The sequence below is a fragment of the Puntigrus tetrazona genome, chromosome 1, assembly GCF_018831695.1.
Source record: "Puntigrus tetrazona isolate hp1 chromosome 1, ASM1883169v1, whole genome shotgun sequence".
Lineage (NCBI taxonomy): Eukaryota > Metazoa > Chordata > Actinopteri > Cypriniformes > Cyprinidae > Puntigrus > Puntigrus tetrazona.
Window position 1 is genome coordinate 27345058 of NC_056699.1, and position 144179 is coordinate 27489236.

At 40.2% G+C, this 144179-nt stretch overlaps 11 protein-coding genes and 3 pseudogenes across 13 annotated transcripts; 7 read left to right on the forward strand and 7 right to left on the reverse strand.

The window, feature by feature from the left end:
- The first annotated feature begins 18823 nt into the window (after positions 1-18823).
- LOC122349181 lies at positions 18824-20822 on the forward strand (annotated as a pseudogene).
- A 1196-nt stretch (positions 20823-22018) lies between these two features.
- On the reverse strand, positions 22019-32248 carry LOC122349192 (annotated as a pseudogene).
- A 2692-nt stretch (positions 32249-34940) lies between these two features.
- LOC122344156 (B-cell receptor CD22-like) lies at positions 34941-48821 on the reverse strand. Its single transcript, XM_043238103.1, has 14 exons — positions 48784-48821; positions 47585-47654; positions 46457-46798; positions 46137-46385; positions 45264-45515; positions 44915-45166; positions 44574-44828; positions 44245-44487; positions 44089-44166; positions 37347-37368; positions 37161-37206; positions 35875-35952; positions 35607-35646; positions 34941-35529 (listed from the first exon to the last, which is right to left on the reverse strand). Exons 1-13 carry the CDS (start codon positions 48796-48798, stop codon positions 35614-35616), a joined length of 1935 nt encoding a protein of 644 aa, XP_043094038.1. The 5' UTR covers positions 48799-48821; the 3' UTR covers positions 34941-35529; positions 35607-35613.
- LOC122344630 (carcinoembryonic antigen-related cell adhesion molecule 5-like) lies at positions 37735-40022 on the reverse strand. The gene is given in 6 exon segments (XM_043238153.1): positions 37735-38111; positions 38684-38872; positions 38875-38898; positions 38901-38930; positions 39002-39340; positions 39933-40022. Coding segments are annotated over 6 exon segments (957 nt in total). The 5' UTR covers positions 40003-40022; the 3' UTR covers positions 37735-37806.
- Positions 48822-64197: 15376 nt separating the features above from the next.
- Positions 64198-70021, forward strand: LOC122349197 (B-cell receptor CD22-like). The gene is made up of 11 exons (XM_043245153.1): positions 64198-64290; positions 64885-64953; positions 65459-65806; positions 66357-66605; positions 67443-67697; positions 67818-68072; positions 68190-68444; positions 68654-68911; positions 69005-69089; positions 69161-69206; positions 69938-70021. The coding sequence occupies exons 2-11, from the start codon at positions 64893-64895 to the stop codon at positions 70019-70021; spliced, it is 1896 nt and encodes a 631-aa protein (XP_043101088.1). The 5' UTR covers positions 64198-64290; positions 64885-64892.
- A 2874-nt stretch (positions 70022-72895) lies between these two features.
- On the reverse strand, positions 72896-76665 carry LOC122344221 (sialic acid-binding Ig-like lectin 13). The gene is made up of 10 exons (XM_043238107.1): positions 76556-76665; positions 75591-75932; positions 75272-75520; positions 74374-74625; positions 74035-74289; positions 73706-73948; positions 73540-73627; positions 73372-73429; positions 73092-73287; positions 72896-73009 (listed from the first exon to the last, which is right to left on the reverse strand). The coding sequence occupies exons 1-10, from the start codon at positions 76623-76625 to the stop codon at positions 72960-72962; spliced, it is 1803 nt and encodes a 600-aa protein (XP_043094042.1). The 5' UTR covers positions 76626-76665; the 3' UTR covers positions 72896-72959.
- A 1231-nt stretch (positions 76666-77896) lies between these two features.
- LOC122349201 (GTPase IMAP family member 4-like) lies at positions 77897-81090 on the reverse strand. The gene is made up of 5 exons (XM_043245167.1): positions 80976-81090; positions 80605-80680; positions 80275-80349; positions 79227-80114; positions 77897-78671 (listed from the first exon to the last, which is right to left on the reverse strand). The coding sequence occupies exons 3-5, from the start codon at positions 80291-80293 to the stop codon at positions 78073-78075; spliced, it is 1506 nt and encodes a 501-aa protein (XP_043101102.1). The 5' UTR covers positions 80294-80349; positions 80605-80680; positions 80976-81090; the 3' UTR covers positions 77897-78072.
- Positions 81091-83098: 2008 nt separating this feature from the next.
- Positions 83099-86579, forward strand: LOC122344237 (GTPase IMAP family member 4-like). Its single transcript, XM_043238108.1, has 3 exons — positions 83099-83391; positions 84726-85595; positions 85674-86579. The coding sequence occupies exons 1-3, from the start codon at positions 83373-83375 to the stop codon at positions 86384-86386; spliced, it is 1602 nt and encodes a 533-aa protein (XP_043094043.1). The 5' UTR covers positions 83099-83372; the 3' UTR covers positions 86387-86579.
- Positions 86580-86672: 93 nt separating this feature from the next.
- Positions 86673-93222, reverse strand: LOC122344204 (GTPase IMAP family member 8-like). The gene is made up of 5 exons (XM_043238106.1): positions 91196-93222; positions 90976-91051; positions 89295-90269; positions 88924-89097; positions 86673-88461 (listed from the first exon to the last, which is right to left on the reverse strand). Exons 2-5 carry the CDS (start codon positions 90992-90994, stop codon positions 87809-87811), a joined length of 1821 nt encoding a protein of 606 aa, XP_043094041.1. The 5' UTR covers positions 90995-91051; positions 91196-93222; the 3' UTR covers positions 86673-87808.
- Positions 93223-93378: 156 nt separating this feature from the next.
- Positions 93379-96705, reverse strand: LOC122344130. Of its 2 annotated transcripts, none has more exons than XM_043238102.1 (3): positions 96586-96705; positions 94674-95633; positions 93379-94590 (listed from the first exon to the last, which is right to left on the reverse strand). In XM_043238102.1, the coding sequence occupies exons 1-3, from the start codon at positions 96602-96604 to the stop codon at positions 93590-93592; spliced, it is 1980 nt and encodes a 659-aa protein (XP_043094037.1). In that variant the 5' UTR covers positions 96605-96705; the 3' UTR covers positions 93379-93589. The 2 variants fall into 2 exon arrangements, with proteins under 2 accessions (XP_043094037.1, XP_043094036.1); XM_043238101.1 differs by lacking the exon at positions 96586-96705 and adding an exon at positions 95794-95943.
- Positions 96706-97328: 623 nt separating this feature from the next.
- Positions 97329-99409, forward strand: LOC122344405 (claudin-9). Of its 2 annotated transcripts, none has more exons than XM_043238121.1 (2): positions 97329-97476; positions 98301-99409. In XM_043238121.1, exon 2 carries the CDS (start codon positions 98316-98318, stop codon positions 98967-98969), a length of 654 nt encoding a protein of 217 aa, XP_043094056.1. In that variant the 5' UTR covers positions 97329-97476; positions 98301-98315; the 3' UTR covers positions 98970-99409. The 2 variants fall into 2 exon arrangements, with proteins under 2 accessions (XP_043094056.1, XP_043094057.1); XM_043238122.1 differs by having other exon boundaries at positions 97441-97529.
- A 1000-nt stretch (positions 99410-100409) lies between these two features.
- On the forward strand, positions 100410-106282 carry slc25a10b (solute carrier family 25 member 10b). Its single transcript, XM_043238118.1, has 11 exons — positions 100410-100751; positions 102906-103025; positions 103154-103268; positions 103830-103878; positions 103959-104000; positions 104097-104140; positions 104204-104274; positions 104362-104454; positions 104604-104681; positions 104760-104816; positions 104910-106282. The coding sequence occupies exons 1-11, from the start codon at positions 100662-100664 to the stop codon at positions 105009-105011; spliced, it is 861 nt and encodes a 286-aa protein (XP_043094053.1). The 5' UTR covers positions 100410-100661; the 3' UTR covers positions 105012-106282.
- Positions 106283-106424: 142 nt separating this feature from the next.
- LOC122344347 (GTPase IMAP family member 8-like) lies at positions 106425-109139 on the forward strand. The gene is made up of 3 exons (XM_043238116.1): positions 106425-106608; positions 107749-107818; positions 107895-109139. The coding sequence occupies exons 2-3, from the start codon at positions 107773-107775 to the stop codon at positions 108791-108793; spliced, it is 945 nt and encodes a 314-aa protein (XP_043094051.1). The 5' UTR covers positions 106425-106608; positions 107749-107772; the 3' UTR covers positions 108794-109139.
- A 28748-nt stretch (positions 109140-137887) lies between these two features.
- Positions 137888-144179, forward strand: part of LOC122349210 — a 10981-nt pseudogene continuing 4689 nt past the window's right edge.

Sequence of the window (144179 nt, forward strand, 5' to 3'; positions counted from 1 at the left end):
TCTTTCTCCAGCGTGCGTGGGGCGATACAGACATGCGTCTTCTTCCGACTTCTTCTTCATTATGAAATATATTGATTAAGAGAAATTTGCCTTTGTTTTCTCTTTATTTATATTTCAGAAGTGAAACAGAAGCCATATTGAATCGTTTATGTTTTATAATCACCCTGGAGTTCTCAAATTGAATGTGAATGGGAAAAATGCTTTAAGATTCTTAGTTAAATATCTCTAGGGTACTAATGTTTTGTCAGCATTTAAATTTTGGGTGTTAGACCTAAACCAAAAAATCTAAAAGTAACAATGCATATTGATTTCTATTTCTTTTTATCATATTTACCAAAGGTAAACATTCTTTAAGAATATCATCTTTTCATGTCCAACAGAAGAAAAAACTTTAACTATGATGAAGTAGAAAATGATATTTTTCAATTTTCGTCTCTTTAAATGCATCTAATATCAGTATATGTGATCCCCACTCATCATGCGATGAACTAATATCAGTTGACCATGATGCTTAAATAACCTACTATACACAATTTTATGTCGAGAAATTCCCATTTAACATTCTTGACCCAAAATGAGTTTGTTTTTAGAACTTGAATGACTGACGTCACTCAGACTGATCTACTTCCTGATGCTTCGGGGAAAGGCAGACCTGGATTCATCTGCTGTGGGCATGAAAGACAACATGCCTGCTACGGTGTGTGCGTCTGGGGCGAATCACTGATGATCTCACTTGGCGCGACACTCTTTCATCAGCGGATCCACAGACGTTTCATTCTGTCAATGGCCTTTTATGCTTTCCTTATTGAATTATTCCTCTCGGTGATCACAGATTAAAAATCTCACACGCTTATCAAACGCCACAGATGGGCATTCACTTAGGTTTCGGTAATGTAGTATGAAGTTCCCGTGGTCTCCTGTGGCGTTGCTAAGACATTTTGAGGATATCTGATGTTTAGCCACCAAGTGTTTTACATTCATATGGTGCTGACTGAAGATAAAACAATTCCCAACAAGTCACAAGCTCCATGAAGTTTCTGTGAAATTCATAATGAACATTTATTGGCCCCTAAAACAAAGTCCTTTAAAAATAGTTTGATGATGAACCAATTTTAAGTTCCATCACGTCAAAGCATCATTGATGTCTAAAAAATATCATTGAAACTTCTAAAAGTCCATGTGGCGTCCACTGGACCTTTTCTGAGCTCCTGGCAGCTCCACAACTTTGTAAGTAAGTGTAATATGGTTCTTTGCCCGTAGTTTTGAGCGTGTTAAAGCGTTGTCCAGAAGGCTATAATATAACGCGTTGCATTTCAAAGTAGTAACATTTTAAAGCACATGATGCCAACCACGAAAACAAGTTCCTGTGACTTTGAACCTTTCAGAGCTCCATAGCATTAACATTGTCGCTAACATCGTTTGAACGTTCTTGAGATTTGCATTTGCATTTAAGAAACGTTAAAGACATTTTTCCCAAAGTTGAATGCAATTCGTGCTTAATCAAGGTGGACAATCTGAGGCCATACGCATATTTATCAAAATGAGTGAGCGTTTAAACTCTCTACAGTGAGAACATTTTCAAATATAACCTTTGAATTCTGCATGATAACTTATTTAAAATAAAAAGTCAAGATATCAGGTTATGATCAGGAGAGTATTTACAATGAAGTAACAGCAGAGTCAATGTGTTAAAAAAACCTTCACAGTGTTTTTTTGCTATGATTTAGAAAATTAACTCTCATAGATATCATAGATATAGATATCTTGCTATGGCTGTCTGACTGATAATGTTACATTAATCTCCACAGAACAATCCCTTGCGAGCAGCTCACACAACAGCCTCAGACCCGTAGACGGTGTGTAAATGCTCCAGTGAGCCTTCAGCTCCAGTAGTATTACAGCTTAACAGGAACACTTTTGGCGCACACACACACAACACACACACACACACACACACACACACACACGCTGAAGATAACACGCCGACAGAAGCACGTGCATCCTCTGCCCAGGGTCAACGAGAACGACGGTGTCGCTTACCTGCGGCATCTCGGAGCCGCCGCGATCGCTACACCGACACCGACCCGCGGACGGACTTGGACGGACCGGAGAGCGGCGGAGGTTACGCAGCGCCCTGCCGTCGAAGGGCGATGCACGACGAAAACCGCGCGGATGCTGCGGTGCTTCCAGTGATGTGGGTGAGATGGGCCATCTACACACACTCACACACACACACACTTTGCGCAGTTATTGGGCTTTGAACAAACCGTCATCACGATTAGCAGAGAGAGGGCAGAGGGCAGAGAGAGAACAGAGAGAGACAGAGAGGAGGCATTGAGAGAGGGCAAGAGAGACAGAGAGAGAGAGACAGAGGGAAGCAGAGAGGCAAGAGAGAGACAGAGAGAGAGAGACAGAGAGGGGAGCAGAGAGGAGCAGAGAGAGACAGAGAGACAGAGAGAGGGGAATAAGAGAGAGACAGAGAGAGGGCAGAGAGAAGAGAGACAGAGAAACAGAGAGAGGCAGAAGAGGCAGAGAGAGAGGAAGCTAGAGACAAGAGAGAGAAGACAAGAGAGAGAGAGAGAGGCGAGACAGAGAGAGAGAGAGAGAGAGGGCAGAGACAGAGGAAGCAGAGAGAGAGAGGGAGCCAGAGAGGAGAGGATGCTCTGCACTCCAGATTTAACAGCATCGCTGCCGGAGTCTCTCAACAAAGTAAACATATTTTAGTTTATCATCGCTTATCAGTCTAACTACAATACATTATGGTGTCTTAGTACTTACACTGACGATGCAAAATATCAAATCACATGACTAAATACCGCTTGGTACCGGTACTGGCATCACTGAACGATGTTTACTTTTTAAAGGGACAGTAGGCGATCATGATAATGACGTGTTTGATTGCAGGACACTGGTTGATGTTTCTGTCTCTGTACAGCACTGTGCACAAACTCATTCACTACATACCCACTCTGTAAGCAGGAGACCAGAGCAGGTTAGGTGAAAGTCTGTAAGATCTTTCAGAAAAAGTCCTGTTCAGGTCCTTTCATGAACAAGGAGTCAATGGTGACCCAAAACAGCCCACAACAAAAAGCACATGAAGTTTTGAAGTCACTTACATCTTGGATGTTAAACAGATAAACAGCAGATACCAGAGTAAAAATAAAAGTATTTTACCTTTAAAATGCTCATAAATCTTACATGTAACATAAGACACTTTGCAATTTTAACTTTTATTTAGCTTTTTTCCTCAGCGTATAACGCTGCAGTCAACAATGGAATACACAACTGTATATGATGCTGCCAATTTTCTGAGTGTTAACAATTTTAATATTTATTTATAGAAGAAACACACACAGCCATTCACCGAACAGCCTTCAGACATGTTTGGACCTGGAGCTCACGGATCATCTCATAAATCATTAAAGTCAGTTCAGTCTCAGAAGGACAGGTTTAAAAAGCTCACCGTGACGGTTCAACATCACCGTTTACGCGACATGCGACACTTTAGGCGGCTGTGTTACTAATAGAGGAAATGAAGACAGGCAGCTACGAGGAGAGTGTTGGAGTGTCATCGACAAAATCACACAGGGAATACACCATCCAGCTCCATCATACGCATTACAAAACACACACACACACACACACACTATGACTAAACATGATAATATGAGATCATGTTTGAATGTGTGAATCACGTGAGTAAACATCATGAAAGTGTCTGAGGGTTGCGAAAGATTCTGTGTCATATGTGTGTGTGTGTGTGTGTATAATGTTTTTGAGCAGCATATCAGAATGCTGAAAATACATTGCATTTGAACGATTACTACTATTTTGGTCATAAATAATATTGGGTGTATTCACTGTATTATTGAGCAGCGTGGCCCGTGTACCTGTGTGTGCAGCAGCGCTCTGTATGTGTGCTGTGGTTGTGTGTGTGTGATCCCATGTAGTAAAGCTGGAGTCTGTCTTCCTCTCCTCAGCGGGCACATGTTTCCTCATGCTCCATAGCCTTCCTACACACACACACACACACACACACACACAGTGTAAAAGCACATATTTGTAAGTGTCAGAGCGTAGAAGTCAGTCTGGTGTTTATACTGCCACTGTGTGTGTGTGTGTGTGTGTGCTGTGAAGAGACAGATCAGAGAGTGAGGCAGCGGGTGTATGGCGTGCAGCTGTCCCGCGCTCAGAAATGTAGCATGCCCGCCCACAGAGTGTGAGTCAGCGAGAGACGCGCACGTGGTGGTGAGCATCACAGGTGTCGTGCGAACCACAAGCCGGCTCTCTGTACAGCACTGACAGCTTAAGGAGCTTACTCTCGACGGTTTGCTGGGGTCTTCTGGGTGGCTGTCAAGAGAGAAGCAGTTAGTAGGGTTTTTGCGGAGATGTCCTTGGTGGTTGCTAGGAGTGTCATAGTGGTTGCTGGAGCATTCACCTGTGTTGTGACATAGTAGCTACATAACATGGAGCTGCTAGATGTTCTGTTCTGAGTGACCACTACCTGGTCTTCACCAGAGTGGTTGCTATGAAGTTTCTAAAGTGTTCTAGGTATTATACAACGGATAGGGTTTTGGTGGTATTCTGTGCTGTTGCTACACAGTTGCTTGGGAGTTCTTATTGATCTGGTTGCTAAGGTGTTTCTCTTCTACTTGATATTATTTCCCAGGGTGTTTTAGCATTGGTTGCTGAGAGGCGTTCTTGATGGATGCTAGGGTGACCTGCCTGGTTACAGGGTGTTCTGTGTGGTTGCTATGCATTTGCTAGGATGTTATGGGTGGTTTATGCTGTAGCAAACAAGGCTATTCTCTGCGGTTGCTATGGTGTTATGGATGGTTTATGTATAAACTGGAGTATTCCTAGGTTGTTGCTATTCTGGTTGCTAAATGTTCTTGGTAAAGCTAGGGTAACCTGATGGGGTTGCTAGGAGAATTGTTCTGGCAGTGGTTGCTATGCAGTTTGCCGGGTGTTTGGAGTTCTGGTTGCTAAGATGTTCTTGTTGAATGCTAGGATAACTTGACAGGTTGCTAGGGTGTTCTGGGTGGTTGCTATGTAGTTGCTGGGGTGTTCTGGATTCTAGTTGCTAAGATGTTTTTGTTGAATGCTAGGGTAACCTGACAGGTTGCTAGGGTAAGGGAGTTATATAGTTCTGGTTGCAAAGATGCTCTTGGTAAATGCTGGGATGTTCCTGGCAGGTTGCTGGGGTGTTCTGGGTGGTTGCTATCTGTAGTTGCTGGGGTGTTCTGGGTTCTGGCGTTGCTAAGATGTTCTTGGTGAATGCTAGGGTAACCCCTGACAGTTGCTAGAGTGTTCTGGCTGGTTGCTAAGATTTTGTTGATAGTTGTTTAAAGTGGTTGCTATGCAGTAACTATGGTGTTCTCTGGATGGTTGCTAGAGTGTTTCTTCTGGCCTGTGTGATTTTGTCGGCAGTTTCAGCAGGTGCTGTGTGTGTGTGATGAGCTCTGCTGTCCTCTGCTGGTGAGCAGCATCACCTGCACTGCTCTCCTGTCTCCTCCAGATCTCTGACACTCCTTTCGTCTCCTCGTCCTTCAGCAGCAGCGGCGCTCCTCCTCTAAGCTCGTCCTCCTTCTGCTCGGCTGCAGATGTCAGCACAGTTAGCGTCAGACCTCAGTCTTTCACCAGTGTGTGTGTGTGTGTGTGTGTGTTTTGTCCCTCACAGAATGTCGGTCCGGCCCGTTGTTCTCCTGAAGAGCCCAAGCGAAGTGTCTCGGTCTCACAGACTCACGCACTAAACCGTCCACGGCTCCCTCCATAACTGCACACTGCACACATCATCATCCTCATCATCTGCTCTTCATCACGGCGTGTGTGTGTGTGTGTGTCGCGTCTCACCTGGCGTCGAGCCGTCACAGGTGTGCACCACTATTATCTGCGGCGCTGCGGCTCCAGGATCAAGCGTGTTAAGCGGTTCAGACACCGTCTCTCTGCTCTACGCTGTCTCTCTCAGTTGGAGACAACAGCACCTAGTGGATAAAACACACACCCGAGTTCACCTAAACAACATTTACTCCCACTCATGACACACTGGACCCTAAGCGACTGTCTTTCTTCAGTCTAGCGTTTAGCAGTGACAGCCAGTGGAAACTGGTTTTTGTCTTTCACTGTCTTTAAGATTCTAGGTCTGGCCGTCCTAAAAGCTAACGTATAAGCTTAAGGAGTCTCTAGTGAAAAGCAAGTCTTCACTTTGTTCATTTGTCTATGTGTTGTTTTTAATATGCTTTTAAACAAACCCTGTGCTTGATCCATTAGATCCAAAGCCTCGAATCACAAACTTGGCTGCATTTTGCAAACTTAAAGGCATTTTGAGCACACACAGCATTGTCAAGTAAAGTAACTTTAAATGAGTTTCACAGTATCACTGTAGATGTCTGCTACTAAACACTTAATGAATGAGGAGCCTGGCTGAGTGGAAGACAGGGCCCCACAATCTGCATATTCATTGATGTGAACAGGGTTACCTGTCCGAGTGTGGTCAGAGACGAATCCCAGGGCGGCGTCTCGCTGACCCCTTGACCTGCTCCCATAAAGCCCCGCCAGCGCCTCCTGAGGCTCGCGCCGGTGCTGCAACCTGCCTGAACACAACCACAACCGTAAGCTGCCAGAACAACATGTTTCTGCCGCATTCATTTAGCGAGGATGGTCTGTCAGTTCCAGATTCAATAAGGGTGTTCTCCGGTGCAGGAGCACGAGGGCCGACACATGCTATGGGCTGCAGGAAAGCCATATTCTGGCCTAAATTACCGCGACTCAAGCAATTATCCAGCAATGGAGCTGATTATGCAGCTATTTGTGTGCGTTTACCCAGAGAGAGGCTAGAAGCTAAAGGATTACCGCTGCGATAAGTGAATCTGCAGAACATACCTCCTTCATAACTGTCTGAATATCAAAAATAATAAAAGCTTGGAAAACAAACATAACCGACCTTAAATGCATGGCATGGCTCCTTTATCCCATAACCTGGCCGGATGACTTTGTTATTACTTCCCTATGCAAATTCAAGATGATTGTTATTGTGGTTTGCTGATCTTAATGCTTTAAGGTGCAAATATTACTTAAGAAGAAGCAGGAAACAGCATTATGTTCATTATAGTGATTAAATGTAATCATCTTCTGAGGTAAAATGCTCCACGAGGCTGTATTTGTAATTATATATATGTGCGCGGGGGACTCTCTTTCATGGGCTGCTATTCGGGGCTGATAGGGATCTCAAGGTTTCACAGGTAAATCGCTGGGGTCTGGCTACGGCCTGGTTGAAAGCGCTTCCAGTTTCAACTCGTACAGTATTTAATGACCACTTGATATCGATTGCATTATGTTGTCTTATGAAAACACTCATTTATTTGCTTGTACAGCGTGTACATGTAACCTTAGGTGTAAAAGCACTGAAAAGGGACCAAGCCGCCCAGAAGCATTAAAATGATTTTCAGTACGTGTTTTTATATAATTTTGCAGGGTTTTAGCAATGCATTTTACTCATTATCATGTAATACACTTATCGTGCTTTTATAAAATAAAAAACTGTATGAAGCACAGACATGAATATTACAATATTACAGTCCAAATATTGCATTTTATATTTTTAAATGTATGAACTATTAATGTAATGTGTGTGTATATAAACACACATATATACGAAAATTATATAGGTTATAAATATTAATAATGTGTTTTATTCCTTTATATAATATATATACAATTTATTTAAAAATATCATATATTTATATATATATATATATATATATATATATATATATATATATATATATATATATATATATATATATATATATAAATATATGATATTTTTAAATAAGTTGTTACAACTATTATAGTATTTTTTAAATAATTATTTTATGGGCCTATGTCGTGGCGTGTGTGTGTGTGTGATCACGTCTGCATTGAGGGTTGAGTGTGTTGAACAGCTCCTCGTCTGTGATGTAGAGGTCTCGGCAGGAGAACTGGGCCGCTCTGGAGTATGAACTCCTCTCCTTGAATCCCTGACCATCTGACTGCACAGACACACACACGCCTTCTGCTCCAGCTCCTTCTGCTCACACACACACACACACACACAGCATCCTTCAGTGTTTTCTGGATGAAATGACACACACACACACACACACACGCACACACCTCCAGGTGCAGCTCTCTGCTGGCGCCGTTGTCCCGCTCTAAAGCCCACGCCCCTCAGAGTGACCGCGGCGAGGCTCAGCCCATCAGCACGGGTGTGTGTTCAAGGCGCCAGGACTCAGCTCACGATGCCATGAGCAGCGCTCTTGAAGGCAGAAGCTGATGTGTTTTAGTGCTGCGGGCAGAATCTTACGCTGTGTGCAGAACATCGTGAGCATCCAGAAAACGGATAATAGTCAGAAGTGAGCAGCAAGGTCAGAGTGAAGGATCATGGGACAGCAGCTAGTAAAGAGGAGTCAGTCAATCAATCCTGCGCTCATGTTTAACATTATTTATCTATTTTGCATTTTGTCTGTACCTTCTTGGATTTGTGTGTAAAGTTTTGAAAAGAGAAGCAAACTTTTAAAAATGTGTAAAGCAAATTTTTACTGTATTAATAAAAAGCTTTCTTTAAAAAAATCATAATGATTACAGGTTTCTGTGTAAGAGTGTGTGTGTGTGTGTGTACCTGTAGTGATATTAAAGAGGAAGTGTTGGGTTAGTGTGTGTGTGTGTGTGTTTGTGAGTGTGTGTGGCAAGTACCTATAGTGATGTTGAAGGACAAGTGTTGGGTGAGTGTGTATGTGTGTGTGTGTACCTGAGGTGTTGTTGAGTAGAAGTGCTGAGTGTGTGTGTGTGTTGGTGTCAGTCTCTCCAGCTGTAGTAAATCACAGTACTTCCTTCATTCTTTAACTCCCAGATCAAGCGCTCTTTGCTCCGTCCACTGTGAGCAATCTCAAACATCAGCCTGACAGAAGCAGCCTCCTGCTCCTGCACACACACACACACACACACACACACACACACACACACACACACACACACACACACACACACACACACACACACACACACACACAGTGTTTTACCACAGTTAAGGAGTATTTTACTCTGTGTGTTACTCTACCAACTAGCTGGAGTTGAGTGGCATAATGTTGTAAAAAATGTCAGGTGTGATAAAAAAAATCTGTTCTGTTCAAGGCTGAGTTGCATTATTTACAGTTGCTAGGCAACATTTCAAATCCATATATATATACAGTTCTGAAGGTTTGATTATTTATCAACATGGCAACATCACTGAAGATTCAAGATGAAGACTCTTCTCTCTGAACTGGACTCATGTTAGATGAGATGTTTCTCTCCTCACACCTGGTGTGAGAGGAAGTGCTGCCCGGTCCAGAGCGCCAGATCTCCACAAACCCTGAGAGCGGGCACGCAGCTCCACGTCCCTCAGCAGGTCCTCGTACAGCGCCAGAGGAGCCCTGCAGGAGCACACAGACAGGTCAAACACAGAGCAGTCCCGCCAGGGAACGAGGCTCACAGGAGACATACGGTCCTCCTTCCGCTCTCCGTCCTCGTCTTCTCCCTCGTCCGGCAGAGGAAGCCTGAAGAGAGCGGGAAGACCAGACCCGAGCACCTCCAGAGCCTCGGCCTCCTGAAGCTGACACACACAACACCTGGCGCCGATCTTACTGACCCTTTTTTAACTCCTCCCGGGAGAAACATCAGAGACGGACTACATTAGAGACGCCAGATAAGAGAGACCAGTACATCCAAGAGTAATAAACTCTCGAGCTGAAAGTAAGCGTCTGTGAGCGACGTAAGCCCAGCTGTTTAGAAACCAGATCCGCTGATGAGCGGCGGAAAGGGACAGAGAGTCCGACGAGAACAAACAGAGTGAACCCCACACACACACACACACACACACACACACACACTAACTAATGCAGCTCAAGAAAGTAGAAAAGGCAGCATGTACATTTATTATATTAAGATAATTGCATATATGCATGTTGCATAAAAACAATAATACAACAAATTATTCAAAATGTATATATATATATATATAAAACGAAGCATATATGATGACTACAATCTGAAATGTTCTTCTAAAAGCAAACATTTTAAAAATGCAGACTTTAATAGCAATGAAAAGAACCTATTCATTAGCATTACTAGGTGAAAAACACTTAACCTGCATTAAGAAAGCGAAAATGCTCATTTTAGAAGAAAATTTCACTTAAAGGCTTTTGCATCAAAACTCATATACATCTATCTATACATACAGACTTAGAGATGTAGCTCATGTTAGAAGTTTAGCTTCTGCTGCTGGGTTGATTTCTCCTTGAGAGTTATGGGCCAAAAAGGTTTATGCGAGCAACAGTTCTCATGTTTTATCTCAATGTGAGGCTGTGCTTTTACAGCGTGGCGTCAGGATACACCGATCCTCATTCAGGCGTCTCATCACGTGAGCCTGATCTCTGAGGCCCCGAGCCCGGCACCATCTACACAGTCAGCTGTGGTCTTGCGGTGATTCTCTTCTCCATCGTGAAGAGCCCGATTGAAGAAGTGCTATCACGTGCGGCTCTCTCCGTCCCAGAGCTGCCGTGTCTGTGATAATGGCTAGTAATCAGAGCAGGAGATGCATGGATCTGCTGCTCTCCGAGGGGCTGATGGGTACATGTGTGCGTCTGAATACTAATACAGACCACACAGTACTTTCGCTAACAGACTTCGCGCTCCGGTCCGTCCAGAGCAGTAATGAGCGGGAGAACATCACATTATATCCGGGAGGGAGGAGCGCTCGTCCAGTATTTAGGTGAAATCACATGCGCCTGGCGTCGTGTATGCTGCTGAAAGTCTTTTAACAAGCTACGCGTGAGGCGGGGGCTTTCAGCGGCGGCACGTTCCTGTGCAGGTATAGATCGGAAGCGGGCGCGTGAGGAGACACCGCATGCGATCACCTTCAAGCGTCTTCCTGTCCTTCTTCACAAAAGATCCGTGACTGGTCTGAGGCCCTTAGCGAACAAGCACCTTCACACTTTCACACATCAGCCCGGTCTTCTCATTACGGGATGATTTATAAAGTCCCTTCTGCGCATTAAGGCTGCATTTATTCGGTCAAAAATACAGCAAAAAGCGAGATGCTTAAAAACGTGATTTATTTCTGTAATCAGAGGTGAGTTTTTAGAATCATTGTCACGTAGTCCTTCAGAAATCATAATAATTTACTGCTCAAGAATCATTTTTAAGCCAATATCAATACTCTGAACAGTTGGGCGTTTCATATGTTTTTCATAAAATTTCATAAGAATTTCTTTTGCATTATAAACATCTTTACTGTCCCTTTTAATCTATTTAATTCATTACTGATGCTGTATTTTTGCTCTGCATGTTTCATATTTCATATTTTTTCGTTTCCACCAGTTTTGAGCATCCGGTGAACACTCTGAATACACTCAGAAACAGGCTGCATTCACATTTGAGGAGTTTCTGCCTGCGTACCCAGAACCCTAACATCTAAAGGCAGACAGAAAAGCGTGAAACGGTGACAGCGCCCGCCACAAACATACCGAATGAAGTCATAATGGATGTGCAGAAGCGCAGAAAGCGTTCAGAAAGTGACAGATCGCAGAGGTCAAAGCAGAGTGTCTTACAGGAGGCCGAAGTCTCTCAGCACGTCCTTGAGCTCGTGGAGACGCTGCTGCAGATACAAACTCTGATCCCAGCGCCGCTGTGTGCGCCCCCGCCACGCCGTGCCTGCAAACACACACAAACATCAGACAGGCCGTGTGCGTGTGCGGCGTGAAGATCGAGGCGGACTGCTACTGAAAGCCTGCAGTTTCCCATCATTTGACTCTCGTGTCTGCAAATTAGATTCCGTGTATTATAAAGACACAAATCCACAACCATCTGACATAATTCTGCGTCGCGGCGACCCGATGGGTTTTCGTTTGTCACGATGAACAGCTTTAAAATAAGCGTCGCCATTAATCCAGAGCAACTGTTGCTATAGAGACAGAACATGTGGGCGGATTAAAACCATGAAAAACATTTATTTTTGTTTGCAATCGAATTTCAAAGTCGAGATTTGACCAAGAAAAAGCGTGTGAAGCAGCATGCACCTGACTCCAGGCGAGTGCTGAGCGGCTGGGAGACACGCGTGTAGCCGCCGGGCGCTTTCCTCTCTACGGTCTGGGTGGCGTGGCTGAGATCCGCTCATCTCGCGTACGTAATGCTGCGGGACGCTCCAGAACTCACTGCCCACGCGCGATGACCCTGAAACACTGCCAGGGACCAGTCAAACACAACCCAGGTTCAGCACAGCCTCCTCTTTCGTTCACCACGCAAACCATGCAATCAAACTTGTGATCTGCACATTACAGCACCATCTACTAGTCGAGCTATTGAAACCAAACGTTAGCTGTTGTGTTGTTTGTCATCATTTTAGGAATATTGTGTGTGCTGACATACACAAAACTAAATGTCCAAAGGTTTGGGGTCAGGACTAGATTGCACCAAAGTGAAAGTGAAGACCTTTAAGCTGTAAAACATGCTATTGATTCAAATGAATGCTGCTCTTTTGAGACTTTATATTTACAAAGAATCTTGAAAAATGTAATGTATCACCGTTTCCACAATAATATACTGTTTTCTTCATTGATAATAATCCAAAATGTTACTTGAGATATCGGGTGATTTCTGAAGGATCACGAGACACTAAAGACTAGAGTAATGATGCTGAAAAATTCAGCTGTGATCACAGAGAAGATAAATGGTTATTTATCAGATATTTCACTTTTTTACAGTTTTACTGTATTTTTGATCAACTAAATGCAGGCTTGGTGAGCAAATGAGACTTCAAAACATCCTGACCTCAACCATTTTAACACTAAAAACCAGACCCACAGTACAATCAAAGCATTTTGCCCACATTTTTGTCAGAGGCTTCAGTTAAATGTGCAGAGAAATGAATACAGCTGAACAGAATTTTAAGAGGAACAGATGCCTCCACTGAATGCGAATCCACTATAAAAGCGCTAAATATAACAATGACTCGAATAACTCCTTCCTGGAAACACCGGAGGTTTACTCAAATGTAGTGAAGATACCACGCAGCTGGCGAGAAGGAGGAGAAGGATCTCGGCCCGCGTGCTGTGATATAACACTAAATGATGCATAAAGAAGGCGAGGTGAACTCCCGTGAAGGTCTTGGACACAGAGCAGATGTGAGCCTCACATGTCCTTGTGCGCCGAGAGCCGCAGCGCTGTGCTGATCAGATCCCTCTGCTCCTGAACCCGTCTGAATGTGCTGGGCGGTTCATCAGTAAAGACCCGCCGGCTTCTGCAGGATCCTGAAACAGATGCCAAGGGGGCAGCAGACGGACAGACATCATCATAACACACTATTACTTCAAATAACCCTGTTATGAAAGCCCGTCTGGTAGTGTGTTTTATGTAATAACACACACGCATGTGGGTTCACTATAGGGTAGTGGCCTTTGATTCGGACCGGGTGGCTGATGTCTTTACTGACTCATCACTTAGCAAATCTTCTCCATATATGGAGGCCAGAGGAGACCTGGCTAGTTATATAAACATACGGCAGAATTAGAAACCCAAAACACAGTGGACTCAGAACAGTTTTCCTACATAAGTATATACTAGCTTTGTGAGTGCGTGTGTGCAAAAACATTAATGTCTTAAATATCAATTAATGTTATATCACTACCATTTCACGAGAAACATAATTAAAATGTGATACTTTGAGATTTGTGAATTCTAAGGTAAAAAGATGGGTGCATCTCAAAAAATGGGGAACATTGTGAAAAGCTGAAAAAAGATGACGAATAGGAGCTCATGAAAGTCCAAATCCAAAACATTGAATATTTCATTAAATGACCATCCCCTAATTATGGGCATCATGTTCTTTGAAGCCAAAATAATCGGAAAACTGCTGACTTGGCAGTGGTCCAGAAGATGATCGTTGACCCCTCCACAAAAAAAAAGTCACAGAAGGTCATTACTGAAAGGACTGGCTGTTCACAGAGTGCTGTATCAAAGCATATTAAATACAAAGTTGACTGGAAGGAAGATATTGGGTGGGAAAAAGGTGTTCAAAGCAACAGAGATGACCAAAATCTTGAGAATACTGTTAAGAAAAGCTGATATAAAACACTTCGGAGAGCTTCATATAGAGTGGGATGAAGCTGAGTCAGTGCTCAAAGAGTTTCCACGATCAGGCGATCTTCAGGAAAAAGAGCCACCAAGACACTTCTGAAACAGAAACAACACCAGAAGCATCTTAACTGGGCTGAGGAGAAAAATATCTGGACTGTTACCAAAAAAAGTACATTTTGCATTTCATTTGGAAATCAAGGTCTGGAGTTTGAGGAAGACCGGGAGACACAGAACCCAAGCTGCCTGGAGTCCAGTGTGAGGTTTCTGAAGCCGGTCATGGTTTAAGGTGCTGTGAAATCTGCTGGTGTTTGTCCATTACATGTTTCATCAAATCAGAAGAGCACTTTTTGCTTCTATCTGCTGACAAACTTTATAGAGATGCTAATTTCTTTTCCAGCAGGACTTTAGCACCTGCCCACAGTGACAAGACCACTTCTGAGTGCTTCGCTGACCACGATATTGCTGTGCTTGATTGGTCAGCAATCTGTAGGATATTTTCAAGAGAAAGAGGAGAATCCAACAACACAGGCACGCAGCTGAAGACCAAGAGCAGATCCACAGACTGATCTCTCCTCACTGGAGTGTGTGCTGAAAGAACCCGACCAAGTATTGAGTGCAGAAATGAACATACTTTTAAAGAACTTCTTAAAGAACTTTTGCTTGATCTTAGGAAGTATTCTAATATTTTTTTGAGACGCTGGATTTTGACTTTCATGAGCTCTAATCATCAAAATAAAAAAAAAACTGCACGGAGCCGACTCACATGAGATGAAGTCCTGCTGTCTCGTCTCTCCGTCATGTGATGGGCCCAGTGCTGAAGGGCGTGGCTCTGATGGCTCCGCCCCATTTCTGAACAAACTCCAGCTTTATCGTCATCATTCTCGTCCTCTCCACCCACAGAAGGGGCACTTCCTGTCGGTCAGGAATACGCTGGAACCAGCTGCAAACGAAACAAATGATTACCACCCTATAATTTTTCTCATTAGGTAAAAATATCACACGCACGTGTCATTTCAGCTGTTTGTGACCCTTACCTCCATCTCTCCTCGCAGCTGCATCTCTGTCCTGAAATCCTCCAGGCTTCCCACAATGCTGTGAAAGCAGCAGCTGTCCCCCCGCGATCAAACCGTGGTCCACCAGGACCTTTGACACACAGAGAGGAGTCTAAAACATCAAGCGCTGAACGCCGTGTTTTGACCTGAAAGCCACGCCCACCCACCTGCATATTCAAACGGCTGGGGCGGGGCAACGCGTCTTGTGGAGGGGCCTCGCTTACAGTGACTTGTAACCGCTCTGCTGACCTCTCATCTGGGGCGTGTCTTCACGGACGTAAACGCCTTGGTCATAGATGCAGGCCCGGGAATCAGAAGGAGGTTTAGGACTCGCAGCTGCAAAGACAGAAGCAACGAGACATGATGCAGAAGATAGACCTCCAGCTGTAACATCAGTGTGAACACACACACACACACCCCTCACCCTCTCCAGGTCCTGCGCTGTGATGGCCCAGACTCTGGATGTCGTGTCTGTTCAGAGCGGGGCCGTGATCTTCCTCACCCACACATGAGGATGATGATGAGATCTCTCACGGCCTCTCAGCAGCTTCTTATCTGATTCACCAGAGGAGAGGAGGACCAGACAAACCACAGACCCGTGAAAAGCGGACCGCTCCAACCATTACAGTTATACATTTTTGGTTAATATCAAGCTTTTGTGACATTTTAATGTTATTCGCTTTTCAAAGAAAGCATACTTGCATGTATTTTCCAACATATCACTTGCACTATAAAAGTCTTGTATTATTCTACTCAACCAAACTTACATTTATTTGATCCTAAAATAGATTAAATATAGCGAAATATTATTACGGCTGAATTTTCAGCATCATTACTCTAGTCTTCAATGTCACATGATCCTTATTATTATCTTCAATGTTGAATATTTATGTGGAAAGTGATGCGTTTTATTTTTCAGGAAAGTACAAAAGGGCAGCATTATTTTAAATAGAAATCTTTTTTAAACATAATAATTGTCTTTTACATTTTATTCTGTCATTATACTTTACTGTTCAGTGATTTGACTTGTATTGTTAAAAGAGCTATATTAATAAAAGTGATTATTGATTGAGTGATTAATGGATTTAATGCATCTGCTGAATCAAAAAAACCTAAACGTATGAACTTATATTGTGCTACAGTATGTCATTTCTACAAACATTATGATCGAGAGAGAACAAAACATATCTCAACAAAGAAGGAAAACACAAGCACTGCTAGAGTAAATGTCAGTAAGTGACTATCAAAGCAACAAGACAAAAACCCTGACGTAAAGAGGAGGGCAAATAATCATATCTGACATATGATCACACACATGACAGCTTTTATCTACGGAAACACCTGAAGGCGCATGGAAACAGACAAAGGCTGTAAATGAGCCTTTCACGCCTGCCCTTTTATACTGTGCTTCGGGAAAGAATATTCTCGCCAAAATATTGCCCAAAGCGGCAGAAAACCAATTAAAAATAGATAGGTATTTCCAATTAATGGTAAACATTCAACAAGCATTATGCAAATTAGCAAGACATTATTATATTATTGGAATTTATTTATTATAACTATTTGTAACTATTTGCAATATAAAGAAAAAAATTATATATATATTTATATATATATATATATTTTTTTTTTTTTGGTATTAAAATTAGAATGATAATGTCAAATTCAACACATTACATTAGTGCAATATAAAAAATAATATAATATAATATAATATAATAATATACCAATTTGTGTGAGGGTTCGGGTTTAGGGGTAGGGCATGGAAAATATCATTATTTGATTATAAAACAATAGAAGTCGATGGAAATTCCACTATAGAGCAAATGTGTGTTTAGACAGAGAGAGAAAACATAGTGCCCACACAGAAGAGAGAGAATACTAATGAGTCACTATAAGCTCCACACTGACTCCAGATGACCCAGTGTACTCTCTCACACACTCATACACACTCACACACACACACACACACACACACACACACACTCCACACACACACACACACACACACACACTCCACACACACACACACACACACACACACACACACACACACACACACACACACACACACACACACACACACACTCTCACACACACTCACACACACACTCACACACACACACACACACACACTCTACACACACACTCACACACACTCTCACACACACACACACACACTCACAGGCTGTTATATAAGCCTGTGCATCCTCAACGTTCTGGAGACAGATGAGCGTTGCCATGGTGTAAAACACAATAACTTTTTCCCCATTCAGTCACACGCATCCCAATGTCCTCTGCTGCCAGTCTTACCATCCGAGAGTCAGAACATCCTGTATTGTTTTTCTTAGGCGGGGTGTCGGAGGAAAAAGTAGAGGTGAGATCGATTTTAAAAGTATGGAGGATTCGGGAGAGGGACAACAAATGAGAAAAAGACTCTCTGACAGGAGCATCATGAACCCTCTGGAAGTGAGAAAAGTGAAGGTGACCCATGGACACACACACACACACACACACACATACACACACACACACACACACACACACACACAGCGACTGCAAACAAGCACTTAGCCACACTTAAATATGTATAATAATGTCATTTCATCAGACAATAAACAGGCGCCATGTATTGCAGAGGTACAGCGCAAGTCTGTGTATAATCTGATCTGGCCTCGCTTTTATTCATTCGAGACGGACTAAACATGTTTAGAAGTTGATATTAATAAGACGATACCTGAAGGAGATCTCGTTTCTCGTTTATTGAGCCTGCTGGTTGATTTCCCGACATTCGCCATGAAGCCAGGCCTCAGTCACGTCGATTTACACGGGTTTATAAAGTTTACACGGATAGAGACCATCTCTGTTTACGGCGATCTACTTCCGCGTACAGACGCGCTGCCATAGCAACCGGTCCGCGGCGAGACGCTGGAAACAAAGCGATGAGCAGCGCGATGAAATAATAATAATAATAATAAAAAAGTGTAATAAAAGTACGTTTTAAAGATGAGGTTCAAATAAAAAAAAAAATAATAAAACAGCACACAGTTTTATTTAATTTGCTTATTCCATCAGTATCGTAACACTGTTTCGTTTTTGTACAACAGCATATTAAAAACAAACTCCTACAAAATATTTGCAATTACGTAGTTGCTTTCATATTTCCTAGTAGGCTTACCTATTAAAAAATACAAATATATTAATTATTAATCACCATCGCGGCATTATGTTTGGATCAAAGCATCACGCATGCCATTCATGCAACAACAAACAAACAAAGAAACAAAACAACAACAACAACAACAACATATTTTTACTTTATATCTTCACGACTGCAGACGAACATTAATTCACTGAGAGACTGTTAACTTAAAGATGCTTCTCTAATGCATAAAAGTAAAAAGCCACTTGTATTGTTTTGTAAATTATTTGCACAAGCATAACATTTCCAACGATGAAGGATTTTTCCTTCTTTGATATACATATCGCATGCATTAATACTAAATGAATATAGGCTATTGTTTTTTCTTCTTGCCGCTTTCCATTGACATGCGTTGAATTAAAACCTCCTCTGACCCAATTAAAGGCCAGGCAGCTGCGGGCTGTAATCATTACGAGAGATGGCCCATATCACCGCGCACCGCTCCGGGAAACGTCTTGTTCCTCTCGGTACATGGGCGGCGCTCCTGTCAATCACAGCCACGACGCGCGCGCGGGTACATAAGCAGCGCGCCGCGAGCGCACCGCAGCATTCTCCCGAGCGCATCCGATCGATACAAAGCAGATCCGCCTGCCTTCGATGCGCCCCGTCATGGAGCAGAGCGTCAAAGCGGCCGCAGCCCTGCAGCCCGGCGTCCTGCTCGCCTACAGAAGCGCGACCGGGTTCGGCGTCAGCGCGCTCTCCAAAGCCGGACTGGGGATCCTCAAACTGGCCACGACGCAGCTGAAGCAGCAGGAGCAGAAGGCGCGGGTGGCGCGCGCGTCCAGCCTGGACAAAAGGTCCCCTCTGGACCAGCTCGCCGCGCTGGTCTTGCACGGCAACGCGCGCCTCCAGCCGCTGGCGGGCGAGCCGCACGCCACCAAGCCGCAGAACTGCAGGCGCATCGTGGTGCTCGGCGCGCCGCGCGTCGGGAAGACCTCCATCCTGCGCCGCTTCCTGCGCGACGGCTTCGAGGAGCGATACGAGCCCACGAGCGAGGACTTCCATCGAAAACTCTACCGAATCCGCGGAGAGACGTACCAGATAGACATACTGGACGCGTCCGGGGAGAGGAGCTTCCCCGCCAAGAGGAGGCTGTCCATCCTCACCGGTGCGTAAAAGTCTCTGCGCGATCGGTTTTGAGTGCGCTCTTCTTCCTTCAGATCGGCGTCAGAAGAAGAGCTAGGCTTTATTAAGCGTTCTGCTTTCTTGGAATCTTGTTTCTGGAAATATTTTATTTGCATTTATTTGCGCGCTTAAAACGCTTGGGACGCACTGCTTTACGCGGCTCTGTGAAGTTTTCAAAGCTAGATAGCTCATAAAAAGTTATTTGTGGGCGAAAAAAGTGAATGAATGCACTTAAAATCAGAATGAATGCGTGTCGAAATCATTATCCAGGATTCAGTTCAGGTTTTATATAGATATTAACCTTCTAATTGAACAAAGAACAAAAAGTAGACGCTTTATGGCTATTTTTTATTCAGTTAAAACATGAGCCAATCATCATCATGAATCTCTATAAAGCTCCAGACACTGACCCGGTCTCTTCTGTGTTTCAGGAGACATATTCCTGCTGGTCTTCAGCGTCGACGACCGAGGCTCGTTCGAGGAAGCGCGCGCTCTTCACGCCGAGATCCTCGCGGCCAAGACGGCGCTGCACCGATCCAAGCAGAAGGCGCGCGCGCCCACGGTGGTGTGCGCGAACAAGGTGGACCTGCCCTCGGAGCGGCGCGCGGTGTCGCGGACAGAGGTGCTGCGCGCGCTGGGCCCCGGCTGCGCCCTGTTCGAGACCTCCGCCAAAGACTGCGTCAATCTGGAGCAGGTGTTCGAGGCGCTGGCGCGGCGCGGCGGGCTCCCCCTCGAGACCGGGCCCTCGCAGCACCGCAAAGTGTCCATCCGCTCGTACCAGGCGCTGCGGGCGGCGGCGTGCGACGCTCCGTGCGGCGCGCTCTTCCCGCTGGCCCGCAGACCGAGCTTCGGCACGGACCTGCGGCTCGTCCTCGGGCCCAAGGCCGGGAGAAACAGAGCAAAGCGCCGGACAGGTGTCGATCCAGTGAAGCCAAGCAGACTCTCAGCAAAAAGAGCATTTGGTGCTTTCCATCTTCTGGAGATGTTCAGAATCATCTGGAGAGGAAGAGCAGTCATAAGCAGCATGCAGCCAACAAAACGCGTTATTCCTTGAAGATATTATAAGGAAAACTTTTCATTTTGGCCATATTTCGCTTATTTTTAATTTTGTTATTTATTTCGTGTTTTTCCACCCAGGTTTTCAAACAGCAGTAATCTAACCAACCCTACCGAAAGCTTATTTATCAATTCATCATTTCACGAATGTACTCTTATGACTGCTTTTCCGGTGCATTTTAAGAAACAGGCCATAAAACTTCATTCTCACCGATTCGTTTCGATTCTACTCGGTGCTCGAGAACAGAGAAGCGTCTGGGTAAGCTTCAGGCCGGTGGAGACCGAATGAAACTACACCGTGATGAAGCCCGAGACGTGAAGAACCGACTCGTTTCCGTCTCTCCTTTCAGATGAAGACCCGCTGAGCTCGTGAGATGCTGTGTATGACACGTGTGAAGCTTTGAAATAAAACGCTTTGGTAGGAAGCTGGCGTGGAGTCTGGTGCTTGGGTGGTGTGTGATGAAGCAGAGGAGTGTGTCACGATGTGGAGATGAAGAGCCTTGAGAAACCGATCAAAACCACCGTATTATACGTCATTTATTAATTAGCTGTTATGCTATTAAAAAGAGAAACATGGTAAAATGCATCAAACGTTACATTGGTGACTTGCTTGCGAATGTAAAAAAAATGACTTGAACGCTAATGCAATATATTTTGTGCTTGAACGCTAATATAAACTATATTTCTATATCATGTACATTACTAATAAACGTACTGTGACCGTTAGCAGACATCTGTGAGCATGCAGAGTGTTTATTATTACTGTCATTTAAAATATGCAATCGTTTAAATATTTTATTTGGGCTATATATTAGCTTTTGGCTGGCAAAAACCGTTTGGGATTCCCTGTGTTTATTATATATTGTATTATATATTTACACTGCACACATAAAACAGGCTTCTGTCCAGCTGAAGGTCAGTGGATATCAGCGTAGAGAAAACCTACAGCGTCTGCATTAAAGGAAGCTGATTATGACACGGTTGCATCACTACATGTGTTTCATATCTGTTTTGCATTCGTTGGGTTTCGAGGTCTGAAGGTTTCTGTAGGGTTCTGAAGGGTTCTGAAGGTTTCTGAAGGTTTCTGAAGGTTTCTGAAGGGTTCTGAAGGTTTCTGTAGGGTTCTGAAGGTTTCTGAAGGGTTCTGAAGGGTTCTGAAGGGTTCTGAAGCGAGGTGGTAAGTACTCACCTGTATCGATGTAATCAAATGCGCCAGGGGTCACGTATTGAACCTGCTCTGGTGCCACGTCTTTGAAGGTAAGAAAGCGTGGTGTTTTTGAGAGCGGGAAGAGCTCTTCTGTGTGTGTTTGTGGACGGATCTGCTCGGTGTGTGCAGGGTTAGAGAGAGAGAGAGAGAGAGAGAGAGAGAGTCTGGTGTGTGTTTGTACACCGGCTGACATTTACCAGAGAGGATACTCAGAATTACAGCTGTTCAGATCTGAGGACACAGGTCTAATACTGAAACACTGACCGACTGACGGGACGAGGATTCTTGCTTCACTTTATAGACATCATCCTTACTGATGCTTTCATTGACCCTGAACATGAAGTATGATAAGGCATACAAATGAAGCATGCAAGTATGCATGAATATGTTCGTATGGAATACATTAATTTCCCTAAATGCTTAGTAAACACCTAAAAAAGCTACTGTTAAAATATATATATATATATATATATATATATATATATATATATATATATATATATATATATAGAAATAAAAAAACAACTTTACATTAAAACTTATGAAAAAAAGTATATATGTAAGAATAATAAAAAAAAAAATATATATATATATATATATATATATATATATATGCACACACCTTTCATCAAAATTGTTTTAAAGCCAAAATGCAGCCAAACTTTTCTTCAAATGTTTACAATATATATTTTTATATATATATATATGTGGGACACAGAGGTGTTCTGTGATGATTTCAGGAGACATTCAGAGCACAGATCTCACAGAAGCTCGGTCAGAGCTTGTTAAAACATTCAGACCCGAAAACAAAGCGTCTCCATCACCCGCACACCTACACACACATCTGTATCTGAGCGCGTGCGTGTGTGTGTGTGTGTGTGTGAAGGTCGCTCACGTATAAAGCAGGAGCACAGAGAGAGAGAGAGATAGCTCTTTCATCAGGAGACTTTATTGAGTTTTCATTTGAAATCGTTTAAAACGCTTTCTCGATCCTTTGCAATGCAGCACGCATGCGCACAACAACTAATAATTAAACAACTACACCAAATGTGTATTTTATAATATATGTAAATATATTTTGATAACAAATAGCATTTTTTTCTAAATATATACATGCACGTGTTTGTATTTATACAGAATACATATGTACAGTATACGCACATTATGTAAAAATGATTTACTTTTATTTTTAATTGCAGATAACCACTTGATAGCACTTAATGTAGGCAAAAACTATTTATGAGCTATATAAGATATCTCAGGACAATAAAGGCTCATAAACCGCATATTTGAGTTCTCTGATGTTCGGATCTTATTTTGTCGGCATCTCTGTTTTGAATCCCTAAATGACATTTTCTTTCAAATTTCGACACAAGATATCATCACGTGATAATAGTAGCGTTTCTGTGGAGATGAGCTGTCGGCATGGCAACAGAACCTCTTCTTTGCGGCACGCGTCCTCGTGCAGGGTCCTTGGTCGGCCGCGCAGGTGCCTGCTTTTCTTCTCGAAAAACCCTTTGTGGAGAAAAACGGTTTTCTGTTGTGGGGATCGAAAACACGGCGTTCGTGGTGCAGACAGAACGAAAAGAAGCAGACACGCTTTTCTAGCACCTAGACTAGAACTTTTACTGGACAAAGAACGTTTGACCCGGCAACAAACACAAAGTCCTCACAACCTTTACTTGGTTTTTTATGAACAAGACAGAACGTTCTCAAAGCACAGAACGTTAGTATAACTTTATTAATATCTGGTATGGGCTTATGTTGTGAGAACAGTGAGAAAATACTCAGAGACTAACATCCTGGGAGCGTCTTTATGTCTCAGTGTTATCATCGCTAGAGAAGAAAACAGCATTAGAAGATTCAAAATAAACCTTCAAATGTTTGAGAAAAAATAATGTGGTGTGTTTTATGATTTTATGACTTAAATTTGTTTCCCGGGCACATTACAGAACATTGAAATCATAGGAATTGAGAACACATTTCTGAATTTAGCTCTAAAATTTAGACTCATATTTGTTTTATTAAACATTTTTTTAACAATATTCATTTATTTTTGATGGAAGGTGAGCTGCAAGTGAAGTTTTGTTCACGTCAGCTGAAAGTGGTGTAGACCACGGCCAAAGCTGGCTGTACTTTGGTTTTTATTTATACTAATGGTTGCCAGTTTCTTTACTAAAATATCTATCTATGATCTAAAAATCACTAAGCTTTCATCCGAAAGATGTTAATCTGTGATCCAAGGATGAACAAGGCTTTACAAGTTTGGAGTTTGCACTACATTTTCATTTTTGGGGTGAAGCAACCCTTTAAAAACGAACATTACATGCATTGCAAGCCTTAAAAAAATCGTGCAGGAGTTCATGACACCATGTTAAATGTCAGTAACATTCACGCCTGTCTGCTAAAAGAAACGTTGAGCCATCTGTCTGCGCTTGTCCTCGCGCCGCCTGATGAGAAGGTTATTAACTAGGCCACTGAACCAAACAGACGAGCTAAAAACCAAGTTTGGAGGCTGTAAACGGTTCTGGTGTTTCGCTGGAGTGGTGGAGGTGTATAGAGACGAGACGGACAGGTGTTTGCTGGAGGAGAGGACTGGCACGCAAGGCCAGGGAGAGAGATCTTATCACACACGGCCCGTGGGAAGACAGCAAAGAGGCGATGAAAGCGAAAAAGAGAGAGGCAGACGGACGTATGAGAGACGAGAGCTTCTCACGAACCCTGCTGAGAACATGGCTCTGGGTCTTCATGCAAACAAAACAAAAACAGACGCTATTAAAATCTCTATGTATTATTTTACACTGTATGTTTTCAAAAATGCTAACTAGTGACGGAGGGCGTTGAGTATATATATATATATATATATATATATATATATATATATACGCATCTTTATTTATTACATGGGTCTAAATAAAATGCAGACTGGATTGGATGCCTGCACTTATCCTTATGTTTTGTCGAGACAGATAATGAGCTTTTTCATGCTGATAATTTCCACTATTTTCTGTTGTAGTTACCGAGCACACAGTGGTTTTGCTTTGCTCTCTGTGTTTAACGGCACGGCTCACATTCAGTCACGATCTGTGTCATTATCCACAGCGTCACCGTAACGAGCAGCTTCCTAAAACATCCCCGATTTAAACCCCGAGCGCCGCGCTCTGCCAACGAAGTTTGTTTGTGTAAAACAGACCGAAATAAAGCCTCCGCTGGATTTAATGTGAGATATTATGCTATAATCACCTGATGAAAACACCATTGTGCTCGACGGCTCTCGGCGGAGACACGCGCTTGAGAGTCGCGTGGAGATCCGCGCCTTCGCATGAAAGAAGCGATTGAACGCATCAGATATTCAGTCTGTTTGAAAGCAGCTCATTCAGCCGCAGGGTCATGAGGAACATAAAGAGGAAACATATTAAGACAAGGCCGCCTCGCCAACTCACATCCTGCCTGACATCGGTTTGTTCGTAACGAGGCTCCGTGGGAGATCTGGGTCGGCCAAGGCCGCCACCGAGATGAAGTCAAACCAGATAAAGTTAAGCAGAACTTCTGTTTGCATTCACCGAGCATCACAAGCGTGTCGAGGACCCCAAGATGACAGATAACGAGCCTGGATTGGTTGTGTTTCTAGGATTTAGCGAATCGCTTTTCTTCTTACAAAATGTCCGTCCTGCTTTGATGCTGGTCTTGACTCTCAGGTTAGATCTCTGCAACGTCTCGCTTCTCATGTTAGGTGGCACTGTTGTATACAAAAAGTGCAATGTGTTGCTCTTTCTTTATCCTTCAGGCTGTTAAACTCACAGCAACCCTATAATATCGAAGCCATCCAACGTTTAAAAGTCTCCTCACGGTTGCTTCAATGAGGACATGAACTGATTTTTAACATTAGGCGTTTGTTCTTTAGTTTCTGTATGAACACCAGCTACTGGAGATTTTCTCAAGGCACCTTTTCTCAAGGTAAAGGGGTTGCTAGTAATTAAACTGCGTAAACCTTAAAAGTCAGGGTAAGCTTTTAAGGCAAGGCTCGCTTCATACACGGCGCTTTACGTAAAGCATAAAAACGAGGAATAAAAACAATAATAGAATGATCTAAAAATGATTTCAAATAGAATAAAAAAACGATTATGCATGAAAAGCTAGCATGCTACCTTGAAACGCTGTCATGTGACTCGTTCTGCGGCATAAGATGGACTTGAAAACAGAAAGTTTGGCCACACATGACCAGAGACGCAGGCAGAAGGTGTTAGACCTTTTTCTTTTCGTCGAATCAAAAGATAGCTGAGCTATGTAAAAATAGGCTGTGTCTGGATAACAGCGTCCATCGATCCCTTTGAGAAAGACCTTTCTTTGTGTGTCGAGCTTTTTGGTTCAGACAGGACGGGACGGGCGTTTCTTCTCATACGTGCTGCGCCAGCGCCGCTGACATCCTATAAAAGACCACCCATCGATCAGTGTGTGAACAAGGGCAGAGCGTGGCTGACGGGGTCACCAGGGCTTCAGGAGACTAGGGAGGATTAAACATTAAAAGCGTCGTTCTAATGCACCAACTCTGATCTGAGAATCGTCAGGAAAACTCACGTTGTGTGTGTGAACACGACAGATGTGTTTGACTTTCTTTCTTTTATATTCATTCATTCATTTCATTTATTCTTCATTCAATTGGAATCGTTTATTATTGAATATTTTTTTAATATTCTATTGCATCCTAATCACTTATCATGCAATCATGCCATTTACATGCTCATTGATTATTCATGTATATTAGTCATTCACGTTATATTATATTATGCTTATTATACAAGGGCTGTTAGTCTGCATACAGCCCCGCCCTCTTGAAGACTAGGCCTAGTGTTTCACAATTCATCCACTAGAGAAAACCCTACAGCATTAAACGGCTTGAAGGTCAATCAGGTTTACTGTAGCAATTGCCTTTAATAGAAAAACCAAAACAAAAAAAAAAACACACTGTTAATAAAATACAAAAATACTTTTGCATGCAAACACTGATACAGTACAGTACTGTACTTTTGATAAAAAAAAATAATTAAATGCTGATATGGCAATAAGTTAATATATACCATTACTTCTCAACATTAGTTTTTTTGCAGTAGAACACATACAGATATATAATAGTTTATTCTGAAAATATACTGAAAATAGCCAACTGGATTAAACAGAGGCAAATTTCTCAATTCAAATCTCTCACACACACACACATGTTTGGGTTTCCATGTTTTATGGGGACTTTCCATAGGTGTAATGTGTAATTTATACTGTACAGACTGTATGTGTTATTATACACCTAAACCTTACAGGAAACTATTGGCAATTTCAAATTGTCAAAAAATGTAATCCTGTATGGTTTATAAGCTTGTTTCCTCACGGAGACCTAAAAATGTACCGGTATTCCTTTCCTTGTGGAGATATTTGGTCCTCATAACATGATAGATACCAGGTGTGCACACACACACACACACACACAACAGAGCGTTAAAAAAAGAAAGCTAAGACATCAGTCCAGGATAATAATAGTAATAGTAATTATCTCACAAGGGGGTCAAAGAGAACAAATGAACATTAATGTGGGTTAAAAAAATGTAGAGTAGCTGTGAACAGATGAGTTAATTATTAGCTATCAAACAGTCGCTCATTAAAGGCTTGAACGCAGGTGTTTTTGCTGGTCTCTAGCGCTCATTTGACGCTGCTGTAGATCACCGATACGTCTTCTACAGTCTGAACATTAGATTGCCTAAAACATAATAATAAAATAAAGAAATAATTAAAACCAGGAGCACAACAGTGTTAAAGCTCAGATCTGTGCTGGTTAAGTAGTTTTTCCTCACCTCCCGGCAGCATCAGGCTGATGAACTCTTATATTATCATACTGACATTCATCATGTTCCGCTCTGTTCGTCTCTTTCTTTCGGTGATGTTGGACCGTTGCGTACTGGATGTCCTCGGAGTCTCTGGATTCAGGAGTCTTTCCTCTCAGTTTTCTGGGTTTCACACTGGCATACAGAGAGTCCCTGACTTTATCAGGTTCAGAAAGAGGCCTCTGTGACACGTCAGAATAGAGTTCATCCTGGAATACAAGACCATATATAATAAAGACAAACTAATCAAGGAGCAGCTTGTCCACAGAACTGATGCTGATGGTTAAATGCTGGGGTTATCGTTTGTTTATTAGTAAAGCATAAGTTTTGTTTTCATTGAGTATTTATGTTTTTAGAAATAATGGAGGATTAATCGATACTAGACCTAGCTGTGTAGCTGTGGGCGTTCGGTTGACCTCTAAATGTAATGTAAAGCACAAGTATATTTCATTGATTCACAGAGTAGCGATTTAAAAGAGAATTTGATTTTAATTACAATTATTTATTCCTTACACTCCTTGCTATTGATTATACAGATAGACAAACTGTCACGTAAGAGGGGTCTGAGGCGTATCCATATGCAGTCTTTTTATTGAACAAAGGCATGGTCAAAACAGGCAGGCGTCAAACAGGAATATCGAAACAAGGCAAACACAAAATCCAGAAACGGGCGAAGGTCAGGTCAGGCAGCAAACAATCAGAACAACGGAAGACAGGCAGGGTCAAAACTAGGGAAACCAGAAACAATAATCCAATAGCGATCTAACAACAACAGGCGAACAATGCAACCTGCAACTTGCTACAGTAGGAAGTAGCAGCAGAGGTAGTGATCGTAAGATCACCAAGAGGTCAGGGCTCCTCTGATGGCTTGGTGACATAGCCCCCTCCTAATGAGCAACTCCTGGCGCTCCATAAAACAAACAAAACAAAACAACACTGGGAGCTTGGGAAGGGGTTCGGGAGGAGTCAGCAAACGGAGTCCAGGAGAAAGAGACGGAGGGAGGAGCCAGGGAGAAGACAGGAGGAGTCTGGAGCGAGGCGATCCAGAGCCCAGCCATGAAGGTTATTGGTGGAGTCAACGGAGGGAGGAGCCATGGAGAGGTAGCGGTCATCAACCCCATGGGGCCGACCGACCAGGCCGCGGAGCAGGTGGTCGAGGAGACTGAGGTGGAGAGCTGAAGAGCCAGGGTGACACAGAGGCGCTGGAGGTCCTAGGCGTGCACCGCAGGCTTCTGCGACTGACGCCTGGGGGACAGAAGGACGCGCGGAGCCAGAGCGACAGAGGACTGAGGTGGAGCCGGGGGAGGGAGGAACCTGACAGAGCCGGAGGGATGGAGGGCGAGGCGGCTCTGGAGGAGAGGAATCCTGAGGCGACGGATGGTCGACGACTGACCAAGGCGGGCCGAGAGACGATGGAGCCTGGTGAAGCTGGTGGACTGACGGAGCACGGCTGGAGAGGAGGGAGCTAGGAGCCTGAGGAAGCCGACGGGTCTACAAGCCGAGGTGGAGTCTGGGACTCGGAGGCGGGACGGTGAAGCGAGGGATCAGGGAGTAGCAGCAGAGGGAGTGATCGCGAGATCACCCAGAGGTAAGCGCTCCTCTGCTGGCTTGGTGACACAAACAAATATATACACATTCAAACTGTAAACATATGAATATTCACAATAAACTGAAAGAATAAGTTACAATGTTTGAGTTCTTCTATTTTCTTAGTTTTGTTTCTTAGTTTTACTGTAAGATTAGTTTTCACCCGTTGTCTGAACGATTTACCTGCTTCGCTATGGATCTTCCAGGTTTTAACTCTTCTTTGTTTCTTTCTGTTAAAATCAAATGTAAAGAGAGAAAATATGAATTCTGCAGGTGAGGATTATTAATAATCAAATATTAGCTATTTCTACTACTCTCGGAAAAAATTGAACTGTTTGTCGTGGATCAGTTGTTTTTACTGAACTCACATTATAAACAGGATGATGATGATGATGATGATGATGAATAATCCTCCTCCAGATGCTGCTGTGATCACAATCACATTCTTACCGTCACCAGGATGAACTGAAAGATGAAGATGATGGTGATTAACAAACTGATGAATGATGTGAAGATACAGGAGGTGTTAATAAAAGCTTCACCTGTGACAGAAACAGCGTCCTGATCTCTGAGATCCGTGTTGATTGTGAGCCTCACAGTAGAAGCGTCCACTCTGTAGTGCACTGAAACTCTGTCCAGATCCAACAGATGAGCTTTGATTCTCCTTAAACCAGAAGAAGTTCAGAGCAGGTGGGTTTGAATCACTGCTGCAGATCAGAGTCACTGAATCTCCCTCACTATTCTCACCAGATCTATTCATGAACACTGAGACGTTCCTGGGTGGGTCTGAAACAGACAAAAATCATATCAATAACAATCATTAAAAAAAAATGTAAAATGAATGTAATGTTACTGAACTCACTAACTCACACATGACATTTGAAATTGACAGCTTCAGAGTATTTCACTCCATGTTCATTGATGGACTTGCACTTGTATTCTTCACTGTGATCAGATCTGATCTTTGAGATGTTGTAAATTCTTCCAGATCCTACAGTTGTTCCTCCTTTAATCCAGCTGATTTCTGCAGGTGGGTTTGAATCACTGCTGCAGATCAGAGTCACTGAATCTCCCTCCACTATTTCAGATGGACTGATGGACACTGAGACGCTCTTTGGTGGGTCTAAAGCATAAAACACAGACATAAATAAGGTTAAATAAGTAAATTAAATGAAGTTAACAAAAAGACAAGAAATCATGAGGCTATAAATATTTGAAATAAAGTGAATTGTTTTACTAGGTTCTGATTCAATTTATAAACATACACTGCAGCATGTTAGATTTCACTGAGTTTCACTGAGAATGTGGTTTAAATGAAAACTCAACAGAGTTCTTGAAGGGAGATGAACATCTTAAAGATAGAAGTGCAGCAGTTTCTCAGCAGTGATGCTAGTTTTTATGAATCTGTCTGAGATGTAGTGAAGGACGATCAATCACACACATTAGGAGAATAAATAAATAACTAGAGATGACTTTTGATGATTTGGGTCTCTACAGAAGAGACAGAAGGCCTTCAAAAAGAAGAAAAAACAGAACAGAAAGAGGACGAGAAGAAAACTGAGGAACTGCTGGAGACCGTGAGAGATCTGTTGTTACTACACCAATATGAACGTGTTAAATGATTCTTGAGAAAAGTTAAGAGGTTTATTGAGATGAATGAATTCAAGTCAAAGATAAAGAACAGTCTTTACTTACTCACACGTGACATTGAGATAAACCTCAGGAGAGATGTAGATAGTGTGTTTCTGTAGATCACAGCTATATCTGCCTGCATCCTCTCTTCTGACTGACTGCAGCAGGAGTATATTGTTTCTGTCTCTTCTCTCAGTTAATGGCTGTGAGTTTCTGTACCAGATGAATGTTGCTCTGTCAGTCAGAGCGCAGCTGCTTTTATGTCAGACGGACTGAATCTCCCTCTGTCACTCTCTCAGGAGACTCCACCTGAAGATCTGAACACAACACACACATTATATCATACACTGATTATTATTCAAGAAGAGAGAAACCTCATCAGAGTCACCTGTCACAGTAAGAGTCACTCCTGGTTCACCAAGCCATTTATTTTTATCAGTAGTGAATCTGAAACAGTACTCGTGTTCATCTTTCTGTGTCACATGACTCAGTCTCATGGTGCAGCTCTTCTGTTTATCTCCCAGATACTGAAGCCTCTGACTGTATTCAGGGTCCTCAGACAGATCTGGAGGCTCTACATCCTTTACAGGGTTTTTGGTCCAGAACACTTCCTCTATCTGATGTTCAGGAGGGTATGTATAAGTGCAGCTCATTATCACTGATGAGTGTTTTAGAGCACAGATGTGTGAAGGACTGTATCTCACAGACCAATCATCACTAGATACACCTGAAACACAGGATTCATCAGTTAAAAGATAAAAATGTTGTTTCATCAGTTACAACAGACATGAATATAGTTACAACGTATTTAATTATTGTATAATTTTTTTTAAAGGTACAGGAGGATATCTTGGAGAATGCTAAGTTTAGCCTGATAGCGCTGAACATGAATGTCCCGCCCTCCTGTCCAAAGCCACGCCCCCTGAACGTTCTCTCTATCAGAGACAACTACAGATAAATACAGATAAACACATTCAGACCACTTCACTTCATCACTTCACTCTATCACACACCCTGAGTAATGCGGTCAGTGTCAGTCTTCTTTGCTAGTTTCAACCTGACGCAGTTAGCATTTTCTCGTATTGAGCCACATTGTTTAAATAGAATTTGTGCGCTGATCTGAAATCGAGTTTTATTCAGGTGCAATTTTGTTGCATTGCTATTTTGAGGAAAATAGACTGCGTCATTAAAACCTGGTCTAAAGTCACTGGGCAGTAGATTTTAAGTGTGTTAGTATAGACAAGTCCACAATGTGTGTAGACCCTGCTCTGGATTTCTTGTGTGTTGAGTGTTTGTGATGTGAATGTTAAAGAGACTCACCGGGAATCATGAGCAGAAAGATCAGAGGAAGACGAGGAGCCATTCTGACCGACATCAGCAGAAAATACATCTATAATACAGCATTGATCAACACTTACAGTCATAACTTGTACTTTATGTACTTATTCTGTGAGAATAATACAGCATATGTGTTCATCTATGTTTTGAAGCTCATATCATCTGCAGCCATAAACTGAATGTTATAAACTGGTTCTGATCTGGAGACTAGTTGTTTAAACTTCTCAACATGACTAGATGCATGTTTAAACTATCACCCCATCCCACCATATGAGCTTTCTACAACAGTATCTAAAATTTCTCACATTAAAAAAATCAAATCAGTTTCTAAAAGTTATAATATTGTTTACATCTCACGTGCACAAGCAAAGATCAACTGCAGCCAAATGAACCAATGTTTTACTGTAGTAGAATAGATCTAGACTGATTATAAGCACACTGTTTAAAAGTCCATGCAGTGTGCTATCACCCCATCCCATCAAGAGGTTTACACAGTAGTAAAACTACACTATTTATTCAAATAGTGAATTGTAGTAAAATAGTGATTTACAGCTTTGTGCGGTTCAAAGGCCTTTTGAAAATGAACCATGGTTTTACTGTAGTAGTTTGATGGATGTATATAAAACAGTTTTAATACAAAGTCCATGTTTTAGCTTCATTTGTGACTTACCAAGTTTAACTGTAGTAACTGTGTTATTTAGATGATTGTTTATTTGTAGTAAATGGCCGTGGTGCTGTAGTTTTGTGTGTGTGTTGATGTCACGAGCGCTCTGATGGTTTGTGTGTGTGTGTTTAAAGGTGTTCAAAACATCTGTGTGTGTGTGTGTGTGTGTGTGTGCTGTGTGTGTCACTGATCTCTGTGTGTGTGTGTGTGTGTGTGTGTGTGCTCTCACTGTGTGTGTGTGTGTGTGTGTGTGTGTGTGTTCACTGCTCTGTGTGTGTGTGTGTGTGTGTGTGTGTTCACTGCTCTGTGTGTGTGTGTGTGTGTGTGTGTGTGTTTTAGTCACTATGTCATCAGTGTGAATGATCAGAGAATGTTGCAGAAATAAACACAGAGAGCAGAAGCGTGAGAACGGAGCAAAGAAATCAGTCATAAACAGCATGCTGGGACATCAAAGAATTAAACACACGACAGATAAGATCCTCAAGATAATCAGTGTTGAGTTAAAGACTAATAATGTGAGTTTATCAGCTCTATTCAAATCTACTATTAGTATGTTCTTTTAAACTAAAAATAAGAAACTACACTTTTAGACAAATTCTTATGTGCTTTTCAGAAATGGTCTCAGAAATGTCCTTAAAATGACATTATTATACTTGACTTATACTTAAAAGGTCTATTAGAGCTATGTTTGTGCTCCTAGAGTCAGTGTTTTCATTGTTATATGGTAGGGGGCGCTAGCGCTAGTCTTCTGGACTGAACTTACAAAAACAAACACACACTCAGTTTACTTCACTGTTTCTAAATATGAAATGAAGTGCTTACAATGTGCCTTTAAAAGGAGTGAAATAGCATGAAAACATTAAGCACATAAGAATAAAACACACCCTATGCTAGTAGTGGCTAGTAGATACAACCCTCTAAAATGTCATATTCATACACCAGACGCAAACGTTTCACAAATCTAATAATAATCTTCGTTTGACTGCTGTGAGGAAGTTAGACAAGATGATCAGGTGATGATTGTGGTTTTTCGTGATCATCTTCATTTGAACTGAATCACTGAACAGAGATTAATCCCTGAGTTATGTTTCTAAAACACATAACTAAAAAAACTATAAGAGGAGGGTGTTGTTTTAGACACACAGATATCAAGAGTCCTTTTGAGAGAGATTACCCAATCAGTATTTGTTAGCATTTTAAATGGGTTTCTATAAATCTGGATATTTCTAGCTTCATTTGAAGAAGTATTTTGGTTTTTTTTGTGACTTTTATGATTTTTACAGTGTTTTCAGGAGTTTTTCCTCTCAATCGGCTCACGCTGGCGTACGGAGCATCACTGGCTTCATCAGGTTCAGAAAGAGGCTCTGAATCTCTACGTGACTCGTCAGAATAGATATCATTCTGAAATACAAGACAGACAAACGCTCTATATTTCAATCTTCAGCGTAATACTGTGCTTCTCACGTGTTGCCGGTGTTCTGGTGTTGTACTCAAGAAACCAGCATCAGTCTCTGGGTCATTAGAAGTGAATTAAATGAATTAAAATCAAACTGACCAGGACGGGGCAGCCTGAATTAGCTCTAATCTGGACAAATCACGTGAATACAAGCTGAGTCGGTCTGAGCTGTGAGTGCGTGTCAGGTGGGAAGATTATATTTGATTATCACTGATTTAAAACTCTTCATAATGAAAGCAACGCCTTTAAATGAAAAGAAGCCGAATTTTATAATCAGACTTATATATTTTAAATGTTTCTCTTTCAAGACTTGGTTCCTCTTCTGGTGAAATCAGCTGCTGAGAATAAACATATGACAGGACTTTCCACCTCTGAATAAGATAACGATTGATTGATTGATTGATTGATTGATTGATTGTGTTGTGTCTAAATGATTTACCTTTTAGTATGAGATCTTCAGTTTTAACAGCCTTTTGTTTCCTCCTGTGATAATCACCATTGTGATAAATCATATTATCTTTATTTTGATGTTAAATAATTTGCTGCAGAATCAGAAGATACTCCAGAACTCAATTTTATTTTTATTCTGATTGTTTTGGCCATGAGGATAAAAAGAGAAAGAATATAAAAAGAAACAGAAACAGAAACTCCTAACAGTTTTTAAAGAGGAATAAATACCACACTCCAGTTATAGTTTTGGTCTTGAGTCTTCATTTCCTGTGAAAATGGGCTAAAAGTATTGATGATGTTTTGATACGCTGACGTTCAGCCAATCAGAAGCCCTCCTCTAAATCAGCTGACACTGACTAACGAGTAACTAATGATCATGATCTGTGAAGAAAACTGGATATTAAAATACACACAAGCCCATTCACATCTCATCTTCCTGTTTCTTTAAGAGATCGGCCCAAAATCACTCATTATGGTTCCTTGATAATATGTTAATGAATCATGTGTTACACAAAGCCGGCCTGAATTAAATATTAGAGTCACTTCCTCAGCAAAAGAACATTACTGAAATAAAACTAAAGAAAAATATATTTTTTGGATGTAATATTCTAATATATTATATTCGAACATATATAAAATAGTTATTTTTCTGCTCCTTTAAGACTCCAGCATCAGTGAATGGAAGAGATCGGTCTGATTCCACGTGCTCTGCTCGCTGCAGCATCTTCCTGTTGATCTGAACAAACACTCAGATGAAGAGCTGGAGAGAGTTTTAGTGATTATACTGAGAAGAGCTCAGTTTCAGACACTTACCGAGGGATCAAGAGTCTTTAGGAGGTCTGGGGTGAACGGTCTGCGTGAAGAGAGAGAGAGATCGGTCATGTGATCGTCTGATGATGATCAGTCTATTCTGACACATGATGGGATACACTAAGCCTGGGATAGCGCTCTGGAGCAGTGTTTAAGACGGGTTTAGTTAAGAGTACTCCTGCCATTTTTAAGACCTTTCCTGTCACACGCTCTCAAGTGGCCAAGACTGCAAATGGGAGCATTTGGACGAGAAAATAGAGATCTCACTTACTGTGAGTGTGTCGTACAGGTCAGAGGTCATGGACTTGAGCTCAAGAGCCGTATACGTGTCTTCACTGGGATCAGAGATCTACAGAGAGAAGGACACATTATGAGTTCAGGAATCAGAAAAAAATGAACAGCATCCAGAACTCGGTCACAGCTGATCGTCTGTTCATCTCTTTTAGAGAAAATCCAGGGGTCAGAAAGTAAAAGTCCTGTCATATGTTTATTCCAGCCATGAACTCAGCAGCTGATTTCACCAAAAGAGGAACCAAGTCTCAAACGAGTCTCAAAAAGTTTTTTCTCTTCTGTGATGCTCTTACAACCCAACCAACGATTAGTTCTGTGAAACAAAGCCAAACCGATGTTAGACACAACAAATCCCTGACAGAAAACTGACCCTACTTTTTATCTAATCTTTCTGCAGATGTTTTCCTCTTTAAACACTGTAGACACTGAAGATAATCGTAACCAATGTCCTTCATGAATGGACTGAGATGTAAAAGTTTTTATTTATTCTTTTGATGTAACATTTCTGTGAAAGCCCACCATTACATCTGAATTTAGAAATTAACCAAGAAATGCAGAAACCCTACCAGAGACCTTTCCAGGCAGATATCTTGTGAGAAAATCTGTCTATCTAAAAATATCTTGAGTCTTATATATTTCATATAAACACCCAGAAGATTATTAATATTATTTCTGAGATACAAAGAGAGATCTAACACAGGGGTCAAGGGTCAAGAGCCCAACTAAAGCAAACGCTGATCTTCATGATGGTGACAATTTAAACCAATAAATCAAACAAAAATAAATAAATAAAAATCAGCTGCTGAGTTCATGGCTGGAATAAACGTATGGCAGGGCTTTTAATTTCTGACCCCTGGACTTCTCTGTCTGTAATATTTCTGCTTGTTTTATTGAGAGCAACATGGTATTAGAGCAAATGAAGCCTCTAGAAACGATCCCTTTGAATGAATCTCTCGGCTGAAAAGCTTCATGAGTCTTCTTCTGGTCATCACTAGTAACTAGATGTGCAGCTGAAGATGAAGAACACTGTTTTTATCGGAGCATCACATTAGTGCCACAATTAATTAGAGAAGGTAAAGCATTTCAGCATAATTTTAAGAAATGGCTTGTTCATAACCAACTATGTGAACATTGATGATGTTTATATAGCTTAATCAGCTGCTTTCTATTTTAACTGCTAATAATACATATTTCTATTTCTTTTTTATTGTCAGTTTGAATATATTGTTTGTATACATTTTCTGTAAAGTGGTCTGAACGATTTACCTGCTTCGTTGCGGGATCTTCGGTTTTAACTCTTCTTCGTTTTTTTCTGTTAAAATCAAATGTAAAGAGAGAAAATATGAATTCTGTTTTTGAGGATTATTAATAATCAAATATTAGCTATTTCTACTACTCTCAGGAGAAAATTGAACTGTTTGTCGTGCATCAGTTGTTTTTTACTGAACTCACATTATAAACAGGATGATGATGAGGATGATGATGATGATGATGATGAATAATCCTCCTCCAGATGCTGCTGTGATCACAATCACATTCTTACCGGCACCAGGATGAACTGAAAGATGAAGATGATGGTGATTAACAAACTGATGAATGATGTGAAGATACAGGAGTGTGTTAATAAAAGCTTCACCTGTGACAGAAACAGCGTCTGATCTCTGAGATCCGTGTTGATTGTGAGCCTCACAGTAGAAGCGTCCACTCTGTAGTGCACTGAAACTCTGTCCAGATCCAACAGATGAGCTTTGATTCTCCTTAAACCAGAAGAAGTTCAGAGCAGGTGGGTTTGAATCACTGCTGCAGATCAGAGTCACTGAATCTCCCTCCACTACTTCACCAGATCCAGTCATGAACACCGAGACGTTCCTGGGTGGGTCTACAAACGATGAAAATGTAAACTCTGTTAATATTAAAAAATACTGAATTTGAATGTGAATAATGTGCAGACAATCATTAACTCACACATGATGTTGAAAGCCACAGCTTCAGAGTATTTCACTCCATGTTCATTGATGGACTTGCACTTGTATTCTTCACTGTGATCAGATCTGATCTTTGAGATGTTGTAGATTCTTCCAGATCCTACAGTTGTTCCTCCTTTAATCCAGCTGATTTCTGCAGGTGGGTTTGAATCACTGCTGCAGATCAGAGTCACTGAATCTTCTTCCACTATTTCAGATGGACTGATGGACACTAAGACGCTCTTTGGTGGGTCTAAAACATTAAAACAGGTTAAATAAGTTTAAATAAGTAAATTAAATGAAGTTAACAAAAAGACAAGAAACCAGGAAGCTATAAATATTTGAAATAAAGTGTATTGTTTTACTAGGTTCTGGATTCAATTTATAAACATACACTGCAGCATGTTAGATTTCACTGAGTTTCACTGAGAATGTGGTTTAAATGAAAACTCAACAGAGTTCTTGAAGGGAGATGAACATCTTAAAGATAGAAGTGCAGCAGTTTCTCAGCAGTGATGCTAGTTTTTATGAATCTGTCTGAGATGTAGTGAAGGACGATCAATCGACACACATTAGGAGAATAAATAAATAACTAGAGATGACTTTTGATGATTTGGGTCTCTACAGAAGAGACAGAAGGCCTTCAAAAAGAAGAAAAAACAGAACAGAAAGAGGATGAGAAGAAGACTGAGGAACTGCTGGAGACCGTGAGAGATCTGTTATTACTACACCAATATGAACGTGTTAAATGATTCTTGAGAAAAGTTAAGAGGTTTATTGAGATGAATAAATTCAAGTCAAAGATAAAGAACAGTCTTTACTTACACGTGACATTGAGATGAACCTCAGGAGAGATGTAAGTGTGTTCCTGTAGAGCACAGCTATATCTGCCTGCATCCTCTCTTCTGACTGACTGCAGCAGGAGTATATTGTTTCTGTCTCTTCTCTCAGTTAATGGCTGTGAGTTTCTGTACCAGATGAATGTTGCTCTGTCAGTCAGAGCGCAGCTGCTTTACATGTCAGACGGACTGAATCTCCTCTGTCACTCTCTCAGGAGACTCCACCTGAAGATCTGAACACAACACACACATTATATCATACACTGATTATTATTCAAGAAGAGAGAAACCTCATCAGAGTCACCTGTCACAGTAAGAGTCACTGCTGGTTCACCAGTCCATTTATTTTTATCAGTAGTGAATCTGAAATAGTACTCATGTGAATCTTTCTGTGTCACATGACTCAGTCTCATGGTGCAGCTCTTCTGTTTATCTCCCAGATACTGAAGCCTCTGACTGTATTCAGGGTCCTCAGACAGATCTGGAGGCTCTACATCCTTTACAGGGTTTTTGGTCCAGAACACTTCCTCTATCTGATGTTCAGGAGGGTATGTATAAGTGCAGCTCATTATCACTGATGAGTGTTTTAGAGCACAGATGTGTGAAGAACTGTATCTCACAGACCAATCATCACTAGATACACCTGAAACACAGGATTCATCAGTTAAAAGATAAAAATGTTGTTTCATCAGTTACAACAGACATGAATATAGTTACAACGTATTTAAATATTGTATAATTTTTTTTAAAGGTACAGGAGGATATCTTGGAGAATGCTAAGTTTAGCCTGATAGCGCTGAACATGAATGTCCCGCCCTCCTGTTCAAAGCCACGCCCCCTGAACGCTCTCTCTTTCAGAGACAACTACAGATAAATACAGATAAACACATTCAGACCACTTCACTTCATCACTTCACTTTATCACACACCCTGAGTAATGTGGTCAGTATCAGTCTTCTTTGCTAGTTTCAACCTGACGCAGTTAGCATTTTCTCGTATTGAGCCACGTTGTTTAAATAGAATTTGTGCGCTGATCTGAAATCGAGTTTTATTCAGGTGCAATTTTGTTGCATTGCTATTTTGAGGAAAATAGACTGCGTCATTAAAACCTGGTCTAAAGTCAATGGGCAGTAGTTTTTAGCGTGTTAGTATAGACAAGTCCACAATGTGTGTAGACCCTGCTCTGGATTTCTTGTGTGTTGAGTGTTTGTGATGTGAATGTTAAAGAGACTCACCGGGAATCATGAGCAGAAAGATCAGAGGAAGACGAGGAGCCATTCTGACCGACATCAGCAGAAAATACATCTATAATACAGCATTGATCAACACTTACAGTCATAACTTGTACTCTATGTACATATTCTCTTGAATAATACAGCATATGACGGTCAGGTATGTTTTGAGGATATCATCTGGTTATAAACTGTTATAAACTGGTTCTGATCTGGATCTCACCATGTTAGAAGCATCAGATCATACCTGAGCAGCATATGCTCTTTCTTCAAACGGTTAACATTTCTGATATGTTTTAACATCAGTTTCTATTGAAGCTCTCTCATAGCTCTAGACTGATTGAATGTTTAACACTGCTCTTAATGACCAGCAGTGGAAACTATCACCCCATCCCACCAAGAGCACTACAACAGTATCTAAAACTACACTAAAATCATCAAATAGTGAATAAAAGTTATAATAGTGATTTACAGCTAATGCACATCAAAGGCCTTTTGAAAATGAACCATGGTTTTACTGTAGTAGAAGTGATGTGATGTATATAAGCACAGTTTTACTACAAAGTCCATGTTTTGTGCTTCATTTGTGCTTACCGTGGTTTAACTGTAGTAACCGTGTTATTTATTTATTGTTTATTTGTAGTAAAACCGTGGTTGTAGTTTTGTATGGTTGTTGATGTCACAAGCGGGAGATGGTTTCCTCTGCTTGTAGTTTAAAGGCTCGTACAAAAACATCACAAATAAAACCAAGTTTAACTGTGTCGCTCAGGACGGGTCAGATGATCTCCGGGACGGGCCAAAATGGCCGACCACTGCTCTCTGTGTGTGTGTGTGTGTGTGTGTGTGTGTTCACTGCTCTGTGTGTGTGTGTGTGTGTGTGTGTGTGTGTGTGTGTGTGTGTGTGTGTGTGTGTGTGTGTGTTTAGTCACTATGTCATCAGTGTGAATGATCAGAGAATGTTGCAGAAATAAACACAGAGAGCAGAAGCGTGAGAACGGAGCAAAGAAATCAGTCATAAACAGCATGCTGGGACATCAAAGAATTAAACACACGACAGATAAGATCCTCAAGATAATCAGTGTTGAGTTAAAGACTAATAATGTGAGTTTATCAGCTCTATTCAAGTCTACTATTAGTATGTTCTTTTAAACTAAAAATAAGAAACTACACTTTTGGACAAATTCTTATGTGCTTTTCAGAAATGGTCTCAGAAATGTCCTTAAAATGACATTATTATACTTGACTTATACTTAAAGAGCTAAGTCTCTATTAGAGCTATGTTTGTGCTCCTAGAGTCAGTGTTTTCATTGTTATATATGTAGGGGCGCTAGCGCTAGTCTTCTGGACTGAACTTACAAAAACAATCACACACTCAGTTTACTTCACTGTTTCTAAATATGAAATGAAGTGCATTTAAAAGGAGTGAAATAGCATGAAAACATTAAGCACATAAGAATAAAACACACCCTATGCTAGTAGTGGCTAGTAGATACAACCCTCTAAAATGTCATATTCATACACCAGACGCAAACGTTTCACAAATCTAATAATAATCTTCGTTTGACTGCTGTGAGGAAGTTAGACAAGATGATCAGGTGATGATTGTGGTTTTCTTGATCATCTTCTTGACCTGAATCACTGAACAGAGATTAATCCCTGAGTTATGTTTCTAAAACACATAACTAAAAACTATAAGAGGAGGGTGTTGTTTTAGACACACAGATATCAAGCGTCCTTTTGAGAGAGATTACCCAATCAGTATTTGTTAGCATTTTAAATGGGTTTCTATAAATCTGGATATTTCTAGCTTCATTTGAACAAGTCGTTTGTTTAGTGACTTTTATGATTTTTGCAGTGTTTTTTTTTTATTCAGTCCAGAAGATGTGCACAAGAATTAAACAACTGGAGCAGTATGAGCATCAAAGTTTCAGCATCAAACCCTTCCTGAATGAAGTAGAGTAGAGAAGTAGAGATGGTAACAATACCAAGGTTACATGTTGACTTCTTTACTACCGGTTTAACCGTCTACTAAGCCTATGTTATTCAGATCAAATATCATGTTTTCAATCACCCCCAAATGTAGACTCTACGATCAATTTCATGAATTCAATCAACTATACGAGAATTTCCGTCTTTCTTTAAACCACTTGACTTTCCTGCCAGCTTTGAGTTTGGTTTCTATTTCCTCAAAATTGGCCTCACTCCGATGATCTGAAACTCAGACCGGCCCCTTACAAAGATAGCAGTAGTACACACACACACACACACACACACACACACACACACACACACACACACACACACACACACACACACACACACACACACACACACACACACACACACACACACACACACACACACACACACACACACACACACACACACACACACACACACACACACACACACACACACACACACACACACGTCACACACACACACACTCAGTCACACACACACCTGTAACTGACACACACACACAACACACATACACACACACACACACACACACACACACACACACGTATTTCTTACATATCCTCCAACTACATTAACTATGATAAGGCTGATATTAAAATCTATTTATTGAATAATACGTCACAATGATGTCCTCAGACTTTCCTTCCTGTAACTGAATATAAATAAATATGTATACATAATTAGTTTTTGACCAGGCGTTTTTATCTCATACTTTTTGTAGACTGTTATTCCAGAAAAGAGAGACATTGTCAGAATAGTTCATCTGACTTTCAACCATAATGTTGGATACTTTTTGTTTAAAGTAAAAAAATTATAAAAATCATAAAGAAATATTTAACAAATTAAATTGCTTTATTCATAAATCCAAATATTGTGAAAAATCAGTCCTATAGTTTATCATGTTACTGTATTCATCCATTAATCAAAAATTTTAAAAATCATAAATCATAGTTAATGCTAAAAATGCTACTTAACCTTTGCGCATCTTAATTTTTTCCCCTCAAAAATGCAATTTTACATAAAGCCTTTTTAAACCGTGCAGCAAGCATTTTAAAATATCTTGATGAAAATAACTAGATGAAGACTAAACCAATGAAGGAACAGAAAGACGAACAGAAGTGTAGCTTTTGATTTCTACAAAGATCCACGACTCTTTGGTCAAGATGGACAACGTGGCTGCCATTGTTTGAGCAATTAACCAATCGACAACCGACCAGTTAAGAGTTAAACACAGGCTTCGTGTCCGCTGCTCTGATCACTCAACTGATGCTGCTGTAAATCGCATCTGATTGCCTAAAACAAAATAAATAATAAAAATCAGACCAAACAGAAACACAGACGTTATGTTATTTGTGTTTTTTCTCACCTCATGGCATCACTGCATCACTGGCTTCATCAGGTTCAGAAAGAGGCTCTGAATCTCTACGTGACTCGTCAGAATAGATATCATTCTGAAATACAAGACAGACAAACGCTCTATATTTCAATCTTCAGCGTAATACTGTGCTTCTCACGTGTTGCGGTGTTCTGGTGTTGTACTCAAGAATCCAGCATCAGTCTCTGGGTCATTAGAAGTGAATTAAATGAATTAAAATCAAACTGACCAGGACGGGGCAGCCTGAATTAGCTCTAATCTGGACAAATCACGTGAATACAAGCTGAGTCGGTCTGAGCTGTGAGTGTGTGTCAGGTGGGAAGATTATATTTGATTATCACCGATTTAAAACTCTTCATAATGAAAGCAACGCCTTTAAATGAAAAGAAGCCGAATTTTATAATCAGACATATATATTTTAAATGTTTCTCTTTCAAGACTTGGTTCCTCTTCTGGTGAAATCAGCTGCTGAGAATAAACATATGACAGGACTTTCCACCTCTGAATAAGATAAAGACTGACTGATTGATTGATTGATTGATTGATTGATTGATTGATTGATTGATTGTGTCTAAATGATTTACCTCTTTCATTATGAGATCTTCAGTTTTAACAGCCTTTTGTTTCCTCCTGTGATAATCACAAATTAACAAACGTTTATGTAGAGAAAACATCATTCTTTAGAATTACACGTTTGAACCTTTTTTTACTATATCCGAACGAAAGTGAACAAACATAATTCTTGAAGGTTTTTTTTTTTTTTCTTCTGAGCTCACATTACAAAAAGGATGATGATGATGATGATGATGATGATGATGAATAATCCTCCTCCAGATGCTGCTGTGATCACAATCACATTCTTACCGTCACCAGGATGAACTGAAAGATGAAGATGATGGTGATTAACAAACTGATGAATGATGTGAAGATACAGGAGTGTGTTAATAAAAGCTTCACCTGTGACAGAAACAGCGTCTGATCTCTGAGATCCGTGTTGATTGTGAGCCTCACAGTAGAAGCGTCCACTCTGTAGTGCACTGAAACTCTGTCCAGATCCAACAGATGAGCTTTGATTCTCCTTAAACCAGAAGAAGTTCAGAGCAGGTGGGTTTGAATCACTGCTGCAGATCAGAGTCACTGAATCTCCCTCCACTATTTCACCAGATCCATTCATGAACACTGAGACGTTCCTGGGTGGGTCTAAAAAGGATGAAAATGTAAACTCTGTAAATATTAGAAAATACTGAATTTGAATGTGAATAATGTGCAGACAATCATTAACTCACACATGATGTTTAAAGTCACAGCTTCAGAGTATTTCTCTCCATGTTTATTTCTGGACTTGCACTTGTATTCTTCTCTGTGATCAGATCTGATCTTTGAGATGTTGTAGATTCTTCCAGATCCTACAGTTGTTCCTCCTTTAATCCAGCTGATTTCTGCAGGTGGGTTTGAATCACTGCTGCAGATCAGAGTCACTGAATCTCCCTCCACTATTTCACCAGATCCATTCATGAACACTGAGACGTTCCTGGGTGGGTCTGAAAAGGATGAAAGTGTAAACTCTGTAAATATTAGAAAATACTGAATTTGAATGTGAATAATGTGCAGACAATCATTAACTCACACATGATGTTTAAAGTCACAGCTTCAGAGTATTTCTCTCCATGTTTATTTCTGGACTTGCACTTGTATTCTTCTCTGTGATCAGATCTGATCTTTGAGATGTTGTAGATTCTTCCAGATCCTACAGTTGTTCCTCCTTTAAACCAGCTGATTTCTGCAGGTGGGTTTGAATCACTGCTGCAGATCAGAGTCACTGAATCTCCCTCCACTATTTCAGATGGACTGATGGACACCACTACATTCCTTGGAGCATCTAAAATAGAAAGAATCATAGTTGTCTATAATAAACAGTGATACAACTCATTGGATCTTGCGAGTCTATTGTCAGTTCCTGCACCATCGCCACTTACACATCACATTCAGCATCACAGCATCAGAGTCTTTCTCTCCATGTTCATTTCTGGACTTGCACTTGTATTCTTTTCTGTGATCAGATCTGATCTTTGAGATGTTGTAGATTCTTCCAGATCTCACAGTCTTTCTTCCTTTAATCCAGCTGATTTCTGCAGGTGGGTTTGAATCACTGCTGCAGATCAGAGTCACTGAATCTCCTTCCATTATTTCAGATGGACTGATGGACACTGAGACGTTCCTGGGTGGGTCTATCACAAATAAATAAAATCATAAAATGTAAAACCTGATCTTGTATCACAGCAAAAAGTCAATTGTTAAATTAAGTCTCCGGGGAGTTTATTTAAGTTCACACTAGAGAGTGTCAAATTAACAGAGGTGGAAAATCTTTAAAAGAGTAAAAGTCTTTCCGTATTTTTGTTTTAGACATGTCTGGACCAAAAAAGTGGCTTGTTTGTGTCTTGAAAGGAATGACTTGGTTCCTCTGGTGAAATCAGCTGCTGAGTTCATGGGTGAAACAATGAGTAACTAATAACAGAATTATCTTTTTTGGGTGAACTATCACTAATATTGTTTTCTCCTAAAGAAAAACCAGATGTCAAAAGTGGAGCATTTCACTCAACTATGAGTCTGTAGGGATGTTTTATTAATAACAGCCCTGTCTTTGTAAAATTGTTTCCTGTGTATTTGAAAATGTTATGAATCTTGACTTTCACTGTGAACTTTATCTTTTGAACACTATTTGCTTCAACAGCAATATTGTAGATGTACCTGCTCATGTCTTCTTGTTGCTGTTTAAAACTAAAACTATTTTGTCCCTCAACTGTTAAATTTTCAATTACAACAACAAAAAAAAATAAATTCATACTCACACGTGACATTGAGATGAACCTCAGGAGAGATGTAAGTGTGTTCCTGTAGAGCACAGCTATATCTGCCTGCATCCTCTCTTCTGACTGACTGCAGCAGGAGTATATTGTTTCTGTCTCTTCTCTCAGTTAATGGCTGTGAGTTTCTGTACCAGATGAATGTTGCTCTGTCAGTCAGAGCGCAGCTGCTTTTACATGTCAGACGGACTGAATCTCCCTCTGTCACTCTCTCAGGAGACTCCACCTGAAGATCTGAACACAACACACACATTATATCATACACTGATTATTATTCAAGAAGAGAGAAACCTCATCAGAGTCACCTAAAACAGTAAGAGTCACTCCTGGACGACCAGTCCATTTCATATCCTTATCAGTAGTGAATCTGAAATAGTACTTGTGTTCATCTTTCTGTGTCACATGACTCAGTCTCATGGTGCAGCTCTTCTGTTTATCTCCCAGATACTGAAGCCTCTGACTGTATTCAGGGTCCTCAGACAGATCTGGAGGCTCTACATCCTTTACAAAGGTTTTGGTCCAGAACACTTCCTCTATCTGATGTTCAGGAGGGTATGTATAAGTGCAGCTCATTATCACTGATGAGTGTTTTAGAGCACAGATGTGTGAAGAACTGTATCTCACAGACCAACCAGCACTAGATACACCTGAAACACAGGATTCATCAGGATATATATATATATATTTTTTTTTAATTTATGAAAAAATAAATTACTTTTATTATTAAAATGTATTTCTTTGGGTTACAACAGACATATAATGATGCTTTTTTCCTACATAAAAACAGCAGAGTTGTAAAGTCCAGAGGTCTCATTTATAAAATGCTGGACAGAAACCATCCTAAATGTGATCTTACGATCATTTCTACGGCATGTTTTTATGTGATTTACAGAAAAAACATACAAACAGAAATCTATGAATCACAAATGATCTTTAACTTGCAAACAAATGAAAGGTTTCAGCTCTCTGCTTGTAAATGACTCCTAATTAATCTAATTTTCATATGAAACATAACTTTGAGCAGCGAGAAGCAAGGGCCAGACCCAGGACTTGAACACAGGTCTCTAGTGTCGTAGTCTAATGCTACGAATCAGAGGCGTGAATCAATTACAGAATCAGAGAAATTCAAAAGAACTTACAGATAAGCAAAAAAGACACCAGCAAACAAAAATAACAAAAAGAGAGCCACTTAAATAGAGAAGCTAACTAGACAGAGCTGGAACTAATAAGAAAAAGTAAAAGAAACAAAGGGAAAATAAAGCCATCAAGTGGCACTGAAGATAACAGAACCTGACAACAAGAAAAGCTTACATTTACAAAAACCTGTAATACTCTGACAATAAAAAGTGTGTACATGTGCAGCATGTGTGTGTGTGTGTGTGTGTGTGTGTTTGTTTGTCTATCTTTGAGATAAAGGAGAAGGAGAGACTCACCGTGAATCATGAGCAGAAAGATCAGAGGAAGACGAGGAGCCATTCTGACCGACATCAGCAGAAAATACATCTATAATACAGCATTGATCAACACTTACAGTCAACTCAAATAAATGTGTGTTCACCACTGAACATCAGTGTGAATGACTTCATGGGTTTAGACACATAAGATATGAAATGCAGGCTAGTAAATATCAATAAAGCTTTGATTTTGCCTGTATGGACGAAAACATCACGGAAATCCCAGCTACATTTTATAAACATACACTCTTAAAACAGATGTGTTAATAACAACAGACGTGTGTGTGTAGTGTTAAGGACAACACATTTTGTGTTTAACTCAATTAACCAGTGTGTAATTCTTAACTCAGGCAGTGTGTGAAAATGTATCACGCTGATGTGGGATTCATAACCAGAAGGCAATATAAAAAAAATAAAAACACTGCTAGGTTTGCTCAAAGTCAGTCTTCAGATGGAATTTGAATACTGACCATTAATAATACAAAAGTAGTGCACAAGCTCTGTTAGAATCAACAGCATCAACCCCGCTTGAAATGTAGCTGCAGAAAAAGCAGCTTCTATTTTGGACAGTGTCAAATCTAACCCACTACTTGATGACGGCACCCAGTATCATAGTGTTTTCTTGAATGTGTTTTGCAAAAAAAAACAAAAAAACACTTTTTTGAAAGTTTAGGGGTCAGCAGCCCAACTAAAGCAAAACTAAAGCAGTAAGGATGATATTTTGTGAAATAAAACTAAATCTAACCCTCTGTTCATTTGCATTAAGAGTTTTTGTCTGACAGAAATGAAGTCAAACTGGTTCAGTGTTCCTTTAACACTATGTATTGTGGGATCAAACACAAACGGAGTTAATCTAAAGGTTCTCCACATAACGTCCCTCAACTATTTAAAGATCTCCACATCTTGATCATCTCAGGAGGTGTTCAGTGAACATCATTGACACCAGAGGGACGCTCTGAGAAACATTTCAATGCTCTGCAAAATCAATTAAACTTGATATATATTTGAATATATATTCATATTCATATTCATATTCATGGTTCAAATGCTCTGAAAAGAGAGAAAGTATCACCGCTTATAATCATAACTTGTACTTCATCACACTATATAACATTAATTTATGACATGTATGATATTTGAGCAATACTCATCTGTTTTAAATGAAGTGTTGATCTTACCGTGTTGAAGCTCATCAGATCAACAGCTAAAAGACTGTTTTAACACATGCTCTTCAGCTCTGGATTGACGTACTGATTGTGGTTAACACTGCTTTTAATACCCAGCCGTTTAGTTCCCGCCTCCGTCAGCATTAGTAGTCTAAAACTAAACTAAAATTAAATGCGATACAATTTTTTTTTAATAATTGCGATTTACAACAGTCTGTACAGTATAAGAACCATTTCATGGAGAGTCCCTGTAATACATGGAAACACAACGTGTGTGTGTGTGTGTGTGTGTGTGTGTGTGTGTGCTTGCATGTGTGTGTGTGTGTGTGTGTGTTTGCAATGCGTGTGAGCATGTGTGTATGCGCACTTGGCCAAACATCATGCCATTTTAAAAGAAAGCGCTTGCATCCACCTCTGAACATCAGTGTGAATGACTTCATGGGTTTAGACAGAGGATATCACAGAAATAAACACAGAGAGACAGAAGCGTGAGAAAATAGTCATAAACAACATGCTGGGACATCAAAATATTACACACGACAGATAAGATCATCACGATAATAAGTGTTGAGTTAAAGACATTTGAATTGTTGTTGTTGAGTTTCTATTTGTCTCTTATTTTCTGTTCTTCTGTGATTCGTTTTGTTAATGGTCTTGAGATGACATTTTTAATATACTGTAACATCCAGACAGCAGAGGGAGCCCTCTCCCGATTACTGACTCGAGCCGCTCCCTCTATCACCACTTCCTGTTTGTTGCTATTTAACCGTGAAGTATTGCCAGCCTGTCTGCCTTACCGAGTGTTTTCCCATTGTGCTATTGACTATCATTGTGTATGACCATTGCTTGCTTTATCGACTCACGGCTTCACGGATCTTCTTTATTTGTTACGTTAACCGATCTCTATTGAACTTTGTTATTGACCTTTGCCTTCCTTCGACTTTGCCCACGGATATCCCTTTGTGTATGTTTGCCTTCCGGACTGATATTACTGTTGCCAACCCTTGCTTGTCTTTGTCCATTCTCATCTGTGTGTGTGTTTCTAATAAACATCTGCAAATGGAATCGCAGTCGGCTTCCGCCTCCTCCTTACAGAATACTTCGCCAGACCAGACTCCAGCGGATGTAACACACATGCAACGATTAATGGCATACCAGGAGGAGCTATTGAAAGGTTACCAGTCCCAATTGAATCAACTGCAGTCGGTGAACGAACACCTCACCCAGTACATTCGGAATCTACCACCTACTACGTCTTCTACGGTAAACCTTGCCTTACCCGAAAAGTTTGACGGTTCTGCTGAACGATGCAAAGGTTTCATTTGCCAGGTCAGGCTGTATTTGGAGTTTCAGCATGGTAGATTCAACAATGAAGAAACCAAGTGTGCATTTATCATGACGCTACTGACAGGAAGAGCAATTGACTGGGCGACTGCAGTTTGGGATACAGATCCCCACATCAAGACATCAGCTAATTATTTTTTACAGATGCTACGAGAGGTGTTTGAATATCCTGAAGGGGGCAAGGATATCTCAACACAGCTGATGGATCTGTCCCAGGGTAAACGCATTGCTGCTGATCATGCTATTGAGTTCCGGACGCTCGCTGCTCAAAGCGGCTGGAATGATATCGCACTCAAGGCGACTTTCAGCGCGGAGTCTCACGGCAGAATTACAGACGGAATTGGCGTGTAAAGGTGAGGACTTATCCTTTTCTGATCTCGTCAACTTAACTATCCGTATTGACAATCTTAAGCGCCAGGTACCACAAAGTAAAGCGCCGTCTAAGATCACGAGCCAGGAAAAGGATCAAGTACGACACGAGTTAATGGGGAGACCGGAACCCATGCAAGTAGACTCCCAACGTGTCTCTATTGAAGAACGCGAGCGCCGGCGTCGTCTTCAACTATGCTTTTACTGTGGAGAAGGAAAACATTATCAGGCTGACTGTCCTCACAGACCCACCACCGCCAACCAGGTAAATATGGATCATTTTTACATGCTCAGCAACAAGGCTGAGCATGTAAAAATGCTGTTACCTATCATGCTTAGAATAAACAATGTAAATGTTATGTTGACCGCAATGGTTGACTCTGGCGCGGCCTTGAACATCATCAGTCGTGAGGTAGTTGAAAAGTATCACATTCCTTCTCAACCCTGTGAATCTGTTTTGGGATTAAGACCATTAATGACGATGACATCGGAAGGGGTGTTTCTCATAGAACCAGGACTCTTACTCTCCAGGTTGGCATGTTCCACAAGGAAGCCATTACGTTCTATATTGTTGATTCATCCAAGTATGAAGTAATCCTCGGATTCCCCTGGCTCTCTGTACACGACCCAACTATATCCTGGGGTAGAGGTGAGTTAACGCACACTTGTATTAACAGATGCTTCGCTGTATCACCAAGGAACTGCCTCACCACCAGTATAGAGAGTCCAGATGATCAAAGGAGAGTCAAGATACCAGTATGCTACAGTCAACTTTCAGAAGTGTTTAGCAAATCAAGGGCAACAGAATTACCACCTCACCGACCATGGGACTGGGCGATTGACCTCCTACCTAACGCCATGCCACCCAAAAGCAGTGGCCTCAACCCACTACTGTCAAGGAGCTACAACGGTTTCTAGGGTTTTACAAATTTCTACAGACGCTTTATCCAAAACTATAGTACCGTTGCTGCACCACTAACCTCTCTCTTAAAGGGAAAGCCGTCCAATATGAGATGGAATGAGGGAGCAATTAAGGCGTTTTCCTACCTCAAGGAACGTTTCACCACAGCCCCAGTTCTCAAACATCCTGATCCTGAACTACCGTTTATCGTAGAAGTGGATGCATCGGACTGCGGAGTTGGAGCTGTTCTCTCACAGCGTCACGGTCAACCAGGGAAACTTTACCCTTGTGCTTTCTTTTCTAGAAAGCTAACAGCAGCAGAGAGAAATTATGACGTGGGAAACAAAGAGCTGTTATCCATGAAAGCGGCCATGGAGGCGTGGAGACACTGGATAGAAGGAGCAGTGCACCCGTTCCAAGTTATCACGGATCACAAAAACCTTGAATACATCAAGGGAGCTAAAAGGCTGAACCCCAGACAGGCAAGATGGGCACTGTTCTTTACGCGCTTTCAATTCACTGTCACCTATCGTCCAGGTTCCAAGAACAGTAAGGCTGACGCACTGTCCCGAAGATATGACGCACCACTGAAGGAGGGAGTCCCGGATAATATTCTGCCACCCACGGTAATCCTGGCACCAGTGTCCTGGGATATCAGAGGGAATTGCAGCATGAACCAGCACCCCCTCAATGTCCCACCGGTAAACAATACGCCAACGCATACTTCACTGAGTTCAGGTCATCCAGGCATCAACAGAGCATTACAGTTGGCGCAGAACGCTTTTTGGTGGCCGTCAAGATCCCAGGATGTGACTAACTATGTCAAGGCCTGCCAGGTATGTGCACAATGCAAGACCCCCAGAGAATTACTTGCCAGTTTACTAAAGCCTTTGCCCATTCCTTAACGACCATGGTCTTACCTGTCTATTGATTTTGTCACAGATTTACCATTGTCTAACGCTTTCACAGTCATCTTAGTCATTATCGATAGATTTTCTAAGTCATGCTGATTAATTCCCATGAAGAACCTCCCCACCGCCATGGAAACTGCCCTCGCCCTGTTCGAGCACGTTTTCAGGATCTATGGATTACCCGAGGACATAGTGAGTGATAGAGGTACTCAGTTTACTTCTCAAGTATGGAGGGCTTTCTGTAAACACCTCAACATTAATGTGAGCCTTACCTCAGGTTACCACCCACAGGCTAATGGACAGGTCGAGAGACTTAATCAGGAGATCGGGAGGTACCTTAGAACCTATTGCCACAGAGAACAACAGGTGGTCAGAGTTTTTACCATGGGCTGAGTATGCTCCGAATTCACTAGTCAAGCTAGCTACAGGTATGATCCCATTCCAGTGTGTCCTCTGGTATCAGCCGCCCATGTTCCCGTGGTCAGGAGAACCATCCAATGTCCCAGCCGTTGATGATTGGATTCGTAGGAGTGAGAGGGTGTGGGATAGTGCTCATGTGCGACTTCAAAGAGCGATCAGGTATCAGGAGATTCAAGCTAACCGCCACAGACACCCACATCCCCCATATCAACCTGGACAAAGGGTCTGGCTCTCGACGAGGGACATCAAGATGTGGCTGCCCAGTAAGAAGCTAAGCCCAAGGTATGTCGGACCATTCAAGATAATAAAACAAGTGAATGATGTCACATACCAACTTGAACTGCCTACTAATTATCGGATATCTCCATCCTTTCATGTATCCCTCCTCAAACCGGTCCACCCGGGAGCTGACCCTGGCCATGAAGCCCCAGAACCACCGCCGCCACTTGAGATTGACGGGAACCCCGCATATCAAGTGAGCGGACTACTGGACTCGCAGAGAGGGGGGGTCAGCTCCAGTACTTGGTGGACTGGGAGGGTTATGAACCAGAGGAGAGATCCTGGGTAGCCGCTCAGGACATTTTGGACCCATCCCTTATAGAGGAGTTCCACAGAGCCAGACCCGACCATCCAGCACCTCGCCCTAGGGGAAGACCACGTAACCCACAACGAGATCCATCCCAGGATCAACCACGGCCATGGGGACGCCCACGGGGACGCCCACGAGGAGCTCCAGGAGTCGCTCCTAGAGGGGGGGTTCTGTAACATCCAGCCAGCAGAGGGAGCCCTCTCCCTATTACTGGCTCGAGCCGCTCCCTCTATCACCACTTGCTGTTTGTTGCTATTTAACCGTAGAGCACCATGTGCTCTCTACGCGGCATATGCCAGCCTGTCTGCCTTACCGAGCGTTTTCCCATTGTGCTATTGACTATCATTGTGTATGACCATTGCTTGCTTTATCGACTCACGGCTTCACGGATCTTCTTTATTTGTTATGGTAACCGATCTCTATTGAACTTTATTGACCTTTGCCTTCCTTCGACTTTGCCCACGGATATCCCTTTGTGTATGTTTGCCTTCCGGACTGATATTACTGTTGCCAACCCTTGCTTGTCTTTGACCATTCTCATCTGTGTGTGTGTTTCTAATAAACATCTGCAAATGGAATCGCAGTCGGCTTCCACCTCCTCCTTACATATACACAGATTTTGTGGCTCAGAGGCATATTATAAGAAAAATAACCTTTTGTGTAAATTATAATATGAAATCTTAATGACCAAAATGAATTGCCATTCATCTAATATCCCCAATTAAATGTAAATAAACATGACAAACACAATCAAAAATACATTTAGACTAACTCTGACAGATTGGTGTATAGCTTAATAATGAGCTGTTTATAGAGTAACGTCTTCATATCAATCATGTTATGTTGATTTTTTTTTTTAAAGAGTATTTATTTGTACTTTCATATAAATATAATTTATGATTTGTTTTAATGGTGTGCTTAAAACAATCATTGTAACAATGCATTGAAAGGCCTCATGAGGCTTTCTGGCTCTTCAGCCAAATGGTTAAAAGAGGGTTAATTTCTGTAGGCTATATTTGCTCACAATACCACCTGGTGACCAAATAGTGTAAAACAAGCAGATATATTACAGACCGAGAAGTAGGGGTCATAAATTAAAAGTCCTGCCATATATTTATTCCAGCCATGAATTTAGCAGCTGATTTTACCAGAGGAGGAACCGAGTCATTCCTTAGAAGACTCAAAAAGTCATATCCCAAGTCCTCAAAGAGTTAAAGTTAATGAAGTCTTTGAATATCCAGTGGGTGGCAACGCAACTTCTGAACCTCGCTCAAGAAAATCGTACAGCAGCTGAATCTGCCATTGACTTCATAACGCTGGTTGCTCTAAAATCCTTGTTTCACCGAAGTTTATGTCTTCCCTGCAATCCCATATCTTGTCTCAAAACCAGTGTGGAGAGCCCTGAAACTAACCAGTCGGTTAAAATCCTGTTACCAAGAACCTGAAGTGTTCAGTAAAATCAAAGGCAATGCAGTTACCTCCACACAGACCCAGAGATTGTACCATCGACCTTCGACCATGCCATCCAAAAGTAAAGTATACCTTTTGTCCAGAACGGAAAGTCAAGCTATGGAGGAGTGCATTACTAAAGCACTGCAACAAGGTTTTATTTGGCCACCGACATCTCCCGCCGCTGCTGGTTTCTTCTTTGTTGAGAAAAAGGATGGTGGACTCAGATCTTGCATAGACTCAACAACGTTACCGTCAAGTTTCACTACCCCTTACCTTTAGTCCCATCTGCTTTAGAACAACTACGGGAAGCTACCATCTATACAAAATTGGACTTACGAAGTGCATACAACTTGATCAGGATCAAGGAGGGTGACGAGTGGAAAACTGCTTTTCTCACCACCAGGGGGCACTACGAGTATCAGGTTATGCCTTATGGGCTTTCCAGCGTACCTGCTATCTTCCAATCATTCATAAATCATATTAAATCATTCATATCCAATCATAATGAAATTTTCAGAGATGTGATAAATCAGTTCATTGTGGCATATATTGATGACATTCTGATGTACTCTAAAACAGAAGCCAAGCATGTAAAGTTTGTCAGAACCGTTCTGTCTAGACTCCTTGAGAACCAACTATGTCAAGGCAGAAAAGTGTGCGTGTCGTGTAACAAAGACTTCATTTGTAGGTTATTACATAAGTCGTCATGCCGTCCAAACGGATGAACTCAAGGTCCAAGCCGTAACAGAGTGGCCATAACCAACCACGTTAAAGGAATTGCAAAGTTTCTTGGTCTTCGCAAATTTCTACAGGTGCTTCATCCGAAACTAAAGTCAGGTCCATCTTCCCTAACATCACTACTGAAGGGTAAGCCAGCCAAGCTCAAGTGGACCATGGAGGCTAGTCAAGCATTTGTCATGTTAAAAGAAATATTCATGTCAGCCCAGATACTAAAACATCTAGACCCTAATTTGCCAGACACAGACTTTGGGAGAAAAAAAAACATGCACCAACAAATCCAGATTAAACCTCTGACTCGTGACAATGCACTGATGTCTTAAGACACAAACCATCAGTTTGTGCAGGAAACTGAACAGTGTATATATATATATATATATATATATATGTGATGATGGCCGTTGATCATAGCAGTGAATGGGCAGTAAATCACGCACAGAACTCTGAGGTTTCAAGAGAAAAAAAAATGGATTTAATTCACAGCTCCAAAAAGTGCATTCAGCATAGAAATGATTTTCCAAGAAGAAAATAGAAACCAGAAAAACAAAGTACAAAATAAATCAAAACAACAAAATTCATATCAAGGCTTGCACTTAACAAGGGAATCAGGAGAAAGGTTGGCTACTACTCCAACTAAACATCCCATCTGTCTTCCCTCCTCTCTTGGAACAATAGTTAGCCTTTTATAGGTGATGCACCTCCCTAAATTCAAATAGCCCAATCCCACAGTTTCTTCTAAAACTGCTACTGAAAAAGACACACATTGATGATACAAACAACCCCATTGACATCTTAAACTGTTTTCACTTTTCCCCCTATACAAACATTTGTCCAAAAGACATACAAAAGAAAAACAATATCCACATGGGTGTGGAACAGACTCCTCCTTTCCATTGATGGAATAAATAGGGCTTCCTGTTGCGGGCCGGCCCCTCCTACTAGGAAGCACCAAAGGGAAAGGTAAGACAAAGAAAACCATAACTTAATTACTCAAATGTCATTTGTTAATACAATTTTCTCTTGTTTTACAGACTAAGAAACCACCACCAAAACATAAGTCACACTGGAATGTGCACCTTCCGTGTGACTGGAAAAATAAAAAGAAACAAATAAAGTTATTTCAAACAAAACCTTGTGCTATGGTTAGTCATGTTTATGTATCTAACATCCTTACTTCATCACATTTCTCCCTTTTTCCCCCTCTGGACTGAATTAGTTAGGTAAACGTGATAAGTAATCTGCTATAAGATTCTTTTTACCTGGACAATGCTCAATTGCGAACTTATAGGGTTGCAAAGCCAGACACCAGCGCAGTATTCTAGTGTTACTGTTTTGCATGGATTGCATCCACTTTAATGCTCGATGGTCTGTTTGCAATGTGAATTCTCTTCCAAGCAGATAGTACTGTAGTGAGTCCACAGCCCATTTAATCGCCAATCCTTCTTTCTCCACAGTGGAATACTTCCGCTCTCTCTCAAAGAGCTTTCTGCTCAGGAATAACACTGGTCGCTCACTTCCAGTCTCTCCTTGGGCCAAAACTGCTCCTAGGCCAACATCTGAAGCATCCACCTGTACAAGAAACCTTTTTGAAAAGTCAGGACTCTGCAGAATGGGATCTTGACATATTAAGTCTTTGAGTGCTACAAAAGCTTCTTCACACTCCCTGGTCCAGTGGAACTTGGAAGGGCTCTTTTTAGTCAGATCTGTTAATGGGGTAGCCAAAGATGAAAAATGGGGGATAAATCTGCGATACCACCCAATTAAACCCAAAAATGATCTTACTTGCTTTTTTGTTTGTGGTCTAGGGATATTTTGGATGGCTCTAAGCTTTTCCACTTGTGGCTTAATTCGACCATGACCAAGGAGGTATCCCAGATACTTTACCTCCGATTGAGCCCATGAGCATTTAGCCGAATTAATAGTAAGTCCAGCTTTTTGAAGTCTTTGTAAGACATCACTAAGATGATCTAGGTGTTCTGGCCATGTCTGACTATAGATCACTACATCATCCAAGTATGCTGCCGCATACTGGTCACATCCAGCAAGTATTCCATCCATAAGCCTCTGGAAGGTGGCTGGAGCTCCATGTAACCCAAATGGCATTACCGTATACTGATATAACCCTGTAGGGGTACGGAAAGCAGTATATGGCCTGCAAGAAGGTTTGAGTGGCACTTGCCAATACCCCTTACACAAATCGAGGGTGGTCATATAATGTGCTTTACCCAATCGTTCTATGAGTTCATCTATGCGGGGCATTGGGTATGAGTCGAAGCAGGACACACTATTGAGCTTTCTAAAGTCCGTACAAAATCTTACTCCACCGTCCTTCTTGGGGACCAGAAGGATTGGACTTGACCATTCACTCTGTGAGGGTTCGATGATTCCCATCTCTAGCATCATCTTGACTTCAGTCTTCAGTTTCTCGACCATCTTTTCAGGAACTCTATAGGGTTTCTGACGAACTGGGGTAGGATCTTTTAAGATGATATTATGGGTGATAGCCGCTGTCAACCCTGGTCTTTCTTGAAACAACGTTGGAAAAGACTGACATACCTTCATGAGCTGTTGTTGTTCCAGATTACTCAGATGTGCATAGAGGGCTGGATTTTCCTCTGAGGGTCGAATTGGTTCCATCTCCACCTCATCTACTTCGTCATCCACCGCCCGCACCAACATAGTCACTGGTTTCTCAGATTCCGGTAACCTTTCCTTGAACTTTCTAAGCAAATTGGCATGTAGGATCTGCTTAGGATGTTTCCTTTCAGGACACAAAATCTCATATGTTACAGGGCCCAAACGCCGATTTACCACATAGGGTCCTTGCCACTTGGCTAGTAACTTGCAAGTACCAGAAGGTAACAATACTAGAACTTTTCCCCAGGGGACAAGTCTTTTCTCTGGCATGTTTGTCATACCATACCTTCTGTTTCTTTTGGGCCATTTGCAGGTTCTCTTGAGCCTCTTGTCGGAACTTCTCCAGTTTGTCCCTCATCTGCAAAATATAGGATGCTACACTGCACTGGGCTGGCTCCGCTGCGGTCCATCCCTCCTTGAGCATGTCCAGAGGCCCTCGAACTTGCCTGCCATACAACAATTCAAAAGGGGAGAATCCAGTGGAACATTGAGGAACTTCTCTATATGCAAACAAAAGGAAAGGGATCCATTTATCCCAATCTCTACCAGTTTCATCCACAAACTTTTTTAACATGTTTTTCAAAGTACTGTTAAAACGTTCTACTAAGCCATCCGTTTGGGGGTGAAATGGTGTTGTTCTAATACCCTTTATCCCCAGTTGTTTGTACATTAATGCCATCACTTTGGACATAAAATTGGTTCCCTGATCTGTGATAATTTCGGAAGGTACTCCCACCCTTGAAATTAAGTCAACCAAGCACTTCACAATATGTTTAGCCTGTATAGATCGCAGAGGATACACTTCAGGGTACCTAGTGGCGTAATCACAGATTACCAAAGCAAATTGGTTCCCCGAGCTACTTTTTACCAAGGGCCCAATAATGTCCATACCTATGCGATCAAAAGGGGTACCTATAATGGGTAAAGGCTGAAGGTAGCTTTTGTCTGTTTTGCATACAGGAGCTACTTTCTGACATTCAGCACAGGTCTTACAATACTCTTGTACATCCTGGTACAATTTAGGCCAATAGAATCGTTGGCTAATACGCTCATAGGTTTTGTGCCGCCCTAAGTGCCCTGACCAAGTGCAAAATCATTTTCCGAAGGTTACTGGGAATAACTAGTCTGGGGTTTTCTGTTTCTGTATTATACAAAAGATTGTCTTTTAAGATATATCGATCTCCACCTAATTTTGGTACTCCCACCTCTTTACCATCAATCTCACAGATTTTCTTAAACAGTGATTGTAAAGTGTCATCTGATTTTTGCAATTCTCTAAAATTGTCAGGGACCTGCCATTGAGGTTCAATCAAATCTGGACCAGGACCAGGGAAATCTGGTATGTTTTCCAGGCTCTTACTTTTACCCCTATGTTTTTCCTGTCTCCGTACTCTCTTACTCTTCTTAACCTTACCCCCAGAACCAAACAAATCTGGATGAGCCTCAGGGAGTGGCTGTAAACCCTTGCTCTGTGATCGTGTGACTACAGCACAAGGTTTGGAGGATACATTGATTAGGTCAAGTAAAAGGGGAAAATCTTCACCTAGCACCACATCATAGGCTAGTTTTTCAACCACACCCACCCTCAGCAAATATGCTTGATCATCTACAACTATAGTTGCATCAGCAGTTGGGTAAACTTTTTCTTCCCCGTGAACACATCCCAGACAAATTGTTTCCCCAAAATTCATCATTATGCCCCTCAATAAATGAGGCTTCACCAATGTTTGGGTACTTCCTGTGTCTACTAGTGCCTGAGCTGACTGGCCGTTTACTGTTACAGGTATCACATGTCTATGCTTTTCAGGTTGGGTCAATAATTCACCTGACAGGTCATTTCTGGGTACATAACACAAACTGGTTACCTTAGATTTTCTTAGGGGACAGAAAGAGGCCTTATGACCAGGTTGTTGACAATAAAAACAAATCAAAGACCCCGCAGCAACAGGAGGCTTCCTTCCCCCGAGCACTGCAGTGCTATCACTGGTCTCCTCCAGTTTACCCCTACCCACAGTAACTTTATTAGTCCTGGGCGGTGGTTCCCGGTGTGCTGCAATATACCTCTCCGCCAATCTCGCTGCTTCCTCACCAGTCTGAGGTTGATTTTCTTTCACCCAAACCCTTACATCTGGACGAAGCATCTGCAGGTATTGTTCTAGAATGATGGTCTCTGCAATTTGATCTTTGGTCTTTGTCTCCGGTCGCATCCATCTTTTATACAGGCCTTTTATTCGAGTGTATGTCTCTCTCACCGATTCCCCAGATGGTATGGTTAGGCCTCTGAAACGCAGCCGATAAGTCTCCTCCGTCACATTATACTTGGCTAGTACCGCTGCCTTGATGTCCTCGTAGTTACCAGCTCTCTGCTCATCCATTCCCGCATACGCTTCCAAAGCCTTGCCTGTCAACAGAGTAACCACTCGAGCCGCCCACTCATCTGTTGGCCACCCCCAAGTTCTTGCTATACGCTCAAATCGAACAAAGAAACTCTCCACATCTTCACCCTCTACGAATTCGGGAATTCGAGGCTCATGATATCGACGAAAAGGGGGATGTGGTACCTGGCTCGTTGCTTGTAGACCTGGCATGGGTTGGGCTGGAGCTGCAGACAATGCGGGTGACGCAACTGCACCCAACGATGGTAAGAAGGTCCTTGGCGATGGCAGGGAATGATGATGGGTTTGTTGACTGTTCTGTTCATCAAATCCCCATTCACCCCTGGGCTTTGTGAGTATTGTGGTCTTTAAGTGATGCAACTCATCAAACAAAATTCTCTCATTTCTTTGTTGTTGTTGCATAAATTGTCTCATTTCAGTCAAAAAGTCTTCTTCAATCAGCATGAGGTCTGCTTTATCTCGAGGGGTACTAACCTTCACCGTTTTGGATCGTACCACCGGTTCAGTGTCCACTTCTTGAACATTCGCTCGCTTAGCAGACTGGTCTAATTCAGCCTCTTCATGTGCACCAACACCCAAATCCATTTCCACAGCGTTAACAGCTTCCACCGTATCCTCCTCCTCTGAGAACAGTACTGGATGGGCTCTTGTAACTCGCTGAGGCACAGCAGGGCCTTTGGCAGCCATCTTGAAACTTCCAGTTAACATTGTCTACTGCCCACTGTTAGCCATTAGAGACGCCGCATCCCACTTCTGACACCATTTGTGATGATGGCCGTTGATCATAGCAGTGAATGGGCAGTAAATCACGCACAGAACTCTGAGGTTTCAAGAGAAAAAAAAATGGATTTAATTCACAGCTCCAAAAAGTGCATTCAGCATAGAAATGATTTTCCAAGAAGAAAATAGAAACCAGAAAAACAAAGTACAAAATAAATCAAAACAACAAAATTCATATCAAGGCTTGCACTTAACAAGGGAATCAGGAGAAAGGTTGGCTACTACTCCAACTAAACATCCCATCTGTCTTCCCTCCTCTCTTGGAACAATAGTTAGCCTTTTATAGGTGATGCACCTCCCTAAATTCAAATAGCCCAATCCACAGTTTCTTCTAAAACTGCTACTGAAAAAGACACACATTGATGATACAAACAACCCCATTGACATCTTAAACTGTTTTCACTTTTCCCCCTATACAAACATTTGTCCAAAAGACATACAAAAGAAAAACAATATCCACATGGGTGTGGAACAGACTCCTCCCTTTCCATTGATGGAATAAATAGGGCTTCCTGTTGCGGGCCGGCCCTCCTACTAGGAAGCACCAAAGGGAAAGGTAAGACAAAGAAAACCATAACTTAATTACTCAAATGTCATTTGTTAATACAATTTTCTCTTGTTTTACAGACTAAGAAACCACCACCAAAACATAAGTCACACTGGAATGTGCACCTTCCGTGTGACTGGAAAAATAAAAAGAAACAAATAAAGTTATTTCAAACAAAACCTTGTGCTATGGTTAGTCATGTTTATGTATCTAACATCCTTACTTCATCACAATATATATATGTCCAACTTATTCATTTAATTTGGATTTGTCTGCATGTTTTTTTCTCTCAAAGATTGTGTGCCCATTGACTTTCATTACATGAGTTAAAAATATTTGTTAGTGTTCTACTGAAGAAACAAAGTCATCTACATCTTGAATGCCCTCGGGTTTAGGAGATTAATATCAAGTTTTCCTTTTAGGGTGAACTATCCTTTCAAGCAGTTTTAGCAAAGTTTTAGCAATTACAACTAGGGGTTGCTGTAACCACTGTTTTTAAATATAGTCTTTTTTAATTAGGTTTAATTATGTCTTGAAGTAATGTATTCCAACCCCTTTCCTGGCAGCGCATCAACAGTACAAAGAAACTTTTCTCAGGAAATGTAGGAAATGCTCAGCAAGAAAATGGTATCCATCATTTGTCCCGTCACATTTGGGCATGACCTAAACTCCTGTCCTAGGATTTAGTTTTTAGGGGGGCTAAGCCCTCAGAGAGACCAAAAAAACCCAAAAAACCCATCCTTGAACTGAATGGGTAAAAAACCTTGGAGAAATCAGGTTCAGTTTGGGTCAGTTCTCCTCAAGCACCTATTGATGCTTTATCTTTCATTAATTTAATCACTGTTTTGAATAAATACTAAGGTTTATACTGAGTTTAAATACTTTTATTCATTTTTTTAAACGCTTTTCTGTACTATAGGGTACGGGAGCGAGTGTGACAGCCATTGCGACAGCAAGATGTTGTGTATTTGCTTTTTTTGCTTGGAAAATTGTGAAAGTGGATCTCAAAAAAGTGTGTCTCAATGGAACTTTTTTCTTTTTGTTGCGATATTTATATGCAGAAAGTAACTTGGGGGTGCTTATGAGATATAATGGCTAGGTTTCTAGGTGTGGGGAAAGTGTGTATCATAAGCACACCGAATAGTATCAGGAAAACGTGCCATTGAAAGGCTCTTTAATGAGATCAGTCTGGCGTGCAGTCAGTGTAGTGCTTCATTCATCCTTCAGAGAACTGATTATAGTTTTAGGGCAGGTGAAGCCCCAGCTAAAAAGGGTCTAGAACCACCCCTGGTTTGATTAGTATGATTATATATAGAATAATCAGGTAGGGCTGGCTATGTTGCCTTGCTGCCCAATTTTATGACTACTCATTGAAAAACAGAAGAATATAAAGTTAGGAACTGCTACGTAGGCAGAACATTTGGATGGCAGAAGGCCCAGACTATTTTCCGCTGGTCATGTAAAGGGTCATGAAGCAAACTACATTTCCTGAGATTTTAGCAAAGCTTTTAACAGAGGTGTTTGTATTCACATCATAGAGGACAATGTTAGAATCTGGGACTTTAATTGTGGTTTGTAATTTTACTGCACCTTCTTATTTTTCTGTCTTTAGGAAACTTCTTAGTTCCAACTCCTGAGGCTCTTTTAATGAGTTTCTCATGTTCAAATGCCCTCCAGATAACAGACATGTAACAAGCACTGATCACGATTATGATGACTTACAGGAAATAAGAAACACGCTCTATATAAGGAGGTGTCTACATTGATTAAATAACTATAATCATAGGCTGAATGTCTTAATAGGGGTCCACCGCTGGCAAAGGAAATGCAGAGCAATACAATTTAAATAAATTAAATGCAATTAGTTTGACTATTTTAATGACAAATTATAAAATGTCTATAAATGACTATAAATCAGAACAAACAGGAAGGTCAGAGCTGATAGCCTTGTTGGCAGCGTTAGTGCTGATCCCGTTCTCTTCTCTTGACCCTTTGCTTTCCTGAACTGTGAAAAAGATACCAAGATACAGAGAGAAACTGATTTTGATAGAAATATATTTGAACATTGAATAAAATAATAGGTCAGACCCATCTATGTGCAGGATAATTAATTAATGTTGTGCAACAAATGTGTTTGTTAAAGGTCCTACACTAATCATTTTGAATTGTTAAATATATATCGCTGTGAGTATTATAACTGTTTTATTTGTATTTTTATTACCAATATTATTATTTTAGCAGTCCACAATGACAGCATAAAATGTGAACAGTATCTGCTGAAAGGTTATTCTCAAATATACCACACACACACACACACACACACACACACACACACACACGGAGAGAGAGTGGACATGGTTTCTGTTTCTGAAGGATTCATCCAGTGTGACAGCTGATGCAGACTATTCTCAGAAAGTTCGAGGAACACTAAGAAAGTGAGTTATTGCTTAATAAATAAATTTATTTTACATGTTAACCAGTACTAGTTTTTTGTGATTGTTGCATTTATTTGCCATATGATGATAAATGTATAGCAAGGCGCTGTAGCCATGTTGTAACAGTTTTCATAGCGAGAGTCTCATGGCAGACCTATGGCAGAACGGTGCTTAAAAAGAGAAAAAACACCAAATGTACTTTACTACATAGATTTTATTTTATTGCTATTTATTTAATTTTGTTTTATTTTACTACTCTTTTAATACACCAACTTCAGTTTTGATCATCTGAGCCCATCTGCACAAAGCCACACATAATTTACTCAACAGAATTTATATAAGTTATAACTTATTTATTCATTTTTACTTATTTATGATAATGTGTATAAAAAGGTGTATATTACTTTCTTCTTTCAGACAAACCTTTACACATCCTCTGAAGCAGATTGATGGTTTTTCTAACAAAAAATATTTCTAATTTTAACATAGTAACGTAAATAAGTGACCACTGTTTTTTTCTGTAAGAGGGTTGAAAGTATGATATGATATCTGAAAGTCTCAGTTCATACTCTGATTGTTTTCTGCTTGTTGTAGGAGTTGCTATGGTGATGCCAATCAGAATGGCTCCTCCTCTTCCTCTGATCTTTCTGTTCATAATTTACGGTAAGTGTGAATTTGTTTGTAGTTTACAGCAGCACTTTATTTCATTCGTGCAATATGTAATTTCTACATAATTTCTTCCATGCCTCCTTCATCACTTATATTTTCTTTGGTCGTACAAAACAGTCCAGCATTTACAGAAGAGGCAGGTGAAGTCTTTATTATGTTTCAGGGCTTTAGAGGGCTGAAAGGTTCCTGATTTGACCACGATAGGGATAGTAACTGAACCCGAATAGCTGAATAGATAACACTAAATAATAATAATAATAATAATAATAATAATAATAATAATAATAATAATAACTAAATAGATTAACAAGAACACCTAGAAGAACCCCTAGTGGTTGCTTTTAATATTGCGCTTTTTTTCATTCTTTTGGAAGCCTATGGTATTAAACAGAGGTATAGTCAAGACCAGTCCTCCAAGACAAAGATCAAGACTGCTAATAAGTCAAACTGGTTAGCCATGCTGTTTGTGAACTCATCATTACTTTCATTTCTGTTTCAGGGGTTTCTAGCTCTGAATGGGGTGTGAGTTACAGTTCTTCTCAAATCTGTGCACTGATGAATTCATCAGTGATAATGAACTGTAGCTACGCATACCCTCCTGAAAATCTGATAATGACAGCGTTTTGGACCAATAACCCTACAAAAGTGGGAGCAGAGCCTCCAGATCTGTCTGAGGACCCTGAATACAGTCAGAGGTTTCAGTATCTGGGAGATAAACAGCAGAACTGCTCCATGAAACTGAATCATGTGACAAGGAAAGACGAACAGGAGTACTATTTCAGATTCACAGCTGACAAACCTAATGGCAAATGGATTGGTAAACCTGGAGTGACTCTTACTGTCACAGGTGACCGTCATGAGAACGAGCTCTTTTTCTGTGCATTATGTTGTATCCAAGTCCAGGTCAAGTCCTAGTTGTTAATCAGTTAAGCAGAGGTGGGGCTTTATTTCTTTATTGTTCTCATTGAATTATACCTTAAGTATCTGACTCTTTGAAATATCTATCTTTGCTATAAACTATTACTGAACCTGGAATCGGACACAACACTGATGTTTAATAATAAGTGTATGACAGATATCACATTTATCAATCTAAAGTAGAAACAAGCACACATCAATCAAAGCACACATCAATCATTTTTACTGGTTAATGACTAATGAGCTTTGGTTGCTGTTCAGGAAAATAATCTAGATGTTGTGAATTATACAATAATGCTATGATCATAAAATGTTCTTCAACTTGCTTGCATGAGATCTGATGTGACAACTCATTGGTTGTACCCAGTGCTCATGTTCACATTGATGAGCTCCACGTTTTGTGTAGAAACAACCATACAACCAAATTTCTGTCACGTGTTCGTATCTTAAACGAGGCCCAATGTGTGTGTTGTGTTCAGATCTTCAGGTGGAGTCTCCTGAGAGAGTGACAGAGGGAGATTCAGTCCGTCTGACATGTAAAAGCAGCTGCGCTCTGACTGACAGAGCAACATTCATCTGGTACAGAAACTCAGAGCCATTAACTGAGAGAAGAGACAGAAACAATACACTCCTGCTGCAGTCAGTCAGAAGAGAGGATGCAGGCAGATATAGCTGTGCTGTACATGGCCACAACCTCACATCACCTGAATTGAAGCTCAATGTCACATGTATGTCTGAATTTTTAAGCACTGCATAAATGTCATAGAATATTGATAGCATAAACTACTCCTTGTGAAACAAATCAATAAGAACTGATCCTAGCTCTAGTAAGGCTGCATTTTTTGGACCAGCTGAAGTTTTTCAGATTTTATGTTACTCAATTTGGAGTGTATCACTGAGCCACTAAGAAATATAGAGCTGAGTATCATAAGCATAGCAGTGAAAGCTAACACCATGTCATTCTGAATGGAAATCCTCACAGATACCATTTTTCTCTGAGAACGATAAGAATAGTTGTGAGGATACAACTTTTTCTAGTGTCTTTGACAGAAAAGAAAGAATCAAGATTAATTTGTACTTAAGTCTTTGGGGCCAAGATGTGTGTTTTTTTTTAATGAGAGACTTAACAACAGCCAATTTGAAGGTTTTGGGGACTTATCTTAATGGTAATGATGAATTTAAAATAGTCAAAATTGTATGCAAAACCATAAAAAAACAGCTGGCCAACTCACTGCAGAATTAAATGTGCACCTCAATTCTCCTGTTTCCACCAAAACTGTCTGTCGGGAGCTCCACAGGATCAATGGCCAAACCTTTGTTCACTTGTGCCAATGTCAAACATCGGTTTCAGTGGTGTCAGCGGGCCCCAGCGAAGCATGGGGGTGGATCAGTGATGTTTTGGGCTGCAATAAAATGGCATTCCCTAGACCCAATACTTGTGCTAGATGGGAGCGTTGCTGCCAAGGACTACCAAATCATTCTGAAGGACCATGTGCACCCAATGGTTCAAATGTTGGGTGTGCCATTTATCAACATGTTAATGCAGATATAATTTTTTTTTTTAGTTGCACCCAGAAATGCGTCTGTGTCCATCACTCCATCTGGTGAGATATTGGAGGGAGATTCAGTGACTCTGATCTGCAGCAGTGATTCAAACCCACCTGCAGAAATCAGCTGGATTAAAGGAGGAACAACTGTAGGATCTGGAAGAATCTACAACATCTCAAAGATCAGATCTGATCACAGTGGAGAATACAAGTGCAAGTCCATCAATGAACATGGAGAGAAATACTCTGAAGCTGTCAATTTAAATGTCATGTGTGAGTTTATTATAAAACATAAGACGCTGTGCAACATTCCAGATTTTCAGTAAATATTGGTACAGTAGTACAAAAATGTTTTTTCATCATTGTTACAATAAATTTGGTGATTGTTATTAGATCCTCCCAGGAGCAGCTCAGTGTCTATAAATAGATCTGGTGAAATAGTGGAAGGAGATTCAGTGACTCTGAGCTGCAGCAGTGATTCAAACCCACCTGCAGATATCAGCTGGTTTAATGGAGGAATGTTTGTAGGATATGGAAGAATCTACATAATTTCAAACATCAGCTCTGATCACAGTGGAGAATACAAGTGCAAGTCCATCAATGAACATGGAGAGAAATACTCTGATACTATGACTCTAAACATCATGTGTGAGTTAAAAGATTGATTTAATTGGTTGTGACAACACATAATCACCTAAAAAAATAAAACATCTTTGATCTCAAATTATTTTTCACCAAAATTATATGTGTGATTTTCTGTTTTAGACCCTCCCAGGAGCTTAGCAGTGTCCATCAGTCCATGCTGTGAAATAGTGGAAGGAGATTTAGTGACTTTGATCTGCAGCAGTGATTCAAACCCACCTGGGAAAATCAGCTGGTTTAAAGAAGGAAAATTTGTAGGATTTGGAAGAATCTACAGCATCTCAAAGATCACATCTGATCACAGTGGAGAATACAAGTGCAAGTCCAGAAATAAACATGGAGAGAAATACTCTGATACTGTGACTTTAAATGTCATGTGTGAGTTAATGATGGTTTGATTCAAAGGATCATTCATGCATATTTCTTTTTCTGCAAAGCTGATCTCTATCGATGAGTCTAAATTTTATCGATTATTTTTCTTGGTGAAAAATAGGCTTTCGAGAAATGCTATAAACATTAACTAAACATCTTTGATCTCAAATAATTTTTGGATTCTAAATGACACATACGATATTCTTTCTTTGTAGATCCTCCCAGGAACATCTTAGCGTCCATAGATGGATCTGGTGGAGTAATGGAAGGAGACACAGTGACTCTGATCTGCAGCAGTGATTCAAACCCACCTGCTCTGAACTTCAGCTGGTTCAAAGGAGAGATGTTTGTAAAATCTGGAAGAATCTACAGCATCTCAAAGATCAGATCTGATCACAGTGGAGAATACAAGTGCAAGTCAACAAATAAGCATGGAGAGAAAATCTCTGATGCTGTGACTTTATGTGTAATGTGTGAGTTTTATTGCACCTATTTATGTATTTTTCTGAATGTTTAGTCTTATTTAGTCCTAATGAACGGCTGATGCGTTTTTGTCTCCATTGCAGCAGTCAGATGGTATTTGTGGTTTAAAGCATTCAGTGTTGGTGTGGCAGTTGGTGGTATTTTTTTTGGAGCATCAGTGTACATTTGGTAAGATTATATTTAAGTTATGTTTAAGTTATATATGTATAAACTATGTAAATGTGCTGTTCTTCTGACAGTCTTGCTAAAAAGAAGAACAGAAGATCTGCTGTGAAGGACTCTGCTGTAAGAAAATCACAATTCTTGTATTTATTTTTTGCATGATGTGAGATGCATGTCACTCAATTACAGTGATTGTGTCATGAACCGTGCCTCTGTGGCTCTGTGGCGGCCACCGAGGGAACCCTCCCAGAATATTAGCCCTCAGAACTCCATTTCCCATCATGCCATTTCTCAGCCCTGATTACTTGCCCAGGTGTACCTCATTAGACTGCTACATAAGCTGCTACCAGCTTGTGCTCATTGTGAAGTCTTATCCTTGTTCTGGCTGGTAATGCTTAGTGTTTGTGCTATCGGTGTCTTCATGTGTTTGATATTGTTCTGTGTTTCGATTGTTTGCTGCCTACCCATTGACCTATCGCCTGTGTACCTTACCTGACTCTGATTCTGTCTGCCTGCCTGACTCTCTGTTTTGGACTCTGCCTGCCCTTTGTCATTTCTGCTATTGTTACCAAACCTTGCCTGTTTGACTATTTTCATTAAAGAGCTCATGAATGGAACGCTTCTGACCCCTCATTACAGATTGATATTGCTTGAACATTATTGATTGATGATTATGCTCTTTAACAGCAGCTTTTTGTTGCTCGATCATCGCTGAAATGATCACTTATTACAATATTTCTTGAATTACCCTCTTGAATGCTATTGATCTATGTTCCTGGTTGGTCTTGGTGTGGGAGGTCCAGTCCTGTCTACACTTCAGATTTCAAACATGAACTAATAATGTTGTCTTACAGAACCCTGATCCCAGTCAAGATGCAAATGTGTGCAGTTCTTTTGATGTAAGTGAGAAGTCAAATCAGATAATCCCAGAGGTGTGAAGAGCACTTGAAAACAATGCTTGAGTAAAAGTACAGGCTTGTGATTGTCCCATCAACCGTAACGTTATGAAGCTACGCAAATACTTTTGTACAGGAAGAGAACAAAAACTAGTCTGCATTAATGGCACATTACATTAACACATTAACCCTTCCACACTGAGTCTAAGTTTAAGTCAATATTCTCTAGTAATAACTATCTCGTCTGTCAGCAGCCTGTCCTGGATTTATTGTCTGTTTCTGTAAAGTCTCTGTATAAAAGCTTTACAAATGGTTCCTTCAACTCTCCTCTTATTGGTGCCAACATTTTATCATGCCAAACTTGTGTTCTTTATCACGTTTTTTCAATCATGCACAACAAACTTGTTTCATGTCATATGTGCTTTCTCACAACTCCTCAAATTGCTATAGTTTTTAAACTAGTGGGACCTATTTGCATTATTCTGCATAGGGTCCCAGAACACCTCCACTGGTTATGTCCTAACATATAATACACCTGTGATTCACAACTACTTGTAATAAGCTTGCATTTAAGTAAAGTAGCCATGTTGACAAGTTAGAGTGTCTTCCCTCCACATTGGAATTACTGTAATTATGAGATTGCAACTTGTAAAAAGCATTCACGTCCTCATAGAACTCATATTTACAACTGGCGAGAGATATGGCTTGTACCAACTCAACACTGTTTAGGTCGATAGCATTGCCATAGAAAAGAGTATGAATGCAGCAGAAAAGCAAAAGATCATTTTAAGATACAAGATAAATCCAGGCAACTGAACGGATACGGTTGTTGAGACTGTGCCTGGAAATTGTACTTAAAATCCTAAAATAGGTCAATGAATAAAAAAGTGGTGAGAATGATTCCTTAGTTCCTAGTGAACAGATTACAGTTTGTTTTTCAAGACTGTTTTTCAAGACTTGATTTGAAAAGTTTGCATTTTGAGACCCCCAATACCAATTTGTCCAAGTTTTGTGCTTTTCTTTTTCCTTTTTCCCCACCATTGCAAATGCACCAATAGGAAGCTACTCAATTACAGCTGGGAAAGTGCTACTAATCCGTTGTTGAGTTACTTATCAACAATTGTTTTATAATAGTTATTATAATTAAGCTTCTAAATTCTGGAATTATGACCGTGCTATTGTCTTTATTAACAGGATGTTGTTTTCCTCCACAGGAGCTGTGATCCATCCTGATTGCTGCATCGCTTCCAGAAAACCATTCACTGAATACAAAATGCATGTGTTGTTGTTGTTTAAGGATGCTTGTAATGTAAATGTGTGTGTGTATGTGTCTGTGAAACTGATATTTCTTGGCGTATGCAATATGTTTCTTTTTTAAATGTCTTTGTAATATTTCCAGTGACAGCTGATGCAGATCGTTGTTGAAGTCCTCAGCAGGAGATGATGACCTCTGCTGGTAGTTTGAGATGATCACAAATAAAACTAACGGGGAAATCCAGAATTACAGAAACTGTTAACATCAAGGTCTTTGAGACTTTAAAATCATACATTGTCCTGTAAAGTTGCTGAATTATCCGTTCTGAGTAGCTAGAGTGAAAACCACTACATTTATATTTATATTCAACAATTATCCAATAGCTTTTGCATTGCTTTAATTCCTCTGTTACACCGTGTGTTTCTGAAACTAAAAGAAATAAACAATTAAGTGGCTCATTACAAATTGTCCCCATCAATCATCTGTGGTTCTGCCACACACACACACACACACACACACACACACACACACACACACACACACACACACACACACACACACACACACATACACACACGCACACGCTAAATAGATTGGATATATTCTGGATAGTCTGGATATTCATTCTTATTATTAGGTGTTCATTCCTGTTATTATAACATGGACGTGGAGGCTGAGGTAGAATCCATGTGGAGTCGTTTATCAGAAGAGTGTGTGATCGTCGGGGATGAGGCTGAGCATAAAAAAGCCTGCTGATCAGCTTCACCACTGGTCGCTTTCCAGAGGATGAACCTGGGACTCTTTGACACAAAGGGACAGGAGGATTAGGACAGACTTTGACCTTTTCTATCCTGACACCGATGTGTTCTTGATGGGTTTCTCTCCTGAGGATCCAGCCTCATTTGAGGCATCTCTAAAAAGCGGTGTCCCAAGGTCAGGCATCATTGCCCTGGCGCTTATAGTAATCATAAATATATACTTAATAAATAATCATACTTAATTTGGCATGAAAAATTAAAAAGCTAAATTATTTAGACAAAAATGTGACAAATACTAAATATTAATAATCAGAGGTGGACAGTAATGAAGTACATTTTCTTGAGTATTGTACTTAAGTACACTTTTAGAGTATCTGTACTTTACTTGAGTAATGGATTTGTGAACTTCTGCCACCTCTGTTAATAATAATAATAATAATAACAATTCATCCAATCCTGGTAACAGCTGCAAAACTGTCAAAAGCTAATAAAAATAATTTCAAATACTAATACTAATGTGTTTTCTCATGACTTGCTGTTACGTTCTTCACTGTTTTTTTTTTTTTTTTATTTGAGTGAGTGTCTTTAGCTGATTACAGCACACTGGACTGGCCAACCAATCAGAACCCACCATGTATTCCTGAGCGAGGGACTTCATAGAAACAGGAAATCATCAGCATGTTTATATCAGAAGAGACAAAGCGGTGTAGAATGGTAAAAACAAATGTTGTTTTTTTTAAACAAAGCATTAACGCATGTTAGGCTGCACCCTATAAACACAATAACGCCTAGAAAAGACAGTCAACCACCCCTTTAAGCAATAAAACACAGCATCCTTAAAGTGCATGGCCGTGACCGGTCAGGTTTATTGAAGCATCAGCCATAGATGTAAGAGCACACAAAACAAACCAAAGCAGAAACTCTTAATAAAGCATGCATTAATACACAATACGGCAGAAAACATCTCTCATCTGACGCCGCTGTAGATCACTGAAGGCTTTTCCAGGGTTTCTACATCTGAAAAAGAAACAAATAAAACAACAACTCAGATTAGAAGTCATTTTTTTCTCACGTCCCAGCTTCATGTTATCATACTGACATTCATTATCTTCCGGTCTGTTCGTCTCTTTCTTTCTGTGATGTTGGACAGTTGCGTACTGGATCTCCTCAGTGTCTCTGGATTCAGGAGTTTTTCCTCTCAATCGGCTCACATTGATATACAGAGCATCACTGACTCTATCAGGTTCAGAAAGAGCCTCTGAGACTCTCTGAGACGTGTAAGAATAGAGATCATTCTGAAATTTGAGAGAATTAAAAATAATTTCTTTTTCATTGGATGTTTGTGACGTGATGATGGAAAATGCAGTACACTGCTTTACCTCATTGACTGTAAAATCTTCAGAATTAACATCCTGTCGTTTCATCCTGTGATAAACACTATTCAAATAATGTAAGATATTAATGCTGATTACCATCAAACACAAATCTCATTGTCTGCATCATTAAATCAAGAGTAAACAAATGTGATTTTTTTTAACTGAACTCACATTATGATGACGATGATGATGATGATGAATAATCCTCCTCCAGATGCTGCTGTGATCACAATCACATTCTGACCGTCACCAGGATGAACTGAAAGATGAAGATGATGGTGATTAACAAACTGATGAATGATGTGAAGATACAGGAGTGTGTTAATAAAAGCTTCACCTGTGACAGAAACAGCGTCTGATCTCTGAGATCCGTGTTGATTGTGAGCCTCACAGTAGAAGCGTCCACTCTGTAGTGCACTGAAACTCTGTCCAGATCCAACAGATGAGCTTTGATTCTCCTTAAACCAGAAGAAGTTCAGAGCAGGTGGGTTTGAATCACTGCTGCAGATCAGAGTCACTGAATCTCCCTCCACTATTTCACCAGATCCATTCATGAACACTGAAACGTTCCTGGGTGGGTCTAAACCAGACAAAAATTTTACATTTTATTAAATAATAGAAAAAGAAATTGGATTTGTAAACATCTTGAAATGATGATTAACTCACACTTGATGTTGAAAGCCACAGCTTCAGAGTATTTCTCTCCATGTTTATTTCTGGACTTGCACTTGTATTCTTCACTGTGATCAGATCTGATCTTTGAGATGTTGTAGATTCTTCCAGATCCTACGGTTGTTCCTCCTTTAATCCAGCTGATTTCTGCAGGTGGGTTTGAATCACTGCTGCAGATCAGAGTCACTGAATCTCCCTCCACTATTTCACCAGATCCATTCATGAGCACCGAGACGTTCCTGGGTGGGTCTGAAACAGGCAAAAATCATATCAATAACAATCATATTAATAAAAAATGTAAAAAATGTAATGTTACTGAACTCACTAACTCACACATGACGTTTAAAGTCACAGCTTCAGAGTATTTCACTCCATGTTCATTTCTGGACTTGCACTTGTATTCTCCACTGTGATCAGATCTGATCTTTGAGATGTTGTAGATTCTTCCAGATCCTACAGTTGTTCTTCCTTTAATCCAGCTGATTTCTGCAGGTGGGTTTGAATCACTGCTGCAGATCAGAGTCACTGAATCTCCTTCCACTATTTCAGATGGACTGATGGACACTAAGACACTCTTTGGTGGGTCTATCACAAAAAATAAATAAATTATAAAATGTAAAACCTGATCTTGTATCACAGCAAAAAGTCAATTGTTAAATTAAGTCTCCGAGGGGTTTATTTAAGTTCAAACTATAGAGTGTTCAAAGTAACACTGGAGAGTGTCAAATTAACAGAGGTGGAAAATCTTTAAAAGAGTAAAACTCCTTCCATATCTTTGTTTTAGACATGTCTGGACCAAAAATGTGGCTTGTTTGTGTCTTGAAAGGAATGACTTGGTTCCTCTGGTGAAATCAGCTGCTGAGTTCATGGGTGAAACAATGAGTAACTAATAACAGAATTGTCTTTTTTGGGTGAACTATCACTAATATTGTTTTCTCCTAAAGAAAACCCTGATGTCAAAAGTGGAGCATTTCACTCAACTATGAGTCTGTAGGGATGTTTTATTAATAACAGCCCTGTCTTTGTAAAATTGTTTCCCGTGTATTTGAAAATGTTATGAATCTTGACTTTCACTGTGAACTTTATCTTTTGAACACTATTTGCTTCAACAGCAATATTGTAGATGTACCTGCTCATGTCTTCTTGTTGCTGTTTAAAACTAAAACTATTTTTGTCTCTAAACTGTAAAATTTTCAATTACAACAAAAAAAATAAATAAATTCATACTCACACGTGACATTGAGATAAACCTCAGGAGAGATGTAAGTGTGTTCCTGTAGAGCACAGCTATATCTGCCTGCATCCTCTCTTCTGACTGACTGCAGCAGGAGTATATTGTTTCTGTCTCTTCTCTCAGTTAATGGCTGTGAGTTTCTGTACCAGATGAATGTTGCTCTGTCAGTCAGAGCGCAGCTGCTTTTACATGTCAGACGGACTGAATCTCCCTCTGTCACTCTCTCAGGAGACTCCACCTGAAGATCTGAACACAACACACACATTATATCATACACTGATTATTATTCAAGAAGAGAGAAACTCATCAGAGTCACCTAAAACAGTAAGAGTCACTCCTGGACGACCAGTCCATTTCATATCTTCATCAGTGATGAATCTGAAATAGTACTTGTGTTCATCTTTCTGTGTCACATGACTCAGTCTCATGGTGCAGTTCTTCTGTTTATCTCCCAGATACTGAAACCTCTGACTGTATTCAAGGTCCTTAGACAGATCTGGAGGCTCTACATCCTTTACCAGGTTTTTGGTCCAGAACACTTTCTTGATCTGATGTCCAGGAGGGTATGTATAAGTGCATCTCATTATCACTGATGAGTGTTTTAGAGCACAGATGTGTGAAGAACTGTATCTCACAGACCAACCAGCACTAGATACACCTGAAACACAGGATTCATCAGGATGAAAATAGTGTCTTATCAGTTACAACAGACCATGATAACATGATAATACTCTTAGATGGAAGCTCTTTACAGGAAATGTGAGCTAATTTTTCATGAATCTATTGAAAGAAATGATGTGAAGTTCATCTTCAGCTTGTGATGCAGGAAAGCAGAAGTGAAAGAACAGTGACAAAGGAGAGAAAAGAGTGATGAAAAAACAGCCGTGAACAATTTTCAAATAATGCAGATAAAGACTAAGAAAATACCATTTGATTTTATTAAAGACGAGGTGTGTTTACTTCATCTAACATCTCTGAACTCTGAATCTATATGTTATAAATTCATTCGACACAATAATTATTACCAAAAAGTAATAAAGCTCACAATCAACTTTTGTTTCTAATCAGATGCTTTGAACAACAAGTTCGTCCTGAATCTCCTGACACTGATTAACAAACAAAACTATATTGAACATTTATAAAAGGCTCGAGTCTTTTGACGTGTCTCGCCCAAACTTCCTGTTTTCAGATATGTGAGTACAGGACAAGAAAGTCTCATCGGCCGCTCTTTGTGAGATATTAAATAAAGATGTTTGTAAAGTGAAGATAACAGAGACTCACCGTGAATCATGAGCAGAAAGATCAGAGGAAGACGAGGAGCCATTCTGAGCGACATCAGCAGAAAATACATCTATAATACAGCATTGATCAATACTTCTACACTCACAAACAGCATACATACATCACTCTAATGTACAGGAGTCGTGTGCTTTATGAGCTACAGAAATAATCATGTTTTCTTTGTAAGTATGAGTGTGTTTATCTCACCGTGTTGAGGCTCATCAGATCTACGGAAGTCGACTGACTGAATGTTTTAACACATGCTCTTTTAGCTTTACTTGTGTGGTTAACAGTTTTAATACTCAGCAGCGGAAATGGGCTTGTTCTTATAATATAAAGCTAATATCAAATTAACTAAAAATGACAATAAAGTAGCAACACCAATTAATTTGAGCTCTTTTTCAAGATGTTGACTTTAGTTGCATTGCAAGCTAGCTGCTATTGTCCATTAAATCGATATTCTCTGAAAACTAGCTCACAGATATACAACTCAAGGATGTTCGGACTGAGGAAATGCCTTATTTATAATAAAATTAAGTATTAGTATTTCTCAAGGGAGTGTACTCTTTTGTCTGTTATGGACAGCTTTGATTATTCTGTCACAGGACTCTTTCTTCTGTGGAGTGAAGGTCCATTAGATAAAAGCAGAACGAGCAGAACTGAAAAGGAGACTGACAGCATAAACGCCTGTCATTACGAAAGCAGCCAATCAGAGGCGATCTCCACATGAAGAAATGCAGCCTGAAGCAGGAAATACAAGCAAACACATTCAAAAACCGAGGTAGAAACACTATCAAAGACTGTCGAAACCGGAGGAAATGTTGAACTGTAATGCCAGCGTACGGCTTTGAACACAGTGCAGGATACCTACACATGAACACAAATGAAGGTCAATGTTGAGGTCAGTGGCAGAAATGATGGTTTGAGGGTGAGATGATCTCAAATACAGTTAAGCACAGAAAACGTTAAAGACAGACGCTGATAAGCACTTTGCACATTGTGAAACCGCACAGTTATGGTTTTGTTTAGTGTGCGGGGTAATAATCGAATATGATTTAAAAGCAGGGCTTTGAGAAATGAGAAAGCATTTTTATCCACCACTGAACATCACTTTGTGGGCTTTGCTCTACTGACTTAATGTTAACAGTATATTTGCGTCTCTGGAGCACAAACACAGTCATGTAGATCAGTTTTTCAAAAGACTTAAAGCTGAATAAACAAGCTTTCCAGTGCAAAGATCTAAATAAAGGGAAAATAGCTTTAAATTTATCCAAATAAAATTCTTGGCAATGCATATTGGTTTAAAGTTTTGGTTTAAACCATCCCACATAACACTGTAAAAAAAATGACGCACTATATTTATTCAAAATTGTGTCAGCAGATTACAAACAAATATTACATATACAAACAATATTCAAAATAAACCCTTTGTAATCCAATTTGGGAGAGGATGCTGAAGAAAGCTTTTATTGATTTGTCTATGTATGTATGTAGTATGTCCTCTTTTTTTGCTTCGATTATTTTTTGGGGGCCTTTTTAAATATGTTTTGTTTGGCATACGGTCTCCCTCCATTTCTCTTCACCAGCTCCTCGATCTTCTCTAGCAACTTATTGACCTGAAAGTGGTTGTGTCTGTCCTTGTTATTCAGCGAGTGATATCTCCCACCGCAGCTGTCCACCAGGGATCTCACACAACTGTTTGTTGCGACGTATTCATCCAGCGCTGGACATTTCAACCACGACATCCAGTCGGTGCTAGTGAAGAGCACAATTGTGTGAGTCAAAACACATGGCTCGATGTTTTCCTGAACCCATCTGACGGTGTTCTTCATCGCTTTGTAATAATACAGGCTGATCACCAGCAGAAACGCATGAGGACCAGGATCAGACATGAAGACAGAACGCTCTATCGCAGACTTCAGTTTTTCATTGTGGAGTGCGTCATCGAGAAATCCTGGAGTGTCTATTACTGAGATGTTTCTTCCACACACATCTGCTTCTTTTGTCTTACAGGCCAGAGTGTGTATCTGGACGAGAGGTGTTTTTCTGCCCAGGATGGTGTTTCTCGCTGAAGTCTTTCCTGCTCCACATTTTCCCAGCAGCACAATCTTCAGATCTGATGAAGTGCGAGAGGGATATATTTTATATTTCACTAGAGATTCGCAATATTACTGGCACAACGTGAAAAAGAGTCCAGTTTAATTTCCACATCCACTGTGAAAAAGCAATTGTATCATTTATTGATGTCATTTTTAAAGCTTAAAATAGCTCCTACTTTTGTGTTTATATTGATATTATTTAGGTAAAACTCACTATAAACTTCTTTTATTGTTCTTCTCTATAAAATGTTTTAGTTGAAGTCTGAAACTGTCCATATCTTCGAGAAGTAGATAAATTTGTTCAATTCTGCTACAAGAAATCATAGGATATAGGCAATTTTGGGTATAATTTATATATGTATATATTTCTGTGACACCATAGAACAGAAAATGTTGTAAAAATGAAAGAAAAACTAACATTAAAGATAAAGCTTTCTTATTATATTTGCAGCTGTAAGAATGAAGATATATTTTTAAATGTTGTTATTGTTGTTTATTTTTGCTATGTAACACAGTTCAATGATCATTTGTAAACTACCTATATATTTAAACTAAAATGGTTGACTAGTTACCTTGTTTGAGTGCATGTCTTGTTATGATTTCTTCTTGTAGGTTCCATCCCTCTCTCTGGCTTTCCGTCTGTGTCCTGTTCAGATCTGTTTGTACTAGCCTGCATCCTCTCCACTCGTTAACTTCTTCTTGTCTTCTCTGATTGTCATCTTTTGATCTCTCTTCACTTTTGGTGTCAACTTTCTCTTCCTGGTTCACCCTTCTTTTCTGTTCTTGCACCGTATCCCTTTCTTGTCTTATGTCTAATTCTTCTTGATCCACTCTGTCCTGCTCGTTGAGTTTTCTCAGATTCTTCTGGTAGTAGATCACACCACTGTAGTGTCGTTCTTCATTGTTTCTCACCATTTCATCAATTCTCTTTAGGAGCATCGTGATTTGGTAGGGATCACAGTCCTCTTTGCTGTTCATCACATGAAATATTCCCTTAAAATAGCTCAGCAGCTGTTTCGTATTTTCACTTTGAGTGATTTGAATCCATTCCGTTTTGGATATATTTTCTCTTCCGATAAACAGTGGCATGGTGAACTTTAAAGCTTGATCTCCAAAGTTCTCCTGAATTTGCTCCACGATGTTCCTCTGCTCCTCTCTGAAGTTCTCCAGGTTGATGACGAGCAGGAACACATGAGGACCAGGATGAGAAAAATACAGACATCTCAGCATCTGTCTCAGCAGCTCGTCTTTAGACAGATGAGTGTTGAAGAATCCTGGCGTGTCGATGATGGAGATGTTTCTGTCTTCTACTCTTCCTCTCTGTTTCTCACTCTCTCTGGTTCTGTTCTCTTTAAACGCCTCTCGACCCAATATTGCATTTCCGGTTGAACTCTTTCCAGCTCCAGAAACTCCCAGCAACACAATCCTCAGCTCACGTGAATCATGTTCTTCATCAGAGTCTGGAAAAAATGACATTAGTACCTTTATTAGATGATGGCCTTTTTTTGCATGTGACTAATTAGAACTTTCTACACACTCTCACACACACACACACACACACACACACACACACACACACACACACACACACACATACTAATATAAATGTAATTTACTGACCACTTTTTTCTGTTGCCATTTTCAGATTCTTGTTTTAATCTATTATTAATCAGTCCACTTCTCAAAGTGCAATCTCTGTGTAGGGAATAAATATCATAAGAAGTATTTTAAAATATGCAACATCTTTACACCTAAATCTAACTTTACCCATGAATAACGCCTAAAAACAGATTTAATGATGGATGAATGACACTAACTGTAAACCTAAACTTCACAAAGTAAACAGGTTCTTCACATCTGATTGGCTAATCAATCAATTATGTTCCAGGGTCAATAAACATGGTGATTCAGGAACATATATTTGGACTATTTACTATAGTAGCCTGGTACCTGCGTGATTCGTCATAAACACGAACAGAGAGAAGTAGATCCGGCAACAATGTTCTTCCGCAGCACACACACAGTTCTGTTTATTAGCCACAGAGAGAGTGAAGCAGTTTTTTCATTATAAAAGATTGAGAAATGTGTCCTAGTGATTGTAAAAAAAACATATATTGAGGTTAAATTAAGAGTAGGAGATTAGGTGATTAAGAGAAAGGATTAGGTCAAAATGTCTCTGGTTCATTACACAAGTGTAATGCTTGAAAGCAAAGTCAGGTGCTGAATAGCCCATGTTAGTCAACACACGTTAACGTACAATGCAAAAAATACATTCAGATGCAACTAAGATAGTAACAGTAAAAAAATGATTTCTTAGTTACCTCACTTGGTGTGATTTGTGTGTGTTCTTGTTCTCTCAAGCGAATGAGCATGTCGTCTAACCTGTAGTTGTCACAAGATAAGGAAAAAAACATTAAAATATGAAAATGAAAGTGTTTTAGCTTGACGTTTCAATACTATTAATATATTTACCTCTAAAACAAATTCTATACTGTGTGTCCATGTATGCCAGTGAGTTTGCTTTTATTGTGCTATTTTGTGGTGGAAAATGTATGTAGTTGCAATATTACTGTTGATTTTTTATTTTAAAAGTGTTTTTTTAGCAGCTTTACATGTGTTAGGGGTAAGGTCAGATTCAAATGTGATTCTTCTCGTCATTATTAATTAAATTCTAATTTGTAGAGATTTTTTTGGATTAAAAAAAGAGAGAATAGGCCCACTGAACAATATACCTTCATTGGATTTGCAGATGAGGATGAGAAATTTGAGGAAGAGGAGCCACAGATTACCTCAAACGTCTTTCCTATACTTCTTAAAATCCTGTGGTAGAACAGATGCTCATTCTGAAGTGAATTATTCTTGCTCTTCTGAGTTTACGCTTGAATTTTTAAGACATGAATGCAAGTATTATTTTTAAATACGAACTCATACAGACATCAGTGGTTTTTCCGAGGTTGCTCAGAGGGTTGAATGGGAACTAAAGGGCAGAACACTGAAACACACTAAAAAATCCATGACTGATCTAATAGCCTTTAATAGATTAAATCAACCTGCATCCCAGATTCAGGTGAAACAACAACATGTCTGCACATAAAAGTGTGTCAGAAAGCCTTTCAATCACGGAAATGGTGGTTTCAGACGTTCTTGTTGCTGGATCCTGATATATTGAGCACCCACGTTCAATGTCGCTATGTCAATGTGGCACGTTTGTTGCTGTTTCCAAGGGATGCCGGGGAAAATGCGTGTGTCTCACAGCAAGGTAGAATAGAAGGTGAATAATGAGTTACATAAATTGGAGGAACCTGAAGGATTCGTGAAACATCCAGAGCTACAGTATTATCAACACAACGCAAGTGTAATAAAAAGTGTTTCATTAAAAAAAGGAAATAACTAACAACAAATAAATGGGTGGGTAACGTATCAGGGTACACATGTATCCAATACCAGTCTTGAGTCTCCAAAGATGTGACCACGTTCTGGGCCTCCAGTCTGTGAAAGAGATCATCTACGTTCAGACTTCATTCAAACCTTCACTATGAGGTACTTTTGCTTGCGTGTTCCAGGCAAGGACCTTCTACGCCGACTCCAGGGCCTCGTCTGCGTGCTCCACATTTAAGGACCCTTTGGTGCTCCAGGAGATCAGCGTCCTCTAGTGCTTCATGTTCAAGGCTGGTGAAACTGATTCCCGCTCCTGTCCCAATCGCATTGTTATCAGCACAACCCGTGGATGAAGTGACCGTCACCGGACTGCTCACTCGACCCAGAGAACGTAACTATCACTTTCCCAGACCTCTTCTAGTTGTTGTGAATTGTCATTATGTGATTTTTTTTAAATTTTACATTAGATATAGTTTGGCTGACTGCAGTTGATAACAGATCCTTTTATTTGTTATTTGTTAGATGCATAATAAGAAATAATCACCTTATTTCTTTCAGAGTAGCAACAGTTTATCTTTCCAGATAACGTAGCAATATCCAACATCATATGCACTCATTTAGCACTCATTTGATTACTTTTGTTAATAAAACGTATTTTATTGCACTTGTGTCTCCCTTGTGATATAACTTAAAGACCCCACCAATCTTTCTTATGCAATGTATTTATAACCAGCCCTTAAGTGACACATGATCCAAATATCATAACCGAGTACCCATCACTCCCCCGTTACACCCCTACACTATACTTTCATATGTCTTTGCATTATTTTAATAATAGTCAATATGTAATATAATATAAGATGTAATATAATATCTTCTACTCAAAAAAGGCATGCATGCATTTTTTTTTTAAAGTAGATTTTGTTCACAACTTAGATTTTATTTTTCAGTGCATTTTGCAATGTCAGTAAACTCCCACTGACATCAAGGACTCACGCGGCGTGTCGGTTCAACAGGTTTAACGTCTGCTGAAGGGTGGGGCGCTGAAACTTCCAGAAAAATAAAAATAAATCAGTGACGTCTGGTATTCAGCAGCTTTGTGTTTTATTTCGCTCTGTGCTAAAACGACTGCTGCTCATTAAAAAGAAAAAGAAAAAAAGAAGTGTGTCAGAAAGCCATTCGCTCCCATGCCGCAGTGTTAGTCACTTTATTACCATTAGCTGATCACAATAGAGGGAGTTTCACTCAGCTCAAATACCTTCCGTCTCTCGCTCGATTCACACTGAGATACTCAGCCATCGCTGTCAAACTCATATCTGTCGGCCAAATCATCAGAAAAAATGAATCCAGAACACACAGGTATGTTTGAATTCAAATGTAGTTATGTACTTGTACATGTACTTGTAATTATATCAAATTGATATGATAGCCTCTGTAGAGCATGTTAAAACTAGATCTGATGTGTTTAGTTGATCTCAATGAACATCATGTGTTTTACACACTGCTAAAATGTATGATTTTTGAATACTGATCACATAAACAAAAAAGTGTGATCAAAATTTATACAAATGTTTAGTTAGTAGATAAAATAGTAGACTCTTACGTCTTGCTGCCAGGTTATCACGTTTGTGATCTGTTGTTGTAGATAATATGTTTCAGATTCAATCAGTGTCTTTGTAGATGTGCGATCTTAGGCTTACTTGATTGTGATAAAATCACAAAAGAAAAAAAAAGATAGCCTATATGTTCAATCAAAAACATGACTAGTCTTTTTGTCATCTGACATTACTGTACATGCAGTCTACCGTAATGCACCAATGTCATATTTTCTTACACACAATCACACTTTCTTGTCTTTATTGTATAACTTAATTCCTCAGGTAATGTTTGTGGATTATGTGTTAAAGAGACACTGTCTCTTTAAGAGAACACCCACTGTTAGAAGCCTGTTGCTATTGATGTTCAGTTTGTTGGAAGTACATGTATTCTACAGAGAGAGACCGTTTTAACCGTTTCTCCCCACAACTTACCAGGGGTTGTGTGATGTTGCTAAAAAGATCATTATTTAGTTTATTTTATGTAATGCAATGTGTTTATGCGGTTAATGATTAAAAAAATACATTATTTTCTATATACCGCACATTAATGTTTTTAATTTTCTGAAATGCATTCATTTTTACAAAGCTCATTGTTGGAGAAGCGAGGCGGGCTCTGATTGGCCGGCTATCCAGCGCATTGTGATCGGCCAAAAAGCATAAACAAAAAGCAAAAACAATAAATCCCATAAACGAGGCATTTGCTGCATCCAGTGGGGACATAACTACTGATTATAACAACTTATATCGTCTTTTTAAGTGTCTCTTTGCATTGTGCCTCGTAAACATAACACCATGTCTGCATTTGTGTTAGTATGCTAATTGCTACATGCTATATCTAGCAATTTTTTTTTTGACCATCAAAAATCTGTCACTCTCAATGCCAGCTGTTAGGAAAACATGGTCAATTCTCACCGTTTACAATAGCAACTATTGCAACTTTAGCGATCACAAACAGCTTGTATCGCAAAGAGAAAGAAGAACTTAAAATTGCATCATATGACCCTTTAAAACACGCGTTTTTATTGTGTAGCACATTATGATCATGATCCAAACCTATGGTGTCTATAACATTTATTTCTTAATATTATTTCCCAGAGTCCGAAGAACCACCTGCTGTACAAGAGCTAAGGATGGTGCTGATTGGAAGATGTGAAGCTGGAAAGAGCTCAATAGGCAACGTAATACTGGGTCGAGAGGCGTTTAAAGAAAGCACGACCACAGAGAGTGAGATACAAAGAGGAAGAGTAGAAGACCGAAACATCTCCATCATCGACACGCCAGGATTCTTCAACACTCGCCTGACTGATGAAGAGATGAAGAAGCAGATGATGAAGAGTCTGTATCTCTCTGATCCCGGTCCTCACGTGTTCCTGCTCGTCATCAGACTGGACAGATTCATAGAAGACGTGGTGAAGATCGTAAAAAGGATCTATGAGCACTTTGGAAAAGACGCGTTCAGGTTCACCATGGTGCTGTTCACGGGAAGAGAGGCGATGTCCAAACGAGAATGGATAGAGTTCAGACTGGAGAGAAAAACGAGAGAACTCCTGAGCTTCTGTGAAGAGAAATGTCACGTGATCATCCACAAAAACAAGAGAGACAGGAAGCAGATCGCAAGCCTGTTGGAGAATATTGACGAAGTCGTGAGGAAGAACGGACGAGAACATTATTTTAAAGATGTCTCTGTAAAGAACGGCCAAGATGAGGTGAGGACGAAGGAAAAAGATGGAAAAGAGGAGAACAAGCGAGAGGAACAAATAACAAGTCAAGAGAAAACAAAGAACATTGAAGAAAACAGAGCAGAGCCTCAGTTAAGAGAAGAAAAGATAAGTCTTCAGAAGGACCAGCTAACTACAACTGAGAGTGAAAAAGGATCTCCAGAAAGAAGTCTAAGTAACCAAAAACATGAAACCTGTTTGACCAGGCAGGAGAAGAAAGAGACACCAGAAAATAGTTTGTTAAAAGGTAATTATTTAGTTTGAGTAAAACAGGAATAAAACATATTTAAATGGAAATCATAATGTTGATCTTTTTTCTTCACAGCATCTGATCTGAAGATTGTTCTTCTGGGGAAAAGTGGATCTGGAAAGAGCTCAACAGGAAACACCATCCTGGGAAGAGATGCGTTCAAAATCGCTTCGAGCTGTCAGACCTGCGAGAAACACGACGCAGATGTGTCTGGGAGAAACGTCTCGGTGATCGACACTCCAGGGCTGCTTGATCCAGCGATGATGAGGGACCGACTGCGGGCTGAAATGCAGAAGTGCGTAGAGATGACGGCTCCTGGTCCTCACGTGTTTCTGCTGATACTCCGGCTGGACGAGAAATTCACAGAAGAGGAGAAAAACACAGTGAGGTGGATTCAGGAGAACGTCGGAGAAGATGCTTTACATCGCACCGTCATCCTGTTCACTCACGCGGATCATCTGAAGGGAGAATCGCTACATGGGTATATCAGAGACTCTCCACATCTACAGGCTTTTACTGAGAGCTTTGACGGCAGACTTCACTCGTTCGACAATAAGAGCACGGAGGATCGGTCTCAGGTCTCTGAGCTGCTGGAGAAGATCGAGGAGGTGGTGGAGAGAAACGGAGGGAGGCACTACACCAGTGAGACATTCGCTAAAAATCAGGAAGATATCGAGAAAGGAGAGAAAGTCAAGGAAAACCCATCAAATTGGTTGAGAGGAGTGTTTGTTTTCTTCGTCGGAGCGCTAGCGGCTGCAGTGGTAGCTAAAAGTGGACTCGAAGGATGAAGGACAGCAAAGCAATATGAACACAAACATTTGGAAAACGCTTTGTTTTCAGTTCTACGGGATCTAACAATAACACCGGATAATTTGTACCGCATCTAACTGGTATTATTATTATTCATATTATTATTATTATTAGGCTGGACCTAAAATATATGTGCTTATCAAATAAAATGATGTTAAAAAGACAAATGATGCTATATATATATATATATATATATATATATATATATATATATATATATATATATATATATATATAATAAATAAATGGATACATTTTTCCATTGTCAATATTGGTCATTTAATTGGTCACTCATTTGCAATAGTTTATTACAAGGTAATAAAAAACACATCTGTATATTATGTCTTTATACACCTCTGAAAAGTTGTGAATGTTACATTTCTGTCAACAGATCCTAAACATCACACACTGCACCTAAATATGAAACTATTCGAGCTGTTCTGTACAGCGAAGTAGTCTAAGCCTGATGACAAGAATCACAATGACAGTGTTTTAGAGCCGATAGAGTCCTTCGGTTAACAGGCACGATTAAGCTCAGTTCATCTGGAGTTTCTGTTTTAGAGTTAAGGTAATAACGTATCTTCGACACGACCGTGTGCTTCTTTCCGTCAGATGTTTAACTGGAATGAATGGCATTTTTCTTTTGGGCGGATCTTTTGTTGTTTTCTGGCAGATCCGGTTCTCATTACAGTCACTTATACGGTGACTCGCCTTTTCATTGTTACGTCACTCAATCTATTTTATGACTCTACATTCATTTCTGACCAACCCAGGAATGCTTTTGCGTTTGATCCATCACTCATCATGACCCTCCTCCTCCTCCCAAACTACTGAAACCCAAACGATGGTATAATTTTCAACAAGTTTAGTATTTCATTAAGAGGGCTAATATAAACTACAAACATAACATATGAATTAAACTGATTGCTTCAGACCAAATAAAAAAGCTTCCTGTGTTTTCAGTAGCTCAAGTTCAGGATCAAGTTCAAGACATCCATGATAACAGATGACTGATGTAAAAGAAAGTACAAAATCAAGCATTTATGAAATGTATACATTTCGATATAACATGAGACAACTAAATAAATATATTAAAATCAAATAGCTTTTTTTGTAATAAAAAAAAAATAGGTGTCCCATCCAGTCCTGTGATATCAAATGTGTTTCTCATTTGAATTAAATCTTTCTTTAATCATATACATAATGTCAAAATTATATCATGTTCATTAAAATAAATAATATAACACCTCCATTCAGATGACAGACACTCGTGAGGCTCATTCATACCAAGGACCCTGACTAAAATTCTATTTATTTTATTATTATATTATGTGAATGTAATTATCGAGTTTGCACGCTACGGTTATAGTTATGACTGTCGCTCTTGGTTTAAACAGGTCTTACTGTATTTCACAGCCACCTGCATCGTCTTGTTTAGTATTCGACTGACTCTTTTTTAGGACACTTTTAAATATGTTCGGTTTGGTGTAGTGTGTCTCTCCATTACTCTCCAGCATTTCGACAATCTTCACGAGCAGCTCTAGGACCTGAACGCGGTTCTGGATTTCCTTATTGTCGAACGAGTGATATCTGCCCCCGCAGCTGTCAATCAGGGATTTTAGAGCGTTGTGGTTTTTGATATACTCAATCAAAGGCTCATCCATCAGCAGATTCATCCAGTCGGCATGAGAGAAAAGTACGATTGTGTGATTTAAAGCCTCTGTTTCGAGGTTCTCCTCGATCCATTTCACTGTGTTTATCCTTTCCTCTGAGAACCCCATCAGGTTAATAACCAGCAGAAACACATGAGGACCAGGAGCAGACATTTCTACACTTTTCTCGATTTCATGCTGTTGGTGAAACAAGAACAACAACTCTGTCAGTGGTGGAGTGTCTATTACTGAGACGGTTCTCCCAGAAACCACTGCTGTTTGTTTCTCACAGCTCTCAGTGGCTGACCCTGAGCACGCCTGAAACACATTTCGGCCCAAAATGGTGTTTCCAGATGAACTTTTTCCTGCTCCAACAATCCCCAGCAGCACAATCCTCAGGCCTATGGAGAGAAATATGTTATTTACACAATAAAATGCAGCAAATTTGAAAAATGTGCACATAAAGTGATCTCTGTGTAAAACTGAGATTTTATTGCATGGCCATGATAATCAGCTTTGCCGATAGCTTGTTTTCCATTAGTGCAGACTAGTTGCTGGTAGCTTTGCATGAATTAAAGTAAGTGATAACGTGGTGTTTTGCAAAGTAGACCACATCTGGCAAAGCAAAGCACACTCTGAAATAATATCGGTGTTCATCAAAAAGTTCAAGAATGGGTTTCGTTTTGGTTTTAGGACAACTTTGATGAAAGGTTTTGTTCCACTTTGAATGTTGACTACTGCACATCTCATGCTTATTTATTTTATAAATATAGAAGTCTATAAGGCCATCTATTGACAGTCAGAAAACACGACTCATGCGACATAAAGCCACAGAACCACAAGAAAATCAAATCACAATGTACCTTGTCTTGTCAGATTTCTGTGTAGCATTGCTCTTTCTAGTGACAACCTCAGAGCCATCTCACTTAACTCAAGACCCATCATAAGTCTGAGGAGATGACCATGTAACTCTGTTTCTTTTTCTGTGGCCTGTTCGCTGTTGTCCTCTTGTTTCTTCTCTTGGCTTTCCTCAGACGCTGTTCGGGAAAAAAATACTGGTTTATGTCGTTAAACAAAACTTTTCTAAATGTGGACCACTTTTAATTATTTTTCTGTAATAATTGTGACCCAAGATTTCACACTTGAAGGGTACAAGCACACTGATTGTGAAAGTTTGATAATATATAAACAATAATAAAATAATAATAATAATAACTATCTAGTTAATAATTACCTGGTCTTGCTGGATTTTCTTGTGTGCTTTCTCTTTCTAGTTTCCATCTCTGTCTTTCTTTCTCTCTCCGACTTTCCATCTGTTTCCTGAGATTGTCCTGAACAGCAGCTTCGTTTTCTCTCGTATTTAGTGTTTTATTCTTACTCACGTTCTCTGTTTTTCTATCATTGTCATCTTTTATGCCCTCCTCTTTGCTTCTTATTTTTATTTCCTCCTGATTTAAACCTCTTTTCTGCTTCCACGTATCACTGTCGTCTTGTGTTTTCTTCATCTCCGTGTGTCTTTTCCAAACCTGCTCCTGTTTCATTCTCGCTTCTTCTTGTTTTATTCTGTTTTCCGCTTGTTTCATTTTCTCCCGCTCCTTTATTTTTCTCAGATTCTTCAGGTAGGTCTCATTGCTGTAGTGTCGCTCTCCACTCTTCTTCCTCATTTCATCGATGCTCTTCAGGAGCTTTACGATCTGGCCGAAATCACACTCGTTTCTGCTGTTTATCACATGAAATCTTCCCTCAAAGTAGTCCATCATTTTCTGCGTTTCTTCACTCTCAATGATTTGATTCAGTGCTCTTCTGGAGACCTTTTCTCGTCCAATAAACAAAACCGTGGTGAACCTCAAAGCTTCTTCTCCAAAATTCTCCTGAATTTGCTCCACGATGTTCCTCTGCTCCTCTCTGAAGTTCTCCAGGTTGATGATGAGCAGGAACACATGAGGACCAGGATGAGCGAGATACAGACTCTTCATCATCTGCTTCTTCATCTCTTCATCAGTCAGATAAATGTCGAAGAATTCTGGCGTGTCGATGATGGAGATGTTTCTGTCTTCTACTCTTCCTCTCTGTTTCTCACTCTCTCTGGTTCTGTTCTCTTTAAACGCCTCTCGACCCAATATTGCATTTCCGGTTGAACTCTTTCCAGCTCCAGAAACTCCCAGCAACACAATCCTCAGCTCACGTGAATCATGTTCTTCATCAGAGTCTGTGAAACAGACATTAACATTCTTATTAGTTAAGATTGTAATTGCGTTTACTATTTATTTATCGATTGATTGATTCATTAATTTAATTTAAAGTCCTTGTGGAACTTGTATATACTGTATATATAAAGCACTATATAAATAAAGGAATCTGGTTAAAGAGCATAGTTTTTGAGCACTGGCTGGTTATGCACATTCCCAAATGTGGATTTTGGATCGTTTTTAACCAGCTTTAAAATTGGCAGTTCTGGGTATTCACAAGTTTTTCAATATTCAGAAGATTTAACACTATATACTGTGAATTATCGACACCAATTTGGCAATCCAATTGGCCTAAAGAAGTTGTAAAAGCAACTGCGACTGCAAAAAGTTGCAGTTTAAGCTGTATTTTGTGCCTGTGCACACACTTACTGTACATAAATATTACGAAGAAAAGGGAAAATTTTTTTATTATTTTATAAAACACAAGTCTGAAGGCTTTTACTTAAAGCTTAAAAGCAATCGATACAGTTTTACTGTAGGTGCAGTGTGTAAATTGTTCCTTTTCAATTTAATGTCTGTGCATTTTAAAAAAGGTTGTGGTACAACAATAGTTTTAAATAAATAAATAATAATAATAAAATTAATTATGAACACTTTCAATTAACTAAAATCAAACATCTAAATAGCCTTTATTCTCAATTTTTTATTTTACATGAATTTACTGACCGCTTTGTGCTGATGCCATGCTGTTTTTGTTATTACTGTTGTTTCGTCTTCTTATCTCGCGAAGATGGCAGTATTTCTGCATAGATAAAAAAATAACACATAAAGACTGAACACATTCTCTGCAGTGATTAGGTCAGTTATCATTATATGACAAAACTATATTGAATTAAATCAGGGTAGTTAAATAACACAGTGATGTTAAATACATTGAAAGTGTTACCTTGCTGCTTGTGAAGCTGTCCTCTTCAGTTCAGGTAACCGAGTGCGTCACTTTGTTTACCTGGCTTGTATTAAATCATGTCAAAAGTTGCTCGCTTTTAAAAGAACACGTGAACGTAACAACTAGAAAGATTTAGCCTAAATGACAGCGTAGTCCTACAGAATGACGAGCTTTAGCGCAACACTAGCACCGAAAGGCACGCTAAGAAACATAATTAGCTAGCTCGAGCAAGCTAACAAAGCAGTTCCCGCCCCACACTTAAAAACACATATTCAGGAATTCAGCATTCGAAGAGACTGGGGAAGAGAAACTGGAAGAAGGCAGCAGAGTAGAGAAATGGGGAAAATGCTAAATCACGTGCATTCAGCCATTGGGTTTGAGTTGAGAAACATTTGTATGCCTGGCTCATTTTGAAGACAGATGCATTTATTCCACCAGCTAGTTTATCAGGTCGTCTTTATATCACACACATTGCCAATAAAAGTCTTTTAAAATAGAGACGCTTTTCATTTCAGCACAGTGAGCTTTTATCATAAGCTCTGATGCGGATATGTAAAATTAAACTGTAGGAGCAAGTAAACAGGAATCGTGTGACATGAAAGTGAAAGTAACTGCACGGCAAACAATGGGAGGTGTGTTTGAAGGACATTCAGTGAAACCAGAAAATTGCTAGTCTTCAGTCTGATGTTACGTGATGCATATTTTGTACAGGCAAGCAGATGAAGCCAGAACCCCTGGACTTTTTTGTGTTTTCAGTCCCCACGTGTGACCTGGTCTCTGTTAACTACGTCCTTCTGTTCAGGTGTGTGTCGTTAATTAGCTTCAATTACCTCAGTTCTGTTCAGTGCTTCCATCCAGATGCACGTCCTGATTCCACATGTTCCCAGGTCAACATATTTTAATCGAAAAATTATCATATTGCTACACCTAAGCCAAACCTTGCCCATAAGTAACGCCTACAATCAGACTGATTGCTGTACGAGCACCGGGTTCTTAAACGGGTTCTTCAGATCAACAAAGATGTTGATTCAGGAACAGGTTGCTCAGTTAATAAATACCATTCACTGCCTATCAACAAACCCTTGTGTACCTACAAATCTGATAGTCTTCACCTGATGTCACGTGATGTATATTTTGTACAGGCAAGCAGATGAAGCCAGAATATAAATGCAATGTGCAAAATACCCCTGGACTTTTATCTAACTCTTTAGGTTCAAATCCCGTTGGCAGGTTTATCTTAAAATCCTCAAAATTAGAAACCTCTGGCCTTTTACCAACAGAGGATGCTCTGTGAAGAATGGATGCTCTGATCCTAGCGTATTTGAGACATTTCCAGGTGATTCACCAGGAAAAGAACCATACGATCATATTTGGTAAATTCTCGATTCCCATCATGTTGTCTATTTAGTCCCTTCAGACCCAAAATGGTCCAGCGTAAAGACTTCTCCTGCAGGAATGAATGAATTTTGAACACGATGCCTGTGTCATCTCCATGTAAACAACAAAAATGTGAATTTGTGAAAGGTTATGTCATGTGCATGAATATTACGTTTTAGCAGGTTGTTTCTTTATCGCCATCTACTGGCCTGGCTCACATAGCATAGTATTTATTCTTATCTTTTTTTTTTTTATTTACTTAATTATTTCAAGCTGTTTTACTCATTTTCAATGGTACACTGTAAGCATATCATTTGAATAATTATAACTAATTTTAATGAGTTGAATTAATTAATAATATTGCTCGTAATATTTCGAAACAATTTTTTATAGTGTGTGTTTTTTTTTTGTAAAGTCAGTCCAGAAGATGTGTGCTAGACTCTAGGAGCACAAATATAGCTCTAATATAGACTTTTTCTAAGTGTAAGTATAACATACAACAACATAAACAAACGTCACTGTGCATGAATGCTTTTGTGGCCCTAACTTAACTTCTGGTTGACATCAACAGTCCTTCTAGAGTAGATTATGTCTTCTTATAACAGGCTTAATATGTTTGCTGCATAAATCAGACAGATTTAAAAAAAAAAATGCAAATTCATTCTCTGCCACCAGGAGGCGCTTTGATCATGAGAAATCAATTTTTCGTAACAGCTTTAGACAAAGCAGCTCTGAGCTTACGAACGCTGCCTAAAATGCAGGATGAAATGAAAATGACATTTTCTTCCTTCAAAAATACAGTGATATAAAAACACGCACGCCTCGGTTTGTTTATTCAACGAAGCCGTTTGGAAAATCGTCAGTTTTGATATTGTGGCAGGTCGCCGCAAACAAATAAATGTACAGGAAACACATCCCACAGCACAATAATCAGAGACAAACTTCATTACTCATCATTAGCTGCGTTTGTAGCGTTAGAATTATTACGAAATGATAGTCCGAGGAAAAACAATTGCTTTAACTGAAACTCGGTTCCTCGCTCCTCCCTCCCATTAAAGCCGCAGGCAGTGACGCTCCGCGGGTAACAGAGCTCAGAGCTGCATTTCCAGCGGCTACAGCTCCTGCCATTAAAGCCTCGGAGAGCGTCGCTCCTTTAGCAGCTGAGGCCACGGCTGCAGATCCAGCAAGTGCTGCTCCTGAGATTACCGCTGGACTAAGAGTCCCTCCACCAACTACGACCGCTGCTCCTGCGCCCACTATCACACCTGTTCCCATTAAGACTTTAGCATGATTCAACAGCCTGCATCTTTCCTCTTTCCTTATCCTTTCCTCCTCTTCCAACCTGCTTCTCTCTTCTTCTTCTCTCCTCCTCATCTCTTCTTCCTCTATTCTCCTCTGAGCTTCCTGGTACATATCATTTGTGTAATGCTCTCCTCCGTTCTCCATCACCATTCTGTCTATCTTCTCTATCAGTTCGGTGACCTGTGATTGATTTTCTTCATCCTTGTTGTTAAAAACATGATAACCTCCTTTACACTGTCTAACTAGCTCTCTAATCTGCTTGTTTTTGGAGAGAAACTCCTCGATGGATATTTCTAACTGATCTCCTCTGGTGAACAGAATGATGGTGTAACGTGTAGCTTGTTCTCCAAAGTTCTCCTCGATCCATTTCACTGTGTTTTTCTCCTCGACTGTGAATTTCACATCCAGTCTGATGACCAGCAGAAACGCATGAGGACCAGGAACAGACATTTCTATACACTTCTCTAATTCCTTCTTCAGTTGTTCTTCATTGATTGTCGTATCAAACAGTCCTGGAGTGTCGGTCACTGAGATGATTCGACCTTCTACTGTCTGCCGATGTTGTTGGCATTTCATAGTCACAGATTCAGAAGAAAGTTCTTCTTTAAACGCTTTCTTTCCCAGGAAAGTGTTTCCTGTTGCGCTCTTTCCAGCTCCAGTTTTCCCCAGCATCACGATCCTTGTGTGTCTGCTCTGTATGGACTCTGAGACTGAGACTGTTTTAAAGCAGAAAAAAGATAATACAGTTTCAAGGAGTGTGTCATTATATGTCGACAAAGCAAAATAAAACCGTTCTCACCTGCTTGGGTTTGATGATGTTCTGTCTCCGTCTGCTGCTCCTTCTGATCCCATTTTCTCATTTCACTTGCTTTCCAGCATTTGTTTGGTTTTATCACTGTATTCGTTTCTTCCTTCTGTTTAAAGATTTTTTTTTCTGATTGTTTGACCACCTCTTCTTCGTTATTCTTCATTTCAGGTGGAACTCTAGACCATCTATCCACATAAAATCCAGTTCTCTCCATATTTGTCCCATGAGAACTAAAATCTTTCTGTTCAGTCACATTTATTGTGCTTTCTTCTATTACACTGTGCATGTGAATAACCTCCCGCACTGTATGGATTTTCTCTTCCTTTTTTTTTTCTTGTTTTATCTTTTCTTTTCTACTCTTTATTGGCATTCTTAAGAAAAAGTGAATGTCGTAATGCTGGCCGTCATTCTGTGCGATGATGTCATTGATCGTCTTTAGAAGATTTGTGATGTGGGTTGGAATAATGTCACTTTTACTGTTGATTACATGATACTGTCCTCTGCAGTGATTGACTAGATCCTGAAACTTCCTGCTATCCCTAAGGAGTTTCCATTTTCTGTTTGGAATTTTTTCTCGTCCAACAAACAGCACTACTGTGAACCTCAGAGCTTCTTCTGCAAAGGTCTCCTGAATTTGCTCCACAATGTTCCTCTGCTCCTCTCTGAAGTTCTCCAGGTTGATGACGAGCAGGAACAAGTGAGGACCAGGATAACAGAGGTACATACTCTTCATCAGTTCATTCTTCATCTCATCATCAGTCAGGTCAGTGTTGAAGAATCCTGGCGTGTCGATGATGGAGATGTTTCTGTCTTCTACTCTTCCTCTCTGTTTCTCACTCTCTCTGGTTCTGTTCTCTTTAAACGCCTCTCGGCCCAGTATTGCATTTCCCGTTGAACTCTTTCCAGCTCCAGAAACTCCCAGCAACACAATCCTCAGCTCCTTTGAATCACCTGCAGTCAAGTAGATCATGCCATTAGCTGGAGCTCTTTTTTATTTAAAGCATTTACTTGAATCAGTAAAGGCATGGCTAAACTTAAAGTAATGTGCCAACTAAATGAGCACATGTCTTAATAACTAGTTAAAACTAACAAAAATTATTTACTTTATTACATTTCCTTAATCCAGTCAAAACAGAGCAAAATGTCCCAAAAAATTCACCCAATCCCAATCGAAGAAAGACAAAAACTTTCATTTTCTGTTTGTCATCTGTTCAAGCATAACTCTAATAACCTAATATCGAACAGAGGTGAAAAACAGATCAAAGGTCTACATTTAAGTAGTTTCAGTCTGGAATACACGGTAGTGTTCATTGGCCAAGGCCCACCCATGAGGCCATGTGATAGACATGTCAAACAACCAATCGCATTTTGTTTCACTCAGCGTTGTGTTTTAGAGCGTAGAAATGTCTCCGCAATACTGGTGTGTAAAACCCTTGGACGTGTTTTAAAAACTCTGTGTTGAAAACTTTACATATTTTACATGCTTTTAAAGAAATCCAGCATTTAGTAATTCCTAAGAAAGCACTCAGCTGTCTTCTTTTGTAAGATTTCTAATAGATTGTTATTTTTAGCTTTTCAGGTTAGTTTACATTCTGTAAATACAGACGATGAGAGCGACGTCATTTCACTAGCTGCGTCACGTTCCTTTGGTTCAGGCACGGCCGTTCAACTTGACATAATACTGTATGGTAAACATAATACTCTGGACTTGTATGCTATATTTTATAAAAGGCATTAAAAGACACTCACATTCTCAACTTAAAACTTTAAGGTTAATGGTCAGCGAGTGCTACTGAAGATAATCTTCCCCATTAACCACCAGAAACAAAAAGCGCAGTACGGTATTCATTTTCAGTATTGCATGACTGCATTCTGTATGAAGTTATATTTAGTTTAGACTAACCTTGATGTGCCGATGCCATTATGTGTTTGTTTTTGCCTTTCAAAGTCGCTCTGTATTTCTCTGTGGATCCCACGACACGGGAGGTGTGTCTACTCTTCCTCAAACTCTAAAACAATGCCAGCGTCACACATTGAGTGAGTCAGTGCTGTGTTATATTAGTCCGTTTCAAAGGTCACGTATCAGACCAAAGGTGGAATAATTAATAGGTAGAAGTAGAAGTACATACAAGTGTGAAAAAAGAAAATTAGGTAAAATCTAATAAACAAAAAAAACACTTTAATTTAAGTTGCTTGTGTCCAACTCTGGGAAATAGTTTACACGTTAGAATATTTTCCTTTATTATTAATATAAATGACTAAATAGAGTTTTATTTTCATCTAAGAGCCAAATAAATGAGCACAACAATATTGTAAGGAAAGAGAGGCACACACACAATAAAAACATGATAACATAATTTAAAAAACTTGAGAAGTATAATAAAGGCAAGTAGCAGACATGTGACTAAAAAAACGACTTTTACAGTTACATCTTACAATAAGAGTCTTGAATTTGCAGAAAAGTCTCTCATGACTCTGCCATGCTGCCATCTACTGCTCCGTTGTGAACTTTCGTTGTGACTTTCTAATTAATATAGAGTATAGTGTTTGTGTTTGTGGTGTGCATGACTGTGGTTCTCTCTCTACTCGGTGTGTGTGTGTGTGTGTGTGTGTGGGCGCTTGCATAAGTGCATGCCGTATTTATGCTGTGTGTGTGGACATGATTATGAGATGATATTGTCCGTCGCTCAGATGCTGATTTCCTCCCACGTGTGAGAACAAAGAGAGCGTTTCTACAAACACAGATGAGAGTCCAGCAGCAGCACAACACACACAGAGACGCTCCTCAGACACTGTGAGTAACTTCACCTCTGCGCTGTTTTTGTAGTTAACTTGCTGTCGGATGAGGTCAGTACATATGTTTTTTAATGGTGAATGGATTTTGGTAACATTTCATAATATGGTAACTGTTAGAGCATGCATTACTCTCAGTTAATGGAAATAACTAATAACTAATACTTAACATAAATAGTTTATGTGTTAGCTATTGTACTTTCTTTAATTAGTTTCTTAAGTGTCATAGCAAAATTCATAATTTTCAAATTTTATATAATGCCTGATGTTTGCAATTAAATGAAATATTCACTTTTATTCAATATTCACTGTTAGGATAGGGGAAAAAATATGCTAACGTTTTAAACATCGATAATTTGAGAATAAAGTAGAACAATAATAGCAGATATAATAAGAGTTAACAGTAACACATTCACCTCAAAACGTCACCCTAAAACTGTCACTAATAATACTGTACCGTTTTTTTGAATCCATTCAGCTGGCGAGAGCACTTTTAGCATAGCTTAGCATAGATCATTGAATCCAATGAGACCGGTAGCATCGCGTTCAAAAACGACCACAGAGTTTCAGTATTTTTCCTAGTTAAAGCTTGACTTTTCTGAAGTCATGCCGTGGGCCGGAAAACGTAAAGATGCGGTTTTGGTAACGCGATGCTACCGGTCTAACTGGATTCAATGATCTATGCTAAGCTACGCTAAAAGCGCTATCGCCAGACCTTGAATGGATTCAAAAACAGGTAAAACTTATTAACTAAAGAGATGGGGAATGATCCTATGTACTTGATTTCCAGGGTAGATCACGCAAAATGTTTTCTGTGTTTTCCAGAGTGACTCATCAGTCATGGCAAACACGGGTCTTCAGGTGATGGGGCTGATCCTGGGCGTGGCCGGCTGGGCGTTCGCGATCCTGGTGTGCGCCGCCCCCTGGTGGCGCGTGTCCGCCTTCGTGGGGGACGAGCTGGTGGTGTCTCAGGTGCAGTGGGAGGGGCTGTGGATGTCGTGCGTGTCGCAGTGGGGCCGCCTGCAGTGTAAAGTGTACGACTCGGGCCTCGCGCTCCCGGGCTCCACGCAGACGTGCCGCGGCCTGTGCGTGCTGTCGCTGCTGCTGTGTCTGATCGCGCTCCTGCTCAGCGTGACCGGGCTCAAGTGCACGCGCTGCCTGGGCGACGCGCGCGAGGGCAAGGCCCGGCTGGTGCGGCTCGGCGCGGCGCTCTTCGTCGCCGCGGCGTTTTTCTTCTTCGTGCCGGTGTGTTGGACCGCGTACGTCGTGGTACGGGACTTCTACGACCCGAACGTCGCCGCGCCTTTCAAACGCGAGCTCGGACCGGCGCTCTACCTGGGATGGGGCGTGACCTTGCTGCTGCTGGTGGGCGGGGTCATGCTGTACTTAGGCTCCGCCTCCCCGGGAGTCCCGGCCGTGCCTGTTTTTGGAAAAGGAGCCAAAGGGAACCCTCCGTCCACAGCAGAGAGCAAACCAGAGAAAGTCTTCGTGTAAGAAAGCTTGGATAAACTGTGTCCTAGTGCTCACCCAGAAACGGGGAGGAATATTATCATATCAATCACTATTATGTCATTCAAAATTATCTATTCACAGACATTTATATCAGGCCTCCCATAGGTGGTAGGCTCCATCATAAACGTACAGTAGGCATTGGTGTTATGATATTTTTATGTTTTTTCATGTGGTGCTTTTTCAGAGTATCTACTTTTGCGTGCTAGAATGACTAACCGTGCCATTTCTATCTAGAGACAATCAAGTTAAACGCATTTCCAAGCATTTAGCAATTTCCGAAAGATCTTTTGCATGCTACGTGAAGGTCGGTATTAGCTTAGGTTTTGTTGTTGCCTTACACAAAGCGTTAATAACTCACGTTTATCTCATTCGATGTGTTTATTGGTGTGTGTTATCCGTCTAATAAACCTGACTGAATCATGTAGGTGGGCTGTGTGTGGACTGGACATTGCGTGCGTGTGTTAACGCGTTGGCAGGGATCACGCAGCACAATGGCAGAACACAGGACGGGGACAATAAACAGAGCGCCCACTGTTGCTCCGATGAGGTCACTTTACTGGAGGACGGGCGGAGTATGAGCTCGTTCTCCACACAACTCCTCCAGAGGCCCCGGGGACAGCGGTGACCCCTGCGTTCGCTGCAGAAGGAGACAGGCGACCCCCGAGCTCTCAAAAATAAAGAACCTTTCGTTCGTTTGTAAAAAAGCAATTGGTGAAACATAAATGCATTGACTTATTATTTGGTGAAGCGAAAAAATGCAAAGAAAGGACTAAAGTGTGTTCATTTTTATTAAATTGCTTTCATATCTGAGATCATTACAGCACTAGCACAGAAAAAAAGTAAAGATGCACCAGATATTAGGGGTGATTATTAATTATTGACTAGTTTATGGATATCAGGCATCACTGAAGGGCGCTTTTGTTGTTGTTTATGTACAAGTGAGGTCTATAACGATCTATAATAATCACAGACTTACAAATAGTCAGATTATATTATAGATTGTTTAGATATTATTTAATCTGGACCACAAAACGAAGGGGCATGCCATATTGTAGATATTATTCCTAAAACTTAATTTAGTTGATTTTCTTCATTTTTTTATTTTATTTTTAAATCTTATTGCCGGTTTTAAAACAGTTTTATCTCGGCCAGATATTTTATCCACTTAATATACACGAATAGATGACTGATTTAGGCTGTGGTGAGGCACCTATTGAGTCTGAGCAGGCTACACGACTCCAGAACAAACTATTGACTAAACCTTCACAAAACAGCTCGGCCTCTAAAAGCTGCGCGAGAATGAGGAAGTGTTTGCTCTTAAAGCGACAGCGCGCTATTTCTGCGCTTCCCGTGCGGCGCCTCGCGGGCCGCTGTCCCTTTAAGAGCCCGTCGCTCGCTCTCAATGAACGCCGCGCGGTGGGACGCGCGTTTCTCTCTTTCCGTGCGCATTGTAACGCGCGGGTGGCAATAGGAGGTGGGTCCCGATCGCCGGGAGGCCGTTCCAGATTCCGCGCGAGCAATTGGCTGCCCGTGAACTTCGTTTGCCCCCCGGGTCACGCACGCCACGCACTCGGGATGTCTCGGGATCGCCGGTGCGCGGAAGATTAGCGAGGTCGTCCACGCAGCGCGCAGCTCACACACACACGCACAGAGAAATTAACGGTAACCGGAGAGATGGCGGAGAAGCGGATGTCGCGCTGGTATTTCGGCGGGATCGCGTCGTGCGGGGCCGCCTGCTGCACGCACCCGCTGGACCTGCTCAAGGTGAGACGCGCGCGGTGGAGGATGTGAGGATGTTGAGGCTGGCCTCCTCTTCATCCTCAGCTGCGCAAACAGCAGCAGGGTTCGGGTTCGAGCGAGCAGAGCCAGGCTTGGTCTGTGCTTCCCGTTTAACGCCGATAGTCTGCGTTTTAAAACCCTTTGACTGTCTGGCGTGAAACGAGCTGGGTAATGAGATCACATCCGCGTCGGAGTATCTGAAATACATGAACTAGCTGAGCAGACATAACACTTGAGCATTTGATAGAATCAGCAGGAAGTGTGTCTGACCCACAGGCTTTTCTGTTCCACTTATAAAACACATTATAACACTATCGGAGTAAAAAGGTTTGTCTGTTCTAAATGATGATGAATATTTTATGTGTAGTAAATCAGATTAGTTCAGATCAGCTGGGGAGTAAAATTATATATTGCATGTTTTATCTTAACACCTTCTGCATAAACTTATTGAAAGACAGTTGACAAGACTCTCTCTATATAATCTGTCTGTATGTTCTTAAAGAGAGAAGCAGCCGTTGAGTGCTAGTTAGTGATTCGGGCTCCGTTTATCAGAGTCATGTGATGTTCTGTGTGTAATCAGATTCTGACGGGACAGAGGTCGGTTCCTCAAGTCCTCGTGAAGCAGTGAAGGACGGTCAGAAAAACAAATCCAGGTCTTATAATAGAACGTAATTGTTTTCCAGAACTATAATGAAGTGTTCCAGATGCATGCTCTGAATGAAAGGCTGAGAATGTTTCTGCCTTATACTGAAGGCCACGGTATTTTAGGACCGGCTCATTCTGTGCTTTTCTCCTGACAGGAACTGTGTGTGTGTGTGTGTGTGTGTGTGTGTGTGTGTGTGTGTGTGTGAGAGTGTGTGTGTGTGAGAGTGTGTGTGTGAGTGTGTGTGTGTGTGTGTGTGTGTGTGTGTGTGTGTGTGTGTGTGTGTGTGTGTGTGTGTGTGTGTGAGAGTGTGTGAGTGTGTGTGTGTGTGTGTGTGTGTGTGTGAGAGTGTGTGTGTGTGTGAGAGCTGGCAGTCCGTGCATGCTTCTGTCCAGATTCCACATGAGTTACAGACGTGTGTGTGATCAGCACATGTCCGCCATCTGCGTGTGTGTGTGTGTGTGTGTGTGTGTGTGTGTGTGCCTGTCCAGTTGAGTCCGGTTTGCTGGACTTTGATTGTCTTGTGTCTTTGTACCTCTGCTCTTGAGAGCGTAGCCGTCCTTGGGTTCCCCGCCAACGAGTTTAACAAAGGAGTATCAGGTGTCCTGTGAACGAGACGCTGATAGCTCAGAGGCTTTCTCTGCTCTTCTATGAGTGCTCTCTCTCGTTTATCTGTGAATTATCTGTGGATTTGTCGGCTCTCCACTAAAACCAAAACAAAAGCCACAGATAAGCTCCATAAAAACACACACACACACACACACACACACACACACACACACACACAGGAGCCAAAACCCCTGATGAAGAGCTGTCTGACTGGAAGGTCCCCTGATCAGTGTAATGAGTGTCAGTTATCTCTGTGTGTGTGTGTGTGTGTGTGTGTGTGTGTTGAACGCACATCTCTGTAAATGATCTTAAGAGTGACCTCTGAGTCTCACACACCGCTGCTCTGAAGACTTCAGTCCTTCAACAGAAAGACGTGTGAAGTTATTGTTGGCCTGAATCGTTGGCATCTGATCAGACTGTGTGTGTGTGTGTGTGTGTCTGAGGTTTTGTCACAACTTGTTTCATGTTGCAACAGATACTTAATGCTCAACTGAGCGCAGTATAATCACATTTTACTCTCACAGGAACTACTTTTATCTGCCCAGGACACCGTAAAGAAAACAGCATCCGTAATGTGTTATATATGTCTGTACTGTGTATATTTATTATTCATACGGGTCAAAGACATTAAGATGTAAAGAGATGTGCAAAAGTGATAAATTTTACGTCCATTGAAAGTGCATTTATTGTAAGTAAAGTGTCTACTTTTAAGGTTTCAAATACGTTTTTGGAGAATAAAATGTCAAAATTTGAATGTCAAAAAAAAAAAAGATGATAAATTACGTGCTTGATCAATAAAAGCGATTACTTAATTTAATTAAATGCAATATTTAACAAAACGCCGAGCGCAGAGCTGTTTTAGCTGTGATGCTTGTTGGTGTGGACAGGTGCACCTGCAGACGCAGCAAGAGGTGAAGATGAGGATGGTCGGCATGGCGATGCACGTGGTGAAGAGCGACGGCGTCCTGGCGCTGTATAACGGCCTGAGCGCGTCCCTCTGCAGACAGGTCTGAGCTCGAGCCTCACGCACCGCTTTAACGTCCGCTTAAAGACAAAGAAAAACACACGTTTAATGGCTGGATGGAGTTCAGGAGAAGCACGCGGGTAATGGGTCTGTCTTCTCTGTCTCCTGTAGATGTCGTATTCTCTCACCAGGTTTGCCATCTATGAGACGGTCAGAGACATGATGGGCAGCGGCGGTCAGGGACCCATGCCCTTCTATCAGAAAGTCCTGCTGGGAGCGTTTGGAGGTAAAACACACACCTTATAAACCATAGGCATACAGTATATAGATGCAACATATATTCATACACGCTCTTTTAGTGTTGTTCATTTATTTTACTATTACAGTTTGTATTAACATCCAGAATATTTGTAAAAAAATATACTTATTCATATTTTATTTCTGTTTATTCTAGCAGTCATAAAATAAATAAATAGAAAAAATTATTTGACATTTTTCCACTTTTTCTGAATTTGCGAGTCAGCATTGAAGTCTGACAAGAATATAGTCAAAATTGTGAGATCTGTAATCATGTATTCCAAAATTCAGTTTATTTCATTTTTATTCCAAAAGTTTATCTATAGATATATTTTTGTATATCAAATATATATATATATATATATATATATATATATATATATATATATATATATATATATATATTATATAATTTTATTATTTTTAATTTTTTTTACCTTACCTTAAATGCAATTACCTTTTTTCCTTTTTTCCCATCTATGGTTGTAATCCTTTATACTGCAGGTTTAGATACGTTTTCCTCTTCTCTCACTCGTGTGTTTCCCGCCAGGCTTCACCGGCGGCTTCATCGGGACTCCGGCTGATATGGTGAACGTTCGGTGTGTATTGCGAGGTTAGTGTGTGTGTTCTTCAGCTCATCCGGCCCAGTCTGAGCGTTTCTTGCTGTTCGTCTCCACAGGATGCAGAACGACGTGAAGCTTCCTGCGGAGCAGAGGAGAAAGTGAGTGTGCTCGGGTCTGAAACGCTCCTGACGCTCCTCACGTGACTAACCTGACTCGTGTGTGTGTGTGTGTGTGTGTGTGTGTGTCTCTCTCAGCTACAAGCACGCGCTGGACGGCCTCTTCAGGGTCTGGAGGGAAGGTAAAGACGCTTGTGGATCTGGACGTGTTTGAATGTCTCTCTCTGAACGTGTGTTTCTCTCAGAGGGGACCAGGAAGCTGTTCTCAGGAGCCACTATGGCGTCCAGCAGAGGAGCCCTGGTCACTGTCGGGCAGGTGAGAGCAGTGCATCATGGGAACGACTGCAGTTCATGAACGGATGTTGTGTGGAGTGTTTGTGATGAACGTGTCTCTCTGTGTCAGCTGGCGTGTTACGATCAGGCCAAGCAGCTGGTGTTGGGCACAGGACTCATGGGAGATAATATAATGACACACTTCCTGTCCAGCTTCATCGCTGTGAGTATCGAACACTCTGATTGGCCAGTCACTGGTTATACTTTTATTTTTAAGAAAAATTTTGTGTGTGTGTGTGTATATGTATATGTATATATATATATATATATATATATAAATAATAATAATTAAAAAAAAAAATCTCTCTTCAGGGAGGTTGTGCGACGTTCCTCTGCCAGCCGCTGGATGTATTAAAGACCAGATTAATGAACTCTAAAGGGGAATACAGAGTGAGTTTGCTGCCTCTCTCTGGTTATCGTCTCATTATCTTTTATTGCTCATTATTTAACTGTATTTTTGCATATTAGGGTGTGATCCACTGCCTGACTGAAACCGCCAAACTGGGACCACTAGCTTTCTACAAGGTACCAGATCTGCTTTATTATGCTTCGTTTGCTCATTAGACCTACTCTACCGATCCCTTTGACGATGTCTCCCGCCGTCCAATCACGCGACAGGGTTTAGTTCCGGCCGGGATCCGCCTGATTCCTCACACGGTCCTGACCTTCGTCTTCCTGGAGCAGCTGAAGAAATACTTCGGCATCCGGGTGATCGGCTGAACTTCGACCTCCTGACCCTGTTTCCCTTTGGTCTCCTCCCGAAGCTGCTCTCACTTTCCGCGATCTTACTTCCAGGAAAATCTGCCTCGACCATCTCCAGAACGCAGCCGGACCAACGTAACGGAAAAGCGATTCCCCGCCAAAACGAGTGCCAACCCGCGAGCTCACCTGAGCTTCTGGGAATAAACCACCGCGGGGTGAGCTTCAGACTACAGGGGGGTTTTAGCTAATGAAACGATGATTCAGATTTTTGTCTTTTTTTAAATATTGTTCTTAAATCCTTCTTTAGATCAGACGTTTTAAAGGAAGAGTTCAGTCATTATTTCATCTTGCTCTAATCGTTTTTTTCCAACTTATTGAAGGGTTTTGTTAAGGTGAGTAAAACTGACGAATCACGTTTTCCCTGAACTGTTCCTTTAAGACACCGATCCAAACCATCCGTAATGCTTTTAAACGGTTCCATTCAGACTCTGTGTGTCGTGCTAAACTCTTTTAATGGCACGCGTCTTCGACGGTTTGCTGGGTTTGATTGTCAGGGGTCACAAAGAAATCATACGAGTTTTACTTTCATATCCAAAATTGTGGAGCGCCGCAGAAGAAAACGAGACGAGACTTCTGTACTTGGTGCTACGCTTTCGGTTTTCATCACATTTCTGTTCTTTTTTTTGTTGTGTTTCTACTGGAAAACTTGACTGAAATATTATTAGATCTACTGTAGTTTCTGCAGATGCGCTTGTAGTTGTTTTGGTGTTGAGGTTACGGGGGCATTTAGTGAATAAATTGCACATTTAATTGTAGTGATTCAGGTTTGTGGTTTAGTCCTGAATAGCTGGACTAAGCGTATAATAACACGGAAATGATCTCAAATTTACTTAACTTCATATTTTAGATTAAGTTGGTAAATTACCATATTGGTATGTGCTTAAAACTGTCTTTTTAATGACTTACACTAAGAATGGAATTGAAGACTGGTGAAGCCTTACCTGTCGGTGTCCAGCAGAGGGCGCTGTCCCGCAGTGATTGTTTGCGCATGCGTGAAAGCGCAGAGCCGCTCCAGCGCATCGAGGGCTTGCAAGAAAGTACAGCGCGTTTTCCTACAAATTCATTTGTAATTTAGGGTTTGAAGGTGACCTGGGTTGAACTGGTTGTTGCTTGAACCGAGCTGCTCCCTCCAAATGCGAATATGCAAACTAATGCAATTCTGTCTCACGAGAACGGCGTTTTGCCTACAATTGAAATGTATGGAAATAAAAGGTACTAACACAAGAAAATCCGGTGCAATTGTTTGTGTGTGTCTGTGTATTTCTCAAACGCGCGTGTGTCGAGTTCCCTTTGAGAACAACGTGGAGCAAACCCCAGTTCGCAAAAACATTTTACCTTAGGGGTTCCGTAGCGAACGCAAAACTTTTGAATAATCGCGCATGCGCCACTCAGTCGACATCTAGCGACGTTTATACAGGTTTTAGCTGTACTTCCCGTTTAAAACAGTTACTGCGGGTCTTCACAGCTTCCGTGTTTACACCAACCAGCTTTCAGTTTTACTTTGGTGCATGCAGAAACACTCTTGAAGAGAAAGGTGAAGGAGCTCGTGGCACAGGTGAGCGAAAGCGACAATCACGTGACTGCCTGGCGCGCTTCAGCGGCACGTGCCCGTTAATGTTCGGTCTGTCTCGAGACGTTCTGTTCAAATCGCTTCTATCGAGAACGAATGCGTGTGAACAAGTTTTAGCCTTTTGTGATCCGTGCACATCGTGCCTCTGCTCAGTGACCTATAAACTAGCAGCTAGGGGGAATTTGGGTAATTGGGGAAAAATAGTTATCCAGCTTTGGCTTCAGCGATTTATTATGCAACACCATTAGTTCAACATGAACCTGAAAAAAGAATGTAGATATTAAACACAGTGGATATGGTCACACCTATTGGTATTTTTGTGCCAAAATTCAAATAAACCATCTGGGACTTATGTGCCTAAAAGAAGCGTTGTTAACTGGCCTGATCTGAACTGTTGTAATTGCTAAAAAACATGGTTCACTTCAATCTGTTTTCTTTGCTTGCTATTAAAACGTGGTTCTCGGATTCCATCTCTGTAGCATCCTCTAAGCTAGCTTTTATGACTTATCGTAAAGTCTCTAAATGCATATTTCCCCATTTGATGGCTGCTCCAGATTCGCAAATATATTTGATAAAGTGTGGCCAAAACAAATGTGAAAATAAAAAAAGGAAACGCATTTTCAACACTTTAATAACATGACAACAATTTGTAAAATTGTCTTTATGATAACGTATCTAGTCAGGGTTCTGTGTCCTTGACCTTCCCGGGAGAGCTTCTTCACCCCCATGAAGTCATTATAAAACTATAGTAAATGCCTACGCCCCAATGTTTCCATACTAAGGTCTATGTGATATTTCAGTGCTGTTTAGGGCAGATAGGGTGGATAGTATGCACACTGGCGCAGGGAAAGTCTTAACTACATTTTGTTACAACAAGAAATAAAAACACTGGAGTTTAGGTGTCCCATATCCCCCCTATACAGCCGAGGATGCACATACAGGCAATTAACCTACAGTTCTAGTTTATATATTTAGATTAATTGGTTTGAGTAGGGTAACGTGATATTCTGGACATCGTACTATTGGTTAATACTTGTCCAGTAAACGCGCAGGTCCTTTTTGATTTGAGATGTGTAAAGATGCAGCAAGTTTTTATATTTCGATGTGCAATGTCTCAAAAACTAGAGAGAGAGAAATCCACTCGCAATCATGCAGGAGGCGCAGCGGAAGGGAAGCATGTCTCATCCTCCTTCGTGTGAGTAAATCATTTCAGCGTTCAGGTGTCCGTCCGTCCGCTGACCCGTCCGTAACCTCTCTCCTCTTTTCTACAGTGTCAGATCTGAATATCATGCTCTTGGGTCTGGCCGGAGCAGGAAAAAGTGCGTCGGGAAACACCATCCTGGGTGAAAAAACATTTGAAGAACATAACTATTTTACATCGGAGAAGCGAATGTCTGCGGCAGCGCATGCAGAGGTGGACGGGCGAGCTGTCACCGTGATCGACACCTCGGGACTCTCGGACAGAGATGTGAAGACTATGGGGCAGATGTTACAGCACACACAGGTCGATGTGTTTCTGCTGGTGGTCAAACTGGGTGAGGCGTTCACGAAGGAGGAACGGGAATCTGTGACATGGATCCGGGAGAAATTTGGCGCCAAGGTGTTAAGGCACTCAATAGTGCTCTTCACTCATGCGGATCGGTTGAGCGAACCGATAGAAGATTATCTACGAGGGTGTGAACCTCTACGGTCGCTGGTCAGTCGGTGTTCAGGAGGGTTTCAGGTATTTAACAACAAAGACAAAGACCGATATAAGGTCGCTGAGCTTCTGGACAAGGCCGAGGCTCTCAGGAGGAAGAATAGATGCAGGAGGTACACCGAGCAGGACTATAGGAAGGCTCAGAAAGATCTCTGGCTCAGGAAATGTGACGCCGCCGTAGCAGCGATAGCAGTAGCGGCGGTGGCAGTGTTCGTTGGAGCCGCATTGAGAGGAGGACTGTTATCAGGAGGAGGTGTGATAGGAGGACGAGACGGATTCGGAGGAGCAGACGTGTTAAGAGGAGCAGGAGTGGGAGAAGCTGCTATGATGATGGCATCAGTCGCTCCACCGCCAAGATCCACAGCTTTACTGGACACAGCAGGAGGTGCCGCTCTCCTCGCAGTAGCATTTTGCGCTGCGCTCTATTTTTTGGCAAGAAAATGCCTCTCTAGAGAACGTGACGAACTCTAGCGTTGATAGTTGATCAAGCAGGCTTTTCTTTTGTAAAATACTGTATTACACTATCCCGATGTTAGGAGGGTTTCTGGCTAAGGATGAAATGCGTACGCCGGAGGAGTCTGCGTCCAGCAGGGGGCGCCGTGTCATGAACTGATTGCACGAACGGTATTTTACCACAAAACTCAAGGTTTTTGTAGCTTGAACTCTGACCCCTCTCTTCGTGAAAAAAAATGCAGAGCAAATCAAGAGCTAAAAGTCGCCTCAAGTGCAATTTTTTTTAATCGGTTTGTGGAAAACCAAGGTGATTTTATGCACTAACCTGTATATCAATCATCCCACGTTAAGGTCAAAATAAACTAAACTAAATAAACTGTTGTTGTTGTTGTTCACATGCTTTTGTATGAGTGTGATATATATATATATATAGGCCCAAATATATAAACCTTCCTTCCTCCTTTTAAGCGTAGCCTATAACAAGTCCTGCTGGCCACCATTCAAAGCCAAACAGCTTTCAGAACTAGTACATCATGAAACCTTCCCAAACTCAGCAGGCAAAGATCAGCTTTTAAATCTAGTCCATATGTCGATAACATACTACCACAAAAGACCTAAAATTAAATGAGACTGAACGACTGGAAAATAGACTATATATAAAATGAGCTAAAAGAGAGTTGAGTAGAACAGGTGAGTAGAAAATGTAATCTCTCCAGTCATGTGTGCTAATAATGTCCTAATGCTCATATAAAGTTGTGTTTGGTGCTGCGTGATTTAAGATATTTTAGTTTATGCGCATAAGTTACCATATTTACACAAATCAAACCTGCTACAGTCTTTTATTAGCTTGATTAATAGCCTATTAGTTTACATATTAGTCCCAATGTTTATTTATTATTGAACTCATTTTGGCTTATTATTAACATTAAAAATCTTTCCTTCCTTTCTGCATGTTTTCTCTTTGACCAGATGAGGGAGACACACCATCTGGCAAATCTTTTTGTCAAGACACAATCTGATTTAGTCATTTCTTGTAAAAAAAATCTTGTCAGAACTTTCATAGTTCACCAGTCGCCTCACTTCCTGTCACCATGGAGACACTTGACTAGTCCTCTCCAGCTCTTCAAGCCGTCAGCATACGAATAACCATGTTCTCTGCCAAACAGCCAGCATGCGTTTGACTCGTTCATGTGCGGGGAGCAAAGAATTGCAGGAGCATTTAAATATATGCAGATTTCCACATTGCAGTAATGTAATATAATAGTAACTCTTGCGTGTTCATGTCTCATCCCAGAGAGATGATCATAAACAGTGGTTTATTGATAGCACAGCGGCATCCTGAGCATTTTTATGAGCACCATGAGAATGTCAGAAACTGCTACTGAGATTTGATTGTTGATGTGTGTTAAAGCTCCAGAGAAGCGGATGCATTTGGGTTCCCATAATCTGGACTCTCTGGAGGAGAAGAGAGGATGTGAGAGCCTCACAGGAACGAGAACCATAAAACATTACAACCTTCTGATTTTAACTTACAAGCGCATTGTATCTGTGATCAGGTTTGAGAATAGTCCATGACGAAGTTGTTTATTGCACTCCATTACAATATATAATATATTACGAATCCCCAAAGAAGCTGAATGTTTTTGAATGAATGATTATAATCAGGTAATATATAAATCGCACATTTGTGAATGTCCTGTGCTTTAGTGGCTTCCCAGTCTCCCATGTGCACTTTGCTAGGTTTTCATTAAACTGAAACGATAAAACATCGAGTTTTTGATTTTGTTTAAGTGAATGTTAAGTGAACATTCCATTTTATTTCATTTGGCACGCAATCGGAATGTTACTTTCGAAACCAGAACAATCTGAAACCAATATTTAAAGAAAGAAAATCTTAGACAAATTTAACTAACTGTGGAAAAGAAAAACATTTCACGTGTGTTAATAATGTTATGTGTGAGTGTTTTTAAAACATTGTTACAGACCAGAGAACTTTAAACAAGGGGGAAAAAGGTATAGATAACATTGAGAGAATGTCACCGGAACGTTTTCTGTAAGTTATAGGTTAACAATCTAACGGTAATTTTTAATTTTGGCGTTTCTTTAATTTCCTTTAAAACAATTTTATTGTCTTTTCTCGAAACTTAATCTGATTCGTTGCACATTTAATATTCTGTAATTTTATCAATTTAACTGCACGCAAAAATATTTCTGAACTGATCTGGATGATTACAACTTTGCTGCAGCGACTTCAGTTACTAAACTGAAATGAATCAAGAACTAAATTGAGCTGAATAACGGCACTGCTGTCTTTTGTAAAGTGCCAGCAGTTTCACGTTAAATCTGATGTTTTTCTGTTTATTCACGTGACGCCGCTTTCAAACAGTCTGAGCACTTTTTAAATAAATGTGTCTTGATTTGTTTGTTGAGTGTCTGTCAGTTACTGAACCGCGGGACGTCTTGCTTTCAATCACTTGACTTTCCGTGTGAATTCATCTGCAGTATACATGTGTCTGACAGATGTCTTTGCCTGTGTTTACCCCGGGGATTCTGGGAAATAATCTCTATTAATACGCTCTCATTTGCTGCTCTCCGTGTTTAAATGCAAACAGATGTCATCCATGAGCGCTTATTACTTTGTAAATCATCATAAGCAGTAAGTCATAAGTATACGATTGCTAAAAGTATCATCACTGTAAACTAAAAAAAGGTCCATAAAGGGATTTTTGCATAGAATAATAATTCTCCGAGAACCTTTAAGTGATCGATTCTTTAAATCACTTTTTTTTTTCTTGTAGGTAGGTGTATTTTCCACTGAATATTTTTCACTGAAATGGAAAGCTTTCATTTCATCTAATATCAAGCTGTCCAGGATCGAAGCCGTGCGTCTCACTTGAGTTTTGTTGTTCTTTAATCTTCTGTGTCTTTTCCACACACATTTTTTTCTCTCTGTGTTTTTTCCCGTAAGCGTGATTGTGGATGTGTCCTGAGAATATCTGGCCAGCTGTGAAACATCCAGGTGCTCTTTTGTGAAGATCAGATGCGTGGGGTTTGTTTTTGTCATTGTGTGTTGTCCTCACTTCAGCTCTGTTTGACGTCTCGTACACACGTCATGGTGTTGGCTCGTTTCAGTAAGTCTTCTGAACTTCATCGATTTCTCTGCATCTTCTTTCAGGACGCCCACTCCTAAAAAGAGGAGCAGCGGCCCTGAACTTTCTGTATTTATAAATCGTTTGTCCTATTATCAACATTTACAATGCTAACACTCTGTCTTTATACAAGATGATCATAATGTGGGTGCTCTGAGATCCTTGATGTCTGAGGTACTGTATGGTTCACATCTAAATGACAAATATTTTTGAATGAAGAAATGTATATATATATATATATATATATATATATATATATATATATATATTTTTTTTTTTTTTTTTTTACTCTGCATCTTGTTTTTTGTTATCATTATTCAACCCTGAACAAGGATTGAATAGACTCAAGGTTTTTTCTTTCTTTCTTGGGAACATCTTAAGGTTTGCACTTTTTTAAGCAACATGTATGATGAAAAATGCTATGTAAAGAAATGCTAAATAAAGGTAATCTTTAATTCAATCAATTTAATTAATTTTGTCAGCTTTTTTTGTCAGCTTTTGTTGAAAATGAAAACATCTTTTTTTAGTTAATTTTACATCATGTTATTTTCATGGGGGGGGGGCTTTAGTTGGTCTCATTATTAATTTGTTTATGAATAAAAATAGCTCTTTTGACTTTAAGGAAAGTGTTTTAATTTCTAATATGAGCAATCTTCCTTGACTTAATCAGACGAATGGCATGGCCGGTCTTACGTTAATAAGCCAGACTTATGCTTTAAGAGATTAAGAGGCCACAGCAGCTCATTTCTTCGTCCTCCATGACCCTTTGTCTGAAGGAAGCACGCAGTACAGAACTAAACTCTTACTGTAAGAACTCCAAAAAGTTTCTTCGGAGTCAGGAGTAATAGGATAGGAGGCTGTTGGGGATATTTACTGTACCTGTCAAAGTAAAACTCAATGAGATTTTTATGGAGCCGTTCTAGTCAGCTGGATTTATTTCTCTAGATTTCTGAGCACATAACTAAAGGATTTGACCATACATCTAGTTGACTAGAATTTTATAGAGTTAAGGTTAGACGTATGCAGTAACGGACGAATTACTGTAAGCAAGTATGGTCAAGTTTAATCATGCTTCTTATGGTCGTGTGCTCAAAATCAGAGGATTGTGGGATTTTTCATTAAAAGCGTATCAGAGGAGCTGAGCAGTTGCTTACGCTGACCTTTCCTCACACATTCATCGGCTGGAGACCGACGCGTCACGCTGAGAGCCAAATGAAATGCGCGCTATAGAAGCACGAGAACACTGTATGACCTTCTCAAATCTATTTATTCCTCACGCGTTTATCTGTGTGTGTGTTTTATGCGTCTGTTATCACATGATGAACATAAGAAGATCATCAGAGCTAATAAAGTTGAGTGAGTAATAGAAGAAAGGACGTCCTCCTCTTCTGTCGCAGGCCACAGAAAATAGATTCAGGAGCATCATTCAATTTTTCCCTAATGAAGTTTCATTATCAGCCCTTGAAGTCAGACGCTTATTTCATTACCTCAGTGGGAAATGTGTGTGTGTGGCCTCGGCTTTGATAGATGCGACCGTTTTCTCTGTGTTCGACAAAGATTTCTGTGCCAATGTCGATATGGGCACAAAAACGTCTTAGTAATGACTTTCTGTCCTCTCACGCATGACTCTAACGCCGGGCCCCTGACAGCACTGACACTAGACTTCTCCATTCTGTGCGTTATTGATCAGGTACATCTAAAACATCTCCAATGACCTTAATGAGCACTAGAGCAGACTTTTTGTGGCTGCTGCAGATTGAAATCGACACCATGTTCACTGTAAAGATGCAAACCTGCTGAAGAACGTCTGACACTTACACGACTGGCACGCTGAATCACATCCCCTCACGTCATTAATGCACAAAAGATGACAGTTATGGTGAGTTGCTTATGCGTGCTTATATGAGCGTGTTTCCATGAAAACCATTTAAGTGCACGCAATTTAATGCAAAACATATGGGTAACACTTTACAAGACGGTTTATTAGTTAACAACGTTGGTAAACATGAATTAAGAATGAACAATACTTGTACAGCATTTATTAATCTTAGTTCATGTTAATTTCAGTATTTACTAATGCATTATTAAAATTACAAGATGTGTTTGTTAACATTAGGTAATGCACTGAACTAACATGAATAAACAACTGTATTTTCATTAGCTAATATTAACAAAGATTAATTGTTCATTGCTTGTTCATGTTAGTTATGTTAATAAATGACACCTTTTCGTGTTACCAACATATGCTTATGGCATATCACCTAAAAATTTAATTTTATGTTGTTCTAAACTGGGTAACTTTCTTTCCTCTGTGGAATGCAAATGATCTTTAAATAATGTCACTGCATCACTCTATTATATCCAACAGAAGAAAAAATCTTTTGGAAGAGAAAAAGTTTGGAATGAAAAGTAAGGTGACTAAATCATGACACCATTATAATTTTGGGTGAACTGTCTCTTTAAGAGCCTGCTGAAACTATCTCACCATACTAGTTTTAGGTGATCAGACTAGTTTGTTGCTGGTGGTCTACCGGCTCCAAGTAGATACCAGGTCCAATTTGGACAAAAACTTGTAGTTTAGACTTTTTAGAGCACTCAGGAATTATCATACAGTTATCATATTATATCATATATTTGTTGTGGATTGTTGCTGTTAATGTCAAGCGTGTGTCGAAGCCTTTTTGAACTCGCTATTAAAGTAACTTTTTGTATACTCCTGCATTGAGCTATTTACTACAACCACGGCACGTAACAGTAGATAGTCAAAGATAGACCAGCTCACTTGGACCATAATTAACTATCTTAGACCTTTAACAGAAATATCACATTATACCAGATCAAGGTGGTCAAGATGGGTTGGTCTGAGATGGTCTACCAGCTAGCTAACAGGTCCATTTCTGACCATAAATGACCAGTTTTGATCTTTATAAGATTGAAGGAAAACCCAGATCATGCCAGTTTTAGGCTGTCATTTGTTTGTTGAGCTGATGTTTAACATCCTTGTTGTTTGTCATCCTTGTTTGTTGTGGGTCAGTAGAGATTGACCACCTCTAACTAGATACCAACCCCAATATGAACCATAAATCACCAGTTTAGACATATAAAAGCCTACAGATCTTACTAGCTCATTAGACCATGTTGGTCAAAAGTAGTCTACTTGCTCTTACCAGCTTCAACTTGGACCAGGAATAACCAGCTTAGACCTTTTTGCTGGTCTACCAACTCTGATTAGTTACCGTTTTCAACTTGAAAAATAAATGACCAGCTTACACCTTTAAGAGCCTGAAGGAACTCCAACCAGTTTAAAGTGGTATACCAGCTCTAACAAGCCAACTTTGGCTATAAATGACAAGTTCAGACCTTTAAAAGTCTTTAGGAAATATATCACACCAGTTTTAAGTTGGCAGACTGGTTTGTTGTTGGTCATAGGTGGTCTACCAACTCTATCTAGCTACCAGTTCCGACCATGAATGATCAGCGACGCCTTTAAAGCCCACTGCTTGTGGAAATGTGTATGTTCTCCAGCATGCCTCTACGATAATGATGGATGTTAACCTGATTAGAGAGAGGCATTAAAGAAGGAGAGCTGTAATGAGAGACCGATATCACATGTAATGGATGTGATATTGTGCACATTATGTTACATTATGTCTGCCATCGGTCAATCAGTCTTCTGCGAGATGTTAGAAACTCTCCCCTGCTGCATGTGCATGATGGTAAATCTCCACGGAAACGGCCTGCAAAACACACGGGAGGATTGGATTGCGATCTTGTTCGGCGTAGGAGGCTGATAAGTCACCTTCACGAGCACCCGCGACGCCTGTGTGCTGTAGAGCCTGAATCAAGGTTTTTGAAGCATATTGATGTCGTGTTTTTTGTTCAGAGTTGCTGTGATGATTCACAGAACATTTATCCTCCAAAGCATCTTGAGTTTGTCAGTGGTTGGTGGAGGGCTGCCTACTTCGTATTTAATCTCTCCTATTTGCAAATTTCTGCGTTTATGTGCTAAAAACGAGCTGTTTGTGAAACCGGAGCGTGCTGATGAGGTCTGTGGCCCACACGCTGCGCCCACACAAACACGTAAAGACATGTTTCAATTAAAGTGTGGCGTATTAAATTACATCAACGCAATCACTTGACAGCGCTCGAGGATGTATTTGTGCTTCCCGAGAGGTGTCAAGCTCCAGAAAACCTCCGTATCGAGAGCTTTAATTACAGGGTCTGTGAACTGCTGTGTAATTATGGCATTTCAATAACATCTATAAGAGCTTTTAGTCCAGAATAAGTGTTATTTCCACGGATCATCTCATAATACTCTTAAAGGGGTCGCATCAGACGTGTTTATCTTTACATCCTCTCTTTCTCTGAAATGCACTTGTTTTTGTGCATAAATAGTGTCTCATGTAGTTACAGCCCTGAAAGACAATTTGCATTGATAGAGCAGTATAACTAATAGCTAAATGAATATGCTTAATAACACTTTAATGGCTGGTGTACATGTGTATATAGCAGTGTTTCTTGTGCATTCATTCTTCATACATGTATTTGTAAATTATGAGATCATTCAAACTGGGATCTTCTCTCAGCATTTTACTTTTAATAATAGCTTATTTTCTTCATCCTCTGTATCATCTAAAATCATAAGAAGCGTTGATTATGTAAATTTGGGTGGTTATATGCTAATTTAATTCAAAAATCAAGGGATTCAGAACAAGATATTTTTGCTAAGTTGCAATAAATGACGGAGGAAGTTGCGAAAGTTCCCGTACATTTCCATTACACAGCAGACTCTTTTATTTAAAAAGCTGAAGGATAATTTGATTTCATATGATCTGAGCTCTACGTTTAGTGCTTTTAAGAGCTGCTTGAGGCAAAGCCGCACGATTTCCTCTGTGAAGACAGGACACTTCACTGTAGAAGCCCATTTCTGCCACTGAATGAAAAAAAACAAGGTTATTCTGACTTTTTATCTCGCATTTCTGATTTTTTTTTCTGAACTGCAGGATACAAACTCTCAGTTCTAAGTTATAAAGTCATAATTGCGACTTTATATCGTGAAATTATATACGTAGTGTGATACAAAGTTACAAAGTGGATTTTTTCTCAGAATTGTGAGACATAAACTAATAATTTCGAGTCATAAAGTCTTATTTGAGTTGACGATTACATACGTAACCGAGATGATGTGAGTTTATATCTTGCCATTCCAAGAAAAAAACGTCAGAATTGTGAGGTATATTTATTATATTTATATGGAAACTGGCTTCTGTAAAATGCAGATATTGAGCTGTTTTACATGAAAGTGAAATAGCAGGTGATTTTTTTTTATGCAGAGCTCCATGTATTTTTTTGCCTTTTGCTTTTTATTTTTTATCTACTTTTTTGTTATTTTATCTTTTTATATGCCAGTCTTTTCCTTTTCAGAGCTTGCCTAAAAAAACACCATTCACTCTCCTTGAAAGCCATAGCTTGGATGTTTATATCCTCATATCCGTCTTCACCAAGCAGAAAATAAGATCGTACTTTGCACGGCGTGACATGAGGGTCAGTAAATGATGGCAGCATTTGCATTTCTGGGTGAACTAGTATTTTAAGCGTCTGTACTGCTGACACCGAGGTTGCTGGCGATCTCCAGGAGTATGATTGAGATCATAATCCCGTTCCATCAGCACTGGGCCACTGAACTTTCGACCTCGCCAATTATTCCAGATCACATGCTGCATGATGGAGGTTACTGACACTGATTTAAAATTCATATTTCTGAACAACCCATGCAGATGCACACATAAAAGCTCAAATATTTGATTAAAAATCTAATTATAAAGAATACGATTCGAATTTAAAATAAGTTCATCAATATTGAAAACGGTTAGATGTTGGAGGACATGGTTCAGCGGAAGAGCATTTGCTTGAAACTGAATTTAACCGGTCAGTGAAAGGACAGTGTAACGGCTCTCGCCGTCTTTCCATCCGTTCAGCACTTGTTATGGCGTGACGCCCTGACTCGGTGTTTCTCTATAGGAGCGGCTGCAGATGGTGACGTTCGCTAATTCAGCAGAAACTCCCAGATGATTCCTCTGTTAGAGCTGTTAAACATCAGCTCTGGCACGATCTGGGTTTTCCTTCAATCTTGCGAAGATCAAAACTATCATCTATGGTCAGGAATGGACCTGGTAGCTAGCTGCTAGACCATCTCGGACCAACCCACCTTGGCCACCTTGATCTGGTGTTGTCTTTCTGGAGCTGTATCTGCTCTGTGTCTCGCCCGGAGTCCCTCTGATCTCTGAGACACACACACACATTCGATGAGAATTCAGATCGCATCCGAATGCATCACCACGCACAATCACAGTCTCCGGCTGTGTTTGGAATCGCCTCCGATGAATATTTTATGTGCGGAACGTAGCACAATATACAGCATATGAATTCTTCATGCATGCCTTAAGGAAACTCATCATTTGAGTTTGGAAAGAAATAAGCATCGCACTAATTGATAAACAGTTTCCGTTTTATTTCGCCGCCCCGCGGAAGGTTGGTCTTTTCCGCACGGTACAGTTTGCAACGTTTTTTTCTTCAGTTGATGTGTGTAACGAGGTCGCGTGACAACTGTTGACAAACACGTTTAGCAGCTGAGGGTCAAAGGTGACTATAATTAGCGTGAGCTAAGAAGGTGCTTTATTTGTTTTCATGCAGAATTGTGAATAAATCTGCAGAAACCGGGCACTTAGAATATATTTACATGATGCTCAAAGTCTGCTCAAGGGATTTTGGGACGGGAAGTGTGATATACGTGTGTGTGATGTGTGTGTGTGTGTGTGTGTGTGTGTGTGTGTGTGGTTGTATCATATGTCTGCTGCTTCTGTATACCGAGATACTCAATACCCCAGCGTTTCACACAAAGCCTGATCTGAACCCGAGAGCTGATGCTGGACTACAGATGGCTGCCTGAACAGTTTTTTATGCCACTGCCAAATATAGAAGCACAAACACAAACATTGCATTTATATGTTATTATTTTCTAGACCACAGAAAGCCTTCATGACAGAAAGGAGTAATGTGTGTTTTAAATCCTCCTTTACGGTTCTCATTAAATTCGTATTAGTTTTGTCATGAGCGTCATCCTATCAATTTTTAGTATTTTTTTTAACTAAAATGAGCATAAACTGATGACAGTAGGCAGTATTGATATAATTATTCATTTACCTCTCTCTCTCTCTCTCTCTCTCTCTCTCTCTCTCTATATATATATATATATATATATATATATATATATATATATATATATATATATATATATATATATGTATGTATATATATGACTTTACATAGATTCACTTTCAGCCTACTGTAACATATTCATAAAAGTCACCCTGAATCATTCTCACTTCAACCTATACTACATTATTCATAAAAGCTTTTAAAATATCTTTGTTTCTGTTTCGCATCACAATATTGTCATAAATTGGTATATATTCCCATTGCTTTAGGGGTGAAATATGCCCCAGATGTGAAAGAAAACAGCTTGCTTAAGATATAAGACTAAGTCTAGACTGCTAAAACTTCGATGTTTCACTATGGCGCATTCATGATGCAAAACTCTTACTAATCTCGCCGCTGTGCTTCTGTGTTTCTCAGAGCAGTCCGAGATGTTCTCGCTCGCCGATTTGAGCCTTAATTACATTTTAACCGATATCGATCCGGTGCGCGCGCTCCGCTGTAGTAAACACGCCGCCCGCGGTGACGTCACGCCGGGCTCCCGGTTAACGGAGCTGATCCGCGCGCGCTCCTCGCTCGCCCGCGCGAGAGAAAGTGTTTCGCGCTCCCGCCGATCGCCGCGCGTCAGTCTGCGTGTTTGCGGTGGATTACGCGCCGCGCTGGACTAACTCTGGGATTTAGCGAGGAAGATGAGCACTTTGAGAGATGAAGCGCGCGCTGGACGCTCCTCGGGTGAGTGGGGCTGCTTTAAAGCTGCTTTAATGATGTCTAAAAGTGGTCCGCCGAAGACGCGCTCAAACACCTGCTCCACCTGAGGCGGCTCGGTTTCTCTCAGAAACGCGTTCAGATGCTGCTGGGTCAGTTTGCGGTACTTTAATAGGTCTCAGCTGACTTTGTATGAAGGCGATCAAACTCTCAGTGGAGGTGTTATGGGAGATGCGCGCACTTTATCATGCTTTCAGTAGAAAAACAGCAGAATCTCAATCCAGGTCCACGTTATAAAAAAAGTCCATCAGGTTGGCGAGCAGATTAAAAATGGATGTTAGTTTTTGACAGGTAATATGCCTGCCTTGAATATGCCACAGTATGATGCATGCAAAAAAAGTGAAGAAAAAAAATCACACAGGCTATGTTTCTTTCTTTTTATTTAAATGTAGAAAGACTCCAAAAAACCCTCTGGATGGGTGGAGGTTCAGAGATTTGTGCATAAAGTGATTTTATGATGCATTTTAAGGTAAAAATAGCTCTTTTAAGGGATCAGCTGCGCTTGTTTTGTACACGTCCAGCTCCACAAAGACCAAAAAGGTCCACATTTTAAAGAAAATGTTTAATTTCCTTAAAAATAGTTGATTAGTTGCATTGATATTGGGAAGTGCATGCCCTACAGGCGTGTTCTTGAGCGTTTCGCACCATTTTCACCAAACGTGTACCACGGTAGAACGATGGCACGGTGCAAACGGGTCGGCAGCGCTTTCTGTCCTTACTTTGATGCATTTGACGACTCCGACGTTCGTGATCTTCGGTGATGAGCAGCACATTGATGGCTATAAATAGTGAGTTTCAGTAAACAGTCTGCGAGGCAGAAGATTATTTCTTCTCGCTGGCCGGCGACGTTCTCTTGTCTGGTCATTAAAGGAGATGTTGGCTCAAGTGTTTATCTTACGCCGAAGCCGTTCCCCAGAGGCTGCACACGTTGCTTCCCCGTGAATAAAACACACGCTGATGTGCTCATCCGTGTGTGTGTGTGTGTGTGTGTGTGAGGACACTTAAGTAAAGCAAATTGATCCATAATTAGAAGCAGGCATCCAGAGCTTCAAGCAAACAGTGGAGAGTTACATATCGACTTTATATTCCCGGAGCGTTTGAACGCGATACAGTGAAAAACATGATCAGCAATTTGGTGATAGCTGCTCTGGAGATCAGAGGGGCTGCTGTTATAATCTCCTGGGATTGTTATAGAAGCGCTCCTGCATTAGCCGATTATTTGCTCCGGGTTTGACTCTTCTGAGAGAGACCGGTCGTGTAAGGCATGTGTTTGTCCCAGAATAAACCTAACAGCCCGAACAGTCCAGTGAAACCACGCTTCATGTACTTCACGCCTGTGTAATATCATAACCGCTGTTACGAGTTCAGCGTGAGACACAAGCCAAGGTTTAGACGTTATTCGAGATTTGGAAGTCTTCGACCGCCCTGAAGATCTGAAATTTGATGAAGAAACTGGGATTAGTTATTCGTAAGGATATTAATAGCTCGGTGTGATGAGTAAACTCAATCTGCCGTGGAAATGATCTGAGGCTAACAGGTAGAATTGGTTTTTGGGAATTAAAACGAGCGGAAGTAAACGCCACGCGAAAAATGTAATGAGATTAGAAGCTTTTAAAATGAAATGCGTTAAAGTCGAAGTATTTACAATGGCTAAAGCGATACAACAGAGAAGAATATTGCACAGTTACCAAATTAAATATAGTGTATCTAATATTTTCAATGAGATAAAGTGTGTAAAAGTATACAGCAGGTTAAAATAGCACTGATGTAAAGAATTACACCAAAATGAAGGTAATAATAAAGAATTGTGACTTTGCGGGAAAACCACTTCAATATCCCTTTAATACTCGAGAGTCATTCGTGTTTGTGTTTGAATCAATTAAGTTATTTTTGTGCTCCTTTCTCTAGTTCACCTTCATTTTCACTTCGGCTTATTTAATTTGATCTGTTGATAGAAACGTGGAAACAGCCATTACTGAATAAATTGCTTTTCTTTTTCTCCTCTGTGTGTGTGTGTGTGTGTGTGTGTGTGTGTTGTGTTTATTTGTATTATAAGTGATAGAAGACAGAAACGCCTCTGATTTCTAGGATGCTGATTATAATCTTGATAGTTCACACACTACTGAGAAGTAAGCAAAAGGTTGTTTTGTTTGCCCGATATTAACTCAATCTGACTTTGTGACACCAATCCATTTCGATCGATGGCGAGTTTGTGCGAGAGTGTCTCAAATCGATGAGGAACGAGATTGCTTATTCGGAGGCAGCTGCCTACGTAGGGTGTGTTTCGGTGTGGTCCGAGAGAATCGCTCTCAGCGCTGTCAGTGACGTCAAAGGCGTCACACACGTGATTAGAAACACAACCCTGTTAACATGCGGCCGATGGTATCTCCCTTGAAGCCTATTGAAGGTGTATTTGTATTCAGGTAGGGCCGTGAAGCACTGGTCCGTCTCACGGGGAGGCACACACACACACACACACACACACACACACACACACACACACCTGAATAGATTAAACACAGCTGTATCCCTGAGAAAGAAAGCACAGCTCTTCGGGGAGGCGGTTATTACTTTAAAGAAAACATTGTTAGCGCTAGTTTTGGCTGCTAGGTCGTGTATAGTGACATGTATAAATGACACGGGGTCTTGATTAGTTCTCGGGCCATTCATCACACAGAGCACCAACGCAAGTTCAGTGAGTTGCTGTGGGAATATTTTCTCACGCAAAGCCTCTATATAAGACGTGGGATCCAGTGCTACGAGTCGTTTAGATGCCGTTATGGCGCTTTAATGGCGGCTTTTTTGTCCGTGTTGGATCTTGGCGGTTTCTGTTCACTGCTGGATTTAGATCTTCGGAGTACATCATCTTGTGCTTCACAGACGAAAAACAAGACATTTCAGCGATTCGGTGATCATTCAAGTGATATATTCTCAGTTTGAACGCATTTGACTCTTCTCACCGAATCGGTTCGCTCGGGGGGGGGGTTCTGAATCTTTTCTTCTGAGGTTTTGACCAGTACTTACTTGCTGCTGTTTTGAGCCTTTTCTCATGCACTGTGTCTCCAAAAGGCTGGTTGCGCATTTAATAACGTTCTTCGTAATGTGTGTGAACGAAGAAACGGTGTTTTAAAGGATGAGTTTGATGGTTTGTGAAGAGTGGTTTCGAAAGTCTTCATAAAACTGTGTTTCCAAAGGAAAAAAAAACCCTTGATATTAGTTGAATATCTGAGTGACACGTTTGACTCTTCACGGTGATTGTTTCAGTCCATCCAGAAAGTCTTTTTAGTACTAAATGACACCCAACGATTGCTCAATGAGTCCTGAATAACTTCCAGCCGCTTGTCGTTTTGATGTATGCATTTGCTTTATGTGTCCACTAATCTCATAGCTGATTGTTTTACTTTAAAGCCCACGATTCAGTCACATCTACCTTATGAAGAAACGTATCGTCACGTGCTGAACTGATGAAATAATAAATCAGGAGTGCGATCGAAACTGGTGCAACGAAAGCGATTCTTGCAGACTGCTCACGCTCACGAGACACATGGCGCTAGTCATTAATGTGGATCTTGAGTTCTTTACAGACTCGTTTAGGACTGATTAATCTATGCTAATGAGCCTTTTTTCGGATTTCATCGCCGGGGGCAGAGAGAATAATTGAACGGGCAGAGACTCTCAGATGCGAGTCTGACGGGTCTGGAGCTTGTACTTATTGATTTGTACTTGATTAGAATACATACTACCATGTCCTGTTCTGGTTTTTCTTTAAAACCTCATTTATTCATGTGCGTACTGCATGCACGCTGCACTCTCTTGCGACTCTTATAACTCTCTTTACTTAGTTCGTAATTCCAATAAGGACAATAAAGGAACTCGTCTTTGATGTTGCTGGAATATTAATGAAGCTCTAGATAATGAAGGACCAGGGATGTGGGCTGCTTTTATAATGGACACATAGAAGCACAACACAATACGGCTGGTTATTCAAAGCAACGCTGCTATTGTTATTAGTGCTTCCTGATGGAGCGTCGCTAGCGTTAGCGCTAGTGCAGCTTCTCATATGGCAACGGACTTTCGTTTTGCTGCTTGAAGTTGTGCCTCGTGTGATCAGGCTTGCAGTTATTACCATAAAAGCAGGTGAAAAAGATTATGGGAAAAGACTGGAAGATCACAGATTTTCTTAAAAAGTTTTGAAAAGTAAAATCATGCAGATTGTGTGTGTGTGTGTGTGTGTGTGTTACATGGAAGACTGTCTGTTACAACTTATTGTGCTCACGGCCTTATTTAAATAATTTAACTCTGTTATAATTTTTATGCTAGTAGCTTGCAGCGCTATGCTATAGTTTTAGAATCGTGTGTGTGTGTGTGAGCTCTCCTGTGCTCTGCTCATGGACTGTGGAGATATTAGGAACATTAAGGTTTGTGGTCTTTCACCAGACACTATCACGCATCATAAGTCCAGAAGACACACATCAGCACTTTAAAACGGCTCATAACATAAAATATTTCCACCTGCCTCACAAAATGCATTCAGACACTACTAACAAAAAATAGCTGCATTTAGGCTACATCTAGACAATGATAATTAATTAGAATTATTCATTTATACAAAAAATAATTATTCTATAATTTTCATAGTAAGTATAGTTTGCAAAATAAGTATACTTTACACTTTATTGTATTAAAATGAGATTTTTACATAGTTTTTTTACCTCAAATTTCTAAATAATTTTTATTAATTGTATTTTTCACATTTAAATAAATGTAATAATGAAATATAAAATGTGTGTGTGTGTGTGTATATATATATATATATATATATATATATATATATATATATATATATAATGTTTATTATAATGTTTATTTTTTTAGCAATTTTTTTAAATTGTGACACAAACATTGAAACTTGATTGTCACATTATATTTTATATAATTTATAAAATGATTTGTCTTAATTTTTATTTTTTCCTACATTAAAATTAGTATTTATTATTATTGTTTTTATATTGCATTAGTATTATAATATTTTTTGAGGATTTTAAATTAAATCATTTTTAATCAAATCATTTTAAATACTGTGTGAACAACTGAACTAAACGGCCGAGCTCTGAATGACGCATGCGGTAATGGCCAAAATAATCTTGTGGAAACGCTTAGCCTGAAGCTCCAGCGGTTGTTTGAAGACGCCGCATCTGAGCGCCGTTCACTAAATCAAGAATCGGAGATGTTTATTTCCTCAGATATTTGAGGCCCACAGCGACCCCGGATTGATTTTTTGACGGTGATTATCTAACGTTTCTGGCGCGGCTGATCCCTCCTCACTGGAGTTGTGAATGAATCATCAAAGTTCATCACACGGCTCTGATCACTGGCAGCGGATCATTTACTGCTCAACGCTCACCAGACTCCCACTGCCTTTAACTTCAACGCTCTGAGTCCGGCGTGCATTTAAACACCTTCCCTCATAGCGCATGGATGACTTTACGGTGCTTTGTGGAGCTTGAGAGTGTAAATCAGAAGCCCGGGTTCCTTTAATGACTCGGGCTTCTCCTGCTCTTTTGTTTCTGACACCGACATCCATCGATCCACCGGCTCCTGCCAGAAATGTTCACAGCGTCTGGCAGAATTAGGCAGTAAAAGTGCTGCGAGTCTCCATCCGTCTCCCTCTCCGCTCACAATGCTGATGTTAAAGAGCTCTGACCTTCATCTAGTGTTTCTCTCGGCGTTCGTGAATGAGTGACGGATTAATGATAGATGTGGCATTTAGATCTGCTTAAGCCTCCGGTTTCTCCTGCTCTTTGTTTCCGACACCGACGTTCATCGATCCGTCACTTCCTGCCAGAAACGTTTGCAGAGCCTGACAGAATTACCTCAAACTATTAGTCTCCCCATCTGCCCGTGACGCTCAGATTAAAGAGCGGTGCGCTGGACGGTGAACGCTTTGACCTTCACCCCACACACACACACACACACACACACACACACGAACGAACGAGTTCACTAACTTTCAAGCCCTTGTATCTCGGCTCCTCCCAACAACTCACCATTTAATTTGCATGTCATCACTATAGTAATGAGTCGCCATGGCGATGAGCTCTGAAAAGTTCTGGTCTGTGTAATTGAGTTAATTGAGCTGAATATCTCTGTCCACACACACACACACACACACACACACACACACACACACACAGTAAAATCAACCAAACATCCAAGCTCAAGTTTTTGACTGTAAAATATTTTTCTTGTCTTAAGAAGCACAAAAACGGATAGCGATGAAAGACTAAGCTCTCCTTTCAAAAAACTATCAAATGCTCCAGATTCAGCATATTTGCTGAGATTTGGAGCTGAAATACAGGCAAAACCAGTTTGGAAAGATTAAGAAAACAAGAAATATTTCTGCTTTAAATGTGATTTGTTCTTAAGACTCTACTCTAAAGATGCATTAAAGGGTTACGGAGAATCCTTGAAGTATTCGCTGTACGCAAAGTGACTCACCTTCGGGTTACAGCCAGTGAAAATGGGCAAAATTCAACACTTTGGACATCAGGTCTAATTGGACTTGAGATATCTCTGGGAATGAAACGCATAGGGCGTTACTCATTATTAAGAACCAGAATTTCAAAGGATATTAATCTTTAATACTTATGGAGTTTATGGCACTCAGGTATGTTCTAATTGTTTTGATTGAAGGAAACAAGACACGTTTCTAGTTTCAGCATTATCTGTTGTTCAGACATTTCTCTTTAAAAGAAAAGAAGTTATCAGCTGAATGCAGCAGATACCGAGGAGCCACGCTGCGATCCCTGAACTTCTGGAAACGGGCTTAAAAATGAACTCGACAAAAGGAAAGTCTATCAAGACCTAGAGCTCAAAAGGATATTAAGATATCTTTAAAGGGTTAGTTTACCCAAAAATGTAAATTCTGCCATACTTCATGAAACGGTGCGAGGGTGACAAATAACTGACAGCATTTTCATATTTGGGTAAACTTACCCTTTAAGACTTGAAACTTCACGACTTCAAGAAGGAACAAGAAGTGCTTTTTTCAGCTGTCGCCATCGGCACATAATTAAAAAAAGATGCTAAAGTCAACAGCCGTGTGAAAATAACATGATGCTGCCATCTTTCTGAAGTCTTTTAAATGCAATTAACTAAACTACCAAATACTTGACTAATTTTCAATCTAAACGTTGAGTTCAGGCAGAGCATGTCAGTTATCTGTGGACTGAAATTGTTTTGTTGGACACTGATTGATGAGTTTCACTACTTCAGGAGACCTGAGTTCCCTGTGGATCTCTGTGTCCTTCATCATTTCCCTTCAGTCCCTGTGGTTCTTCCAGAATACGGAATTATGGGTAGAGTGTCTGTGTTAGTATTACAGCAGAGAGTACAACGTATGAAACTGACCCCAGACGGAGCTCAAACCACACACACACACACACACTCATTCTTAAACTCACGCCGAGCCCATCTGGCTGGGAGCGATCGAGCCGCTCGCCGATCTGTGAAGTCCTCGTGTTCCTCCAGGTCACCATCTGATTTTCATGCCCAGTGTTTCTGCTTCTAGAATACATAGATCCTCCGTCCTCTCAGGATCCCCGGGTGCCATATGCTGCAGAATCCTGAATAAATAAATTAAATAATAAATAAAGCCGTGTGAGTAATTACCTTGATTTAAGAAGGTAAAGAACACCATGCAAAGCTCAATTGGATTATTGCTTTAATAAAACTGTATTTTTACATGCAGCACTATGATTTCCATGATGCAGAAAGTGTGATCCAGTCATTAAAATGGGATTGACTGTGTGAGCGTGGCAGACTTTAACACATTTTGGATCGATAAATCACGATAAAACAAAAATTGCTGTTGCTGTGGTACATAAACTACTCATCACAGTAAAAGTAATAATACAATTCATTCTTTCTTGCAGAAAATACTTGGTAAAAATATAAACAAACAAATAAAACGAACTCGTATCATCACCCTGTTTTTATTTTATATTTAGCTCATCCGATCAAACTCTCTTTTACGTGACGTTAACTAGCACTTTGGTTATTCTGTCGGTTAATGGAAACCTCGAATGCAATTAGTCTAACCGAATTAGAGAGAGACACTTTCAGTGGAGGATAATGTAATTGAAAGTAAACAAATGAGCAGTCTGACTGTGCATTGTTGAGCGTCTGTGTCAGTATGCGAGCTTGAGCTCGAGCTCATATCTCACGAGACAGAAACGCGGAGTGAAAGATAGAGAGAGGGAACCAAATTAAATAACACATCCTATTCTTCAGGCCCGACTGCACACACATCAATAGAGAAAACACAGAGAACGAAACACAAGAGGGACTTCGCTTTCCTCAGGTGTAGGACGGTCCTGCAGATGATGAACCAGGAGATCTGAGAAATGCAATAAAGAGTTTCCCGTGCCGACGGTGAAGGCATTCTGGGAAGACATGAGCATGTAAGTGCAATTAAATGCTGTGTGAAGAACATGTGCATTAGTTCGAGCTGCTCAAGGCTCCGTGTGTGCCTGGTATTAGATGTCCCGCTGCCATCGATCACTTACTAACCCGCTTCCCGCAGTCGTGTTCCTCCTCCTGTGCGGCAGATGTTTGGTTCTGCATCTCTTGAATAGTGAATCGCGCACCTGCGTAGACTCCAGATGCCAAAAATGACTGAAGTTGATTAACGCAGCAGCTGGGAATCGCAGGAGCTCTTTTGCGTAACTTCATGCAAACTCTCAGGGTTAGAGATGGAAGCGCTCGTGCATGCGAGCATTCGACTGTGTGTTAGTGCGTGTGTTGTATGGGAGATTCTAGTCGTTCTACATTCCTTTGGGCCCCGTGGAGAACTGAAGGGCTTGCGGTTTAATGTCTCTCAGCTGGGCGCTGGATGGACGCCCGCATTAACACCACCAAACACCCGGAGAACCTCAGCCATCTGCAAAGAGACTGAAGGACGGCCGGGTACTCTCAAAATAAAGGTCCTTCTATGAAGAGCATTTAACATCAATGGAACTTTTCCATTACACAAAAAACGCTTATTTATTGGACAGAGGCTCTTCGCACTAAGATAAAAAGGATTCTTTTGAGAACTGGTCACTTAAAGATTCTTTAGGGAACCATAAATGGTGGTTTTAGACTCTTAATGTTTTCTTAAATTTTAAAACTGGGATACTGCTAGAGTTAGAGGGTCAAATTCTTCAATTGTTGAAGATGGCCAAGGATTGAGTTGAGCGGGTCGTTCCAGCAGGAGGGAACATTTAATGTAAAAGTCTGTGAAAGCGGGATGAACAATAAAGTGACGTTTATTTGCAGAACGCAAGCTTCTGGAGGCACATAAGTCTGAAGAAATGAACTTGGGTGACGTACCTTCTGTTCAGCTCATTAAAAAAACAATCTTGTTGCCATGTTCTGGGTTCATTGTGGTTCTTTTAAAAATAGTTTACTGAAACATGCTTTGGGGAACCAAAAATGGTGGTTCTACACTCTTAGAAATGAAGGTTCCGTGTTGGCACTGATGATTCCGTCAAGAACATTTAACAACCACGGGACCTTTCCATTTTCACAAAAAAGTACTTTATAGTGGAAAATTGCTTTTTTAAGTTTCACTGAAAGATACTTTGGGCAAACAAAATGCACCCATTTTGGAGCCTTTATTAAGAGCTCAAGAGTGTCTTATCAATCAATCATTTTTATTTATATAGCGCTTTTAACAACACAGGCTGCATCAAAGCACTGAACAGTATAAGGTTATTATTAAATGCAGAGGCTCTGTAATCAATTCACGATAATCATTTTGTCCCCAACAAAGCAAGCCATTGGAGAAAAAATTAGAAACCAGCTCAGTTGGAGCAGTTCTCCTCTGACTGGACGGCACTTAACTTCCAGTTGTTTAAACGAAGCTGTGTCAGATAGTGTAGATGACACTAAGTGTTTATGTCATCAGGACACACGTACACGCCTATGACGGCGGTGATGTTGTTTAAGCGAGTTATATTATATATCGCAGTCAAAGTATGCTTCTGATTTGCATTCTTTTGCATATTCTGTGCTATTTTAATGCTAAATTTTAATTATCTGCATAACAAAAGTTGAACTGAAAAATGTACATGAATGTGGCCAGGAACATTTCTACAACGTTTATATACATGCAACATATATGTTTATTGTTATTTATTGTCTGTATTGTTATGAACTATGTACCTAGTTTTTAAAAGCCAAAACAAGTATAATTGTCCAAAACTTCTTGATGTTTTTTTCTTATTTTGATGTTGGGGTAAAATATGACATTAGTCTTGATGCTCCCTGTGTGTGTGTGTGTGTGTGTGTGTGTGTGTCGAACCGAAAACATCTGCAGCCACGGAATGCTGGGATGCCAATGACATCACTGCGATCGCTTAATCATCCGCAGACACACACATGCACATGTTTGCACACAAGGCCTTTATCTGGTTTTGGTAAATGCTCATCATAAACGTGGCGTGTTGATGTTGGCGCGTGTCCACGTCGTGGCACGGGAACGTCTTCCCTGTGTTTGAGCTCGCTCTGTGGGTGAAGCGGCTGCAGAGGTCGTTTGAGGTGTGTGAAAGCACTCGATCGTTTCAGAACTGCCAGACTGAGTTCAATCTGTTGTGTTGTTTGTGTTAACAAACCACGAACCTCCAGCAGTCTCAGAAGAAAGGTGCTTTCTGCACAAAGAAATTGCATTATCGCAGCGCATTACAAACAATCACGCCCAAAATAAAAGCTTTTATGCAGTATGTGTGAGTACATTTATTAGCGTATATATAAATACACACATGTAATATATGTAAATATATTTAATATACCAACACAACATATTTTTCATAAATATATGCATGTATGTTAGCAAAAGCTTTTATTTTGAATGCGATTAGCACTTATATATTAGGGCTGTAGCTGTTTAATATTTTAGTAATGAAGTATTCTACCCAAAATTCCATCATGCCAAGTAATCTGATAAAACTAAATACTTTTTATTAAAGAGCAATCCTAAATATAGAAGGGACAATAAGACAGGTCTCTTAAAATGAACAAGTAATTTGTTTCCTTTAGACAATTATGTATATTAGTAACTAAACTAAACCCATTTAGTGCATTTTTATTGCAATATTACATTCAAATACGTTAATAAAAATCAATCTCAAATTACTTTGTAAAAGAAGATAAACATAGTACAACCTAAAACTAAGACATAAATCAAAATAGTAAAAAAAATGGTAAAAACCACACATTTTTCAGCAACATTGAAGATATTTAAAGAATAAACCCTCTTAAACATCATTTTGCATACTGGTGTGTGTGTGTGTGTGTGTGTGTGTGTGTGTGTGTGTGTGTGTGTGTGTGTGTGTGTGTGTGTGTGTGTGTGTGTGTGTGTGTTTTGGGCCAAAACTGTGAATTCTGATGTGGTTGGTCAAAACCCAAAGCCGAAATGCTTTGTAATATATATATTTTTTTATTTTATTAAATAATATAAAGGGTCACATAATCATTCATACAAGTGGAACCATAGATGTCCTATTATTTAAACTGTGTATGTGGTTTGTGTGCTTGAAACGATCAAATGGGGAATCTAACACACACACACACACACACACTAAGCAAGCATATATATATGAGTGCATGTAGATGTAGTCTCTTTAAAATCATAGAGGAGAAAAGCCCAACCTTTTTTTCACACAGTCATTTTTACATCCCATTAAATAAAATGACTTCTCCTTCACTTGGAAGCCCTCGCTATCCATTTTGGCCACTAGAGCTGCTGTCAAATCATCGTTTTAACCTTCATCATCTCAGTAATAACTTTTCTTTGATTCATGTTGCCCATCATGTGATGATAAGGCCACTTGAGGACGCTTGAAGAACGACGGTGTTGCCAGACACTTTAACGGTGTTACTCATGATGTCCATTAAGTGAAGCACATGTTGCCAGACATTTTATTGACCTGCTTAACCTGAAGCTCTGCGGCAAAAAGGAAGTGATTTTTGTTAATGCGTGTCAGGAACTGTTCTTCAAATGAGCTTTAACTTTTACAGAGTCATAGACCATTCAACAAACTTTCTTGAAGGTCTAATACTGAATAAGCTCACTTTTGAGCTGTCTGTGAACCAGACAGTGATGTTGCAGAACTTTCTTTCCTGATAGGAAGCCACGGTGTTTAACATGTCAGACGGGGCTTTGCAGAGACTCAGACGCAAATTATGAATATCAGCGATCTCACAATTAAATAAATAAAGAAAATCCATTACAGAATAGCCGTATGTGATCAAATGGTGTTGAATGTTTGATGAGAACTCATCGCTGAGGACATTTACATTAGCAAAGCCGCAGATTCTCGTGGCGTGAGTAGACCGAAGCAGAAATAGACACGTGTGACGCTTACAGATGTTATACATTAGTCTACATTCAAGACATGTGACCAGCACGCAGCTTGGGATTGGTTCACTTTAAAATGTTTTGGATCTCTTCTGCTCACCAACTATTTGATCCAAAATGTAGTGTAAAATGTCATTTATTTCTGTGATCAAAGCCACATTTTCAGCATCATTACTGCAGTCATATGATCCTTAAGAAAGCTTTTTTTCAACTTTTTGGAATGTTATACATTTCTATACTGTCTCTTTGATAGATACTGCTGAATAAAAGTATTAATTAATTTGCACACTTGTGAATTTAAGAGTGTTTGAGCGGAGACGAATGACAGGAAGAGTGGTTTTATGCTGATTTTCTACACACCAAAATGGGTTTAGTAAACGACTGAATACATTTGGCCCAATGTTCCCATTGCTATCGAGCGTGGCTTTAGCTGTATTTCCTGTAAGGATGGTTTGTTGGTCTAAATCGACTAATGTTGGTGTGTTTTTATTCTGAGCGACAGGAGACTATTATTTCTAGTGTAGTTATTAGACCTAAAACATTCAGTTGCATAAGTATTCACCCCCTTTGTGCCATCTTTGGCACTATGCATTGAACGTATGATCCAACAGGGTTTCAGAGTCATAGCCCGTCATGGCAATTACATGGGTAAAATAATAAAAAAATGATTGGATGGATCTTTCATCAGACCATAAATTCCTTATGAGACATCTGCCCTTACGTTTGCAAACTGGCACAGAAACTGCCTTTTTCATGCCTTTTTCATGCCTATACTTGCATAGAATCATCATAACAGGATTTATATCACCCACATGCATAGTTGCATATTATATGTAACCCACGCAATTAACTATCATGTGTTAATCACTCATTGTGTATGCATTTTATATAACTATGGAATGGTTTGCGCAGCCATATCTGTTTGGTATGTGTGTTTTAATTTCCTTGCTTGAAACGCTTTCTTCCAATCAATTCTTAGTCAAATGTATCATGTCCCTGTTATAGAAAGCATGTCCAAAATTATATTCTGCAAGAGCAGGAAAATTTGAACCACGTGACTGCTGAGATAACATTATGATCTGGGGGGAGAAACGGGTCTATGCGATTGCACATATTGCTGTAAACTTGGGATTTCTCTTTTTCATTCTCTTGAACTCATTCTTTCCTCACTTTCTCTCTTTTTTTTAAGTCCACTAATAAAACATGAACTAGCCCGATGTCTGAAGTCGGAGTTGGACGCTCAAACGTAGCTGATTTCCTGCATAGATTTGGTTTGATGTTTCAGCATCCAGCTGGAAAGCAATTCATAAAGGTGTTCTAGGATCTCCTAGGTTCCAGGCGTCTTGGAGACTTTCTTGAGTCTTCTTTGCGTTGTCCTGCATTCAGCGCAGCGCGGCACACCCCCATCATCATGCTTCACAGTTGGGCGCCATGTGTCCGAGGATGCTCGGTATTTTGTTTACGCCGAGGCTGCCGTTTCATCCGATGACCAGAAAGCTCAACTTTGGTGTGATCCGAGCACTGAAAGCTCGTCCCAGCTGAATGCAGGGGCTCTCGGATGCCTCCTGGCAATCTGGAGCCTAGATGTCATGTGACATTTCACACTGGCCTCGCCGTTGTTTTCACACTGTGTGAAGCTCCAGGCGTCAGTTGTTGTTGTTGTTGTTGTTGTTGTTGTTGTCGTGGTACAATCACAGCCCGTGAAGTCTACAGCTCTGACAGAGTCAGTGAACACCACCTCCTCAATCTCACTTGGCTCTTGAGGATAAAACGGTCTTTGAATTATTAATTTAATTACCCCGAAATATAGTCATTGACTTGGAAATGTTCATCCTCTTTACTTTGTGTTTTTCAATAAAATTTTTTAATTTAGAGTTGCTAGGATTTTTGTTTAGTTTTTTTAATACAGGCTTTGAGTTTTGCTATAAATACTGATGACCAGTTTATATTTGTGTGTATAATGTAGTTATTACTATGTTATATTACTGTATGCTATCACTATACTAGATGTAATAATATTGTGTGTATATATGTTTCACACACACACACACACACACAAGCAAACATAAAAAACGAATAATAATGAATATTAAAATGTAAATAATACAAATAGTACTATTGAAATATAATAAAACCCTAACCCTAACTCCTAACCCTAATATTACTATTATAAGATGTTCTGTTGTGTAAAGCTGCGCTACGATGGAGCAGCAGTGAAGACGCCTCTCACATCTCACGGTTCACAGTGCAGCTGATTTACGTGCTGTTTATATTCCGTGTCAATGGTCCTAATCGCTTTTGAAAACGGTACTTGAGTTCCTCCGAATCAATAAGCATTTACTTCCAGATGATTCATTTATCTATTGCACATAATGAGAGTATTTAAAAAGCAATGAACTAAAGAGGCTCACACAGTCCACTTCAGATCCGGCCTTAATTCAGCCTATTACTAAAACCATTACACACACACACTATTAATAACTAAATGGCATTTTCAGTCAGCATGCTTTTTGGTTATTAAGCTGTATTTTATTACCGCTTCTCTCTCCGTCTCTGTCAGAGAGATTATTGAGGAATGAAGGATTTTCTGTAGTTAATGCATTCAGCCAATAAATAAACAAATTAATAAATTCCTGTTATCGTTTACTGACCCTAAAGTTCCAAAACCGTATGACTTTCTTTCTTCAGCTGAACACAAAAGAAGATATTTTGAGGAATGTCGGTCCCCATCCATTTCCATTGTATTTTTCTTCTATATTATGGATGTCTTAAGACCAAAAGCTCGGTTAGTACATCATCTCCGCGTGAAGGTTTCTAGCGTGTTCTGCTCTCTAGAGGTGGCTCGTGTCTATCAGGTGAAATGTGCGCTGTCGATACCACAAAAACAACAGCGCGTGATCTCTTCAACAAGCCGTGATTTGAAAGATCAAGTCTGAATTACAAACAATTAACTTAAGACAACGAGAGCGCGCTAATTAAATCAATGGTTAACACCTTAAACACAGACGCTTAAGTGAATGCTAACCGCTCAGCGGACGGAGGAGGCCCTCGCACTAATCTAAGCTGAATTAGTGCACAGAAATCGCTATTTCCCCACAATGCCGTGTGCACCGAGCTGCAGGACGGTGTTCATCCCTCGACACTTCTGACTTCCTCTCTGCCCTCCAAATCTAATCTCTCTCCTCCGCTTATCTTTTTTTCTTCAGCTGTGAAGGGTCAGGTCGCACGTTAGAGGTGAAACTGTTTTACAGGTTTACCGCAGCGGAAAAAGAGAAAGGACACGGGTGAGGGATTGCAGGGGAACGTGTGGGAGATGGTTATTGAGAGGGGCTTCTCGCTTCTGGCGCCGAGGCTTCTCAGGTTCTCAGGTGTGTTTCTTGCACAAAATGCGTTGACTTGATTTCAGGGTTTCTCCTACAACTTCAGATTATGTAGTAATGCAGTGGTCGTGTGTGTGTGTGTGTGTGTGTGTGTGTGTGTAGGAATAAGGATTTGGATTTGGGTGTTCCTCGTGCAGTCGAGTACATTTTGTGGCCCACGGCACGAATTTAGATAATAAAGGAAAAGTAGAGGTACTTTTTACCAGCAGAAATCCTACAGAACAGAATAAAACACATAATTAATGCAGTTGCAAACAAGGTCATTGATATGACGCCTAAAAACGGCAAAAATAATAAAACGAATGCCTCAATTTCAATATTCGTAAGGATATGTTGTTAGCCAATACGTCAGTTTTGTATATTTTATTTCACGTAAAATGAGTACGGCACCGCTGATCACGCCGAGGATAGTCTTCACGCCGCTTTTCACAACACCGCCATTGGCGAAACGGGCGAAACTGAAAAGATTCGTCGACCTGGATGAAGAGGATGGAAAAAACCCAAACATTTGCATTTTAGGGTCTGTGTGGAAGCATCCATAGAAAGCTGGTGTTTTATTCCAAGCCGGGGAAACCGAGGGCTTACAAGCAGTGAGCAAACAACTGAACTGATGAGATGATTAAAAACACCGAATAAACTAATCAGAAGAAAGATTTAACTAGGTCAGAGAAACACAGAACAGACATGTTACAGTAACCTGGCTTACTCGTTGTTCTGACATTTCACCTTGTCTATCACTTGTGCTACTTTTATCTTTCTTTTTCCGTCTTAGCATTAAGCATACCGTATTGATACGCTAATCCTGTAACTAGAGTCGGTTTAAAAGCAGATTAAAAGCTGATAATGAATTCATTAAAGTATAAAATGAAAAGAAATAATTTGAAAGCTATGCAAGTGGAAAGGAATCCATGAAAGCGAAAAAAAATAGAGAGAATCAATACATTTGGAATATTTGACTGCTGTTTTATATGGTGTTTGACCAGTTGTATGCAAGTTGCACATTTCGTATGAATCTGTAGAAATGACCCGCACCTCAGCTCTCACTGGGGTTTATACAGATCATGACGACAGACGAGATGCGGTGGGTTTTCAAGTCACATTCTTGCTCTAGAAAAAGTATCGATTATAAGCTTTTTTAACTGTAATATAATCCAGTTACAGGTACTTCAATCCAGATTCAATGTAATCATTTCCTACACAGCAGGAAAAGCAATGCGAATGTCTTCTGACGCTTCTTCATCGCCGGACTGAAGTGAACGGCTGGATCTGGGAGACACGTCCAGCGGAGAGATTGGAACAGAATGGAATTTGAAACGTTTTAGCCAAAAATGTTACCATGGTAAAGGTGTTTTTTGCAGAAACGTTTCAGATTTCGTTCCGTTCTCCAGCTTCGGAAAAAAAACGGTCTACTGTCGCGTGGAAGGAGACACTGGACGGAGCTGAGCTTTTCCACTAAAACACATTATTGTGATTTTATTTTTTTTTCCTTCTGCTCTTGTTACTCTGTGTGTGTGTGTGTGTGTATGTCTGTGTGTGTGTGTGTCTGTGTGTGTGTGTGTGTGTGTGTGTGTGTGTGTGTGTGTGTGTGTGTCTCTCTGTGTGTGTGTGTATGTCTGTTTGTGTGTGTGTGTGTGTGTGTGTGTGTATGTCTGTGTGTGTGTGTGTGTGTGTGTGTGTGTCTCTCTGTGTGTGTGTGTATGTCTGTTTGTGTGTGTGTGTGTGTGTGTATGTGTCTGTTTGTGTGTGTGTGTGTGTGTGTGTATGTCTGTTTGTGTGTGTGTGTGTGTGTGTGTGTGTGTGTGTCTCTGTGTGTGTGTGTGTGTGTGTGTGTGTGTGTGTGTATGTCTGTGTGTGTGTGTGTGTGTGTGTGTGTGTGTGTGTGTAATGCCATGGCATGTCACCAGAGGAATGTCAGTGTGGGAAATCTGAGGACTAAATCTCTTCCGTCTGAACGCCCGCAGGGATTCGCCAAAATAGGAGTTTACTCATAACACACACTCTCTCTGTAGGAGTCTGTTCCTGATGATAATGATCACGGAGGAGAAAACAACGATGGAGGCACCACTTTAATTCATAACTCTCACAGTCTGAAAACATTCACATGAATCTCAGTGATGGATAATAACTCTGAAAGTGGCTGTAACCCGCTGCTTCTTCTGCAGGCGGTGTGATGACGAGCGCGAGTGATGAGCCGCAGGAGGAAATGTCCGCCTGTCTGCTGCTGGTCCTCTTCACACTCACCTCAAACGCTCAGGTCAAAACACACTAGCCTTGGAGCTTTTTCACTTCATTTTTCTTTTCATTTATTTGATCAAAAATGCATTAAAAATCTGAAATAATATTAGAATTCTGAATAGCTGCTTTCTATGTGTTTCTATTGTAAAATTTAATTTTATTATCATCATTATTATTATTATTATTATTATTATTATTATTATTATTATTATGTCATCTTCATTTTAAATTTTAAATTCTCATCTTCTTTATTATTATTATTATTATTTTATTATTATTTTAATTCTCATCTTCTTTATTTATTATTATTATTATTATTATTATTATTATTATTTTAATTCTCATCTTCTTTATTATTATTATTATTATTATTATTATTATTATTATTATTATTATTTTAATTCTCATCTTCTTTATTTATTATTATTATTATTATTATTATTATTATTATTATTATTATTTTAATTCTCATCTTCTTTATTATTATTATTATTATTATTATTATTATTATTATTTTAATTCTCATCTTCTTTATTATTATTATTATTATTATTATTATTATTTTATTATCATCATCTCACATCATCAAAAATGCATTAAAAATCTGAAATATTATTAGAATTCCGAATATCTGCTTTCTATGCATTTCTATTGTAAAATGTAATTTATTCCTGTGATCAAAGCTGAATTTCCAGTCTTCAGCGTCACATGATCCTTTAGAAATCCGCTCAAGAAACATTTCTGATTATTATCAACGTTGAAAGCAGCATATTTTGTTGAAACTTTATTTTTGCGCCTCACAGATGAGTAGTATCGCATTTAACAGCATGCATTTGAAATAGAAGTGTTTTATGATCAACTGAATGCATCCTTGATGATTAAAAATATTAATTTAGATTTATTTATTTACTTGCCGCAACATTTTAGTGAAATTAAGTTGTTGTTTTTTTGTTTGTGTTTTGATCTGTTACTGTCAAATTATTTTCTTTTAAACAAAAACCTGACTTAATTTAGTTTGGACACTAAGGATCTGTGTTCAACTGGAAAGCGAGATGAAAACACTGGTTATGATCGTGTAGCAGTGTGTTCATCAGCATACATCAGGCATAGAAACATGAAGAAAAGCCCCAGGTCAGCTTTAGGTCATTATATCATATCTGTGTGGAGAGTCTTCATCTGAGCCACACGAAAGCATCAGCGCCTCCAGGCCGGTTTACCGGGAATCTCAACCCATGTGAACTTTACACGAGATGCCATCGGGTTTCTTCTGGGGACGCAGTTGAATAAACAGATTTGTATTTAAGAAAGCACAAACTGAATGAAATCTAGTCCACTTTAACATCAGAGAGGCTCTACAGCTTGTGTTTCAGCGCAATTAAAACGGCACAATTAACCCGAATCAAATCAGAAGAAAGAGGACGTTTATCTCAAAGCGCAGCTCAGGTACTTTTGAGCTGTTTATGAGGAGCCCGAGCCGCTTTTAATGAAGGATCTGATCAACGCAGAGCGACCCACATGTGAACGCCAATTAAAATCCTGAGACACGTTTTTTGAAGTCTTATCAACATCTCTCTGATATTTGGGGAGGTTTTTTTAATGCCATTTTATGATGAAAAAAAGAATTTAGAATCATTCAGTGTCCATGTTGTTAAAGATAAAATAAGAAGAAGAAGAAGAAGAAGAAGGATGATAAACTCATTACTGCAGTGAAATATAAAATAAAATAAAAGAAATAAAATATAAAATTTTTAAAAATCTGAAAAAAACACAACAAAACTACCAAAATTGTAACTACAATGAAATATTATAAAATTAATTATAAAAATAAAAACTAGGAACTAACTAAAATAAAGTGGTATAAGATGAAGTACCTAAATGATTGAAATAAAAAAATACTAACAATAAATAACTAAATAAAAAAAATATTATTATTACTGCTATTCTCATCTTCATTATTATTATTATTATTATTATTATTATTATTATTTATTTTTTAAAGAACAACTAACGAATAATAAAGACAACAGCTCAATAAAATGACCAAAAAATTTAATTAAATTAAATGAAAACTACAATAACAATAAAAGTATCAAATAAATTCCAAATACGAAAAAGTACTATAATAATAAATAAACAATTATATCTCCTAATATATGATATTCTTTGTAACTGGGTTGGTTTTTCAGAAGTGTGTGAATGTTCGGTGTGTTTGAGCGGAGGTCTGAAGGGGTGTGCTGTTTGTAGGTGTCTTCTGGGAAATCTCTGAAGCTGCTGCAGGAGCAGTGGAGGATCTACACCAATGAGTGCGTCCAGAGCCTGAGCAGCTCTCCGCCGGCCGCAGGTCAGTCCGCAGACCGCAGCGGGTGATCAGTGTGTGCTTCTTCAGCGGCTCACGTGTGTCTGTGTGCCCCAGGGCCCGTGTGTAACAGGACCTTTGATCAGTACGTGTGCTGGCCCGATGGACCGCCGGGAACCACGGTCAACGTGTCCTGCCCGTGGTACCTGCCCTGGTACCGGAAAGGTAAAGCGCTCGCTTAAAATGCAGGGCTTGAGGACCGTCTCCATTAGACATCAGAGGAACGAGATCTCAGCTCTTATCTGTCATTCATATTAAACACCAAGAACATGGCAAGACGGCAGCCATGTTAGAAAAGAAGAGCTGTTATTACATGATTCAAGTTAAAGTCATCATATTTCAGCTGGTTCCATGATAGCATGTTTTATTTTATATATATACTGTATATAACACTATCCCATACAAAATGACATAAAAGACATATAAAATGAATAAAACCTAAAGTAAATATAAAATGGAAAATAAAAGAAAACGTTTTTTCCGAAGCCTTGGATTTCTCCCTAGAAAGAAACTACTGGATTATTAGGAAGGATTTCAAGGTAATTATACTGTAATTAACATTAATTAATTGATTAATGCTGTGCACCAGCGTTCAGGGTAAAGCATTACAAGTAATATGTAATCGGATTACTTTTCTCATGTAACTAGTATTTTTAATATAAATTTGTTTTTTTAAAAAGCGTTTCCCATTCATTGCCTGGCGGGCCTCGTGTTTTGTGAAAGTTTTGTGTGTGAATTCTAGACTAAACGTGAATTCATCTCACTCACAAAACAAAACAAAAAACTGTATTTATTGAAATTACGCAAACCTGCAATAATTAAAAGAAACGCATCTAATCCCATTCAAATGCCTTTGCTGCTGACCTTTGATGATCCAGTTCAACCATACTAAGCAAAAATGACTAGTTTAGAGAAACTAACAATTGCTCTGAAGAGTATTGAAGCTTCTTCTCCTGTATTTAGTGACTAGACATCACTTTTCCTTCTGGCCTGAGGGTTATTCATTGCACTTTATGGCGCAAATAATAGCTTTAGACAGAAGTATTTATAATAAAACCAAACAGTCAAGCCCTGCTCGCGTTTAAAAAGAAATGTAACTCTTCAACCGAGATCAATACAGTTTTCCATTCTGAGGCACCTTTAAGCTAGCACTGGAATGTTTCTGATGAGGTTTTCCATCAGCTGGTCATCTCCTCGCATGCTAAGGCTGTCCTGAAGAAGTGTAACGTGTTGGTGTGTTTGAGCAGTGCAGCGGGGCTTGGTTTACCGTGTGTGTGGCGCTGACGGCCGATGGGCTCGTGGGAAAAACACCAGCGAGTGTGAGCAGGACGACCCTGGACAGGTGAGACGAGTGTGAGACGAGTGTGTGACGAGTGTGAGACGAGTGTGTGACGAGTGTGAGACGAGTGTGTGACGAGTGTGTGACGAGTGTGTGACGAGTGTGAGACGAGTGTGAGACGAGTGTGTGACGAGTGTGTGACGAGTGTGAGACGAGTGTGTGACGAGTGTGTGACGAGTGTGTGACGAGTGTGAGATGAGTGTGTGACGAGTGTGAGACGAGTGTGTGACGCAGTGTGTGAGAGACGAGGTGTGACGAGTGTGAGACGAGTGTGTGACGAGTGTGAGACGAGTGTGAGACGAGTGTGTGACGAGTGTGTGACGAGTGTGTGACGAGTGTGAGACGAGTGTGTGACAGACGAGTGTGACGAGTGACGAGTGTGTGACGAGTGTGTGAGACGAGTGTGTGACGAGTGTGTGACGAGTGTGTGACGAGTGTGAGACGAGTGTGTGACGAGTGTGTGACGAGTGTGAGACGAGTGTGTGACGAGCGTGTGACGAGCGTGAGACGAGCGTGTGACGAGCGTGAGACGAGCGTGTGACGAGCGTGTGACGAGCGTGAGACGAGTGTGTGACGAGTGTGAGACGAGTGTGTGACGAGTGTGAGGCGAGCGACGCTCCACTGACCCAGCTCTCTCTCCGTGTGTGTGTGTGTGTGTGTGTGTGTGAAGAAGCAGTACGGTCAGATCCTCAGTAAGTTCAGAGCCATGTACACAGTGGGATACTCTCTGTCTCTGGCGGCGCTGACCCTCGCTCTGGCCATCCTCATCAGCTTCAGGTAAACACAGACTATTACATCACTCACTATAAGTATAGAGCGCCGTGAAATACTCTATGTAGTGTTCAAAAGGTGCGCTTCCTTTACTTTCATATTGATTTGAATTAAACATGATGTTATCTATAAGAAAAATAAATAGATCTTTAAATAAAAAAACAACTCTCTTTCTGTATATTTGCCTATATTCGTGCCCTATTCAGCTCAGTTCTTCTAGTGATGAAGCTGTAAAGCCAGCACTTCAGGTCGCTGACTAATGATCAATCGCTCGTGTTCCTCGCTTCTTCACACTCTGGATAAAAGCTTCCTCTAAATGAATGAATAAACAAAAGCGATTGATCGAAAGCCCAAGCAATGGCGATCCGATTCGTGCGTCTGCTTTTCTGCAGGAAGCTGCACTGCATGAGGAACAACATCCACATGAACCTGTTCGGCTCCTTCATCCTGCGCGCCGCCTCCATCCTGGTGAAAGACGCCTGCTGGACCGGATGAACAGCGCTCGGAGCGGCCCGCATCACTTCCAGGGCCAGCGCCGGCTCAGCGCTCAGGTTCGCCACGCTTCACTCCGCTCTCTTGATTGGTGTGTGTGTGTGTGTGTGGCTCCAAAATATATGCAATTGAAAAGAAATGAATATTTAAGCTAAACGCTTGATCAAACCCGCCGCCGATGTTTTTGATTCTCATCGATGTCATTGATTAGCCCATGAACGTGACTGAAGCGGTCCGTCGGTGTGTTCCTCAGACGCTGAGCGGATGCCGGGCTGCGATGGTGATGATGCAGTACAGCGTCATGGCCAACAACTACTGGCTGCTGGTGGAGGGTCTGTATCTCCACAGCCTGCTGGTCATCACCGTCTTCTCCGAGAGGAACTACTTCTACCTTTACCTCTGCATCGGCTGGGGTGCGCAATCGTGCCTAATTACTTCCTTTCAGACGCTCTTTTGTCTGGGGCTGTTTTTTCTGATTATTGAAGTCTGATCTCACAAAGAGAGGCCACGAAAGCGTTTGATTGGCAGGCCGTCCGTCAGGTGACCGTGTCTCTCTTGTGTTGCAGGTGCTCCGCTCATATTCGTGCTGCCGTGGATGACGGTCAAATACCTGTATGAAAACGAAGAGTATGTTTCCTTTACCCTAACTTTGACTGACAGGGACTCCAGAGAGTCACACTTAAAGCTGTCACTGAATCAGCCCGGGCTCTGTTCATTTATTTTTTGCGTTTTTAATGGAGTTCAAGCGTCGACTTGCTTTATTTGAGTTTCTTGAAAATAAATGCCATTTAGGTTCATATTTAGTATGTAATGCAGCGACGTTCAGGTTTTCTTTTGTGACTGAAATGGCCAAATATATTTTGGGATTATTGTATGTAAATAAATAAATATTATTGTATGTAATATATATTATATATTTTTTATTTTATTACATACAATAAAATTTGTAATGTCTGTATATATATATATTTATATGTTCATGACATATAAAAAAAGAATAATGTATAAATAATAATAAAAATAATAATTATAAATAATAATAATAAAAATGTTAAATTTAATATATATAGTTTTTTTATTTTTAGATATTTTGTGTGCATGACAGATCAAAAATAATAATGTATAAATATATATATATATATATATATATATATATATATATATATATATATATATATATATATATATATATATATATATATATATAATATATAAATATTTATAGATAATTTTTTATAAATGATATATTATTTATATATAATTCTTTTTTTTTGATCTGTCATGAACACAAAATCTAAAAAA

Bases quoted from the DNA above. Each gene is read 5' to 3' on its own strand.
- LOC122344237 (XM_043238108.1), top strand. The intron at 85,596-85,673 runs GTAATTATTTAG...TTTTCTTCACAG, and splicing joins AGAAAATAGTTTGTTAAAAG to CATCTGATCTGAAGATTGTT.
- LOC122344347 (XM_043238116.1), top strand. From the start codon at position 107,773: ATGCAGGAGGCGCAGCGGAAGGGAAGCATGTCTCATCCTCCTTCGT. The intron at 107,819-107,894 runs GTGAGTAAATCA...TCTTTTCTACAG, and splicing joins CATGTCTCATCCTCCTTCGT to TGTCAGATCTGAATATCATG.
- LOC122349201 (XM_043245167.1), bottom strand. The intron at 78,672-79,226 runs GTAACTAGTCAA...GCACTTCATCAG, and splicing joins AAGACATGCACTCAAACAAG to ATCTGAAGATTGTGCTGCTG.
- LOC122344156 (XM_043238103.1), bottom strand. The intron at 44,829-44,914 runs GTGAGTTAATGA...CATCCTTTTCAG, and splicing joins TGTGACTTTAAACATCATGT to ACCCACCCAGGAACGTCTCA. The intron at 37,369-44,088 runs TCATCATCATCA...TCATCATCATCC, and splicing joins ATTCATCATCATCATCATCA to TCATCATCATCCTGTTTATA.
- LOC122344405 (XM_043238121.1), top strand. From the start codon at position 98,316: ATGGCAAACACGGGTCTTCAGGTGATGGGGCTGATCCTGGGCGTGGCC.
- slc25a10b (XM_043238118.1), top strand. From the start codon at position 100,662: ATGGCGGAGAAGCGGATGTCGCGCTGGTATTTCGGCGGGATCGCGTCG. The intron at 104,001-104,096 runs GTGAGTGTGCTC...TGTCTCTCTCAG, and splicing joins CCTGCGGAGCAGAGGAGAAA to CTACAAGCACGCGCTGGACG. The intron at 104,275-104,361 runs GTGAGAGCAGTG...TCTCTGTGTCAG, and splicing joins CCCTGGTCACTGTCGGGCAG to CTGGCGTGTTACGATCAGGC.
- LOC122349197 (XM_043245153.1), top strand. From the start codon at position 64,893: ATGGTGATGCCAATCAGAATGGCTCCTCCTCTTCCTCTGATCTTTCTG. The intron at 68,445-68,653 runs GTGAGTTAATGA...CTTTCTTTGTAG, and splicing joins TGTGACTTTAAATGTCATGT to ATCCTCCCAGGAACATCTTA. The intron at 68,912-69,004 runs GTGAGTTTTATT...TCTCCATTGCAG, and splicing joins TGTGACTTTATGTGTAATGT to CAGTCAGATGGTATTTGTGG.
- LOC122344130 (XM_043238101.1), bottom strand. From the start codon at position 95,875: ATGAAAGTTTTTGTCTTTCTTCGATTGGGATTGGGTGAATTTTTTGGG. The intron at 95,634-95,793 runs GTAATAAAGTAA...ACTTGACTGCAG, and splicing joins TTTGACTGGATTAAGGAAAT to GTGATTCAAAGGAGCTGAGG. The intron at 94,591-94,673 runs GTGAGAACGGTT...GCTTTAAAACAG, and splicing joins ACATCATCAAACCCAAGCAG to TCTCAGTCTCAGAGTCCATA.
- LOC122344221 (XM_043238107.1), bottom strand. From the start codon at position 76,625: ATGTATTTTCTGCTGATGTCGCTCAGAATGGCTCCTCGTCTTCCTCTG. The intron at 74,290-74,373 runs GTGAGTTAGTGA...TGCCTGTTTCAG, and splicing joins TGTGACTTTAAACGTCATGT to ACCCACCCAGGAACGTCTCG. The intron at 73,628-73,705 runs GTGAAGCTTTTA...TTCATCTTTCAG, and splicing joins AGACGCTGTTTCTGTCACAG to TTCATCCTGGTGACGGTCAG.
- LOC122344204 (XM_043238106.1), bottom strand. The intron at 89,098-89,294 runs GTAATTATTAAC...TTTCCCGAACAG, and splicing joins AGAAAATCCAGCAAGACCAG to CGTCTGAGGAAAGCCAAGAG. The intron at 88,462-88,923 runs GTACATTGTGAT...TTCTCTCCATAG, and splicing joins CAGAAATCTGACAAGACAAG to GCCTGAGGATTGTGCTGCTG.